Consider the following 144,179-nt stretch of genomic DNA (forward strand, 5'->3'; position numbering starts at 1 on the left):
ACAGGATATGGTACTCACATTTGTACTGATGTGTAGGGACTAAGGCAGAGTAGATTGCTCGTCAAGGGAGAAGTGGACCTACAAGTTGGAAATGGAGCACATGTGGCGGCATTAGCTGTAGGGACTTATTGTTTGTTTTTGCCTTCAGGCTTATTATGAGAACTCAAAGACTATTATTTTGTACCTGCGATTTCTAGAAACATTATTTCAGTATCTGCTTTGGATAATATAGGATATCGTTTAGAGATTTCTAATGGATTGTTGTCCTTTAGTTTGAATGGTATTATATTTGGAATTGTAAGGTTGTATAACGGGTTATATGTTCTTGATTTAAACAATAAAGATATTCTTAATATTGAAACCAAGAAAGCTAAATACAGCGAACAAAACCATACATACCTCTAGCATTGTAGATTGGGTCATGTTAATTAGACTCGCATTGCAAAACTTCAAAGGGATGGAGTTTTGGAGCCTTTTGACTTCCAATCATTTGAGGTATGCGAGTCATGCCTTTTAGGCAATATGACCAAGTCACCTTTCACAAGACAAAGTGAAAGGGCTACTGAACTATTAGGCATCATCCATAGTTATGTATGTGGTCCACTAACAGTTGAAGCCAGAGGTGGATATTCCTACTTCATCACACTTACTGATGATTTCAGTAGATATGGTTATGTCTACCTCATGAGACATAAATCTAAAGTCTTTGATAAGTTCAAAGAATTCAGGAATGAAGTACAAAATATGTTGGGCAAAAGTATTAAAACTCTTTGGTCAGATCGAGGAGGTGAATACTTAAGCTTAGGGTTTTCTGAATACTTGAAGGAATGTGGGATAGTATCACAACTCACCGCTCCATATACACCCCAACACAATGGAGTGTCTGAAAGAAGGAATAGAACCTTACTTGATATGGTTAGGTCTATGATGAGTTTTAGTGATTTACCTGCATCATTCTAGGGTTATGCCCTGGAGACTACAACACATTTTGAACCATGTGCCGTCAAAATCTGTAGACAAGACTCCATTTGAACTATGGAATGGGCGAAGCCCAATTTGTCTTATCTAAGGATTTGGGGTTACGAAGTTTATATCAAGAAATTGACTTCGAACAAGTTGGGCCTAAAATCCTACCAATGTATATTTGTGGGGTATCGTAAAGAGACTAAAAGATATTATTTCTACCATCCAGAAGAATGCAAAATTTTTGTTGCTCGTACTAGTGTCTTCCTAGAAAATGGATTTTTTCTAAGAAGTACTAGTGGGAGAAAAGTAGAACTCGATGAAGTTTTAAAGCTACAAGATATACTAGATGAAGGACGGGAACATGTGCCACAAGCAGTGGTTGAACATCAGAAAGAGGTTACTCCACAACTTGTGGATCAAAGTGAACTACTTCAAGTAGCACATGAGCTATGTAGATCTGGGAGAGTATGCCATGAGCATGAGAGATACGGTTATCTCGTGACTCAACATGGTGACATACTTGTCTACCAAGACGATGAACCCAGAACCTACGAAGATGCTATATCGAATCCAGATTTCATTAAATGGCTTGAAGCCATGAAATCTTAGATGGACTCCATGTGCCAGAACCAAGTATGGTCTCTGGCGGAACCACCTGAAGGGGTAAAACCCATAGGGTATAAATGGGCCTTCAAGAAGAAGACTGACATAGATGGTAAGGTGCATACTTATAAAGCACGACTGGTTGCCAAATGTTTCAAACAAATTCATGGTTGACTATGAGGAAACCTTTTCGCCAGTTGCCATGATTAAATCTATCCGGATTATGCTTGCGATTGCTGCATATCATGATTATGAGATTTCGTAAATGGATTTCAAAATGGTTTTCCTGAATTGAAACCTTGAAGAGGATGTGTATATGACATAACCCGACGGTTTCATTCTTGATGGGCAAGCTAAGAAGGTATGCAAGTTGCAGAGATCCATTTATGGACTCAAGCAAGCTTCAAGGAGCTGGAACATTCATTTTGATGAAGCCGTAAAAGAATTCGATTTTATCAAGAATGAAGATGAGCCCTGTGTTTACAAGAAAGTGAGTGGGAGCGTAGTGGCATTCCTAGTGTTGTATGTCAATGACATACTTCTGATCGGAAATGATATACCAAACTTGCAGTCGATAAAGACTTGGTTATCCAAGTGCTTCTCCATGAAAGACTTAAGAGAAGCAGCCTACATCCTCGGAATAAGGATCTACCAAGATAGATCACATAGGTTGCTTGGCCTAAGTCAAAGTACATACATTGATAAGATACTAAAGAGATTCAGTATGGAAGAATCCAAGAAGGGATTTCTTCCAATGTCACATGATGTCTATCTCTCTAAGGATATGTGTCCTAAAACACATGATAATAGAGATAGAATGAAGAAGATCCCATATGCGTCAGCAATTGGATCCATCATGTATGCCATGTTAAGCACTTGTAGTAGATATCAATCAGATCCAGGTGAGCGTCACTGGATAGCTGTCAAGAACATCCTTAAGTACCTAAAGAGGATTAAGGACATGTTATTGGTTTATGGAGGGGAAGATGAGCTCACTATAAGAGGATACATCAATGCTAGTTTCTAAACAGATAAAGATGATTATCGATCGTAATCAGAGTTTGTATTTTGTCTCAATGGGGGTGTAGTGAGCTGAAGAGCTCCAAGCAAAGCACTGTAGCGGACTCTACAATGGAGGCTGAGTATATTGCATTATCCGATGTGGCCAAGGAGGCGGTCTGGATTAAGAAGTTCGTCACCAAACTTAGTGTAGTTTCCATGATTGTTGATTCGATAGATGTCTATTGTGACAACAATGGAGCAATTGCTCAAGCAAAAGGAACCACGGTCTCACCAGAAGTCCAAACACATACTCAGACGTTTTCATCTCATCAGAGAAATGGTTGAAGGAAAGATGTATAGATCAATAAAGTGCATACTGATGACAATCTCGTCGATCCATTGACAAAACCTCTGTTGTAGCAGAAGCATGAAAGAGCTAATCAATTATTGTAAAATTGACTCTACAATAAATGTTTATTTATCAATAAAAGACATATTCTACTATATCACGTAAATCATATTATATGTATTGATATATGTCCTTAGGATGGTAGAACCGTGATGAGGGTATCAAGTGTTTCAAATCTTAATAGTGAGAACTCTATCATCACATATGGTGGCCATTTTAGAAACGTTTGTAGCCCCAGTATTATTCTGACCAAAGATATAGATAATACAGTAAGGTTAACATAGTGTTAAACGACCCTGTCGAAAGGCAGTGACTGATCTCACTTGTCAAGGTTGTTTGCCGATAGCTTGGTACAACACATCGGTGCTTGCTAGAGGCAAGTTCACTGGACAGACCCATCAGAGGATTCTATATGGATGGCAACCCAGTGTCTATGGAATAAATCATCTAACGGATGGTGGTGTATGTGATCCTTGGACTTGATATCATCAGAGCACATTTTGCACAAATTGGTGTAGTTTGACACTAGCCCAACGTAGTTCTATTCAGAGCTATCAATATGGTAGTGATTAGCTACATTGAGAAGTGTATCAAGACTATGTTGGATCGACAAAGGATTCATCACTCCTGAGTACGGGAGAAGTTGTCTCATTGGGTAATTCAGTAAATGGCAATGACACTAAATCTATGGCCACAGTGGGATTGAATTGATACTCAATCCAATTTAATATTCTTGTCATTGGTCCAATAACTGAATACAAATATGTCAAGGATATATGAGGTTGACACTATTTCTGTACCTCAGTCTCGATGAGATAACAGTTGATGAAAAAATTTGATTGCATTGTAACCAAACTGTTGACAAGTTGCGGTTTCGTTGAATTCGAATCTATCGGGTGGCCATGATGTCTTACTAGGGGCCAATCTTGGTATGTGCATAGTGAGACGATTAATTGGTGTTAATCACGATACTGCTAACTGCCAATATGATAAAGAGCATACGGGTCACACACTTAGAAGATAATTTAAGAATTAATTTGTGAGAAGGGTATTTTCATCTTTCAGGACGAAAGGGTATTTTAGTAATCTCACAATGCAATTAAATTTGCTGAGGTTGTTGCCTTTATTTAATTTTAATATTAAAATTAAATTAGTGAGGTTATATTTAAATATATCTATGTATATATTTAAATAAATTATTATTATTAATTGAATGTTAATAGATTATTATATATTAATTGATTTTAATTATAATAATAATTAATTAATTAAAATACCATAAAGGGTATGTTTGGTTGCAAAGGTGAACTAGGGTTGGAGCCCATGACTATTCCTAAGTAGAATAAGATTTTAATTGTTGCACTATATAAGTGCAACTTAAAATTAAAACTTAGGGAATTATTCATTCAATTAAAACCCTAGCCGCCTTATCTCTCTCTCTCAAGAAGAAAATTTTTCTTGTTCTTCTTTCTTGATTCGTGAAGCCCTTGATTATTCTAGCAAAAATAATCAAGGGTTCTACGGATTATCTTTGTGTGGACTTCCATGAGTGCGATCCTACTTTAGATCAATTGACGAAAAATTGTGTGAATAGTAGATGGTGAATAGTAACTATGAACCGTAGATGGTGAACAGTACTGTGAACAATATTCCTGTCCGAAATCAGAGATATTTGAAGGAGCCTCCAAACGTACGTAAGTATTCTAATCCTTGAATGAATTTACTTTATATAGATTTTTGTTTATAAACGTGTAAACAGTATAATCTATACTTGGATCTAGGCAAAGAAAGGTAATTGATTTACGGATTGAATTTTTGTTTTCTGCTACGTATGGTAGATCAATTACTTATAGTTTTTGCTAGAAACACCAAGTTTTAGCCTTAAGTCTTCAAACTTGACTTTGGACAAGGCTTTTGTCATAATGTCAACAATCTGATTTTCTCCTTGCAATGCACCAAACTGACTTCCCTGCATTGTTCAGCTTCCTTCACGGCATGGTACTTGATCTTAATGTGCTTGGTTCTGCCATGGAGTACAGGATTTTTGGCCATGGCTACAGCAGACTGATTGTCACACAAAATAAGTGTTGGACTTCCCTGAGTTTGCTTCAAATCATCCAGGATTTTCCTTAGCCATACAGCTTGGTTCACGGCAACAGCAGCAGAGATGTACTCTGCTTCTGCTGTGGACTGAGCCACAATCTCTTGCTTCTTTGCCAACCAACAAACTGCACATGAGTTTATGTAAAACACATAACTAGAGGTGCTCTTTAGGTCATCAAGGGATCCACCCCAATTATTGTTAGTGTACCCCAATAGCTCCAAGTTTTCTGATTTCTTGAACCAAATATCAAGCATGGTGCTCCCTTTCACATGCCTCAAAACTCTCTTGGCTGCTCTAAAATGCAGGTCACATGGATTACTCATAAACCTAGAAAGGTAGCTTGCATTAAACATGAGCTCAGGTCTAGTGGTTGTAAGGTACAACAGGCAACCAACCAGGCTTTTATACTAACCTTCATCCACTCTTTCTGCACCATCCTCTTTGCTCAGCTTTAGGTTGGGAACTAATGGAGTATCCACAGGTTTACAACCTTCCACGCCAAACTTCTTGAGTATCTCACTTCCATACCTCTGTTGGCAAACAAAAATACCATCTCTAGACTGAATTATTTCCATACCAAGAAAGTAAGTCATCAATCCTAAGTCAGTCATTTCAAATTCATTTTGCATGGCTGTTTTGAACTGGTTCAATTCTTTAGAGTTGCTTCATGTAATCAACACGTCATCAACATACAATAAGACCACAATCAAGCCACCTTCAGTCTTCCTAACATAGAGTGTATGTTCATTAGGACTCCTAGTGTATCCTAAGTTGCATGGGTGGTCATTTATCCGGCTATACCAGGCCCTAAGAGTCTGCTTTACGCCATACAAGGTCTTCTTCAGTAGATACACCTGGTCCTTTTTACCTCTAACCTTATAGCCTTCCGGCTGTTCCACATAGATCTCCTCAGTAATCCAACCATTCAAGAATGTTGATTTAACATCCAATTGGAAAATTTTCTAGTCAAACTGAGCTGCACATGCAAGTAAAAACTTGATGGTGTCATGACTGGCTACAGGCGCAAAAGTGTCAGAAAAATCTACCCCTGTGCAAATCCTTTAACCACAAGTCTTGCCTTGTGTTTGTGGACTGATCCTTCAGGGTGGTCTTTTATCTTTAAAATCCACTTCACCTGTATCACTTTTCTATTTCCTGGTCTATCAACAAGTTTCTAGGTGTTATTCTTTTCTATCATTGAAAGCTCCTCCTGCATTGCAGCCTTCCACACTTCTGACCTTGCAGCTTCATTGTAATTTCAGGGTTCAAACACAGCCAAATTGCACCTTTCATACACTTCAGCTAAGGATCTAGTTCCTCTCACTGAAGGTTTTTCCTCTTCATCAGAATCTGCCTCATTAATTAGTTCCCTTGTTGGCTCTTCCTACCGTGGCCTAATTCCTTCATCTATTCTCTTATCTTCCCAATTCCATACTGATGTTTCATCCACCTTTACATCCCTTGTAATCACAATTTTCTTGGACTCAGAAATGTAAACTTTGTTACCTTTTGACTGGTTGTTGTATCCTATAAAGATACCTACCTCAGCTTTGTCATCCAACTTGGTTCTCTTGCTTGCTGGAACCATGACATAGCAAATACTCCCAAATATTCTCAGGTTGTCCACTGCTAGTTTTATTCCACTATAGGCTTCAACTGGAGTTTGGTTCTTGACTACTTTAGTTGGCAATCTGTTTAGGAGATAAACTCCTGTATTGACAGCTTTAGTCCAAAACATCTTAGGAAGCTTCTTTTTGCCATCATACATCTTGCCATCTCCATGATGGTTCTGTTTCTCCTTTCACTGACCCCATTCTGCTGTGGGGTATAAGGAGTAGTAAACTGATGCAAATTTCTAGCCTCTTAGCAAATTAAGCTAAACCCACTTGATGTATATTCTATCCCATTGTCACCCCTTATGGCTTTGATCATTGTCTTAGCTTGATTCTCCACCAGGAGCTTGAATTTTCTAAATATAGTAGTTACTTCACTTTTTTGCTTCAAGAAATACACCCAGGCCATCAGGGAGAAATCATCAATAAATAGCATAAAGTATCTACTTCCATTCAAAGATTCAGTCTTCATGGGACCACACACATCAGTGTGGATCAGCTCCGGTTTATCACTGGCTCTCCAGGCTTAAACTAGTGGAAAAGATGGCCTGCTGAGTTTGCCAAGCTGGCAGGCTGTGCAAAGGTTTTTCTTCTCTTCAATTTCAGATAAGTCTAGAACCATGTCTCTACTTCTGAGTTCTTTGAGACCTATGTAGTGGAAATGGCCAAGTCTTTTCTATCGAAGCTCAGATTCTTCAAACCTACTGGTTAGTGCACAATTTTCTGATTTTTTCCACTCAACCGGGGAAGCTCTTTCCCAGCATCCTCATACTCATCAGCTCATTTCCCTCACTATGTAATATAACACATGATTGGTTTTGAAAGTGCAGGGAATAATCTTTTTCTACCTACACTTAATAAGTTTTGAGAGATTTCGGGTACATACAAAACATTTGAAATAACTTTGGTACCTGATTGTGTTAGGATAGCAACATCACCAATTCCCTTGGCCTCGACATAGTCTCCATTCCCAATTTTGACTCTGGAGTAGTAAGACTTGTCCAGCTTGATGAAATTCTGCAAATCTACTGCCATGTGGTTGGTGCAGCCACTATCTATCAACCACACTTCATTGCTGGCCTGAGCTATGTAACAGGAAGCTACAAACAATTGTTCAGACTCATGGCCTTGTTGTTGATCTTCTACAGCTTGAGCTTGTTGTGGTGGTTGAGTTCCTTTGTTCTTGCACAACTTCTCAATGTGACCAAATTGTTTGCAGGCCCTACATTGGATTCCAGGCCTAAATCAACACTTGTTCTCTAAGTGACTCTTTTTCTTACAGTGGGGACATGGTGGATAGCCCCTTGTTCCACTTGATTTTCCCCACTGACCACTGGTCTTTTCTTTCCCTTTCTTATCTCCGGCATACCTTCTATTATTCCCCTGCATAATCTTTCCTCTTTGAGTTGCCATCATAGCACCTTCATTAGCATCCTCCTACCTCATTAATCTTCTTTGTTCTTGAGCTTGCAATGCATGGACCAACTCAATAAGAGTGATTTGTGATAGGTCCTTGGGATCCTCTAGAGAGGAAATCTTTGATTCAAACCTCTCAGGCAAGCTCACTAGCACCTTCTCAACAATCATTTTGTCACTCATTTCTACTCCAAGTAACTTGACCTTATTAACCACACTCATCAGTCTATCCACATATTCTTTTACTTTCTCAACTTCCTACATTCTCAACATCTCAAATTCCCTCCTCAAGTTCATCACTTGCATATTTCTCATTGTATCACTTCCCATAAACTCCTCTCTCAACTTATCACATGCTTCTTTTGCTGTTTCACATGCCATTATCCTTGTAAACACAAGGTCTGTAACAGCCAAATGAATGTGAGATAAAGCCCTTAGAGCCTTTAACATTTCTTCTTCATACAACCTTATTTGATTCAGAGTGGGATTTGGACTGAGCTGAATAGGTTGTTTCTCTTCTTCAATGTATTGCCAGAGCCCCTGCCCTCTTAGATAGGCCTTCATCCTTACAACCCAAATATGATATTGCTCACCATTGAAGACAGGAGGTGAAAGGGAGGCTGATTGAGATGCCTAGATGCAGGTTATGTGACTTGGGACAGAGTTGTTCTTTAAGAAAGCTGAGGGTGATGAAGGTTCAAGATCAGTTTTGTGATTTTATATAGAGGTCTGGTGAGATGGTTCTGATACCATTTTGTTGGTTTGAATGTCAAATTATACAAAGAAAGAAAAATCCGGAGAGAACAAGCTACATTCATTAAACCATTAAGCACAACTTATACACAATATAATACTTGCAGTCCACTGTTACAACCACTATATCAAGGACCTTTTTGCATGATTAAAACTAAGCCACACAATGTGAACAAATGCATTACAATTAAGGGATATAAAGCCAAATTTCCGGCTGCATCTACCTAATTACATCACAACAAAAGATATCAACCAACTGTCCCTAAACCACTTCTTCCAGCACAACACACTGCTCTTCCTTGGCGCCAAAAAAAAACATCTTCAAACTACCAGCCCTTGAACATTGCATTTCCAGCAAAATATCATGACTTGATCAGTTAAAGAAGAGATTGAGTACATCAGTGGACTAGAAATCCACAAAAACATCAATAAAAAAAAATAATAATAAAAAAATAAAAACTGATGAGGGTAAAAAATTTGTACAATACATCGACTAATGTTCCCTTCCCTGTGTGAAAACAAGCAAATTATACAAAGTTCTGTCATTAGATGATAGTTGAAATGCTGATTATGGTAACCCACATCTCATTACCTTTATCCCTTTTGAAGTAGACTAACCCACATCTCATTACCTTTATCCCTTTTGAAGTAGGCTAACACTTACAGATGCTACCGGAGGGCTACTAATTTTCATCAATTTCTCATTTGTCCTGTATAATTTTGTTAACCAGGTTAACTATGGTAACTTTATGTATGGTTTGATGAAGTAGAACATTCAACTAAACAGCAAAGTTCTGTCAGAACTGTCGATGCACGAACCTTCTAATTTCAGGGCCCTTGTAGACATCTCTCGGGATGCCTTCCCTGGAACAAAAACATTGTGCTTCCTCCCAGAAAGGCGAACATTCTGGTTAATATGTAAAATTAGTTATTCAGATTACTCAGGCTTTAGCATTGCCTTTTACCGCTTGTCTGAGACAGAACAATCAGGGAGTTATATTAACACCGTTGCCTATGAAAGCAAATTTTCTAGACCTGAATTTTATCTTAGATTTCTATGCATTCTTTGACTTTTTGCCTCATTCGGCCAAATCAATTGGTTAATCTTTATACCATGCACATTGCAGTTGGACGTTTACTTAATATGAGCTAACATCTGGTACATGTTAAGGATGAATTTTGTAACATGATCATCTTTTGAAGATGAAGATTAAAGACTTTTATTAGGTTGTTGCAGGGATGTTGGGAGTTAATGGAATCTCCTCTCCAAAGTTTCGATAGGTGGTACTTAGTTCCAGTCCTTTTTTTTTTTTTTTTTTTCCAATTTTTGTGCTTTTCTTGTTTAGATATGAAAGTTGCACCAAATAAATAGGTCCAACTGGTTGAATCAAACATGTACGACACCTGCATTTCTATTGGAGGTTTACTTATGCAAGTAAACTTATGTCAAGTCAAGGTCTAATATCCAACATTGATAATTTCTCACCAACTGTTGAAATTGAAGGCTAATTTAAAGAATTCAATCAGGTTGTGGATCCCAAGAGTTGAGTCTCTTTTGCCAAAGGTTCGATTGTTTATGTTGGTGCTTAGTTGCGAGTCCTTTTATTTCTTTATTTATCGAATGATTCTTGCTCTCTGGTTAAAATATGAAGTAAAAAGATGTTAATCACGTGTATAATAAGATTCCCTTAGAAAAAGATGTTGAACCACGTGCAGGCCTATATATATTGACACAGGGATGCAAACATGAAACAAGGAATGGACATACAAACATCCTGCCGGATTGATCATAGGTTTCTGTGTGATTGTGCCATACATTTGGTGGGCTTTAGAGAAAAGTAATTGAGATTACTAACTGCAGCAAGCAATAACTGGTATGTTTCACATGGCATTACAAGTATGTACACTTACAAGGTGAGAAGAGTAATATGTTTCACATTGTCAAGCTTAATTAAGAAAGACCTGAGAGTGAAGTATCATGGGAAACACAGCTAGGGTCTCTCTCGTTGCCTTCTTTGCTTCTGATAATAATAGACAATTTGAATTAGCAAATTGATGAAAGTTTGTCAATGTGGGATAACCTAATTACCATTACTTTAACATGTTAAACATTCCTCTTTTTTTTTTATTTTTTTATTTTTTTATTTATTTTTTATTTATTTATTTTTTTTTTTTTTAATGATTGGGGTTCTCCAGACCAACTTAGGCGTAGGTCAACTAATCCTCTAAGACTCTGAAACTATTAGTCAGATAAAAACTTTAGTGATTATTCTCGTTAGTATTCGAGAAGTGATTCGAACTCAAGACCTCTTGAATAAAACACCTAAAAATCTCCATCGAACCACTCGACCTCTTTGCAACATAGACTCTTAAGCTTTCGTGTAGATTTCATTGCATTGTACATTCTTTCTTTTCTTTTCTTACTTAATAAATGTCTTACATATATATATCAAGGGCCAAGGCTAAGTTAAAATATCTTTTCAAAAACTCAAGAAATTTCCAGCCCTGCATTTCGCCGTATAGCAAAGGAAATTTGACCTATTCATGTAATAATATAAACATACTTAAAAGTTTATATAAAATGTAAATTAAAATAAACCAAACCAGAACCTTGTAAACCCCATTTCATGAGAAGTTGTTTCACCTAAATTTTTAGTGAATTTAGAAAAATTTATCCTTAATAGAATGATTACTTAAAGACTGATAACCCTTAATAGTAATTCAGGATAAAAATATTAATATGGGCAAAGTGTAAGAGGTCAAAATTGTCATTTCCGATAAATTACTATTAATTTCTACATTTTGCCTATATAATCCGTGCCCTTCCCCTCTGCTTCTCATAAATTCATCTTCGTTAAAGAAGGGGCGAAAAGAAGAGAGAGAAAGAAGCAAAAGATGGTTGCAGGAGGAGATTTCACGGTGACCGTAAGCAAGAAGGAGGTGGTGGCAGCAGTGTACCATTGCAAGATCATTGGCTCATTCTCCAACCTCGACTTGCTGCTGCCACCGGTTGACGTTAGTGTGTGTCTTTTGCTACCATAACCCGTCGCTTCAAAGCATGACTTTTGCCTCCATGGTTGCTATTCTAAAGAGGGCCCTGGCTCAAACGCTAGTGTCATACTACGCCCTCGCCGGTGAGGTCGTACCCAACCCTGTTGGTGAGCCTGAGCTCCTTTGCAAACCCGTGGAGTGGACTTTGTGAAGCATTTGCGAACGTCGAGTTGAGTGAACTCAACTTGTATAACCCTGACGAATGTTGAAGGCAAGCTCGTGCCTAACAAGAAGAAGGGAGTGCTCTCTATTAGGTCACTTATCGTTCATCCCTCAAAGTTTTTTTGCTCTTAATTTGATTAATGCACAAACAACTACATGAACATGGTTTTGTATCAATATCATACCATATGAGATTTAGTAATTTTTTTTTTTTTTTTTAAATATAGGTACATGATATATATGTGACCTAATTTACAAAAATATAACAAAACCAACCATGCAGGAGAACATGACATGCGTACATTAATTTAATGTTTTTTTTTTTTAATTTCCATCACCTCCTGCGAGATATCGATTGGAAACAAGATATCGAATGAGTGTATTCCAAGAACCTTTTGATATTATATTTTAATCTAAAATAATTTTGACACGTAATTTAGGGAGCTAAGGGAATCTGGGGGGCATCAGTAAGTGTTATTGTCTTAGGTAAATCAAAAGTGAGGCAGTTGATGGCTGTTAAATTTTTCTAATAGGCTTCAAAGATAAGAATTCCCTTAATGATCAGTACATGTATGTAATCAAATATAATATAATATTATATGAATTTGATTTACAGGCAACTGAACTCAATTGCGGCGGTCTTGTGGTGGCGTGCACCTTCGACCACCGAATAGCAGACGCATACCATAATATGTTTCTTGTTTCATGGGCTGAATTAGCTCAGTCCAGACCAATATCTTTGCTACCATCTTTTCGTCGATCTCTGCTAAATCCTAGAGGCCTGGATGCGTTGACCTGCTTTAGATGACAGTACGTGCCATTCTCACCACCTCCACCTCCTAAAGAAGCTGTTGAAGCTACTCATGATATCTCATAAGTCGCATATTATGTTACAAAAGACCAACTCAATGAGCTTCAATCACTTGCAGCCCCAATGGATGCAGGAGGACAAAACTCGAGGTTCAGTGCATTTTTATGGAAAATGGTTGCGCAGTGTGGCGCTACAGACAATGATAAGACATCAAAAATGGGGATTGTTGTTGATGGAAGAATAGGTTAAGCCAAGTAGATAGTTACAAATCAAGACTAATGGGTGCATACTTTGGAATGTATATCAATCCCTTTTGGCGTACAAAAAACCATTAACTCATGGAAACCTTTATCTTGCGTGGCAAATCAAGTTCATGCTTTTCTGGAAAACGCAGTGAACAAGATCATTTTCGGGAACTTGATTGGGTTGAGGACATAGACCCCAGCCAGCTGTAGCTAAGTATACATAAACGGAAGTGACGATGGACCGGCTTTTGTGGTGTCATCAGGGCAGAGATTTCCAGTTCAAAAGTGGATTTCGGGTGGGGCAAACCAGCATTCGGGTCATATCATTTCCATGGGGTGGTGATGCGGGGTATGTGATGCCAATGCCGAGTCCATTAGGGAACGGCGATGGGTGGGTGTATTTACACCTAATGAAGAAGCAAATAGAGATGATTGAGAAGGAAGCATCTGATGTGTTTAGGCCTCTGACTTCTGATTATCTTAACCTGATGAAATGAGTTTAATGTCGAGTCTGGCTCTTAGTATCGGACAATTATGGTTGTCATTTTGTGTTATTGTCACCTACTGTGTCATATTCCAATCCTATATTTTGTATGGGAGGCTGGAAGCTGGCTGCAGTGTGTCGGCAGCAACATCTTGTCATGGTTGTATTCTATATATTATATATATGCTTTATTGTAAAATATAAATATATATACGAGTACATATACATATATACCAATAATCACCAAACTAATGTGAGTTAAAAACTAACTTTAGATGGCTGAGTGATTCAATAAAGATTTTTAAATGTATTACTCAAGAAGTATAAACACTCCTGATCACATAAAAAACAAAAAAACACAAAAAATAAAATGTGAATTACTTTCTACTTCATGAAGCTTCTAGGCTAACATTATTGAATCCAAATATCAATCACATTCACAAACAGTAGTTTACGTTAATTAAGCAATTTGTATATTACGCCATTCTAACACATCTGCCTTGATCAATTTATTTAAAACTTTTATAAAAGATTATTATAAATGTTTTGATTAAGTACAAATCTTCTTGGACAATGTAGCTAGAAATTTATTGAGTTATAAGAAAGAGGAGGTGGGCAGAACTGGTGATGGAGCTAGCTCAGCTAGCTAACTAGAAATATACAAATGGAGAGACTTAGTTGGATGATGTAGAATAATACTAATAATTGTGTTTGTTTTATTATTTTGGATAAGATTTTTTTAAAAACAAGAGTTGAGTGGTTATTAGAAGTAGGATTTAAAAATTAACAAAACAATCATCTAGATTTGTTAATTTACTAAACATCCCTGTAATAAATTAAACATTAAAAATTAACAAAAACACTCTTACTCACCCATTAAATACCGACAGTTAGCCACCACCGTCAGAGGGTGGTTGGAGCCGCCGTATCGACGCAATCGGTATGGCATTTTTCGATCAGATCCACTATGGATCTGGTCGCATTTGGTCATCAATAACGGCCAAAGATCCAGATCTGGCCGTGTTTGATTGTCAACGATGGTTAAAGATATGATCGTCGTTGATGGTCAATGATGGCCATATCTTGGCCATCGTTGATGACTAGCTACGACCGTAGATCTGGCTGTCAACAACCATAGATTTGATCGTCAACGGCTAGATATTTGGTTGTAGATCTGGACTTTTCCGACCAAATCCACAATGGATCTAGTTAAAAAATGCTATATCGACGCACTATCAACCAGATCCAGTCAGTAGTGCGCCATTATACCAGATTCCGGCTACCTTCTAACTGTGGTGGTCGAAATCTGGTAAATGTGGGTGGGTGGGGGTGATTTTGTCAAATTTTAAATTTTTTTTTTGGGCGGGGGGGTTTAGTTTAATTAACTAACTTAGGGGGTTTAGAAACTAATAGAATAGAGAAACAAATGTGTATTTTGGATAGAATAGAGATAGGATAATGCAAAAATAATGAAATAAACGCACCCAATTATATCTCCATCAAACAGCAGTTAAATTAATTAGGACTAAATTCAAAAGTCAACACTACTTAACCTAATGGTTAACCTCATCATCAAGCCGAAATTATTAATTGTTCAATCACATTCATATTACACTGATTCTAGTATCAACTTTTACATTTTCATTAATTTAGAAACGGTCTTACTACACGTACGTACGTGAACATGCATGTTACTGATAAACCATTTAACAAATTAATGTAAAGACTAAAGAGTACCCTATGATCAGATTCACAAGTTCATCAACAATATACTTTCCTAGCAGAAGACTTCCCTCACCAAACATAACTTAGTGTGTGAATTAGTTGGCTATAGATTCACCAAACCACCAAGTTCTTGTGTAAATCCGTCAAAACAGGAGAGAAGTATCGGGTTTGTTTAATTACCATAGAAACATCAAGAATGGATGAGTTAGCATATAGAAGTATAGCAGTAAGGTTAATATAATCTGGTTTTATGTAGTTGAGCTACGAGCTAACCACTCTATTACAACTGCATGATGACAGTTCTTATTGGAAGATGGATTGGAAATCAGAATTAAAACAAAATTAAAAAATATATATGGGTTTGTGTACCGAACCCAATGAGTTGTATTAGCTTTGGAAAGAAGAGCTGTTAGCATAAGTTTGTTTGAAGGGTACGTGTGAGGTTTCAATTCATGGGGTCTGGTTTTCTGATGATGTGGTTGAGAAGAAGACTGGAGTCTAGACGTTTAATTTTACAAGTCAGTCAATGTGATTGAATCACCCCCAGAAATGTCGCTAACAACTACTTTGTACTAATATAATTAAGACACCTGGTGGAGTGGTGAAGCCTTTAATAAGTTAGAAAATGACTTGTAACTTTGTTTATAATGTTGGAATTTACTAATTTTGCAAACTGACAATTACAGATAATCATAATTAATTAATATTAGGTTAGATGTCCCCACAGGGTTGCCCATCCAACATTAGACCATTAACTTAGACATGGAGCAGTAGGAGTACGTAGAAAGTAGAACCAACGCCCCACGTCTTAATTAATTACCATGCCACTCCAATTAATTTTGATTATTTAATTAACAAATCGGATAACTACACTTCGTATGACTCATGGTCGTATTACTTAAAAGATTCTGAGTTCAAGTCTCTTCTCGGTTGCTAATAAAAGTAACCACTAGAACTCTTACCTGACCAATAATTCTAAGGTTATGGGGCATCAGTTGACTCTTGGTCGTATTACTTAAAAGATCTTGAGTTCAAGTCTTTTCTTGATTGCTAATAAAAGTATCCATTGAAACTCTTATCCGACTGATAGTTTCAAGATCTAGAGGATTAGTTGAGGTCTGCGTAAACGTAAACTGATTTAAACTGTAGATACTCTAATAATTAAAAAAAAAAAAAAAATAGTCAAGGTAGGTCTCATCATTTTGATTTAATGAATATAGTAGGCCACCCTCGCTAATCCAATTATTGAGATATTAGGTATTGCTTACTTTTAGTGGTCCATATTTGTTATGTATGCACAATGTCAATGTTGTCTTAATCAAGATTTCTAGCAAGTGGGGCTATAATAAAATATATATTAAAGTAATAAGTATAAAAAAAAAAATATAATCTAAAATTTTAATTTTAAATGTTATGCATACCAAATTATCAATTCTATAATTATGTTTGATTATTTTACATATTCTAAAAACATTATAGTTTTATTTTATTGATAATGTCATTAAATATCTCTTTCGATATATGTAATTATCCAATAAAAAAGTATGAGAGAAAATGAAAGGAAATAAGAAAGAGAGAAAAACATGAAAAAAATAGGGGTATTTTCAAATTCTAAGATCAATAAATATAAAAATATCTTAGTGGGTTCAATCAATATAGATAATTTGAGTGGAGTCATAAAAATTTTAGTGGGTCAATATTGTTAATTATTATAAAATATACACCTATTTTTAATAAATTCATAATTTAAGTAAGATTAAGTGATCCACTGAGTATATTTTAATTACGCTCTTGAGCGTCGTGTAAGTGGCCCTAGGGAGAATCAGAATACTTGAGTTATGCTCTTGAGGGTCGTGCATGTAGGAGGCACGCTTTTTAGGCTAATCACAATATAAGCCCTCATTTACATCAACTTTCTCGCCACAAACAACTCCTTCATTTCATGGAAGAGATGATCATTATGTATGTTGTTTTAAATAATTAATTCCTTCGCTTGTTTATGTAATATTTACATTTTTACTTATATATCATAAAATAAATCAACTCATGAGTACTATTACTATTATATATATAGTTATATCATGCTCATAAAACAACGTAATACTAGTGAGGATCCAAAACTTTTGAATTTGGAAACAAATATTATATATTTGGTTTATACATGTTTTTCGATTCTTTAATTTAATTATGTATATGCAGAAGACGTCAAATATATAAGGCAGGGCTTATCATGAACGTTTAATAGATACAGTACTTAGGGTAGGCTATACAGATCCAATAATTGAAATCTGAGTATTGCTTGTGGTTCATATATATATTTTTATATTTATACTTTCAAGAAGAAAGAAGTGCTGGTGTCGCCTACCGATCCATTATTGGAAAAATGTGAGTCAACATAAATTAATTAAAGTCTTCCACAGCTTCATCTTTAAGCTTTCAATCAAGAAGCCCACAGCTTTCCACCTAACAAATATGAAAATCTTGCTTACAGTTACAGAGAAGGTCATTTGTCAAGCCAAATTCTAAATTAAACCCTGGTTTTACTTGGTAGCTACGTGGAAAAGATGAAGAGTAAGCCAAAGGGGTTGGTGGTCATGGTGGTTTGTTCTTTCTTTGAGTTATTGGGTTCAAATTTTGGGACACTTTCTACAATAACATTGTGATTTACCTGGTCTTTTGGATTTGTAGCTTGTAGAGTGTTCAATGGACCCTGAAGATTAATTGAGGTGTATGCAAACTGACCCAAACACTTCGGTTATCAGAAAAAACAAATAAGAAAGATGATGAGTGAATGATGAAATTGTTTTAATTGATTAATTCTCAACCAACATGTACCTAGCTCAATCAAACATAAACTATTGCGGATAGCTTTATTATATCTTGTTAATTTAATTTACATTTTGGTGATATGTCTCTATCTGTTCTTCAAGATTCAGCAACTGTTGATAATTGGTTCATGAATACTTCTTAAAAAAAGCTGGATTATGTTAGTGTTACATAAGATTATGATCGATTACTGGTGTGATTGTGATGTGATAAAAATATTATTGTTATCACTTTCAACAGCTATCAACCTTAGGTCAAGATTAGTTAATTTCCTTTCAATTCTTCGCAGTTTGAACGAGACTGCTTGCAAACTGATTGGATTATCTGTTACTATACATTGACCCCTCAAGGAAAAAGCACCAAACAAATACAATTGCGTATCCACGTCTAGGAATTTTTATACACTCTATGTAATTGGTGTTTCAAAGTTAGTTTTATAACAAGTTTGACGTTAAATATTACAATTATATATAGAACATAACATGACAAACGTATGCTTTTATCGTGTAAATATTTTGAAAAAATGAAGAACATGAGAGCGGTAATGATAGCTACAATACAATACAACTTCCGGCTCTGAAGCTTTTCTGGGTTAGATAAGCAATCCTTGTTACTTTGGGGTTTTTACTATAATACCAGTTATGCAGCTTATGACTTTATTGCCATTCTGCAGATTTAAGGAAGCAAAATCGTGAGCTGAACAGCTACTTCTTGTCAGTGTAGTCAATTTTCTTTTCCATTCCAAACTTGAAGGGTTAAGTAAACGCAGTTTTCAAGATGAAGTGATGAACATTCCATCAAAAGTAAAACAATAACTTTATTCAACATTATTTGCTGAAAAATGCAAATACACAATAGTTTGCACAAAGGTGTTATTTACTTCTGCTAGCTACCAATAAACAAAATGTACAACATCCAACAAGGATGCAATGCAACCAGTTTGAGTCTGTAAGGGAAAAGAACAAAACTGCCACCACCTTTGTCATTTTCAAGGTGGCCAAGTTTCACATTGGAGTCAATAACAACCTAATTCTGAAGCATCTTGCAGGGCCAGCAAGGTGATTTAAGGATGTTAAGTTAGTATGAAGAAGCATCATCAAAGTTAAATTCTTCGCGGAAGAAATAAGTAACGGAAGCGTGAATCAAAGGGAAGAATGCCACAATTGCGAGACCCTAGAAGGCTTTGCCGCCTCTGTGATATGCATTGCTCAACAAAGGCAGCCTGATTTGGTGGAAGGTAATGAGATATCCATACAGCCAAATTCGCATCATCCACCAAACCTTTGGCAAAACAGTGCAGCATTTTTGGAACCAACAACTTCCCTTTGCTGCTAACCCCAACCGAAGCACGAATGAAATCATGCTGAGCCTCTTGAAGCTCCTCCGTTACATTCTTCGCAGTGTAGATCCTCACCTACATTTTCCATTAATTGTCATGTTAAATTATGACTTTCACATACACAATATAGGGATTTAGAAAACCAAGCAATAGCAGCATTAAAATGACTGAAAATACCGCAGGTGATGAGTACATTCCGCAGCTTAGAGCAAAAGCTACAAGTGGTTCATACACATCCATTGCACACTTCTTTTGCTCGTCTGATACCTTCAACTTGTGAATGGCAAGGAGCAAAGCCTAATAGTAATTTCCATAAAAAATGTCAATTAGGAAACAAGATATAACTAGAGAATTGAATTGACCAAAATATATACAGTTTTAAGCAGGTACGTACAATTTGAGGCCTATGTAGGGGTGGTTTCATCTTCAGAATTACATATTCAATAGCTGCTGCACTATAAGAATGTCCACCAACAGTGTATGCTGCCTAGAAATTATTTTAAAAAAAAATCATCATATGCATAAAACTGGTCTCTAAAAGAGTCCCAAAAGCTAAGTATTAAAATATATTAGACTAAGACCATTATGATCAACAAACAAACCTTTTGCATCAAAGAGAAGAGCTTCAAGTCACTTCTAGGGACTCCATACGCCAAGTAAGCCTGCCAAGAGTATACAAAAACAGAATTATAATGCAAGTTTAGCCTGTGATTTCCATAAAATTCCACATCCTTGATAATAAGCATAAAATTTGCTTCACAGTATGAGCATAAACTTCAAATTTAAAAGAAGAAAGAACCCTACATGCATGATCAATGCATTATATAGATTGATCCAGAATGCAAGCTTCTCATTGGAATTTAAGTGGATAGGGTTCACTTTGGCCAATTGCTCAACAAGTGTTCTGCACTCCAAACAACAATAACAACAGATTTGATCAGCTCTAGTATCAAATAAAAATTTCAACCATACAAAAAATCACAAAGTTTAATAGGCATTGCACAACTATTCCATTTCCCTGAAATGGAACAATAAATGAGTTAAAACCAAATTGTCTGAGCCAAACGTTAGGAATTACCCCCAAATAGTCATTTGGTTAGCATATATAAAAACTTAAGATACATACAATGTAGAACTAAAGAAAAAAGAAAGATTATCAAGGGTTGCTCTGTAACCAAAATCATAGAACAAATAGTCAAAAGTAGATTTCCAACAGAAAGAACACAAATAACTTGCAATTCAGTTATTAAAACCTATGCAACTGTAAACCTCTTCCAAAGTTTATGGTTTTGTAGTAACTTGCTAATATTTCTGACTCTTTTATCCATCACTTACCAATCAACAAATAAGGAAAAAATATAACCGAAAGCTAAATGGCATCCTACCTGAACCTCTTTAGAGCCCCTGAAGCATATTCTAATTGCTTCTTACCAACTGACATCCATGATACTTCAGTTGCTAATCCATAGTTTCCAATGTCTACCCAGCTTAACTTGCCACGCACTTTGTAGGGATCAAAAGTACTCTCTGAGGTCAAAATTCCAGCATTACTCTGTATATCAATTTGTGGACTCTGCACCCATGATGAAATCATTGAGCGTTCAGACGATGACCACCATGATGAACTGGAAAGATGTCCACGTGGTGACACAGGGGAGCAGTGGCTCTCTGATGCAGAAGATTTGGATGGTATGGCTGAATCAGCCAGAGACATAAATACATTTTTCATACATCGCACCATTTCTTCTGATAGTTTATTAGGGTTATCCCACAGGCCTTTAGGAGGTATTCCAGTAGGAAGCCTCCTGAACTCCACAAACTGACTTGGTTTGGAATCTGTCTTTGTAGATGTTTTCTTCTCATGGAAATGCACATCTGAATCATCTGCATCCTGAAGAACAATATAATAAACTAAATGCTCACCAACAGAAGATAGGAAACCTTCTTATCACAACTTAGTTTGTGAACAAGCATAGTCTTTCATATCGAATTAATTAGTGTGTCGTTCAATTTCAAATTTGTAACCTTAACAATTAGGTCATTCAATAAAGAGACAGTAAGTAATTAGATACTCCCTATATTCACAAAATATATTATATTTGATAGTGTCCTAAACTTAAGCAAGAAAATATTAGCACCACCAATTCTCATGAGCAATAGATGTTGGGAGAGAATTGAGACATCAAGAAATCTAAATAAAGGAGGCACTAAACATAAGCTTTAAGATGGATTATGCCTCTTATATAACTAGAAAGCATTATAGCCCCTAATACAATCATAAAGTTAAAGATTTCTATGGGAATGACAAAATATAGAGTGATACCTCCATTATCGACTCTGTACAACGCAATTCACAATTAGGTTCTGATGGTTGGTCTCCCTGCTCTCGGTATGAGTTACCTTCTAGGCGATGATTCAGTTCAGGGTTTAAATGCTTCAAACACGATGAAGATGACGATGTAAGAATAAGTAACAGGTACTCGTCACACATACTATAAAGTATATTCAGCTAAGATATGGGATAGTTGCTATTGTGTACACCTCTCAAGTTTCAGTATTACAAATACAAAGATTGTTTACATCTTTAATAAACAACACTCTATCCATATGTGTGTAGTTTTCCTTCATGATAATGAGAAATTGGGATATGGTTCTAACTTAAAACAGGACTGGTGAATATTTAGACACCAAGATTAATAACCTAGATAGCAGTGCAATGATTATTCATGAATAATGAGTAGATCCAACAAGTACATGTCATATTATACCCGGCCATTGAAGGGAGAAAAATAAACATTAATTTAATGTCTAGTGTTCATAATATTAACATGTAGCAAACGAGCACAATCAACATAAACAAAAAAGTTAGAATAATAACAAGAGCAGCACCTAACTTCTGTGCTATGTCTTTAATTTAATAAGGAGATTTTTGCACAGTTTTCAAAAAATTGAGTTGCTTCTTAAGATTTTTAATATCTAAAATGTGTTTGATATAACACTCGAAAATTGTTTCAATTTATAAACCATGTAAAACTGAAAAAACAGTTTTTTCTTTTAAGCTTTTAAACTAATTTTTAGAACTGTACTGGAATTTTAAATTAAATAGACCCTTCATTTTTACTCATTTGTTTGAAGGCGCTCAACCAAATAAAAAGTTTCAACAAAATTAATCACAATAGTACGCAAAAATTATTATAGTTGTCAGGAAGAATTTATGCATGAACAGAAATAGATTAATTACCAGTGATTCTGTACTGTCAGGGGAGCAGTTAGTCAATGCTAAAGCAGATGAATGCCTTAAACGGTATTCAGAAAGCCTTCGTTCATTTCTTTCTTGACTAAGCTGGAAATGTAAAGAGACCATCTCTTGTTCAAGTTTTGAAACTGAAATCTCCAGCACTGCGATATTAGACAGAAGCTCCCGAGCCTGTGCAAATATGAGAAAAGAAAGATTTTACAACAATATTAAAACACCTAATAGAAACCTTGTGCATGATTGAATACAGAATTTACAAAGCCACAAATCAGATCATGGAAATTACTAAACCCTTGATGTCATCTCATCAGTCATCAATGATCTAATGTTTGGGCACAGAAGGTTTGGTTAAGCATTTAAAAACTAGACAGAATGATTTAGATAATAAATAAACTATCAAAATAGAGTTTATGGACTAAGCTCTCATCAAGTCCATAAGCTCTACTTTAATAGTGTTTTAACATCTTGAAATTTTACACCGTCCTGTTATTGTGCCTACATGGATTTGAAACATTGGAAATTTAACTAATACAATATTGAATTTATGAGTTACTGCACGGACAATTAGTTAATATAACAATATTACCAGTTCTGTGAAATATATTACACAAAAACACCCTCTTCAATTTGCAGTGGAAAAAAAAGCAAAAGTTAACAATGATAAGATTATAGAGCTGGAGCAATCTGTATCTTCATTATGAAAGTCTGAGTCCAAGAACTCAAATCAGGATAATGCTGAACAGAATGCATGCAACCTGCATAAGTACAATTTACCTGTTGCATGATGAAATGCCACTAATTCCCCAAATTAACTCGAAGAATATAACAGAGATGTCCATAAAGGTAAAGGTAAATTGTTGTACACATCTTTAGGTAGTTTGAACACAAAAATCTCAAAGACAAGGTGGTTAGGTCTAATACACAGATAAGGTTAATTGTTAGGAGCACAGCATGAAAAGGCTCGTCTAATTACTTCAAAATATTGAAATTGGTAGTGGCCATAGAAGATAGTAAAAGAATAAATAAATGGCCTACATGGTGTGGGAGGCATGATGAACTGGATAGCTTCACAGCATTTTTCTTAATAGCATTATCCAGAAAAATATGGAGTTCCATCTCTTCATGCAGCTTCTGTTGTAACCTTTGTACCTGTTATATTGATATTCCCGTGAGGCTACAGCAAGTTACAATGTACCTTGTTAACTAAGCCTGTAAATTTACTTTTATGGAACCATGTAAGAGATTAAGTTAAACAGGTAAAATACTTCCTAACAGCAAGGTTAATAAGCATATGACAGAATGAAACTAAAAGCTAAATCAAGAAGACAGAGTCTCTTCTATGAAGAAAATAAACAAACACAACATTGCAATTGTGAGGAAGTGAAAAAGGTTGTTAATGAATTTACCAAATTAGCCATGACATAATACCCTGCTCAAGCTTGATAAGACACATACCAATTACCACATAAGCACTACCTAGTACACTAATGTATCAGAAACCCCTGGAAAGAAACAAGCACTGAGAGGATGAAAGTAGTGAATAAGATTCTCTTGATAATTTAGTTTTTTACGATCCATTAACATACTGAAGTACTGAACCATAGTCTCTATAGCATTCTCCATCTAAAAACTTATTGAGGTTACATGTTTCTAAAGTTTTGACTAAAAAATAAAATAAATAAATAAAGCAAACTAATCAGTAAAACACAACAAAGACAACAGTGTTTCAAAGGTTCAAGCTTACATCCTTCTCAAGCTGAAGTCTGTATGGGTAAGAATCTCTGTTTTTAGCACATGATCCAAGACTTTGAGCATCTTCAATACAGTCCCACACCTAAATCAATCACCAATTTTTTCTGTCAACACAAGATCTTTTGAAGACAAGAAAAAGAAAAGGAAGAGGATAATAATAATAACTAATAAGATGTTATGCAAGTGTTTCAAACCAGATACAAGAAAACTCAACAGAAAGCTAACAAATTCTACAAGTCTATTTCAAGCATTTGTACTAGGGAGAATGAAACTTTAAAAAGACTTCCAACTGAAGTCAACAAAGAAATGAAGGTTTAATATGAAGCCATTTCCATCCAAATCGGCATAGCAACTCAAAATCATGTTATTGGCCGTAATTAAGTACTCCCATTAACAAGTACCGTTGCAACATTGAATTATTCAAAATCAAGAAAAACCTTGAAAATGGAAACCCAAATGGAAACATCCGAACAAACCACTTGACCAAAATAATGCAGTACATATCCAAAAGGAAATAAGAGAAACAACAAAGCACCCAATAGCTTGGTCCTTTATGTTTTTTCACAACCTTTTCCACACTGATCTCAACCCCACTTTATAACCCACTAAAAAGAAATGCCTACCCCAGAACTAACCTCTAAGGATGAATTATCTGCGAGATTCATCAACGACATCTAATTGAGAGTCTGACTTGTAGTAACTCGCTTCAGAACCGGAAAATTGGAGATTGAACTATTTCTGTATGAAAATGTCAGCAATAACAGGAAAAAAAAAGGCGCATAAGAAAAAATAGAACTGAAAGCTCCACCATAACCAGAAAACAAAAAAAAAAAAAAAAAAAAAAAAAAAAAAAAAAAAAAAAAAACGCTTACAAGCTAAAGGCAGATCGCATAACTGGTGAGTCACACATCTTGTGATCATGAGATTTGGCATTTATCACTTAAAATATAGCCTGGAAATCCCCAAAAGCTTGACTTCTTTGTCGTATAAAAAGAAGCATCAAATACCGCAGATCACAGCAAACATCAACTGTGTGTTTGTAAAGCATATCAAACTGTGAAATTGGCAAAGTTTTATCCCCAGTATCATAGGATAATTATAAATTAAATTCAAAAATTAGAAAAGAAAGCACTGTCCAACCTGTGAGGATGTAATAATGACAAATTTATTGATGAATGCACAGTTACCAGTCACTTTCAACACAACCATACAAATACGACATAAGTGGAGCGCTTAAATCCCATGCGGCCATGCCTGTTTCAAGACAACCACCAACCAACACAACTTAGAAAGGAAGGTCAAAACAATATAAAAGCAAAACTAAAAATAATAATAATTACATTTTTAACCATCGGAATAATAAATATGTTGCAATAAATCAATTACAATTCAACTTTCATGAAAGTTAGAGCTGAGTAAAGAAAGCAGTAAAAATTTGTCATTAAGAGGATATGATTATCTCCAAAAAGGAAATGGAAAAATGACCAAATTAGAACTTAGAAAGATGGGATTATGGCAGAGAATCAAAATAAGTGGGGTTCTTCATGGGATTGAAGATAAAAGAAACGACTTTTTCCATTGTGTGTAAAAAAGACAGCATTTTACTAACATACTCACAAAAAGTTTTCAAATTTTAGCCACAGAAAAGAGGAATTGGTTACTTTTGGTCCATTCAAAATGATAAATATAATAAAAGTATCTCAGTGATAGACCAAGTGAGCTTTCAGTTTCACACACACCTCCTCACAATCTGAGAAAAAAGGCTTCGATGTGAGAAAACAGTAAGTCAAAAGGAGGAGTTGGTGGGTATATACTTTGAAAAAAACGCTTCCAATATATGAGACAATGATGAAATGAATAACTCAAAAAGAAATAACCAGTAAAAGAACAATCCAAATGAGATATCTCAGTGACTCAGTGGTCCTTTTTTTCCTATAAAAAAAATAAAAAAAACACTGATCAGAATCTGACCCATCATCCATCCATCAACAAACAATAATGGAGCCTTCTTTATGCATTCTTGCCTCTCTATTTACTATTTAGCCCCAGAAACAAATGAAAACAAACCCAGAACTTAAAATTTCAAAATGCAGAGGAAAACTTCAAAGTTGAAAAAATGCTTGATCCAAAAGAGTACAAATCAAACCTTGACAGAAGGAGTCTCTGAGGTCTGACCTTTCCAGAGTTAGTACAGAAAGCGGTTGAAAAGACTAAAAAATTCAAAACTTTAGAAATGCTTTCTCTTACTCTTATTCTTTCTTGTAGAAAAGCCTAGATTTTTGCAATGGGTATATCCTCAGTGCCTCACAGTATGAAAAACACAACCCGTCAATCTCTCTCCCACTTAAAATTCAAAATCTAGGATAAGAGTAAAGGACAAAGATAGAGTTGAGTTGAGTTGGTAAGAAAGATTTCAAAAATGGATAGAGAATATATAAATATAAAACATTATGTATCATTGACTATGAAACAAACCCATAACTTCAAAAATTAAAAAACAATTAATGATCTTTCTCGAAATTTGGTCAACTAGACAAACGCAAAATACCTTTTTTTTTTTTTTTTTTTAAATATAGAAATTTATATTCAATATCCAACTCCTGTAGACAATCTCATGTTTCATAAATTATTCTATATATAATACACGAATAATACAGTAGTAAATTCCTCGGTTAATGATTTTGTCATGATTTTAAGTGTTACGCCGAATTACTTGGACCCCCAAACTATCGTAAAAAGATTTTCTCCCTCAGTTTCGGAAAAAACGTAATATTATCCCCAACGTTGGTCTCTCACTCTGTCTAAACAAATTTAAATTTGAACACCTTGACAATCAAATACCATTTTTACCCTTTATTATCTCTCGTCAGGAAAAAAAAATCAAATTAATTCAAAATTAACAAATCTCATATTAATCAAATTAGTAATTAAATCAATTAACCCAATAGATCTCACTGTGATTGACCACTAACACCTGCGTTGCCCAGCCAAACCCCACCGCTTCGCATCCTTACCCCGACCTCCACCCCTTACCGATTTACCATTATCTCACTCATTAGGTACGATTGCTTGTGTCCTGAAGTTAACAGATTTTTTTTTTCTTTTTAATCTGTTGATGTGTTGCGAGGGTTTCTGTGTTGAGTTGCGACTGTTTGGTGACGATCAACTAAGGTTGATTTTGGTTAGTTTAAAGGAGAGATTTATTTGTTAAATGATATAAACTTATGTCAATTGACTAGAATACCCTTCTCTGGATAGTTTGAGGGTCAAAACCATTATTTTAAAACCTAGATAGGAGGGTAACCCGTTTTATTGCCTAGGTCACGGGTCAATCAGTCCAACCTATTGGACTGATGATGTTAGCGAGAATTTTATTTTTAAAAAATTACATATTAATTTCTTAAATTTTAATATATTATAAAAATTTTCCTAAAAAGTTTAAATTAGTCCCTAAAATTTTTATTTATTTCAAAAATATGCCAAAAAATTTCTGATTAATCCCTAAACTTTTAACATATCTTCAAAACACTCCTATAAAATTACAAATTAACCCTTATAATTTTGAAATATTACAAAAACCTCCCTAAGACTTGAACCGGACCGGAGAAGCTGTCGAGTCTCGGTCGAACCGGTTTGACTGACAGGTCCGGTTCAGTTTTTAAAACAGAGGTCAAAACGTCATTCCACCTTGATTTTATTATATTGTCTATGAAATGAATTTATTTTATATATTCTAAAAATTTTTTATGGTTGGCAATGCAATATTCTTTTATTTTTTAACTAGAAGTGTTGTGCTTGTCCATAGATTCCTCAATTATATGGTAAGCACTTAATTACCAATTTTGGACATGTGAACTTAAAAAGAAGCCTAATTGCTTAACAAAAAAATCTAAAATTACATAAGATATGAGATTATAATATCACAAATCAATTTATTTAAGCAAGTATTAACTGTTTTCTTTCAATTATTTATATGATTAATATATTTAATACTTCTTTGAAGGGATTTGAAGGATTAATTTTATCCATTTTGAGAGATATTTAAGTCAACAACACGATACACCGGTTATTGAAAGCTATCAAATACCTTAGTTTTTAGGGTTTTTTAATGTTTATAAAGGTTTTGACATTTTGTAGGGTTTTCTAGGCAATTGTAATTTGTATGGAATATCAAATAGTTTTTATAAAGTCGTAGTACTTTTGCCTATGATTTACCTGAAAAGTCGCAACGGTGGATTAATGTGGGATAGCTCCTCCTGAGGAATACTCGAGATGTGCATCAATTTGTCCGAACACCTCGGTTACCACAAAAAAAAAAAAAGAATAGCTTTTATAATAGTTGGACAATTTTGGATTTAAGTATCTTTCAACATACAAATGAAATTAGCCCTTCATGAATAAATATTTATTAATTCATGTCATTGTTTATGTAATTTCTCATGGTATATATGGTTGGTATACTCTCCTTTACCAGTAAATACAAATAGATTTTGCCAATGGTTATTACTTTTCATTTGCATTTTCAATATCCTTAATATGCATTAGTTATATATATAGCGTACTAGTTATTAGTTCAACCTTTAGAATCAGAAAGTTTATGGTTGTTGATCTGGTACCAGAAGTATATGCATATTTATTATATGGTTATTAAATTTAAAAATATTAATCATATCAGATTTATAAATAAATGAGATAAAAAAAATAAAAATTAAAGAGTTTATGAATTCATTAATTTAAATACGATATAGTATATGTGATATTCTAGATTTTTTGAAAGGAAAATAATTTTCCTAATTAAAGATTGAACAGTTGCCCAGCTCTACCTACATGAACTCCATCCACAAATGCAGTCTTAATTTCATAAAAATGGAATGACAAAAGTTGTACATAATTTGATGAGACAAACAAGTTCCAGCTGAATTAATGAACACAAGGTCCTACTCCTACCATCCTTCATCATCAACTGCTGCTGCAAATTAATTCAAAAGAAATAATCCAAGCTCATGGGATAACTACTGGATATATCTATCTATCTTAAATAATCTATGATCTCTTCTTCAGCTACATTATTATCAGTAGTAGTATATCCACCCATCAATTTTGAGTTTTGAAGTTCCAGATTGTAGTTAACAAAAGTTATGTCCTTCAATCGTTGTTGCTCATTCGAATCCCTTCTTCTTGTCAGCAGTTTCTCACCCAAGCTCCTCGTCAGACCGTATCTTAAAGCTCCATCACAAGTTTGGCTCAGTACCCGAATGGCGAATTTCTGTAACTCTGGACATTCTTCTCCATATTGAACCCACCATTCAGCTGCATGTACATATACTTAAATAATGAATAACTCAAATTCAAAAACCATAAAAATCCAAGTAATCATCTCTTAATTACGTACCTGGAGAGATATCTTTTATTGCTTCAATGCCACTTCCATCTTTAAAACCACCTCCGGCTTGCTCGTATTCCTGCAGCTGTTTAGATATTAAAGCTTGATCGTTAGGATCTTCCACCATGCTTGTGATACAACGTTCAAGACCATGTTCAACCTCGCAATCACTGTAGAAATTTTTGGTGTAAAAGATACCCGGGTTTAAATAATATCCTGCACTGTGTAAAGGTCTGTGGAGATATATATCCCATATCTCATCAATTATAGTCCAGAATGGCATGTAACGCGAAGCCTTATTTCCAAGTTGAACTTTTATTTCTTCCTTCATTCGCCTAAAACTTTCGTATAAGTAGCCAGCCATTAGAAGTGATTTACCATTGATGGGACAAACCGCACGTAGAATAGGGGTAGTTGCTGCTAAAAGTACTTTGGCTCCTTTCCAGAAAGAGAGGTTGTCTAGCAAGTTCACAATGCTCTTGCCTTGAGTTGTAGAAGCCCAGGTGGAGTTTCTCCACTTTAAGGAGGCGACCATTTCATGCAAATTCTGCTTTTGGGATACAATATTTCCCAAATTCAGGAAAGCCATTACTGACCTAATCCTGTGAGGCTTGATCAAGTCATGTCCATGAGAGTGAAATCTAAATAGTTTGAGAAGATTTTCATCGCCATAAATGAACTTGGTTAGTGTCTTGGCCATGCTTAGTATTTCTCTAAAGGGATTCATCATTCCTATCTTCTCTAAAATAACACCAATGTAGTGAGAGGACTCCAACGCCCAATACACGTTTGTATGACGTCCCACAATATGCCTAATTGCAGGCCACATCCGGGTTGTTGTAGAGGATGTGATGATTTGTACCACATTTTGGACACCAATCTCCTCAATAACCTCCTCTAACAACACCCGCAAGGCATCAATTTCACCAATAAATGCTGAAAGGTCAGATGAGCGAATATAAATGATGCCTTCCGGGCAATCTACTAAAAAATTAACCAAGTCTCTTCCCTTCTCATCAACCCATTCATCCAGCAAGAGACTACATCCAGTTTTTTCCCAACAATCTCTAACCCTCTTCACATACTTCCCCATCCGTCTCACTTCCTCTCTAAGTTTAGCATTTGAAGTATTGACATTGCAGTACCTTTGGGGTTCCTTTGGCTTCCGTAATGGAGCCACAACTTGAGCGTTCTTTTTGTTAACTTGGGCTGTTTTGCTTTTAGGTTTTGATTCTCTCCTAGGATGTGAATTTTGCTCTTCCTGATCAACTAACTCTTCAGGATCATCTGTCTTGGGGCAAGTCCAATTCCTCTTTAAAGGAAGTTGTGGGTGTAAAATTTGATCAACTTGTTTGACAAGATTTTTCCTTTTGGTTTCAAGTAATTTGGCTCTCAAAGGTTCCTTGACGCTTGGGGGGACTTCCTCACAAGGCAAAACATCACCACGTAAACTACCCAAGTGACACTTGAGACGATAGAACCCACTCACCACTTTGCCGCAATAGTTGCATTTCACCTTTCTTTTTTTCTCATCAAGAGCAATTCCATGCTCTTGAATATTGATCTCCGTGCCACAGTCACCACCACTACCAGTCATTAATATCAACTTCATGCATGCAAATCCATCAAAACAAGTAAACTATTAATAACACCCAACAATTTTCCATGTGATTCATTTTTGTCTAATTATATAATAATATTTTCACAATATGCCTTTCAATATACCATTTGACAGAGAAAATAAGCGATAGAGAAGTAACTAATCAAAGAAAATTAAATAGAAAATATGTATTTATACATACCTCAAGGAATGAAACAAGATCAAAGAAAGGAAATGTAGGAATTAATTCTAGCAAAAATCTATGCTCTCTGTGTGCTGATGTTCTCCATTGATCATTAGTATGAAGAAGAGAGGAAATTAAAAGAATGAAGACAGTTCAATCTCAATTCTCAACAACTAATACTGAGGTGTCTATGGTGGATGATTGGCAGCTTCTAATGGGTAATGAAGTCAAGTTCCTTCTTCTCCTTTGACAATTGTCTTTCATGTAAACTTAAGTGAGAAAGTATTATGTGCATCCGATGTACGTAAAACCAACTAATATGAATAGTACATTACACGCGCGCTATCATTATTGCATGTACTATCAATTAATTATGAGGATTGTATTACACGCGTGTTAAGATTATGTATCGTTGGATAATTATATATATAATGAATGTATGTATAAATGTCATTTTTTTTTTCTTTTTTTCCAAAGTGAGAAGGAGGTGTATTTAGCAAGGTAATAAAACTCTTAGTTGTTATTCTTAATTACTCATTTAAAATCATCATCGTCGCAACCTCTAATATTGTCATCAAAAGTTATCTATTATGTTCGTCACTTACATACGGCTTAATAATTTCAATTGGATATTATATTTCTTGTAATTTAGAGAACAAAAACTCAATTTTCTGTTTTTAATTATAGAAGAGGTGTAAGGATACCAGCCTCGAGGAGAGACTTGTTTAATTTGATTTTGTGCTTAGAAGAGGACTTAAAAAAGGTGTATTTCAAAGGGGAGAAGATTACTATGGGCTCAGCCTAAAAGTTGTTTGGGCAAGCTACTTGAGGTTATCTCTATTTAAGCCCATGGGGTTTATCATTCAACACTCAACCATCATGTATGCAAGTAGAGAGTAGAGACCATGACTAATTTAATGGGCCCGAAAAATTAATTTAAACAATACATTAATGTGATTATATTATGATACAGATTCCTTAAACTTTCTCAACCAAAATGATTTGGTTATAATTAAATAGTAGTATTTTATTTATGTGCAACAATATTTCTCTCATTATGTTTCTTTTAGGAAGTTATTTATATTGATAGTTAATTGTTTATGATAACTAATAAGGAGTTGTAGTAGGATAAACACATGGTCTTAGATTCAATTCCCTATAAGAGTATCCTCGATTTAAGTGGGGGATTATAACGATGCGTTGCTACAAAGAAGATTAACCCAGGTATGTGTAAACTATCATGAACATCTTGATTAAAAAAAAAGGTTGTAATGGGGAGAAGAAATGGTAACAAATTGCTTATTTATCATCATCATCAATAATAATGATAAGACCCCACCACTAATCAGTGATCAATTAGGGTTACATATTAGTATATTATGATTATTTATGAAAGCATCCACTTGCCACCACAAAAAAGATCTGGAAGATTTGCCCATTCACATCCTCCATCAGCCCAAAAGATTTTTGGACTGATTGTTTTGTTATTTTAGATATAATTTTAGAAATAATATTGGGTAATTGAATAAAAGAATATTACGAGATAAAATTTAAAAATTAATAAAAACAACCTCCTAGTTTTGCAAATTTAACCAAACACTACAATATATAAAAATTTTATAAAATGACAAAAACACCCCCACCCACCCACAGTAAATGGCTTTACGATGCAGACCGGTCGAATTTGTTGGGTAGGGCGTTGATATAGCCTTTTTCGACCAGATCCACTACGAATCTGGCCGGAAAAGGCCAGATCTAGTCGTCGACGGCTACAAAAGTCTAGATCTGGACGGCGGCCAAAGATATAGTCATCGTTGTCAGTCAACGACGACCAGATTTGATCGAAAAATGCCAGATCGATGAATTACCGGCTAGTTCTAGTCGTTTATAGGCTGTTGTGATAGATTCCGGCTACAACCGATGGTGGTTGCCAGAATCTGGCAAGAATGGGTGGGTAAGGGTGTTTTTGTTGATTTTTAAACTTTTTTAGGGGTATTATGAAATTAATAAACTTAATGGGTCTAAAAATAATTAAAAAAATACTAATATTTCTTAAATAATTAAACAAACAAATATTTTGGGAATAGGATTGAGAATATGGATAGGAATATTAAACCAAATGCACCCTTTCCTCTTCCCCAAACTTCATTCTCTTTCCCAAACTTCATTCTCTTTATCTTTTATGCACTAATTCTTGTATTTAACTCTATGGTTAAGACGTACGATCTTAAGTTCGAATCCTCCTGACTTTCATTACTTAAGTTGGTGATTATGACGGTAAAATATTGTGTTAGTCACATATTAGTCAATATATACATAAATTAGCCTGGATACTCGTGTTGGAAAAAAAAAAAAAAAACAGAAATAGTTTAATGATTTCTAACTTTGAATAAGCCAACTTATCCTGCATCAAATAAGTACAAGTAAACAGTTCATCTAATAAACTAATTAACAGACGTTAGATCGAGAATTAGATTATCCGTATCTTAACTATGAGAGTAGGGTGAATGAAATTGAAAATGAGTGGTAGTGGGTGGTGCGCAAGAGTAACCCACAATTAAAAAAAAAAAAAAAAAGTGAAGATTCTTCTAATAATGTACAATTTACTTTACAAATATGAATATATATAATGCTTGGTCAAGGTTGATTGGCCATGGGGTCGGCTCAGGCTCCCTCTCTTCCAAACCCATCCATTTTTATGGCCTTTCTTTGATAGAGACTACACAAAACACAAGTTGCCACAATACTAACTCATTTTCTTTCAAACCCAGTTGCTTATTTAAAATGGCTTCTTGTCTAGTTGTCTTCTTTCCATTTTGCAATTATTATGTTTCTTTATGCATTTTTCTAGTCCCTAACATTAAGAAAATTTAGACAAAATTAGGTTTGGTTTTTTTTTTTAAATAATGAGGTATTTGGGCATAATTACCGGCAAACAGGACCACAGAACACATTATAAGCTAAAGCCGATAAATCAAAATTAGATAATTGCTCACAACTCGAAACATAAGACTCTTGAATATAACTCACCTCAATAAAAGAGCTGTTATATGGTCACAAGGAAGAGGTAAGATTTGGGTTTTGCATGATTACATAATTTAATAGATATGCATATTTTAAGCTTTCTAAGAATCATGGGATTGATCTCTTACAAAGATTCCCAGCCTTGTTTTTAAAAAAACATATACAGTACCTAGTGACAAATTAGTGGGGGTGGTACCTGGAGATCACACCAAGAGACATAGACTGTTGATAATGGAAAATATATATTATTATTTATTAAAAAAAAAGGTGGGGTCTAAATAATAATAAGTACGTTCAGGGTGATCAAAACGGTTGAAGTTAAATCACAAGTTGCCTAAAAAAAATATTGAATTTTTAGAATTTCATTGCCAAGAGACCCCATCCCCATCCGCGTCCCCCCACTCCTCTCTTATCTTTTAAATCATAAATATTCTTTTAATAAAATTAATTTACACCTTTTTTCATTACATTAAAATTAACATAAGCTTCCGCCGGCTTATTATTGGTGTGTAAAACAACACACCCCCTCTTGTTTACTATATATATGAAAAAAAAATACCTCAAAATCAATAAATTAATGCTCAATTGACTTGTAAAAAAATAATGCAAATAAACTATTCTTGTTGTCCCTATAGTTTTAGATTATTACGTTTAGGACATTTATTTGAGATACAAGCATTTTGGTCCTTTGACTCAAAATATGTAGACGTAGTTGTTTGCTCTTGTCCATCGTTTTTTATAATTCTGGTAAGTCAATAGAACAAATGATACAACAAAACAATAAGGATGAAAATGAAAATTTGATCGATGGGATGTAGATATTACAAGGGAGTTTGTGAGGCAGTAAAACACGTCTGTAGAAGGAAATAAAAACAAATTTGAAATCTAAAAATCTAAAATTAGAATATGATTGGCTGGATCGACATTTAATGGGTACGTGAACTACACCTCAGTTGGAAGCCGCGTGTGATAAAAAACATGTAACAACATCAATCAATCTAACGTCATCTTTCTTTCATTCTTTGTTTTCTCTAATACACAAAAGCAGCAGCCAAAATATCCAAAGCTAGCTGTGCTTTTATTGCTGAAATGGCCATAGCCAAAACCTTGTAATTTGGCTTTCGGATTCTGAAACCTTTACGGTTTTTTCAAAGCAATAGCAATTTCATTGTTCGTAATATCTCATCTTATCTTTCTCATACACATGCGCCATTTACTCTCAATATCCTGTCAGGTTCTTCCTCTCTCTTCTCTTCTTCTTCTTCCTCTGAGTTTTGTTTCCATGTGCTTCTTAATTTTACTGCTTTGTTAGGCTTATTTATTTATTTATTTTTAAAAAGAACTCCGGTTATGTGTGATTGAGATAGATTTTAATGGTTCAGGAATCCGCAAACTTTGTGTTAAGTTGGATATGCTGACTCAAACTTGTTACTTTATATATTTTCAAGTAATGTGATTTGTTGCATATTGTGTGATGTGCTAAGACTTGGGAGCTTGTGTGGGATCCATTGTTGTGTGTATTGTTATGTCCATGGTGAGAGTCTATGAGATGCTGGAATTCTATAAATGGAGAGAATTGTTTTATGTGTTCCGGGGGAGATGAGATATGATTCTGCATTTGTGTTTACTCAACTGCCGTTTATATTGTATTTGGCGTTTTTGATTTGAGAATGAATTTGAAACTGAAAAAAAAAAAAGATTGATTTTGTGTTTTGATGCTGTGAGTGATGATGCTGAAGATTCTGACCCCGTGACGTAGAAGCGCAACTAATTTTTGTTGTCATGTCTCATTTCCTTATGAGTATGCCAAGTATTTTTTTTTTTTTTGGTTGAAATCAGCTAATGTGGAGCCATTTATTCTTTCATGAACAGCTCCTTTGTTTATATTTTAGTTGTAGTTTAAGGTGTGTAATAGTTCTAAAGTAGCCAACTGAGGCTTTTAGATGTTTTGGGGTGCTTATATCTGGCTGCTGAGAAGGGCGCTGTTAGGTTTAGGCCAATGAGGGAACTAACAGCAGTTTTGGTAGCTTAGGCAATTTATAATCAAATGCTTTGTCATTTGCTTGCAGTCTATTTTTGTTCCATATCAAATAGATCACCTTTAAGATAACTAGTAGAGCTGCTAAACGGGTTTGCTTCTCCAAAACTTGATTTCTCTCTGTACTGTCATTAAGGGTTAAGGATATTATGTTATTTGATTTGTTTTTCCTGATGCTACAAAGCTGACACGTACTAGATGGTATTATACAGTATGTACCTGAGAAGATGATTTTCTGTATACCATGATGTAGTTTCTTTTGCCCTTCTACTCTGTGGGTTTTCTCCTGTATTGAGTTTAACAGATGACTGATCGAGTGTCTCTGTTCTGAAATGGGTGAATTCGTGGAAAGACTCACGTATTGAAGAAAGGAGTGTTGAAACAGAGCTTTGGTATTGAGATGTGAAAGCTTGTTGCTGATCCCTGAAACAAAGAAAGAAAGGTTTCTGCATGAAGATTGAGATAGTGTTTCACACATCGTTGTTTTGAACTCTTAAGAATGTCTCTTGGTTTTGAACTTGAATATAAACTTCTGTTCACTCAACTCACTGAAGCCTAAACTCTGATCCCATATCTCAATTTCACCCTTTTTTCTCATTTTGAAGTTCTGCAAGATTCTGAATTTTTGCATTCGTCAAGTTTAGCTGTCATCAAACACCATGAACCATCATAGTTTCATTTCTGCAACTCAAACTGAGTCTAACAAAGGAGTCAAACAGCCCTGTTGCACTGCCGTACCCCAAGTTCATAATTTTTGTGGTTGAATCAGAAGGGCAAAGGCTATCTACTGGTGAATGTCTCTCCACATCCATCACCTTTTATACGAAAAGAATCTCTAGTTTTTCTAATCATATTCAAGCACCTACATCCCAATCCCCAAGTATTGTTTTTCACCTGGACCGAGTAGCCTGGGACTCCTGGGTCTCATCTTCAACATTCAAAGGGCTCATTTTCACGGTCTTCCCATTTTTGTACCAATTTATACCTATCATCTCATCAAGCTCTGAAACCCATCGTCAACTTGGGAATTTACCATTTCTTACATCTCCCATGCAACCAGTCTGGTTCTGCAGTGACTCAACAAAATCTCCATTGCTTTTCAGTGAGGATATAGGGAACCCAAATGAAGAGAGGAATCAGAATCTCTTATGAAAGACTTCAATTTTCTGGAGACATTTCAGGTGGTCGCTTTCATGGAGTCACTTGTAGAGATGACAGTTTGGCACTTAATGATCATTTGGAGCTGCAGTTTTTGTCTGATGAACTTGACATAGCTATAACTGAACATGGAGAAAATCCCAGCTTGATGTATGTACATTGCGACCCTCTCATGGGCACTGCTGGTTTGCCTTTGTGTTACATTGTACATGGGCATTGCTGCATGACTCTACTGACTAGTGTGTTTCTTTCGTGCTGATGTTCATCCAGGAAATATATGAAACACCTCAATCTTCAACAAAACCTTCCATTGGAGTGGATGTAATCCGAGCTATGTCTCTTCAGCACCACCTGTTGATGCTCTTACAAATCACCCCTCTCCTGGGCCAGCCACTGCAACAAGCCAAGAATGAGATGGACACCCGAGCTTCATGAGGCTTTGTGGCGGCTGTCAACAAATTTGATGGAGCTGAAAGTATGTTGTCCATTCTATTAAAAAAATTGGGCTAATAACTTTATTGTTGACAGGAAGAGCCCATTGCAGTACAAAATTATGCTTGACAATGTTTAATAATTGAAAGAGGCTCATTGATTTACTTAAAATGCAGAGGCTACTCCCAAGGTGTATTGAAGCTCATGAATGTAGAAGGTTTGACACATCTATCAGTGAAAAGCCATTACAGGTAATCAATGAAGTATTAGTGAATTTAAGTGGTACTTGTTAAATTAGCTGTTACTCTATCTAAGCTTACGTCTTCATTTATACATCTTTTGCAGAAATACCGACTTGCTAAGTATGTGCCAGAGAAAAAGGAAGGTAATGGATGCATCATGAAATAGGCTTATAAGCATATTCCATTATCATAAGCTTATTTTGAACCATTACGCTAGTGAATGTTTCAACCAAGTTGTTCTATTTGAGAACTTATCTGGTTAAGTTAGAGTTTGTAGTTGGTTTCCAGATCATCTTGCCAATGGGCTTCCCTTTTAAATTTTTTTACTTATTTATGTAGTTGACGCTAATGTTTTATCAACATGTCCATATTCTTATTGATAATTGCTGAATCATCAATTCTTTATTCTTGATGGTTCATTCCTTCATGTTCACATCCTCTAACAGTCACATGCATTTTATGGGATGTCATTGGCTAGCCAAACTTTCTTCCCAGCTCTTAGCTGGTTTTTTAAAGTTGTACAAGTTTCAGATGCATGCAAAATAGATCATAATGTCAAATGATGTTTGCAAGAGATTGTGGATCAATCCTAGGAGAATGAGTTGAGAGGTTTGGCAGATTTTGTAGGGATATGAGTTCTCCTAGCAGTGAGATAGTAAATAAACAACTGGCTGATTGCAAATTGAGGGGACAAAACCTTCGTTTGAGAAAAAAAATTAAGGTGAAAATAAACAAGTCGATGCATAGAGATTCTGCATCAAGTGGTCAAAGATGCTTATTAAGGGGCTAAATATTGATAGATATGTTTTATGATGGTGACATGACTTAGTTTTTGGTTGCTAAGATTTGCTCTATCTGTCTCTTGGCACTGTCCGTGCGTCTTTGGTATGTATTTGTAGTATGGGGATTTTTTGGAAAATATGTCAACTCTTGAGACTATTCACCAATATTAACAAAATATGTGCATCCACTGTCTTCGACGGCTGTTTATGTAGAATAATTTCATAAAACTGATTTTTATAGTTGGATGGGTTGATTACTACTTATAATTGCTTGGATCTATTTTGCTTTGATCTTGCTTATAACCATTAATGAGGGTTAGCTTATAAGAATGTCAGAAATGTCCTTTGAACACAAATCTTCAGCTTGTCCTGTTGTTGCGTGTTAGTTTAATTTTCTGCCTCGTGCTGTGATGCCACTGTTGTAAAGGGAAGTATGTTTCAGTGTTGCATGATTATGATATTTCATTTCTTGGCTTAACTTTTATGATGTTAGTCTTAGTTCCAATTAGACTGATGATGACACTCTTGAAGTTTATGTAATTGCCATTTGCAAGAGCTTACATTTGGCTTGTCCTTTTGATCTGCAGAAAGAGACTTGAATTCTGAAGAAAATAGAGCAACTGCAAGCAGCAATGAATGTGATGGACGGAAAGAAGGGTCAATATCATTTTAAATTCACAATCTGTACCAGAAAATGTTTCCTGTTTTGTTACATGACACAATGTATTTAATTATACTTTTACTTCTTGTCATAGGAGCGTACAAATCATGAGGCCTTGCGCATGCAAATGGAAGTTCAGAAACAGCTGCATGAACAGCTTGAGGTATGTTTAATGCTTAATTTAAATATATTTTCTCCTGAATTCTTGAAAGTTATTGGCTGGAACTTACAGTTCATATTGGTGTAATTGTTCGCATTTGCAAAACCTTTGCGCAGGTACAGAGGGCCCTTCAGTTGCGCATAGAGGAGCATGCAAGGTACTTGCAGAAGATCTTGGAGGAACAGCAGAAAGCTGGCATTGCCCTGATTCCTTCTCAAAGCTTGTCATCAATGACCGATCCGAGCAAAGATTCTGAGGTGCAGCTTTCTTCTCCATCAGTTAGTGGCTTGCCTAACCAACCAGACGAGTCCAAAACGGACTGTATCAGCTCTACCATCAAAAATAAAGCTACTGACAATAGTGAATCGAAGCCAGATGCGAAAAAGATTCGTCTGACGACGACAAGCCAGAATCAGCTTCAGATGAAGAATGGTTGAAAACCTGTGCAATGACAGCTTCAGGGCCCTTAAGATTTTTCATAGTTTATTATTTGTATCATCTTCAACATACATAGTACTTGTAGATATAGTGAGTTTCGTGTAGATTAGTGATTGAATTTAGATTATGTTGATTTTTTACTATCTCTTGACTTTTAGAATCTGAATGAATGAGAATTTGCTTCTGGTTCAGTGCTGAAGCAAAGGATGAAAACAAGAAAGCTCTTCTGGATAACACAGACATATAAAGTAAAAAGAAAATTCACTAAGTGGAGTCTGTAGAATGAAATTATTCTGAAAGTAAAAGATAAAAAGGAAACTCTCTATTTTTTTTTTTTTTTTCCTGGGGAGTTTGTTTGTAACAAGTTTATGTAACGCATATTTGTATGGGTAAAGGAAGTAAAAATATATTAAGGATTAAAATAATAATATTTTATTATTAAGAGAAGACAAAAAGGAGCGTGCCATAAAGTAAGCTGGTTCGGTAAGAGAGTTGCACGTATATACAGGATGACTGGCTCTGGTCTGTCGGTCTGTAACCACTCACTCACTCACGAGTTAGACGATAGGGATGGAAGGGTTTTGATATAAAGACAGCCAAAGTTCTTCACTTTTTGATGTTCTGTTTCGGAGTCTCCAACACCAAAAAGGTATTCCATTTCATCTCCCCAAATCTGCTTGTTTTGTTAATTTCATTTTCTTTTTTTGATGAGACCATTAGCCTAGACGTACCCATTTAAGTATTCATCTTTGTTCTTGCAAAAGTCCTGGTTGGCTTTCTGTATGACATTTAATTGTCCTTAAAAAAGAAAAAAAAATTTCCTTTTGATGTTTGACTTGGGTTCTCCCGCATGCAAATCCTTTGCTTCTCTGTCTCTTTGTTTAATTAATACATTTTATGATGATTGCTAGGCTACTTGATAATGGACTTAGCTCGAGTTGCTGCATTATTTACACACTGTTGCTTGTTTTTTGTCTTATGTATTTAAGTTCATGTGGAGACGAAATGATAAATCACTTTCTTTTCTGTAATCCGTAGCTTGAAGATGTATTAGTATGGTTTAAAAACTGATTTTGTAATTTTTTTTTTTTTCCTGTTTCTGATACTTTGTGCAGAGGATTTGCATTTGCTGCCAAAGCTTGGTGAAAGAACTTGACTTACTCATTGGGCATGTTTAGGTTCTTGACTTTTCATGGATCTCTTCATTTCAAGTCCAGAAAAATGGCTACTGATGATGTCTTCTACTTCAATATTTATGACCATGGAACATTAGTGGATAGGAAAAGCGTCGAGTACAATGCAATTATTGTGGTAAGGAAGTGAGTGGCTCATGTGTCCTCAGTACCATTTGGGAGGTTTCGTGGAGACGTGATACCTTGTGAAAAGGCTCCTGAAAATGTCAAGGAAACATTTAGAAAAGAATTGCTAGACATAAAAAAGCAAGTCTGAATGAGCAAATCGGAGAAACTAAAACTGGACTCTCACGGAAACAGGATAGATCCTCCAGATGCAATGGTGTCAAGCGTTTCAAACGTGAAGCCACTGGCTCTGAGAGTCGAAGCTATACAGAGACGGAATCTGAATTAGAAGAAAGTGAGACACAAAGTGTTTCAATTCTCAGCAAAAGGATAGCTTTACAAACAGGCATCAATGCTGAGAAGAAAAAGGATTCAATATCATGGGAAACTCACAAAAGTATTGGTAGATTTTTTCTATGAGAGGGAATTGATTTCAGTGTTGTCAATTCTTCAAGCTTTCGGGACATGATAAATGCTCCTTTTTGTCATGGTCAGCCAAAATGTGAGATCCCCAGTGTCAGGATCTGAGGGGTGGGATTCTTCATGAAGAAGTGAAGGAAATGAAGAGTATGTGAAGAGGATAAGACAATCATGGGCAAGCACTGGAGTAGCATTTGGTGATGGATGGATTGATGAAAATGGTCGAAACTTGGTCAGTTCATTGTGGACTGTCCTCAGGGACCAATTTATCTCAGATCAGCTGATGTTTCGGCCATTATTGGTGATGTGAGCTCTGCAGTTGCTTCTAGATGGAGTTATTGAAGAGTGGGAGTTAATAATGATTTCAAATAATTGCATGTTCTACATCAGGCTGGATGGGGGACATAGGCAAGCAGTTTATGGAAAGGCGAAGGTCAGTGTTTTGGACTGTGAGTGCATCCCATTGCATTGAGCTGAGCTTGAGAAGATTGGTATGATGGATTCTGTTCAGAGGATATTAGATAAGACAAAAACCATTACAAGTTCATTCATGGCCATGATCAGTATTAAAAATCTTCAGAGATTTACTGGTGACTGCAACCTTATTAAGCCCTCCTTGTGGATCAGCAAGCCTATATGACTCTAGAGAATATTGTCTTGAAAAAGAAAAATGTGATGGCCATGTTTGTCTCATCTGAGGGAACACCTCAAACTGGGCTACTACTACAGAGGGAACAAGGGTTGCAATTTAGTGAAGGATCATTCTTTCTGGAGTGGAGCCAGGATGGTTCTTAGGCAACTATACCACTTGTGCGTGTTCTGTGTTTGATCATTGGGCTGATAAACCCCAAGTAGGGTATATGTATGAAACCATGGATCAAGCAAAGGAGACGATCAAAGAGGAATTTAATAACAAGAAATCTGAATATATGCTTGTTTGAAAATTATTGATGAGATTTGGGACAAACATCTCCATAGCCCTCTACATGCGGCTGGTTATTACTTAAACCCAAGTTTCTTTATTTCAAGTGATTTCTTTATTGATCCGAGGTTTCGTCGGTCTGCTATGCTGTATTGTTAGGATGGTGCAAGATCAGCGGACTCAAGATTTGATATCTCTTCAGCTGGATGAGTATAGACATGCTAAGGGTGCTTTTAGTCTGGGGAGTGCATTGACCAAATAAACAAAAATTCTCCAGGTAAAAATTTTTATTTGGATATTCTTGATGATTGTATTCATCTTTCAATATTTTGAACTGGTTAAATTCCTGTACCTTACTTATGTTCCCTGCATGTCCCATTGCAGCCGAGTGGTGGTCTCATTTGGAGAGCAATATCCTGAGTTGCGGAAATTGCCACTAGAATTTTGAGTCAGACATGTGATGGTGCTTCAAATATGTTTGAAGAGAAATTTGTCTGAGAAGCTGATGAAAAAAGGAAGGAATTGTATTGAACAACAACGATTGAGTGATCTGACATTTGTTCACTATAACTTGCAATTGAAGAACTCCAAGTTAGTCCGGAAAGGTGACATAGTGGCTGATGAGATTGATCCGATGGATGAAGGATTGTAGATGAATCATCAGAAACCGTATCGGAAAATGGTGACTGTGGATGGATGGAGTTGAACACACTAAATCTGAAGGGGTGACTAATGTGGAAGGAGCTCACTGTGCCAAGCAAAGGAAGAGCCCAGCTTAGACATAGCAAATAGCAATAGTACTTGTACTAGTTGATCGGATAGTGGCATCTAATATGAGGTGTATAATCCTTCAATGTAAATGCTTTTTGGAAGGTGGTGTTATAAGGTCTGAAGTCTGTATTATTTTTCTGTTATCTTGATGACAAACCATGTTTAGGAATGTAATGTTCTTTTCAGCTGTGTGTAAATTCACTTGCATTGCCAGATGCTGAGGCAGTTGAAGCTATATATAAACGATTCTTGTACCAGACCAAGAAGAAGAGTTTTTTCACTCAAATATACATTCCAAGTTCCAACCAATTGAAATAACATATATTACTATCTAAAAACTCCTAAAGTTATTGCCAGAATGTAGAAGCCTAAGCTTAATATTTCTTACATGACATCATTTTGATACAAATATGCTATGTATAAATGGGTTAGGATAGATATCTGGGTGCGTTGTTTAGTCATTTGGAGTAGTTTTTTAAATACTATTGTTAGGTAGGTTTGATGGTTATTACACAAGTAGGATTTGAAATTAAAAATAATTGAAGAATTTTTGATAAGATTTTGAGAATAGGGAAACAATATACATTTTGATTGGAATCGAATAGGATAGGAAATCGAAAGTGTTTGTTTAAATTATTTTATAAAATTCAAGAGTAAAGACCTTTTCCCACCCAAGGTTTGCTTAACGACACTTTTTCACTTAAAAAGTTTCAAAATACCACTTTCCACCCAATTTATGTTCTATTAATATTAAAATAAACTTCACTTTCTCAGCCGATGTTTGACAATTACCAAGAGTCGGGTAAGAGAGATTTGTAGAATGGAGGCTGGTGGATCGAATATGGTGATCAATTGAATATTCGTTGTCAGAATAGTCAGAAATTAGCTAACAACCAGAAACCCTAACTTTGCGATGACCGATAATCAATAGAAATCAGGTATCGGAGTAGAGAGGTTTTGTAAAGAAGAGACCGTAGGTTCAATGGTGATGAGAGGAGATAATTTTTGTCACCAGAATCAGCTTTGGATAGTAACGGAATATTAACTTGGATGAAAAAATAGTAGTTTGAAACTTTTTGGGTGAAAAAGTGCCATTAAATGAAACTTTGGGTGAGAAAAAATCGTTTACTCAATTTCAATACAAACATAAACATATATATATATAATCTAGTAAAAGATGATTGGATAAAAGTTTATTTTAATTTAAAATCAACCAATCATATTTTTTCACAACAAATTAATATATATATATATATATATATATTATATAAAAACTAATACATCGAACAATATTCTAACAAGGCCAACTAACAGTTTAGAACCAATCAACGTCAACCATTTAGGTTGACTTTTGTTCGTGTCTAAACATGTTAAGGTTGAGAACGAGGACGGCGAAGCAGAAGAAGAACGGAATTACTTTCTCTTTTTCTTTTAACTTTTATACCAAAGGTTCGTCCTTATTTTCATATACAGCACTTTCTCTTTCTTGTTTCTTTTACGTTAATGCTTGTATTCGTTTGTGCCCCTCTGTGTTTGGTGAGATCAATCTTGATTCTTTACCGCATTTTCATGTTCAATCCTGGTTCTTGATTAAACCCACATATTATTTACTTATCTTTGAATATTACACTCCCAACATACACATTTGATTGCAGTCGCAATATTCATATATTTGCTAATTTCAGGAAATTTGTATTTCGAACACGTATTTATATGTACTGGTATATGTATATGTTACTGTGCTTACATCGTATCTGGTTACATGATTTGTAATGAGAAAGCATGTGCGAGTGAAGAAGTAAATCAATCCAATAGCATTGAATTTCATGTTAGTGAGAAGAATTTCGCACTAGGAATGGAACTTTACATATTTAACAACATCAGGATAATATCATTGAACGTTTCACCATTCTTTACTTGAAATTAAACATTTTGTTCAATCTCCTAAAGTTCTTTGAGGCTCAAAAGAGATTTATCAAATCATTAGGATAGTTTATTGCCAACTCTAGCTTAAATGAAGTTTAGATTGTTTGAACTATGTATCGGGACTCAAGTGTTAGACCGGTGTCTTGTATCTTATTGTAAATGTAGATGCAAAGCAACTGATAATATGTGGTGAAGTATTAATCAGAAGTTCTTCGGGAAAATCATGTAGAAACTCTCCAAAATCACCACAATGTTACTGCAATACTTCAAAACAATTTACAAGCAATATGGATTATAAAATTTAAGTTATTCTGTCTCTTTGATTTTTAGATGGGAATGAAAATCAAGAAGAAAACTCTACTATACTGTGGATGAAGCTCTTGTGAAAATGGGATTTGGGAAATTTCAAGCTTGTGTGCTTGCTTATGCTGGCATGGGATTGATTTCGGAAGCGATGGAAATGATGCTCCTATCTTTTGTAGGACCAGCAGTTCAATTTATGGGGTCTTTCCTCTAAGCAAGAGGTCCATAACAACTGCTGTTTTTGTGGGAATGCTAGTTGGGACCTACTCATGGGGCATTATGTCAGACAATTATGGAGAAGGTGTGCCCTTCATCATTTTCTCATTAATTGTTTGCAGTCTTCGCTTTTTTGAATCATCATTTGTGTCTGCTTTTCTAAATCTGCCTTCAGTGTTTTGTGGAATTTTTCAATATTGATTCTCTGTCACTTATTTTCAAGGGAATAAATTATTTGTCTAGGTGAAATGAAACTAATGACAAGCTGCTTTGTTTTACCATGCGTGAAGATGATCATAGTGGTTAAAATGACTAGTTTATTTCATCTTTCTTTTTGCTCCTGAATAAGAAATGGTTTTCTGTTCTTACCTCTTGGCCTGGAAAATATGACCTTGAGATGTAAACTACCATAGGGAAAGTGAGAAACAAAAAGACTTTAAAGTTACACCTTTAGGAATAGTCAACACAATGTTATTGAAATAGAATTAAAGGGTTCTTAGATGGGACTAATCCCTGCTTCCTGGTTCGCTCAATGAATTAGTTTTGTAATGTAGATCTTGCAGATGTGATTGAGGCAACATCCTTGGTGAAAAGTTCTCTGCCAATGCTAATATATAAAATAAATGGTCCTTAGAACTTCTTCAGGTTTCACCTTTTTCTAATACATAGTTGAATCGGGAGTTTTAGTATTGAAAGAATGGACATAGTCACCTTACTTAGTAACTATGGATGCTTTTACTACTTTTTTATGTGATTTTAAATTTGATATGGCTTATCTTGCAGCATTATAGTGCGGTTCATATGTACCTTATTTGAATTGATCACTGCTTCTTCTTTTCTTTTTTTCCTTAATTCTTTTCCTTCAGAAAGGATTCCTCGTTACAGCGTAGTAACTTCGCAGCTGGTTTTCTGAGTGCTTTTGCCCCAATTATTATTTTTTTGACATCTTTCGTTGTTGGTGGTCTTGGTTTGGGAGGCGGTCCTGTGCTCTCATCTTGGTTTCTAGAGTTTATTCCTGCTCCAAACAGAGGCGTTTGGATGGTTATTTTTTCAGCTTTGGAGTGGTGGGACAGTCTTGGAGGCGCACTTGCGTGGGTATGCCTGTGATTTCCTAGACATCTTTCATTTTTTTTTTTTTTTTTTTTTTTTGTGGCAATTCATTGATTCCTTGTAGTTAATTTTATTTTTTTTCATCCTACCTTTGTCTTTGGTCATTTGATTTGATAACTGTCTCCAAGTTCTGCAATTGGGGCATGTAGTGAGACTATACCCTGTCAAATACATTTCCTCATTGCGGGATATTGTGTTTTAAAACACGTTGCCGTTAGCACTGTGTTTAAAAGTCACTAATATGTGGTCACCTATGATTGTCCAAATCTTGCCATCCACCGTGGCTTCATTGTGTTTGGTACTTGGCTACTTGCACCCTAAAGTAGAAAAGACATTGCTATTGCATTTTTTCTAGTTTTTTGCATTTACTTGCCAAAGAAAAAAGAAAGGAGAATTTCAAATGACGTGATATTTGTCCCGTTAGTATGCTAATTCACTATAAAAAGGATTATGGAGGGAACACTCATCCTTATGATGTCTGCTTGCAGTGTTAGCCAAGACAGGGTTGGAGGTGGCTACTTGTGCTTTCCTCTCTCCCTTCTTTGTTTCTCCTTTTATACAGGGTGACTCCTGAATCACCGAGGTATTTATGCTTGAAAGGTAGAACAGCGAAGCACGTCTTATTTTGGAGAAAATAGCAAAAATTAATGGCACACCACTTCCTTCTGGTGATCTTGTTTCTGATGGGGAAGCGTAGCTAGAGACTAGGTGTTTGATATAGCAAGTCTTGATGAAGACAATACAACTCCCAAGGGAATGGAAGAAGAGGAAGATTCAACTCCTAAGGCTAATGAAACAGAAAATGAATACGCAACTCCTGAGTGGACAGAGTCTAACATGGGTGGCATCTCTGCACTGTTAGTGCTTCTTCTCCAGAATTAATCAGATCAACCTTGCTCTTATGGGTAGTGTTCTTTGGCAATGCATTTCTATTTGGGCTTGTATTGCTGACCACTGAGTTGAACAATGGACACAATAACTGTGCAGATAAACTGCAATCTGAAAAACCCCAGGATATTGATACAAAGATGTTTTCATCACCAGTTTTGCAGGTTTGGTTTTTTTAATTTTTTCAAAATCTTTTCTATACTAATATGAAATTTAATCTTGCACTCCTAGAAAGCTGCTTGTTAACGTTTAACTTTGATTTGATTTGCTTCAAGAGTTTCCGGGCTCCATTATCAGCTGCCATAGTAGATAAACTTGGTCGTAAGCTTTCAATGTCAGCTATGTTCTTCTGCTGTTGCGCATTTCTGCTTCCTTTGCTGTTCCAGCAGTCTGAGGGTTTAACAACAGGTCTTCTCTTTGAGCGAATATGATTCAGGGAGCTTCACAATGTGTATATATATGCACCAGAGGTAAGTGAAGAGTTTATGTCTTGTTTCCATAGGAAATTTTTTTTTATCTTCCGTGCACAGCGCTATCTCATTACAGAAATCACAAAAGAAAAATGCTTTCAATCTAAACGTTTGTGAGATAGAAGTTCAATACACAATTTAGTTTCAATATTTCCATCTTAACACCAAAAGGTTCTGTTGAATGTACAGAAAATAACTTAAAACTGGTTGCAACAAGGACAGAACTTCCCTTCTTTGGAAAATTTACGGATGGCCAGCCCCAATGTAATTGCTTCTAGTATTGATGATTGCTTTGGATGATTTTGATTTCTGAGATACAAATTATTGTATTAGGTATATTCACCATTATCTCATCTCTTCTAAGGTTGTGTTGTCATACTATGTACAGTGTTTACAAGGCTTTTCTCCCTATCATAGGAGTAAATCAGCCCAAGAGTCTTTGGTTGCGTTTGGGAGGCAGGATTGGATTGGATTGAATTAGTACTGTCTTATGTTTGGTGAAGTATGAGACCGGATAAGAATATTTATTTTAAAAAGTTAATTAAAAACATTAAATATATTGATTAATAATTTTTAAATTATTAAAACTATTACATTTTAAATAATTATTAATAAGTACATAATTTGTATATAATTTAGTTATCACTATATAAATTAAATAAATAATATTTATAAATTTAATAAGATAATTTTTTATCCCAATCATTTGGGATAAATAAAGGTGACTGGGATTGGATATCCAATTCCTAAGAAGCATCCAAACATGGGATTGGACTATTTTAAAAAAAATAGTCCAATCCCACCCCATGATCCTACTCCACAGACATAACCTAGAGTATTTCATAACTGTTATGTCATTTCTAAACTGTCAGGTATGTACAGAAATTAATTTTTGTTTGTTGAGTTGTATATATTTTTCATAAGCATAATCTTGAAAATATTTTCATTACAGCCAAAAACTGTTATTTTCGTTTGTGTTTAAACTGCAGATATACCCTACCTCAGTGAGAACAACTGGTGTTGGTGTTGCAAGCGCGATCGGAAGAATTGGTGGGATGGCATGTCCTCTTGTGGCAGTAGCTCTAGTTCACGGATGCCATCAAACTGCAGCCATAGTTTTGTTTGAGATTGTTATTTTTCTGTCTGCAATCGCTACATTGCTTTTCCCTCTTGAAACCACAGGCCGTGAATTGATTGATAGTGTAGCTAGTTCAAAACTGGTCATGCATTAGATTGAATAGACCATAGAAATCGGGCATTACTCCATTTCTTTGAACAGATTTTTTTCCACAGAAGAGCATAGAAAATAAGTAACATACAGCTCCACTCTTCATTGGTGATGCTTGACGAATCCTTGCCAAACTGAAGAGTAGATTAAACAAAGTCGAAGAATGGATGAAGGTGAGGAAAACCACCTTTTTAGTGAGGTGCACACACCAAAACATAGTAATCGAAGCCTGAAGAAAGACATGGTATACGTATCAATTGTTGTTATGCCCAGTGCACAAACTTCTTAGTCTCTGTGAACCTCTAAGGTCACATGTTCAGTGTATTGTACCATTTATAGGGATGGGGAATGAAGATAAAGTAACTGTAGTGCTATGCTTAAATTATTATTATTATTATTTTTTTGGTATTCAATATTTCCCTTGCTAGTTACACATATCAGGAGTTATACCATAATCACATTTGTTGATTTTATTTTTTGTTTATAATGAATAAATACAATCTGTTTGTGCATCTGGGTATAACACGCATTTTACCATATAATCGTGGTTGTGTTGTACGGCTCTAAAGGAGGCAAACAGATACCATCAGATCAGATCACTGTGCCTATCCATGAGCTCCTAGAGTATGGATATCTCTGAAAATTTTGGAACAAAATGACAAAGATAGCAAGCGAAACCAATTTTTTTGAGTGATGTAATCATGGGATGTGAAGTATTGCTGTACAAGGATTGATAGAAAATGAATGGTATGCTTGGGCAGTTGCGGATTGTCGAAAGTAACAATCAATCTCAAGGACTAGGTTCAAGAAATATTCATACCGAATTCTGTTGCCCATTTTGGTGAGCATAAACATTTTACAATCTTTGGCACAACCAGAGTCACAGACCGAAGGTACAAACACAGCAGAGATTGGCTACTATCCCTTTTTGTTACTTAAATAAGCAAACTGAGATGACAGGAGAAGCAATGGAGAGATCATAGTCACTCCTGCAGAGTTCTCTCTGTACAGAGATTCATCCACCATGTTTCAAGCATCTTGATTGTCTGAAACTACATACATATAAATACGATACAAACCAGTCTATGAAAATCGTTCACTTGTGTGTTTTTCCCTGGAAACATTGTCAAGCAACATTGCCTTGTCCCCTTGCAGCATAATCTGTGGTGAGAACCTGACCGTATTCACCTCTATTGTTCTCTTCTTCATCAAAGTAGTCGTCTCTCGCATTGTCAGCTAGCATGAGGCATATCAACCAGAAGAGGGAAGCATCTAGAGCCAAGAAGGCGCCGCCCCCAAAGAGACCAGTCTTTGCTGTGGGGCAAGTCGTTTTCAGGTTGTGATGTACATTGCTAGTCAAGTGCTTGAGTTCAGTGATTGTTGTCCACAACAACATCCCTTCAGCAAACAAGGACAAGCACCTGATCTCATTACAACAGACAAGCTAAGGGTATTTGAACCACTTGAGAGACGACTAAACAATGAATTAATCAAGTTAAAAGTTACAGCTAGTGATACTCACACAGTTATGTTGAAAAACACAGAAAATTTAGTGTTTCTGAAGAAAACATTGAGAGGAACAGATATGCCTCTGTAAGGATGAAATATGGCATATAAACCAATCGCCACTGCTGCTCCGAGTGATGAGATGCATAAGAATCCTAAATAGACTGTTGGATCTGATGGATAATTGCAAATAACAACTCCTCCAGAAATCGTTGGAACACCAGATGCAGGCTGTAGATATACCATTAAAAATGAAATCAGTAGTGTTTAGAACAATATCAGCTATCAAGCAACAACGCTCTACTACTCAACTAAAGTAAATTAACTAAGATTTATGTTAATGAAATTGGTTCCACTACTTGAGTAAAAGAAAGAGACTTGATGAAAGCAGTTTAGAACAGATTGAAACCTTTTTGTTTTCTGCAATAATTCCAAGTATGAAAGCTGTGACACCAAGCACTGCCACTATAGTACCCATTTCTTTGATTCCAAAAGCCATTGTTCCACCCAAATATGAAACTCTCTTNGAATGTAGAAGCCTAAGCTTAATATTTCTTACATGACATCATTTTGATACATAATATGCTATGTATAAATGGGTTAGGATAGATATCTTTGGGTGCGTTTGTTTAGTCATTTGGAGTAGTATTTTTTTAAATACTATTGTTAGGTAGAGTTTGATGGTTATTACAAAGTAGGATTTGAAAATTAAAAATAATTGAAGAATTTATGATAAGATTTTGAGAATAGGGAAACAAATATACATTTTGATTTGGAATACGAATAGGATAGGAAATCGAAAGTGTTTGTTTAAATTATTTTATATAAATTTCAAGAGTAAATGACCTTTTCCCACCCAAGGTTTGCCTTAACGACACTTTTTCACTTAAAAAGTTTCAAAATACCACTTTTCCACCCAATTTATGTTCTATTAATACTTAAAATAAACTTCACTTTCTCAGCCGATGTTTGACAATTACCAAGAGTCCGGGTAAGAGAGATTTTGTAGAATGGAGGCTGGTGGATCGAATAGTGGTGATCAATTGAATATTCGTTGTCAGAATTAGTCAGAAATTAGCTAACAACCAGAAACCCTAACTTTGCGATGACCGATAATCAATTAGAAATCAGGTATCGGAGTGAGAGAGGTTTTGTAAAGAAGAGACCGTAGGTTCAAATGGTGATGACGGAGATAATTTTTGTCACCAGAATCAGCTTTGGATAGTAACGGAATATTAACTTTGGATGAAAAAATAGTAGTTTGAAACTTTTTGGGTGAAAAAGTGCCATTAAATGAAACTTTGGGTGAGAAAAAATCGTTTACTCAAATTTCAATACAAACATAAACATATATATATATATAATCTAGTAAAAGATGATTGGATAAAAGTTTATTTTTAATTTAAAATCAACCAATCATATTTTTTCACAACAAATTATATATATATATATATATAAAACTAATACATCGAACAATATTCTAACAAGGCCAACTAACAGTTTAGAACCAATCAACGTCAACCATTTAGGTTGACTTTTTGTCGTGTCTAAATACAATGTTAAGAGTTGAGAACGAGGACGGACGAAGTACAGAANAGGGATTGCCGAATGTTACAAAAAGCCAAACCAAAACACAAATACAAGAAACAAAAAGAAATTGTATTATAGAAGTGAATCCATGCAAAATCTTACAAGAAATACAATGACAACTTTAGTCTTTTCCCTGAATGTCGCTAACTTCATTTCGTGGAATGACGGATTTCATTTGATATAATAACCACGTTGACGGTTACCAACAACACTGGAGTTTTTCAGAAAGTAAGGATAGACAAGAGCATGCTAAACTAGTTGGTATCAAAGACTCCTTTAGATATGTACAGCATTGAGTTACAGTGAGCTGGATTGTTTGATAGTTTGCCGTTTCTTCTTTCTTCTCTGCATCTTAAATTTCAACAATAATAAGGCTAGCAACTGTTTTCCATAAAAGGAATACGGGTTCGCATCTGCTAGTATTATGCACAGACGTAATTTCATCCAGAAGGCTACAATCAAGAAATAGATAATGAATTTGAGAATGAAGTGAAGAAAGAAATAGCTAAAGAATGTTCAATGAAAGAGCAGTAATATGGAAAACATAATCCGATCAATGGAGATACAGCAAAGGTGATTGTTGGATCAGATGGATACTTGCAAATAGCAATTTAACAGCTGACAATTATGGTCTTTGGACTAGACAATATATATTATTTCTTTCAGAAACACTATGCATACTACTAGTTTTTACTAACCCGTCTACAACATGACGTGACATCTGATGTGGAGATACCAATTCATCCGTCACGTCAGTCACTTACCACGTCAGATAGTTAAAAAAAAAAAAAATGGTGAAAAAATTTTGCGCAGCTAGGTTTACAGAGCAAATTTTTGCCTCTAAAAACTTTGCCTCCCTAATCTTTCCCTCCGTAATCTCATTATTAATAACTTAAAATCTTCTCTCCCAAATCCCAATCTTAATAACCTAAATCTTCTCTCTCAAATCTCAATCTTAATAACCTAAATCTTCTTCCAAACTAAATCATACTCAAAACCCAAATTACCCATCCCGAATTTGAGCATTTGAACTGCTGGCTGCAGCATCCATTGTCGCTGTCGCATTTTCTCTGTCACTAACTACTGAGGGTTCCTTTTGAGTGGTAAGAGCTTACTCACTTAATGGTTAGTAAAAACAAGTAGTATGCCTAGTGTTTATGTATTTCTTTACTCAATTAAGTGAACTGTACTAAAAGGCTAAACAGATAAATAAGCCGAGGCATAACGACAACAATACAAGCATCCAGAATTAGTGTGCTGAGGAATCCAGGACTGGGCTGACTCTCACTTAAACAACCAAAAATTATATCTTTATATTGTTTATTATGTTGACATTGGATCCATTTTTTGTTTGCTTTTGTGTTTTTTTCATCACTCAAATTGATTAGATGTTTTCAATAAAATAATCAACAAGACCAGACTTTTTTGAGTATGTTAGGCAGCAACTTTACAAAAAAGAGTAATATTATGTTCACAAACGCTTCTCACAAACTTTCTTTCACAAATGTGACGTGAGAGTTTATAATTGATTAGTTTGTAATAGATTCTGCCTATTTAATAATGGATCTTGCTTTACTAATTGTGAATTATCATGTCAACGTTTGTGACAGAATAAGACTTTTTCAAAATAGAGGTAAATTGGGCTGATGAGGCTGATTTGTTATGTAGTTGGGTTGTGGACTTGAAGTAACTCTTCGGCCTCCGGCCCTTGATGGATATTTTGTTGAAACCAACCAAACAGATAAAAACTCCAATAAAAGTAAAAAGGCCACAAAACACAAGTATGGATATTAATGCAAGAGAACATTACACACACGTGACTAGTTCAATTGTGGTTGAACCCAGTGGCGGATTTACTTAATGACGAGTGGAGACTATTGCCCCCGCTCAAACTTTAAAAAACTTTAGATTGTATAAATATTTATATTTAGTTGCATTTTACCCTTTATAAGACTTTTATTTTTGCCCCCACAAATTTTTTTTGTTTATTTTTTGCCCCCAAGTGAAATTCCTGGATCCGTCACTGGTTGAACCTGCCCTCTGCTTTCAATGTGGGAGGAATTTTTTGTCTCATTAGGAAATTAAACACGTTGAAGCAGTAGCTCCCAATTAACAAACCTGCAAAAATAACAAAAATCCCATATCACTAAGTTTACAACTCATGATGCTATTTATTACCAAAACAACATAAGAGTATAAGTCAGGGTCAGCGGTCGGTTGCAACCACTGTTGTTTTTGGGATTTACCATTTTTACCATTCAAGTAATAAGAAAGAGGAAAGTATAAGAGTCATCATGAATTAAATTATTAATAAAAGTAGTGTGAGATAGGATATATTAGATATGGAAAGGTACCGTGTGTGTGTGTGTCTTTAGTTTAGATTCTGGTGCCAGAATTTTAAGACAGTCTTTTTTTTTTTTTCATTAGATTCATATGGCGGCAACCCAATCACAAGCTTCGGATCGTACCCCTGGTACTTTCAACTACCTAACCCATCATCTCTTTACATGTGCTTATGTGTATTTCCATCTTGATCTTCAATTTTTGATTTTTATTCTCTTTTGTTGGTGGGTTTCTTCTTTTTTTTCCAAATGGGTCATCAAAATTGATTCCGTTAATGTCTTTGGTTGTGTATTGGGTTCTTTNTCCAGAAGGCTACAATCAAGAAATAGATAATGAATTTGAGAATGAAGTGAAGAAAGAAATAGCTAAAGAATGTTCAATGAAAGAGCAGTAATATGGAAAACATAATCCGATCAATGGAGATACAGGCATACAGCAAATGTGATTGTTGGATCAGATGGATACTTGCAAATAGCAATTTAACTGCTGACAATTATGGTCTCTAGACTAGACAACATGTATTATTTCTTTACTCAACTAAGTGAACTGTACTAAAAGGCTAAACAGATAAATAAGCCGAGGCATAACGACAACAATACAAGCATCCAGAAGTAATGTGCTGAGGAATCCAGGACTGGGCTGACTCTCACTTAAACAACCAAAACTTATATCTTTATATTGTTTATTATGTTGACATTGGATCAATTTTTTGTTTGCTCTTGTGTTTTTTTCATCACTCAAATTGATTAGATGTTTTCAATAAAATAATCAACAGGACCAAACGTTTTGGAGTATGTTAAGGCCGTAATTTTACAAAAAAGAGTAATATTATGCTCACAAACGTTTCTCACAAACTTTCTTTCACAAACGTGACGTGATAGTTTATAATTGATCAGTTTGTAATGGATTCTGTCTATCCAATAATGGATCTTGTTTTACCAATTGTGAACTGTCATGTCACGTTTGTGAGAGAAAATTAATAAGAATAAGAGCTTTTCAAAAGAGAGATAAATAGGGCTGATGAGGCTGAATTGTTATGTAGTTGGGTTGGACTTGAAGTAACTCTTCGGCCTTCGGCCCTTGATGGATATTTTGTTGAAACCAACCAAGCATAGATAAAAACTCCAATAAAAGTAAAAAGGCCACAAAACACAAGTATGGATATTAATGCAAGAGAATATTACACGCACATGACTAGTTCAATTGTGGCTGAACCTGCCCCCTGCTTTCAATGTGGGTTGAATTTTTTGTCTCATTAGGAAATTAAACATGTTGAAGCAGTAGCTTCCAATCAACAAACCTACAAAAATAACAAAAATCCCATATCAGTAAACTCCAAGTTTACAACTCATGATGCTATTTATTACCAAAACAACATAAAGTATAAGTCAGGGTCAGCGGTCGGTTGTAACCACTGTTGTTTTTTGGATTCACCATTTTTACCATTCAAGTAATAAGAAAGAGGAAAGTATAGGAGTAATCATGAATTAAATTATTAATAAAAGTAGTGTGAGTGTGAGATAGGATATATTAGATATGGAAAGGGTACCGTGTCTGTGTCTTTAGTTTAGATTCTGGTGCCAGAATTTTAAGACAGTCTTTTTTTTTTTTTCATTAGATTCATATGGCGGCAACCCAATCACAAGCTTCGGATCGTACCACTGGTACTTTCAACTACCTAACCCATCATCTCTTTACATATGCTTATGTGTGTTTCCATCTTGATCTTCAATTTTTGATTTTTATTCTCTTTTGTTGGTGGGTTTCTTCTTCTTTTTTTTTCCAAATGGGTCATCAAAATTGATTCCGTTAATGTCTGTGGTTGTGTATTGGGTTCTTTTCTTACTTTCGTGAAAAGCTTGATATATACATCAGGTATTGCTGGTATGATAAGATCTCTTGTTTTTGATTTCCTATGAGGTTGTTTTGTTGACATAATTAGGGAAGAGGCAGCGGGGCTTTGATCGTCTGTTGAGATCGGGGATCTGGATATTGCAAATTTTGGATTTTCGTGTGTTTAATTTTATTGTTTTTCATAGGGAAATTAAAACCCGAATATGGTTTCCTTTATGAATGTGTTTCTTGAATTTCGTCAATACAAGATATTGTATGCCTGCATTAGATGAAATAGTTTGTCTTGAATTGGGGTCGTGGATGTGGAAGAAGGAAAACAGGTATCACCTGTTATGTGCATGATAAAAAAAATTAATTCAGATATTATTTAGTAAAATGAATGCCAATTGTTGCGCCAAGGACCATTGAATATTGAGAAGAACATATGTTAATTTAAAAAGAATAAAAACTTGTAGTTGAGGATTTATGATTTTTCTTTTCTTTTTTTTTTTTCTTTTTTTTTTTTTGGCTGAATAAATTGTAGAAAATCTTGCTTCTGCTTCTTTTGGCATCTCACACAACCACTAGAAGCTCAATGAACCTTTTATATTATGTTTACACATAGAATTTGGTTGCTGATGAGTGTTTTGTCTATGTTTTCTTAGCCGTGTCCCTTATCTTTCTGATCTTGGCATTCTAAATTGTAAGTAAATACTAGGTCGGTTAGTCAATAAGTCACAACCTCTTACACTAAAATCTATACATGTCCTTCTATTTATCATGGGTGCATAGGTGTGCACGTGTGGATTTGTGTGCACATATTCATTGCTTCAAGTTTTCCTATCCCAGAATTTAGTGTGTGTTCAATTATTTATGCTGTCTGTGTTTGAAACACTCTACTCACTGAGCATACTAATCATGGATGCAGAAGAGCAACCTGCAGATCCAGATAACATGAAGGAGCAGGTAGTTGTGAGTCCAGTACAAGCCCTTCCTTTCTATATTGGTTTCTCTGTAAATCATTTTGAAGAAAACATTTGTAGTAACTGCCTTCTTTTGTTTATTTATTCTCAGCCTGTCTTAGCAAAAAATGAGAACTCAGTTTCTCCTAATTCCTCCCAGGGTGCTGCCACTATAGGACACACAAGGGAGGCTGCTGCTCAATCAGGTTCCTTTTCAGGTGGAGACCGTTCTGTTTATTCGCCTACTATCTATGCACCACAGGCACAGGGCTTCTACTATAGAGGTTAGTCTTTCATTTTCCTGGGTCTGTTAAGCCAAAGAAATTCAGCCTGATCAGACCTTGTTGTTTCTTCCAATAAATATCTAGTTCTCTTCTTACTTTTGAAGGAGATTAGTTTATTCATGGTCATGAAACAACTAGGTTTTCTTGATGGTTGACCAACAATTTGATCTGTTTTCTTGGTCATGAAGTGTGTAAGAGGTGGTCTAGACATGATGGTTATATCTCAGTTGCATTGGATTGCCAAATTCTTATATTTAATTTGTTTGTACATTGTAAAAATAACTGAAGGGATCAATGGCTAATTTGTGTTGTGACTCTAGGTTATGATAATGTCACTGGTGAATGGGATGAATATGCCCCATATGTCAATGCTGAAGGATTGGAACTTGGATCTCCTGTCAGTATATTTTCCCTCTACATGTTTTTGCATTTCTTCCACAGATTAAACATTTTGTACATTTTTGTCTAATCGTTGATATAATTAGGGGGTTTACAATGATAATCCTTCGCTTGTCTTCCATACTGGATATGGCTACACTCCACAAATGCCATATGGACCATATTCCCCTGTCACTACTCCTTCTGTCGGTGGAGATGCAAACATGTATTCACCCCAGCAGTTTCCATTCTCTGGGCCACCTTATTATCAGCAGTTGGTTCCACCTAGTATGCCATATATTACTTCACCAACTCCAGTGTCACAACCAGAGCTTACCACTTTACTGGGTGCTGATCAACAAAATGACAACATGCTTTTTGGACCACGGCCTGGTTATCCTCCTCCAGTGGGATCTTTTGGTAGAGGCAGCATACCTGGAAATTCTGGTGCACTTGGCTTTCATGATTTACAGCAAGGGTTTGATGGTCTGAGATCTGGAGGACTTTGGTCAGATTGGTCAAAAACCTCTGACAGACAACGACCCCTGACTCCAATATCACCTGCTTTATCTCCACAACCAATTGGCACATTTGGGTCCTATGGGCAGAATGTTCCAATGGTTGGTTCTACCTCCAATATCTCATCACATTTAATTGTGTAATTTAATCAACTACTAACTACATTCATTTGAACTTCAAGCAGCATGCTATTACTATTAGTTTGATGCTGACAATTAACTCTGATTTTCTTCAGGCATCCCAACAACAAAGATCATTCTATGGGTTTGGATCTGGTTTGAACTCCTACAATAGAGGCTATATGCACAGTGGTTTTAACCAGAGCTCCAGTTTTGGTAGTGCATCTATTTCTACGTTGGGAATGAACAATCAAGGCTGGGTTTCTCTTGACAACAGCAAACGACGTGGGAGGGGTAATGGCTCTCTATGTGGTTGCAATGGTAATCTTGATATACTTAGTGAGCAAAACCGGGGACCAAGGGCCTCAAAGCCTAGGAGTCAATTGACTGATGAACAAGGATCTTCTGTTGATGATAGCAAACTTAGCAAGGCTGCTGTCAAGATTCTCAATGAGTCATACAACCGGCCAGATTTTGTCACTGACTACACAGATGCTAAGTTTTTCATCATCAAGTCATATAGTGAAGATAATGTTCACAAGAGCATCAAGTACGGTGTCTGGGCCAGCACACCAAATGGGAACAAAAAGTTAGATTCTGCTTATCGTGAAGCTAAAGAGAAGCAAGAGACATGCCCGGTGTTTCTCTTATTTTCGGTAAATACTTTATTCTCTAGACCAGGAATAGAATACCACTTGGAATAAAATAAAATAATTTGAAATGGTGTTGGTATTGAAAATTTGGCAATTCTCTTAGAATGGGATGATTCAGTGGGGACCTTGCATCAGTTTTGCGTTCGTTGGTTGCTTTTGAAGAGACCAAGTCTCATTGATAAGTCATATTGTTATGATGTTGAGTTGTTTCATAGAATATGATGTCCAACAATTTTATTTTAATTTTAGTTTCTGAATGATATTTTTTCGTGAAAATATGTGTACAATAAATGCTTTACCTTAGTTTGGGTGTTGATTTACACATTTATCATCAGTGGTATTTTGGACGACGACTTATACTGTTTCATACAATACTATTTTCAAAATTCTTACTTTTGAAGGATAATTTCTTTTAAAAAAATGTGGCAGCACTATTTGCTTTGCCTTTTTCGAGGTGGTTGTTTTTCTCATTGTCATCGTTGGTAATTTGCTGATGCCTTGATAATGACACTGTTGCATTTCCCAAGGAATTGGTTTCTGTTAGTGAATAGTGAGTTTTTCCAATTTTAGCAATCTTGGCTTCAAGCAAGACAATAAGGCATTAAACGGTCTCTTGGCGTGTTTAACTGGACCCCTGTTCTATTTATCTGCTTCCCTTGAGCAGAAATCACTTGTTTAACCTTCTCTGTAGAACACTTAACTGTTAAAGGATAGTTATAATATAATCTTACTTTCACCTTGATTTTTTTGTATTCATTGTTTAAAAAGGAACATTTTACTGATTGTTAGCATACATTTTTGTAGCAGTGCATTTTTTCTTTTGTTGTTGTGCTTCAGTGCTTCCACTTATTTTTTTTTTTTGGCATTCTCTCTTCCTTTTAGTTTCTTTGCAGTTTTTTGATGCAATCAAATGCAGGTGAATGCTAGTGCTCAGTTCTGTGGGGTGGCTGAAATGGTTGGGCCTGTTGATTTTGAAAAGAGTGTGGATTACTGGCAACAAGATAAATGGAGTGGACAGTTCCCTGTCAAGTGGCATATTATTAAAGATGTCCCAAACAGTCAATTTCGTCACATTGTCCTTGAAAATAATGACAATAAGCCTGTGACCAACAGTCGAGATACTCAGGAGGTATGAGTTCATTTGAGCTTCTGGGAGCAATCAAACACTTCCTTGTTTTTAACAATTTAGGGGCTATGTAGTCTCAAATTGGAGCATTGTTTTCTGTAGATAAGCCTAGGTGTTTAGCTTCCCTCTCTTGTAATTGCTGCTCCAACTTTTGTTATCCAATAAGCTTGGAAGTTTCTATGAACTAGTTAGTTATTCTTTTCTGGTAAAAACTTTGGTCCTTATACTCACCGCTGAGGAAACTCCTAAGTTAATGAGTAATCCTATATTTTGATCCGAGTGAGCCTGTGTATTGAGATGATGCTCATGCAACTAGGACATCTCTTTTGCTTCCTAACAGATCCCTCATTCACATATGCATTGCCTGGCTGAAACCTGGTTGTAAATAATCATATTAGAAGTATCTGCTCAAAGGAATCCTAGTTTCTGATTTCAAGTCATTTCCTCAAACCTGAGTCTTGTTTATATGTACCGTATTTGTCGTATGATTCATTCCATCCCTACGTCCAAATTAGAAGTCATGGCTGAGGTTATGTATCATTCTCACATGTGAGCACAACAGTTTGTTTTAATATGTTTAATTGCTCTTACTTATGGCCATTATTTTGCTTCCTTTTGACTAACATAAAATGGTTGCAGGTGAAATTGGACCAGGGAATTGAGATGTTGAACATCTTCAAGAATTATGAAACTGATATGTCAATCCTAGATGATTTTGATTTCTATGAAGATCGGCAGAAAGCCATGCAGGAAAGGAAGTCAAGACAGCAAGCTAGCCTGATGACTGTAGGAGTAGTTGGAGAAAATGATCATAGAAATGCTGTTACATATCCCGGTGATTTCATCAAGCAGATGTCTAAGAGCTTTGCTCAAGTTGTTTGCTTGGATGAGGGTAACAAAGAAGGCACTGGTTCTGATAGACCTACCTCTGCCTCTGAGGGCTCCATGGGTGCCAGAGTTACACTAGAAGATGCCCTCCCAGCTGCTGTCTCTTCTGCTCAAACTGGTTAGGAAAACATCTATTGGTGGGATTGCTGTTCTGTATGTGACGAACTTCAATTCTACTCTGTTTAGTTTTTCTTTTTTTTTTTAATTATTATTTTGTGAGAGGGTAGATCTCTGATGTCTTTGAGTTCATTGGAGTGCATTAGTAACTGAATGAAAGGTCTTACAAGTTTTATAGGCTGATGAGCTTCTTGTATATCAAGTTCTGCTTTTTGATTGTAGTCATTAGGTGTTTTTTTTTTTTTTTTTTTACTTTCATCTGTCCCTTTCTTTGCTTTCTGAATGAGTGTAGTTGCATGTAGATATTGGTTGACGTCTTGCATTTGTAAAGTTCCAGATCTCTTTGGGCAGTTTAATAATGGAATACAGCAGAAGGCGTTATTGCAAAACTCTTTCATTCCATTTCTTTTAATGGTCCATAATTCAGTTCCATTATAATGGCTACTGTTGTTGAGGAAAATGTTTTCCAGTTCCTTGGGAAACATAGCTATACCTATCTTGATGGAAGACGGGATAGTAAGGGCGGGCTGATGATAAGTGCATTAACTGTGTTGAGCTATTTTTATGGTGACATAGGTATGTGTTATTGTTGAAGAACATGTACAAGTATGGAATTAATGATACTAATATGGCTCATTCATTTGTTATTCTGTTTTATATGAAAGTATATGTTTCATCTTCCTATTTTAATTTTTAAGAAAATTATGGGCAAAAAGGTATTACTGTTTTGTGCATAGGTAAAAGTCTTGGATTGAGAAGTACAGCATGCAGGTGCAAGTCATGAGTGACTGCATTTAGACAACCTCTCCTAGGGCCCTTCTTTGGTAGGATCATAACTGGGTAATGGATTTTCTTTTTACTATTTTCAAGTAAATTAATGTAAAATTTGTGGAGGAACTATTAATTTTTGTCTTGTGGATTTGACACTGTGAAGTTTGTGGAACAACTACCTGACTGTATGCTAGTCCATTTGACTAAGGCAATCTACATGAGTAACACTGTAGTTACTATTTTCCTTTTTTTGTCATATTCACTATTTCTTCAGTATAATGTATTTGTTCTATTTTTAGAGTTCTCATATTTCTCTCTTAATATTTTGTTTCTTCGGCTTCTTTTCTGTGTAGATGCAATGTGTGATATCTCATACTCTCTCTAAAATGTAATGTGATGATAAATTTTCTCAGCTATTCATTAGATAAGTGTGATGTTTACTTGTTTCAAAATCTTTAGAATTCAGAACCCCATACCAGACAGCATGTTATGGGGCTATGTACTACCTACTTTAATGCACACTGCAGGCTGTTATCAATAATCCATTTGTGGCTTAAAACTGCTGAAGTTATATGAACACAACTTTCAGTATGGTTGTGTTCTCTTGTGGTTGAGAGTAAGAATTAGGAATATTTTAAACAATTCTAATAGTAATAATATTTCTTGTTCGGTTGTGATGGTTGGGGAAATCTGAAACTTACTTCAGTAGAAAGAAATATGAAGATTTGATTTTGAAATCACAATAATATGCAAGTTAATGTTATACCATCTTCACTTAAAGATTGTATATGAAAATACTAGAGATGAGAGATGAGCAAATAAGATGAACAATGACGACAAGAATGTTAGGTTCTTTCATACGTGCAGATAACTGGGTGGGTGGATGCAATATTTGGAGTTACTCAAATTTGTAATCTAATTTACCAGAGTCAAACAAGTGGGGGGCTATACAAACACAAACCCACACAGAGTGACACAGCCAATAACAGTGTTGTGCATATCCTCTTATCCATGAAAATGACACAAACAATCATATGCATCTTTTGTTTTGACGTTTATGAGAAGATGGGATGGATATTCATGATAATTTATCTGCATTTCTCTTGAATATTCTCCACCGTAAACAAACACAAATTAATTCCTATTGTTTATAATTAATATACGACACTGTCCCACCTTAAGGCTTAAACAAAGTTGCATCGAATACGGGGGGCTCCATATTTTCTTGAAATTCACGCCCTGCTTTACTGAAGAGTTTTAGTTCGAATACGTAACAAATTGACCCCATTTCAGAAAAACGTTTAAAGACGTAGAAATAGGTGAAAGCTGTTTAGCGTTAACCAAACGGCACAACTATGCAGCCAACATCGAAACTGTCTCCCAGAGAAGAGGTATCATACGATCATGATGATGTAAAATACACAATCACAAATACAAGCAAAGAGTTGATGTAAGAGAAGAGAGAGATGGATCAAATCTGGGTTTCATCGTCTTACGACTTCTGGCATCAGAACCTTTATGGAGGATATGCAACTCTCATCGCTTCACTCATCATCCTCTTTTACCATCTTTTTAAATACTCTTTTCTCTATTCCCCTTCTCGCTTTAGAGTTAAATCACGCAATATTTCTTCTTCTCCTAATTCTCCTTCTTCTTCTCCTTTTTCTTCTATTAATGTGGCTTCTCAGTCAAGGTAATTCTTTTACTATTCTGCTTTCTGCTTTTGTGATGTGTATTGATGCTTATTATTTTTATTGGGGTTTTGTCTCTACTGGGTTGGTTTTGTTTTACTCTTAAAAATTGCGCTCAAATTTCTCCACTTTCTCCCTTGTTCTTCGACTTTGGTGTTTATCTCAATTCGGTTGCCCTTATGTGTCGCCAATTTACTGCTGAAGGCATAATTTCTTCGTCAAAGTGTCTTTTTTCTTCAAATTTGAGGTGAATATATATGTGATTATCTGCCTCAGATAACCTTTTCTCCTTGATTCGAAAGCTCCACACTGTGTTTTCAGTTTTTTTTTTTCTTTGCGGTGGATTGGGAGTTCAACTCAATTGAACTATTATGTCTCAATGCGTTCAGGTCGTATAATCAAGTTTTACATCCCTATGTCCTAAATTTTTACTTTTGCAGTATATCGGAGATCGTATCAGATGCAGATTTAAAGTTCTTAATGGAAAATTTGGAGGAGAAGTTCAATCAAAATGAGAAATGGGAAAATGTAATCGACAAAAGAAACAATCTTGTGTCCTACAATGCCAGATGCTGCAGACCAAAGGTTACTTATCCTCTGCTTGACCCCTTTTGAATGTCTTATGAGTTACACCTTCACTCCAAATTATGAGAATATATATATATATATATTTTTTTTCATTTTTTCAATCCAGTATTATGGAAAAAACTGTTTTCCTCTCCTATGAACAACCTTCATTTGTTAACTGAAAAAAGGTTTAGGTATGCTGTAACCACAGAATGAAGTTAGTCTTCTGCAGTTGAATCTATTTCTACTTTTGTGTCGTTTACAAGTTCATTTCGGTCTTTTGGAAGCATTTAGTTTGGATTCTCTGTTAAACATGGGATTATTATAACCATTTCCATTTTGCTGATTTTGTGAATTAAAGTACCTGGATTGAATTGATGTTTCTTTGTTGTTGCTTGTAGGATGCTCCTCTGAAATACTTGAGCGTCACAGTATTTGAAAATTGCTCCCCTGAGGTTCTAAGGGACTTTTACATGGACAATGATTACAGAATGCAGTGGGACAGGACTGTAGTTGACCATAAGCAACTGCAGGTGGATAGAACCAATGGAACTGAAATTGGTCGCACAATAAAGAAATTTCCACTCATGACACCAAGGGAATACATATTGGCTTGGAGAATATGGAAAGGAAGTGATGAAACTTTCTACTGTTTTGTCAAGGTAACTGCTAATATAATTCAATCTTGTGACAACTAATTACATGTAGTGAGTTATATTAATTTGGAATCCCTCATGATATCTTTATCTTCATCATTATGTGCCTTTATAAATATTTTTTGTATTCCTTTCTGCTAGTATGCTTAATGTGAATTGGTTTATCTGGTTAATATAGGGAGTGTACATTTAAGCATTTTTGTTGAAGAAATTTTAGTTCCATAAGAACAGAAGATGTTGTTTCCATGTATTCATCTGCAATAAGATCTATTTCATCATTTTTAGAGTTCTTTAAGGGATGATATTGCATGCATTTTGGCCAAAACAGTTTGAACCAATGTCCCAACCTTTCACCTAGACACACATATGTATGTGTAGCAATCCTCAATCAATAAGAGTTCTTTCATGCTACTAGTGAAGGTCTTGCAAACTTTTGGTCGGGTGCGGGGACTTTGACATGGCAAGACCAATTAGTTGAAAGGTATTATTTTTTATTGGTAGGGCAAGAATAATTAGTTATTATTATTATTATTATTATTATTATTATTATTATTATTATTTGTTGAATTTCTTGTAGTTGTCTCTTATGAAGTTCCCCTATTTGAACTTCTTTACAGCCTATTTAAACATCAGTTCAGTATAAGATTGTTATTAGGAATGTATTGCAATGTTAAAAATCTTTAAAACATTCATTTTTCTTCATTTTGTCATAGCATTTCCTTTGTGTTTGATATTTTGATTTTTGAATCATCATTAGTTTTACTTCAGTTACTTGTATATATATAAGTTCGATTCTTGAAGTGTTACTGTGGGTTAGTTTGTGTTTAGTTGTAGATCCATGGTTTGGGGGTTCTATAAGATATCATGTTATATTATTTTATTTTTTAAAATTTTTCTTGTTTTCAAAATTTTATTCAGTTTTGAGTGAATAAAGAGGAGAAAAAAAGAAAAAAGAAAGAGTAACCTTTCAATCTTTTTATATAGCTACTCATTTTGTATTAGTATATTTAGTGGCAAATGTGTGCCTCTGCATTTTTTTTTTTTTCCTTATTTTGAATTTTTTAATGTTCTACTGTTGTTTGTTCGGTATATGTTTTCTAAGTTCTGACATCTACGAAAGAGAAGCTGTATAGGCTTCGTGTGGTAGGTCAATTATGTTGCCTGTTTGGAAGTGTGGCATTATAATTTGTACACAATTGAGTGAGAATCAAGAAGCTGACGTTGGTCAAGAAAAAAAAGTCCTGCAGTAACCTTTTTTACGAAAAAAAATGCACTTGGTAAATTCTCTGATTGACCAGTTGTTACTTGTGGACTACCAGAATTTTTTTTTTGTAACATCTGCAAGAATCACTTGTGGATCTAATAGTTAGAAATTTTTTGTGCTGCAATTTTAGGAGTGCGGAGTTTTGAGTCGTTTATCAATAAAGTCTTACTTCAAATAATATAACTTTTCTGTCTAATTTTTCTTTATGGCCATGATTAGGAATGTGAACATCCTTTGGCACCGCCACAGAGGAAGTATGTCCGTGTGACATATTTTAGATCTGGATGGCGTATACAAAAAGGCAAGTGCTTGAATTACTATTTTCCAAACTCAAATCTAGCTTTTTTATTGGTTTCTATAGGGGTTTTTATCCCCCCCATATCTCTTTCTCTTAGACACACATACAATCATAAACATTGTGTATCCTATTACTGTTGTGGGAAGAATTGTCTATGCTGCTTACACTTGAATTGTAAAAAATATAGTTCTTAAAAATGTAAATCGCAGTCACCTTTCATGAGGTTTGGCCTAATTATAGGTGAATCCACTTGGTTTTAGAAAATATATAGAGAACTTCTCTCTTAATCAAAGGTAGAGATGTCCCCTCTTCAACAAGTCTCTAATAAATTTTACCTTCCTAAAAACAAAATTATGTTGGTTTGTGCTGTGGAACTAGTTGCATAGTATATGTAATCATGACATGTTGGTTGTTAAAAGGAAAGGGAGTTTGATTAATTTGTGAGGAACAATTTTATTATTACAGTGCCTGGTAGAAATGCTTGTGAGATCAAAATGTTTCACCAAGAAGATGCTGGTTTAAATGTGGAGATGGCAAAGCTGGCTTTTGCAAAGGGAATATGGAGTTTTGTGTGTAAAATGGATAATGCCTTACGCAAATACACCATGAACAGTCATCCTCAGACAACTCCTGTTTCAGCTGTCAGTCTGATTCAAAAGGTCAGGATTGAACGATATATCTTTAATAATTTGTTGAAATATGAGAATTTGGTTGATATGTTATATCTCATAGTTAATATAGTGACCAATGAGAGTTCAACTCTGATGTTAGTTCATGTTGCCTGAATACCACCTCTTTTTTTATTATGTTTCCCTTTAATGTTGTGGCTTAGTGTACTCTTGTCTTTTTATCTACAACTCAGTTTAGTGCACTGCTCAAGACAGTATAATGATCATTCAGAGTATTTAATATCTGAAGAGCTGATTCTTTTAACTAATTGTGGTCAATTTTGCTTCATTAATGGTAAGAAAGATAACAATGAATACAGGTAATGAGTTCCCTGAATAAAACGAAAAGTGTGGGTGGAAAGTGAGAGAGCAGATTAACCTTGCATTTCAAACCCCAGGCTGAGCTTAATTTTGTTCATGTCTTCATTTCAACAGTTGCACCAACTTAAGGTCTTTGTATACATTTTTGTAAGGTCTTGTTTCTTGTAGTTGATTCTGGCTGACTTGTCTTCTTAGCTGGGGCATTTAGTTTTCCTTGGTTTTCAGAATTGCAAATATAGGACTGAACGTTTGTCTTGTGAGTTGATAGAACTGCTAGTTTCACTTAGTTTATGAGATTATAACTGATGTTTTATCATTTGTCTCATGGTATTTCTGTTTATGCTGATGTTTTTTTTTCCTCTTTCCACCTACACCTGTAGGTTCCGGTTGGATTAGAGGCAACGAGTTCTCCACAATGTCAAGAGGCAGTTCCCGTCCCTGGTTACACTGGTGAAGCCAAAGAGAAGAAACTATCTAGAAGGCCGTCGAAGAAACTGGTAGCTAAAGGTTTGCTGCTTCTTGGGGGTGCTATTTGCCTGTCTCGTGGTCATGCTACCTTGGGTGCTAAAGTTGCCATGGCTTATATCTTGACAAAGCTGCATAAGCGTGGCGCATCATCAAGCCAAAGTGGTCAAGGTTGAACTTGAGCTAAACAACTTAGTTATATCACCACAACCAAATTTATTGGTTTTTGTTACGACTTGCTTCCTACCTAACGTTTATTAGCTGCAACACATGGCGTCTGACTTGGGAAGACTTAAAACTACATATTTGTATCCGTTTATCTTGTTCTTCCTTTTGGTGTAAATATATTGAAAATAATTATAATTTTTCCATAATTATTGAGAATGGCAAATGAGGCAATTGCTCTGGCATTGAAATGCTATTTACATTTTACGCGAGAAAGTTCTGAGATTTGTGTGTCGTTTCATACCTTCTTGTGCCACCAGCGATAAAACGATTTCTAGCAACCTTTGTCAAGCCACTGTTCTGCTATTTAAAAAGGAGCGAATGCCTGCATATGTTTGAAGCCCTTAATAAATGATCAAGAAAATGATTAACAAAATGGAAAGCGAATATGGCTAAAAGGGGCAGGCAGAAGGAAAATAACAGAGAGATGGTTAGAAAAAAGATTAAAAACGGAAATAAAAAATGGTAAAAAGGGTAGGTAGAAGGAATATAACAGGATGTGTGTTTGAGTTGAATGGTGAAGATGGTGAAGTTCAGTATACATAATTAGCTAAAGAAGACAAGTAAGATTCAGTTTGAGGGTGCTTCATATAAATGGATGGTGTCAACAAAACAGTTAAAACACGCGGGCAATGAATTCTTAAGTCCGAAAAATATTCACAACTCTCATTTCTCTCTCACTTCTCCTTACCTTTCGCTACCTCCATCCCTCTCCATGCAACTATTTTATTCCTACTCTCTTTCTCTTCTTCTCCATTTTTAGCCTTTGCTTCTCTTTTTTTCTTTTTTTTTTTCTTCTCCAAATTTAGCTATCATGTTTCAAACCAAAAACTCCCCCCAACTTGCTAGTGAAAAACTGAAAATTAAAAAACAAGAATAAACAAAGATATAGGAATAAAGCTAGGAAAGCCAATTTTTTTTTGGAGGTTGTTGTTGTTCATAGATGAACAACTCTTCCTCCTCTTTAGATTTCTCCATTCAGTTGCAGACTTCAACAAGAGATTAATCATATCGCCTTTCTTTTAATTTGTTGCTTGGAGAGATAAGAAACATGTTTTACAATCTTCTTGTGATGATCAGATTCCTCATTTTCTCTCTTGGGATCCTGACTAATCACGTTCTTTCAAAGACAGACCCCAACGATGGTATATTTATGCACATTATTCCATTTTATCTTTTTTTTTTTTTTTTTTTTTTTTTAACTTTTCTTATACCATCTTTTTATGTATGACCTTTCTTGTTTTGATCTCTGATATGATCATGAATGTACTTTAAATTAGAAATTATTGTTTGCTTTTGTTAATAAAATCAGGAGCTATCAATGAATGTTCTTTTTGATTGATTATTGATTAATTAATAGTATCATTCATTATCTACCCTGTTTGTTTCCAGGTGAAAGTCTCAAGGAAAAAGCAGAAAGGAAAATTTCTGTTTCAAATCTATTCTTTAGTTTTCTTCTTTTTACCAATTTTTATTACATTCATTTTCTTATAAAGCCATGTATAGTTCCATAATTAGCTTTTTGTTTGGTTTTAGCTTAGTTTCCTAATCCATGCAAAATTAATTTTGAAATTCATATAATATAATGGCCTTTATATACATTGTTGGTGAGCTTCTTTATTGCCACAATTTACATCTCTTTTGGTCGTACAAATTTAATTATCAATACTTGGATACAATTTCTTCAAGAATCTGATATTTGCTAATAATATTGTAATTTGCAGCTTCTGCACTTAATGTAATGTTTACAAGCTTAAATTCTCCTTCAAAACTGAGTGGTTGGAAAGCAAGTGGTGGTGACCCTTGTGGTCAATCATGGAAAGGGATTACCTGCTCAGGCTCCTCTGTTACTGAAATGTATTATTTTGTATTATGTTAATAATTGCAAGTGTTTGATTCTGGGTTTATAGTTAACATATTTGATAGGATGTGTCTGAAATTTCTAAGTAAAATTATAATTTTGCAGAAAACTATCTGGGCTTGGACTTAGTGGACAAATGGGTTACCAGCTATCAAACTTGAAATCTGTCACGACCCTGTGAGACCTTTCTTCCCAAGTAGTAGCACATTTAAATTTTATAGCTTTGTTTACTAAAAGGACATCACCTCATGGAAATGCATTTTGTCTTAGTACAGTGATATGAGCTCAAACAACCTCAAGGACAGTATACCATATCAACTTCCTCCAAGTCTCAAACGCCTGTAAGTCATCTGCAAACGTTTTTGCATTTTCGCATATTAATTATTTTACCAGAACTTGAAACAAATTGAATGAAATGGTCAAGCTACTTTTATCTCAATACTGAGTTGAATTTTGACATATCTTCACTTGAATGGCTTCATGCTAATCTTATGAGCTTGATGTTCAGGGACCTTTCTAAAAATGACTTCAGTGGTAGTTTGCCTTATTCAATCTCTCAGTTATCAGAGCTCAAGTACCTGTAAGAAAAAATAACTAGTTCTCTTGGTGCCATAACTTTCTTAACACTGGCTTTTGTTTCTAAATATTACGTTGGCGACTGCAGAAATTTAGGACATAATCAGCTCAATGGACAAGTGACTGATATGTTTCAGAAACTTAATAAACTTGAATCCATGTAAGTATTCTTAATTAACAAGGAAGAAAATCGATATTTTTCTTCATGATGCTTCCATTTGTTTCAAGCCACTTTATTATGGTCCAAGAAAAGCAAGGTATTGGTCTTTGCATTAAGTCACCAAATGTCTCTGCCTTAATTGTTAAAATCGCAATTGGCGGAGAGCTCATAGTTCAGAATCGTTCTTGATTCGTTGAGGTTTGAGATATATATGGAAAACAACGGATTGCACAAAACTTAGTCCTATTTGTTGCATTGTTGAGTTGACAATACTTCACTTTGGTCAATTACAATTTTAGTTTCATAAATCATTGGTCAATTTAGTTCTCTTAAGTGATTACTACCATATGGGTCTTTTCACTGCAAAGAAAGTAAGATTTGTGAGTCATATGCTGATTCCCTACCCTTGATCACCTTTGTTCTTCAAGATGGCATGAACGATTCTGCTTGATCGAGGTTGACACTTCTGGTGTTCTAAAGGGTAGAAAAATAAAGAGTAAAAGAGAGTGTAAGATGAGTAAGACCTCAGTGTTTGCAGTCTAAATAATAATCTCACGTTTCAACAGGATTATAATTACATTATATCATCTTCATCTTCCTTAGTAAATTCATAGAGAAGAAATTTGTGGTCTGTCATTGGCAATTATCTACCTATTTCGCTTTTTTATTCAGTTTTCTAATTCATTAGCTGACGTACAGGGATCTATCCATGAACAAACTGACAGGTGATCTACCACACAGTTTTTCATCACTATCAAGCCTGAAAAAGCTGTAAGCAAGACATACGTTTCACATTTAGAATTTTTTCCTAATTTTTTTCTTATAGGTAAGTTATACTTACATCTTTTGGATCATTTTGATACTAATTTTGTTCTTTGTACAGATTCTTGCAAAACAATCAATTGACTGGTTCCATAAATGTCCTTGTCAGACTTCCTCTTGAGGAATTGTAAGTGGAGCAGTTTAAATTGTTGCAAATGTAATACAATCTGTTTTTTTGTTTGAGTTATTCCATTTTTTCCGGGTTGGTTTATACCTTTGCACATTTTACAAAGTTTGATCATTTTTTGGTTACTATGTATTCCTAAAATTCTTTTTTGATTATCAAGGAAGCAAAGCTTCAATGTTCTATAGAGATATGGATTGCTTGAGTAATTATATTTTTCACATTCTTCTGATGCATTTGTGATAACTTCTATAAAAACGGTTTCCAATTGAACCTGCTGAAGCTAAATGGAACTCTTACATGCTAAATGCTTATTCTACTCACAACTCAGGAATGTTCAAAACAACAAATTTACTGGTTGGGTCCCTGACGCATTGAAGGATATTGCTAAGTGAGTATACTTCTGAAGTATGCATTGGATAGAGATTGAAATCTAAACTTGTTTTTTCTGACATTGTGATAATATTCTTTTTGTTGCCTCAAGAACTGGTGGAAATTCTTGGTCATCTGGGCCAGCACCTCCTCCTCCTCCTGGTGCAAAGCCTGTTGCTAAGAAACGTCCAGCAGACTCTTCCAGTGATAGTTCGTCTCTGTCATCTACCGAGAGGGGAATAGTTATAGGAGCAGCAGTTTTGGGTGGATTGGCCATAGTTGCCGTTCTGGTTGCTCTGGTTACAAGGAAAAAGTCTTCTCCATCTTCTCATTTTCTTGATGAAGAGAGGGCTAGCCAACGAAGAGCCTTTACCCCCCTTGCATCACAGGAATTATCCCATGACCTACGGAGTGATAGCAGTGACTACAAAGCTGATTTTTCTGGTGATTATTCATTTATGTTTTTAAGGGTTGGTAATTGGTTATAAGATTTTCCAAATTAGACATTGTTCATTGAGTTCTAGTCTACTTTCTGATAATATCGGTCTTCTTTTTTCCATTTGACACCTCATACTGTTTTATGGTTTTTCTGACTAATTAAATGATTGGTGACAGAGAAGAAGATATTTAATCCTCCACCTCCTCCAATTGATATTTTAAAGCCTTTTGAGAGAACAAAGTCAGTTGGTCACAAGGATCCCCTCGCTGATAGGGATTTTATTCCTCAAAAGGATCCCCTCACCGCAAGGGCAAAATCTCTCCATGACAATGAATTTGCAAATCGTCTTAAAGCCAAAAGAAGCACCTCTGCTCGTGCTGCAGCTTATTCTTTGTCAGATTTGCAGACCGCTACGGCTAATTTCGCAAACGGGCGCCTACTTGGTGAGGGGACTATTGGGCGTGTTTATAGAGCTAAGTATCCTGATGGGAAGGTATGCTTTTAGGTGACAATGTCTTGGGAATTTCTTTTTCCTTTCTTTGTTATCTACACACTTTTCACTGGATCTTTGCACTTATTTAATATCTGTAGCTGCTGATAATTTTATCAATTTGAGTTTGATTTACTGAATTCTGGGACAATATGCTTTGAAAAGGTGCGTTTAGTAACTGCATCTAGTCTGTTTATCAGGTGTTAGCTGTGAAAAAGATTGATTCCTCTCTTTTTCAAGGAGATAACACTGAGAATTTTTCAGAACTTGTTGCAAACATCGCTAGGATTCGTCACACAAACATCGCTGAACTTGTTGGTCATTGTTCAGAACAGGGGCATAACATATTGATTTATGAGTATTATAGGAACGGCTCACTTCATGAGTTTCTACACATGTCAGACGACTTTAGCAAACCACTAACTTGGAACACAAGAATCAGAATTGCTTTGGGCACAGCCCGGGCTGTTGAGTAAGTCCATACATATACATGCAGTAATACACAACTTGCTTTTTAAGGTTGCAGCATAATTGAGTTTGTTTTAGGAGTCTAGAGACTCAATTCAAGCATGTCTAGTAACGAACACGAAATGTGTTATAGATAGTGATGAATCTGGTTGAAGAAGTTGCAATGTGATATAAATGGTTGCACAACTGGATCATGATATTTGGATATTATCTACATTTTTCCTATATTATTTTCTGCACGCCTGAGATTATTTTTGTGTTCAGGTATCTCCATGAGGCTTGTTCTCCATCATTACTGCACAAAAATATCAAGTCGTCTAATATATTGCTTGACCTTGAGCTCAATCCTCATCTGTCCGACAATGGCTTGGCAAACTTTCATGAGGTTATTATTTCTTGAAATAAAACATATTTCAGTATTTTAAGCATAGTTTGAACTGGAGTTGCTATTAGCTATACAAATGCCTGCCAGTGGAGTTGGTCATATTGTTAAGATTTAGTTATCTGTTGAGACTTGAATCTGTTTAATATTATCATTTGATTGTTTCTTTAATAAGTTTTATTTCTTTTCAGCGTACAAGCCAAAACCTTGGAGCCGGATATAATGCTCCCGAGTGCACAAGGCCATCAGCATATACGCTGAAGAGTGATGTTTACAGTTTTGGGGTGGTAATGTTGGAGTTATTGACAGGACGGAAGCCTTATGACAGGTGATAACTCAATCCACATATTCACTAGGATAGCATATGAAATCTTGTTAGCTAAACTGTTTCTATTCATTGCTATGTTATTCCAGTAAAAAACCAAAATCCGAGCAAAGCCTAGTCCGGTGGGCTGCTCCACAGCTACATGAAATTGATGCATTGGCAAGAATGGTGGATCCTGCTTTGCGCGGACTCTACCCTCCCAAATCCCTCTCTAGATTTGCTGATGTTATTGCCCTGTGTGTTCAAGTGAGAATTAACCTCTTTTTTTATTTTATTTTAGCAAAACTTATAACTCCATCTTTCTCTCTTTTTTTTTGCAACATATTATGACAATTTTGTTGTGTATTTGTACTAGTCGGAGCCTGAATTCCGACCGCCTATGTCAGAGGTAGTCGAGGCATTAGTACGATTGGTGCAACGTTCGAGTATGAACATGAAAGACGATCTTGCAGCCTCTCGTCGGACGGAGGATTCTGACTATTGATGATGATTTCTTCTATGAATTTAAAACAATTTTTTTTTTTTTTATTTAAAATTTTTATGTTTTGTACATTTGAATGAAACAGGTTCGGTTGAAGGAGAGTCATTCTGATTTTGTTCTTTATTGCCTGCTTCTAAATATATGGCATTGATAGAATTGTTTTCTTAGAAAATTTTAGAGACCAATTTATAATTTCCAAAGGGTTGTTTCTCACTTTGTTGTTGAGAGAAAGATAAAAGGAGAAATTTTTATTTTACTATTATGTGTTTGTAATTGTATATACATCATAATTTGTACAAGTTTTGGAAACTAATTAATTATTTTAAGCCCTGGCTGCCCTCAACATATATATTTTACTTTTTTTTTTTTTTTTTTTTTTTTTTGTTTTGCAATAGGGTGTCAGTTAGCTTGCACACACCTCAACTAATCCATATGATTCATTAAACATTCTACAAACCCAAAAGATCAGGTAAAACACAATGTTATTGTGATAGATGACTCTCAGGTTTGAGCTTAGAAACTCAAGGAAGAGAACAAACCTCTAGGTCAATCCCTTGGGGTTAGTATAATTAGTTTGTGTTATTAACATCCATTTACATGTTAATTATTTAAATTCGAATTTAGTGGACAAGCCTCTCAACAAAGGTAGATGACTTGACTTTGAAATGAGGGCTCTGTCTGAGCAAGAGTGGGCAAAACCAAATCAAACCCCCTAAAAGAAAACTTAATTATGTGTGAATGGTAGATCAATTAGTTATAAACAACATTAATAATGTAGAAAAAGTGGCTTAAATAGTGCAAAGTTGTGTTCCCATGTTTTTGGTCTATGGCTCAGAAATGACATTGAGCACTTTTTTTTTTTTTCCAACACAGGTTCAAAGACTTCAAATTGGACTTTTCTATGGAGACATTTAACGCCACCAAATTGGAAGAAAAATTTTAGCTTCGTGTCTTTAAATAAAGTTAAACATTCCCAAACTAATATGACGGTATAAGATTTCCGCAAATCCCTTATTTTGTCGCGTAAATTTTGACATGAAATGACTGCCTTTTTACTGTAAATATGGGTGCATTTTGAGGGCAAAATCATGACACACATTTTCAAGCAATACAAACACCAGAGATGCAAAGCTTGAGTGTGAGAGATATTAGGGTGTATTTGGGATTTGAGTTTCTATGATAATTTTCATCAAAATTTGTATACTTAATTTTATTAGTGATATTCTTCTTTTATCCTCACCCGTGAACATAAGCTAAAAAGTCAAACCACTTAAATTATAGTGTGTATTGTGTATATTATTATTTTTCTTGTCGATAATTATTATCCTTAGGTTTAGCTTTGACATCATAGTTGTTAGTATCCTATAATACATGATACATATTTTACGATACGATTCAATACGGGTCACCAACGATACGTATCAGAGAGTATATCCTAAATATTTCGATACGTTGATATGTATCTTACAATACGATACGTATTCGTTTGTATCTTTAAAAATATCATACAAATCGATACAACTTTATTAATTTGGACCAAAGGTCTAAAAAAAATTTTAGGTCGAATCCAGGTCACCCAACCTGGTTTACTAAAACCTACGCAAATTTACCCATTTTGCATGGAGAAAGTGAAAAGAAAGATATGTTGCCCATTTTGCATGGAGAAAGTGAAAAGAAAGATATGTTGCCCATTTTGCATGATAATAATAACACTAGTGGAGTTATAGATATTGACATTGATCTTGGAAATGATATGAATGATTGAGAGGAAATGATATAAATTCTTAATTTTGTGATTAATTTTGATTGTGTAATATCATAATTTAAAGTCAATAATACCACAAAATTTGTTAATTAATCATGGGGATGATATTAATTTTTAGAAAAATTATATTATTTTATTAATTTTTTTGAAAAAGACGATACGTGATACACGATTAAAAAAATTAGGTTTTCGATACATGATACGATGGACGATTTGACAACCACACAACAAATTAGAAGAGTAAGTTTCTCTTTTTGACTTTTAATTTTCTAGAAGCTTAATTAGTTGTAAGTCTTCCACGTAATCTTGCAAACTCGATCAATTTAACGGTGGCATGTATACTTGTACGAATCAACATATATTAACATTATATTAATTTTCATTGTTATATATTTCGTGTCACACGAATTAAATTATAAGATTCGGATGTCGAATTTGCTCAACTTATAGTAATTTTTAATCATTCTATATGTAACATTTTTCAAATTAGAAACGAAAAATTGTCATATTTCTTAGCTTGTGCTTGTGGGTCAGTTTTTATTTTATTTTTTCTAATTAAAGACTTGGCTTTTGGTAGGTGAGAATCCATTCATGATTCATGTGCGATAACGAGCTTGAAAGAAGACTGATCACCAACAACAATTATATTACGATTAATTTGTTTTAGTTAATCTCTATAAACTCTAATTTTTAGATTAATTCAGTCAATATCATTGCTTTCTTAGTGTCTCCTTTTATTTGAATATATGGCAATGGCACTACGTCAATGTGTGACTATTTCTTTAACATTTAATATAATTAAGTTAGAGTAAACGACGTTTTTCCCACGCAAGGGTTCGCTTAATGACTTTTTCATCCAAAAAGTTTTAAAATATCATTTTTTTACCCAAATTTTATATTTTGTTACTATCAAAAGCTAATTTCGGTGGTGCAAATTCTCCCTATTACTACCATTTGAACATCCGGTCTCTTCTCTGTAAAAACTCTCATCACCGCAAAGCTAGATTTCCTGTTTTTAGCTGAATTTCAATTGATTCTGACGATGAATATTCAATCAGTCACCACGATTCGATCCACTGGCCTCCACTTTGCAACACCCTTCTTACTTTTGTTCCTAGTAACTTGCTAAATACTAACTGAGAAAGTGAAGTATATTTTGGGCATTATCATAATATAAACTTTGGGTGGGAAAGTGATATTTTGAACTTTTTGGGTGGGAAAGTGTTATTAAGACGAACCTTGGGCGGAAAAAAGTCATTTACTCAATTAGGTGATAAGACAATATTAATTACATATTTATGCTTGACTTAAAAGGAACCAATCAGCAGATTCAATAAAATTAGTCATCGTCAACTCAACGTGGCATACAAAAATCAAAGTTAAACTCTAGTGTGAAATACGCATGCGCAGTACTAAAAGCTTTTCAGTGCAACCACTTATTCTACAAAGGAACTTATTAATTTGTGCATAATGACTAAACCAATATCATCATTTTCCATCAAATTGCCGTTACAGTATAACCTCAATAAATTAATAACACTGGGATCATATAAATTTTATTAATTAAAATGTTATTAATTTGTAGAGTATATGATTTTACGAACATACGGTTTAATCAACCAAAAATTCATTGTATTTTACAAATTTAATCAATTGAATATGAATTAATTTCCTAAATATATATTAAAGCATTAATTTAAATTCATTGTACTTATGTACTTAATTAAATCGTTGTTTACAAAGAAACCGTTCCTAACATCATTGAAAATCTTGCTGCTGACAAACGAGGATGATACAATAGCTTTGAAGCTTATTACGTGTAAGGAAGCACTCAAAGCATCAACGATACTTTATAAATTTTTTATTACAATTCGAATATTCAAGCCAGAACTTTTAGATGCAATGAGAAAAATTAGAGATAAGACTTAACAAGATTTAAATTTCAAGGAAAAAAAAAGTAATAATATAGTCATATTTTAATAAAATATTAGAATTAATTAACAAATTATTTATTTATGATATGAATTGGACCTTAGAGTTACATAAAGTTTTTTAGAGAAATCTTATTTTATTAATTTATCGAAATTATTAATTTAACCTATTAGCCCAAGTCGGGACGGTAAAAAATTATTATATAATAGAGGTTATTAATTTATCGAGTATATAGGTTATACTGTTAGTTAATTAATTTCCAATGTTTAGATTATAATTTTTTAACCCCTCTGATTAAGTGGCTTGACTATATTTTCCCTGAAACAATTGACGAGTAGCACTCCAAATTGTCAAATGAAGGGTTGGAAGTTGGTATAATGGACATTAATGTGAATTAAATAGATAATAATCCACAACCACTAGTAGATTGAAATAGTATTAATTGTTTGATCATGGTATGTTAATTAGAATTGATTATTGGATCATATTATATAGTTTCATTTAACCAAATTTGGAAAAGTATTTATAGCAAGAAACAAGTATGCAGGTTAGGTCGAACTTCTACCCAAGCAATTAATTACATTAGCGTTGACAGTTATCTGACAAGGGAGAGTTGTATTTTCTATATTAAATGGAAGAGTAATCTATGCTTACTCATGATCTTACTATCTTTTGTAAATATAATGTATAGTACGGGTATCATACGCATAGTACTGATACTATATGTAATTTTAACAAAGGTAATAAGACGGTTAGTAAACTCGTGAGTAAGAATAACATCATTGTAAATGGAAATGGGATACCTATTAAATTGTGACAACTGCAATGCTACCGACTGATGCTAGTCTGAGTAATACTTTTTCCCACGTGAGTTTTCCTTAATAATGACAATTTTTCATATAAGATGATTTAAAATATCATTTTCTCACCATTTTATGCTCTGTTAATATTTAAAATACATTTTACTTTTTTAGTCGGTGTTCAACGAGTTATGAAGAGTCATGATAAGAGGAGTTTTACAGAATAGAGACCGATAGATCAAATAATAGTGGTCGATTGAATATTTATCATCGAAATTAACTGAAAATTAGCTAAGAACAACAAACCATATCTTTGTAGTGATTGGCAATCGACGAAAAATTAACTGCCAAAATAAAAGATGTTTTATCGAGATGAGATCGGAGGTTCAAATAGTGGTGACAGAGATCATTTTTGTCATCGAAATTGACTTTGGATAGGAATAGAATATAAAATTTGAGTAAAAAAGTGGCATTTTGAAATATTTTGGATAAGAAAGTGTTGGTAAGGCAAACCTTAGGTGGAAAAAAGTCGTTTACTCTCCCCTTTATTAATTAAAATGACATCGATTTCCCTGAGATGTTAGATATGAATAATTAAGAGATGTGGGATCATGTGCATTTTTTTCGATGGGCTGAACAGGAAAATGACATACATATATGAACCAACTACGATAATTATTTCATCAAAATATGAAGTACATCTATAAGAAAATATTCAAGCTAACGAGTAATGTATCTACAAGTTAAAAGATATGATAACAATATTAAAGTATAAATTATTTTTTTAAACAACTTTAGATAAATATTTTATTTTATCTTAAACCTTTAATGTATCAAATAATATATATTTTTTTATAATATACACATAATTATTACTATTTAGATACAACTTTCCTTAAGACGGGAATTAGAAAAATTATAACTTATTATAAAGTGGAGTTTATTCTTATTTATAACTATCCCAAGTTGGGAATAAAATTTTTTATGATTATATAGAGTTTATTCTTATATAGAGTATCATTATAAAAATGTTTTACTGTATTACTATTACCCAGAAAGGAAACTATAAATTAACAAGCCAAAGAAATAAGTAAGCGTCTATAATTACTATGTAACAATTAATTAAGCACATAAATTTTCCCATTTCCATGCATGCATGCACACAGTGCAATGTCTATCAATGTAGATACAAAAAGTAGGGTTGTTCCCAGCAAGATGGGAATTAAATAATTGTAAAATGCGACAGAAACAATATTTTTTGCTGATTCCATATCTGGATTGAGGAATAAATTGCACTTGTTGTTGCCCAGCCAGAAATTAATATAATATTAATCGGACAGATTGCAGTAAAAGACAGCTATAAAGGGTTCATATTAGAGAATATTTAATATACGAGAGTTTCGGTGGAGTTAATTTAGGAGTTGTCCATTATTTTGGCTAAATTACCTAGACCTTTATAATATTAAATTAATAGTAGCTAATTGATACTCTCTGGTATTTCATGAAAACATTCTAACTATGCTACAAGTGTTTATTATTATTATTATTATTATTATATTATATGGAAGGAAAGTTAACTCTTTTGATACTTTGTCAATGACTTGTATATTAATCAACAATAACCCTTAACTTTGAACATCTTTGATAACCCCTCAAGATATCATGACAAACATCAGGATAAATCTTTTGCCAATTCATGTACATTCAAATTAGTATTCCACAAGAATAATATATCTTTATAAAAAAATTCTCAGATATACAACATATTGAGGATATTAGTAAACAATTTTTTTTTTTTTTTGATAATCGGGATGTCCAGGCCATTTGCGTATTTCAACTAATCTTCGAGATTCATTGAACACCTTATAAGCTCAAAGGACCAGGTAAACCACAATGTTATTGTGATAGGTGATTCCAAAGTTTGAACTCAGGAACTTAAAGAAGGAAACAAATCTCCTTCCTTGACCGTCTGGCCAACCCCTTGGGGTTAAGAGTCGAAAATAAATATGTAAATTTACAAGCATCTAAATGCGGTGCCTGTACGAAAGTAGAAAGAAAACGGCAACCGCAAGCATATTTACTCAGTAATGAATTAAAAAAATTTTGATTACAAAGAAATGTAATTTTTGATATATTGATATTAGAAAAAATTGTGTTTTGTACTTTTTGGGCAAACATGATTCACTTTTGTTTTTCCCTATTGTGTTTAGTATTGTTTGGCAAAGATGATATGGAGAGAACATGCTTATTGTGAAGTCCTGAACAAACTTCATAAATTTAGCTACTTTCTTGGTGAATGGTGAGAAGAATTAATTCGATAGAAAACAGTGAAGACACATGCATCTGTAATGTATTAAAAATACATATATGTAAAATATTATTAAATACAAATACAAATACATATTCATAAGCAAGATTTATCATTCAATTAATGTATGAAATTATTTATTTATATATAATATTATCTACTCATTTTATATCACATCAATTTTTTTTTATATAAACTTATATATTTAACCTTATTTATATTCTAAAACGTGTAACTAGACCAAGAGTTATTGACTTGAGCAAAAGAGGAAAAGCTGAGTAAAGGGATCAATGGTAATGGCATGGTGGTTGTGTGATTGACTATATATAAATGCTGTGTTGCCTCTTCTCCTAACTCATTAAATTCTCTGTTAATCTCTTCTTTTTCTTCCACTTGCCACCATTTTCATTGCTCAAACTTATTTTTATCATCAGATCTCTCTATCTATCTCACAGGTATATACATATACATGTACATCATCACATATATTTGCTATTCTCTTCTAATTAACCTCTCTTCACTCTCTCTATTTCGTTGTAGAAATACTCTGAAAGGGTACTCTAATAGCTGCATGTAAATTAATATAATCGCCAATTTAACATTGAACTTGATTGTTATTGCATGCAAAAGAGGAGAAGCATATCATCATCATGTGGAAGCTGAAGATTGCAGAAGGTGGCAATGATCCATACATTTACAGCACAAACAACTTTGTGGGAAGGCAAACATGGGAGTTTGATCCTGAAGCAGGGACTCCTGAGCAGCGAGCTGAGGTTGAAGCTGCTCGTCAAAATTTCTACAACAATCGGTTTCAGGTCAAGCCCAGTGGTGATCTTCTCTGGCGAATGCAGGTACTGGTACCAACCATTTCTATTTATATAAGTACATGTGTCTCTTTTAATGTCTCTTTTCCAATACACAGTTCATCTCCATTTTCAGATAAGTCCAACTTGAATTTCGTGCAGCACTAAATTTAATGCAAAATTAATGAAAGTTCAGATATTCTCAATTCATTGATAACTGTGAGGACGGTTGATGGATCTCTTCTATTAACCATAATTAGCTTATACTTATAGAATGTTTCTTCATTATAGTTTAGTTAGGTAGTTAAATATATTTTTGTCACCTGATCACTTAATTAAATTAATTTCCATAATTAACCTGGTGAAAACACCAAATAGATTATATTAGTATCACTTTTTTCTTAGGATAATCTCCAGTCGTAGATTTTAAGGTTTGTGTTGTGCGTTGCACCCACTTGTCTAGCTGGTGAAACTGAAATTATCCTAATTGGATTCTTTTGTTTTAATCACCAATGTGGACTTAACATAAATGACCATTATTATTGATTTATCATGGCAAAAGAACAAACAAAAGAACTAATTAGTGAAAGATAAATTATCTAACTTAATTAATTCCGCCACTAATTCATACAAATTAACTTGACGTTGCTATGTGATTCACATATCATTTTTTTTTTTTATAGATAATTTTTACATATAGAATTATTCTAATTATTTTGATTATCTTTTTTGTTGTATATTTAAAAAAAATTATCATTTTTTTGGGTATATTAATCCTGTATTAATGTATATATATTACTAATATTATGTAATTATCTTCCATGTTAAAGCTTAAATAAGATAAGGTTTTAAATATTATCATCTACAAAGTAGAAGATATACTAATATTACCCTATCATGTATTAGTATATAATTTTTGTCTGCCATTTCCCACAGATGAGACTTTACTGCTGAAATCTCCATGAAATGATCATCAAGAACACCATCTATTTATTTTTTATCAGCAATATGAAAAAGATACCGAGTTTGGTGGCAGAAATTTCATGGAAGTGGGTTGTCGAATATTTTGTCATTTTCAGAAAAGCTAAAAGATCAATACTTGTTAAGTTAAAGACGGAAGAATTAAGCTTGACCTACTTGACGAAGCTTAAAGATTAATAAATTTGGATAGATGATTATTTCCACTTTCTTCTTACTTTACTTTTTAGCTATTGAATTCATGTGTTTCTCATTCATACAGTTACATATACAATACAAATACAAAACAAATACAAGTCAACCTCTATCTCATTCACCACTAATTTTATTTCCCCATATTGTTGCTCCATTCTTCCTACATGACTTCACAAACACCTCCATTTTCAAATGTCAATCAACCAATCATGTTAATACAGTAAATAAAATTAATTTATTAATGAAGAAGAATACTGTAGATTAATTGAATGATAATTAATTTTCTTCACTCACTAATGTTGTTTGTCAAAAAAAAAAAAAAATTAGTTTCTTGGAGAGAAAATTTCAAGCAAACAATCCCAGCGGTAAAGGTGAGGATGAGAAAATAACGTATGAAACACTCCAGCCTCGTTGAGGAGGGCGGTCCATTTCTTCTCAGCCTTGCAAGCCTCCGACGCCATTGGCCAGCTGAAAATGCTGGTCCTTTGTTTTTCCTTCCTCCATTGGTAATTATTTGTGTATATATTAGGATTTTCGTATAGTAACCATGCAAAGATTATAATTCTTTAGCTAAATAAAATAAATTGCATATATACAGGTGATGTGCACCACATTACAGGGCATTTGGACACTGTATTTCCAGCAGAGTATAAGAGAAATCCTTCGATACATATACTATCATCAAATGAAGATGGGTGGTGGGGATTACACATTGAAGGTCACAGCACTAGTTTTGTACACTCTCAGCTACATTTGCATGCGTATCCTTGGAAGGACCTGATGTGGTCTAGATAATGCTTGTGCTAGAGCTCGAAATGGATTCTTAACCGTGGTGGTGTCATTCACATTCCTTCTTGGGGAAAACTTGGCTTTCGGTACCTATGACTATATATTAACTTAGTTAATGTGTCTCAATGCATACATAATCTCTTGTTTGAAGCATTATTTTTCTTTTATTTGTTGTAGATACTTGGTGTGTTCGAGTGGTCTGGAAGCAACCCAATCCCTCCAGAATTTTGGATTCTTCCTTCATTCCTTCCAATGCATCCAGGTTAGTTTGCACAATTTTGATTCACATTTTAAAATTAATTAACAATTTATTTATAATATATCTTGATTCTTCAAAAATGCAGCCAAAATGTGGTGTTACTGCCGCATGGTGTACTGCCAATGTCATATTTATATGGCAAGAAATTTGTTGGCCCGATTACACCTCTCATTCTACAATTAAGGGAAGAGCTCTACATTCAACCCTACAATCAAGTTAATTGGAGGAAAGTACGCCATTTGTGTGCCAAGGTGAGACTATAATTATAAACAATACACATACATATATGCCGCTTAATTATAAATATTTATAAAAGAATATTATATACAATTGAAAATTGTTGTAATTGCAGGAGGACTTTACTATCCTCATCCTTTGATGCAAGATTGATTTGGGACAGTCTATATATATTCACTGAGCCTTTTCTTACACGTGGCCTTTCAACAAGTTGATAAGAGAGAAAGCACTTCAAGTAACAATGAAGCACATTCATATGAGATAGATAGTCGATACATCACCATTGGATGTGTAGAAAAGGTGGCGATTTATTAATATGCATGCATCAAATTTTTATTCTGTACATCCACATTTCTAATTCTCTTCATTGAATTATATATATACACAGGTGTTATGCATGTTAGCTTGTTGGGTGGAAGATCCAAATGGGATTATTTCAAGAAGCATCTTGCTAGGATACCAGATTACTTGTGGGTTGCTGAAGATGGAATGAAGATGCGGTAATTAATTTATTACTATCATCACATTCATAGATTCTAGTTGATTTGCATTCATAAATGCCCTGCACGCCATTGTTGCACATGCAGAGTTTTGGAAGCCAGGAGTGGGATGCTGGTTTTGCTATTCAAGCTTTGCTTGCTAGCAATCTCACTGACGAATAGGACCCGTACTCAAGAGAGGACACGAATTTATCGGCATCTCAGGTACTCTTTAACATTTAATAACCAACATTAATTCCATTGAAAGTTCCTTGGAGCTAATAATTGTATATGTTACTTGTAAATTAAGGTGAAGGAAAATCCTTCTGGTGACTTCAAGGGATGCATCGACATATTTCGAAGGTCCTGGACTTTCTCGATCAGGATCATGGATGGCAAGTTTCTGATTGTACTGCTGAAGGTTTAAAGGTATTTATAAATTTCTTTATCAAACAAGTTAAAATTATTTCTTTATCGTCTTGTATCTCACCATAAATACTGTCCCTTTCTTTATTTTTAGTGTTGCCTGCTTTTCTCCATGATGCCACCAGAAATCGTAGGTGAGAAAATGGAACCTGAGAGGTTATATGATTCGTTTTATCCTGAATCATTACAGGTACGCATATATCAAAAGTTTTCAAAAATATTTCCTAATACATATTTACAAGATTATGTTTCCTGTATTTATATTATACCAATAAAAGGTCAATTGTTTGGCTCTCTGCAGAGCAAAAATGGAGTCTAGCCGCCTGGAGCCAGCTGGAGCCCAAGAATGGTTGGAAGTAAGTTGTTGAACCTACATAATGATTTAAGTGTTCAACTCGATCATTTGAATTTCCTCTCAATTATGTATCACATTATACTAATGACTGGCACTGGCTATTATGTATTTATGTTCAGCTACTGAATCCCACCGAATTTTTTGCGGACATAGTGATTGAGCATGAATATGTTGAGTGCACGTCATCGGCTATCCATGCTTTAGTTTTGTTTAAGAAGTCATATCCAGGACATAGAAAAAAGAGATTGAAAATTCATCACAAATGCAGTTGCTACTTGGAAACGTCCAACTGCCTGATGGTTCATGGTATTATTAATATTGTTATTATGTATCAATCCCAAGTAGTATGTATACATAGATTACATATGCATGATATTCATATTTTCCAATAATATTTTTTAACTATAGGTATGGAAATTGGGGAGTTTGCTTCACATATGGTACATGGTTGCACTTGGAGACTAGCAGCAGCTGGCAAGACTTACAACAATTCTGCAGCTATGCGTAGAGGGGTTGATTTTCTTCTTAAATCACAGAGAGACGATGGTGGCTGGGGAGAGAGTTATCGCTCTTGCCCAAAAAGGTATTTGTATTTATTTTTCTAAACGCATTATAATTCCAACTCCCAATGAACTAACATATGTATCCATTCTTCTCGGTGATTTAGAAATACTACCTCTTGAAGGAAACAGATCAAATTTAGTTCATACTGCATGGGCTATGATGGGTTTAATTCACAGTGGACAGGTCAGTTTTCGACAAACCACAAATTATATAATCTGTATTTATAAATGACGCGATACATTTTATAACTTATTTTCATGTGCTTGTTCTTTGGATTTTTATTTAGGCGGAAAGAGATCCAACCCTATTCACCGTGCAGCTATGTTGATAATCATTCTCAACTAGAAGATGGTGATTTTCCCCAACAGGTACACTTTTAAAACACTCGTATGTTAAAAACAGTACTTAAAGGAAATGAAAAAAAATATTGATCACTTTAATAATTTAATTATACAATTGCAGGAAATTACAGGAGTATTCATGAGAACTGCATGTTACATTACGCAGTCTATAAAAACATTTACCCACTGTGGGCTCTTGCCGAATACAGAAGGAGGGTTCCGTTGCCTTCCAAGAATACTGTTTGAGAAATCCAATACAGAATATAATCTTTATACCATTTTCTTTTCTTAATTCTTTCGTAATGTAATGGGTATGATTTTTCTGTAATGTTGCTCCAGTCCCCAACCCTAAATTATATAGAAGGGGCAGAGAACATATATAATCTAATATAATGTTGTATCTCTGAATGAATAATACTACACATATATCATTTTCATACAACATTTCTCATACAATATTATGTGGCAAGATATGATTGGGTGAAAATTTAATTTTAACTTTAAATTAGTCAATTATATGTTGCCACATAATATTGTATAAGAAATGTTGTATGAAAATGATGTATGTATAGTATTACTCATCTTTGAATTAATTATAACAATGAGTGAGAAGTTTTTATCCTACAACCACCAACCTAGATATTTGTTATTCTCTTTTGGTAATAAATAATAGACCTGGCTATACCCTACCCGCACACCCGGGTAAACGGGTACCCCCACCCAACAGGGGGGTACGGGTATCCCATTATTAGACCCGTTTAAAATCGACCCATACCCGACCCGCCCGTGACATTTGCGGGTGGGCTAGGTAATACCCGAGCAATTGAATTTTAAAAAAATAAAAATAAAAATATCCTAAATTCAAATATAATAACTAAACAAAATAAAGAAACAAACTCTAAGTGAAAAGTCTAAAAACGCAACTCTCACTCTCTCAGACTCACAAACACACTACACACTCATCGCTCAACTCACTCAACTCTCTTTTCTCATGCGACAGTTCAGCACAGCAGCGGCAGCACACTCAGGAGTCGCCGACAAACTGAACTCTCTTCTCTCTCAGACTCACAGTACACACTCATCGCTCAACTCTCTTCTCTCACGTAGGCGACGCAACAGCATGCTCAATCGCTCACGATTGCCTCAGAGCTGATTGTTGTTGACGAACTCAGCTCTCTTCTCTCACGCAGTAGTAGGTCAACAGCACACTCACGGCTCCCTCATAGCTCACTCACGTAGGACGCAGCCGCGGTCAGATCAGAGCTCACTGTTGCCAATGAATGGCAGCTCCCAAACCCAGGCCGTCGCCGACGAAACAACGGTAGCTGTAGCTTTCCTCTCACTATCATTATGCTTCGACGACTCTCAGATCAGTCTCAACTCTGTCACACCGATGAACGGCAGCTTTTGCATTGTGAGTTTGTGACTCACTTACCATATCAAGGATTATCCAAGGTAACGATTTTTGTGTTTCATTGGTAATGCTTTGTATGGATTTAGGAGAGGTACAACAAGGATTATGAAGTGCAAATACCCTGAATTGCTCTTGAATATATTTATCCGTAAAAAAACCAATTGTTTCTTTTGAGTGAAATTTATAGTTTTCAAAGTATTCAAATGTGGTCGATAGGCATTAATTAATGTTTTTTAGATAAATTATATTTGAAGAGATTTATAAGTCCTTAAAAGTGTATATGCCAATAGTTTAAATTGTATTTCAATTTGTGCAAGTATAATTTGATAGTGTTTTGATATGGAAAACTATATGGAACCTTATCATTGAGGTGGTGGTTTCTCTATCTCGGAACTTAGTCTCAACATTCCCCTACATAATGACAGAAGGAAGAACAATAACTATCATATACAAAATAGTGGAAAATGAAAGTTATGGCTATTTTAATGAAATGAAACCCTTACGACCATTATCATTGCCAAATGCACATTCAGTTATACATAACACTGTGCATTTGGAAAAATCCAGTCATTTGGTAGGGCTGGTTTGCTTGTAAAATATATAGGAGTGTTTTTTTTTTTTGGATGAATTGTTATGATTGGTGGTTGGAGTTGAGGAGTGTTGATTGTTGAGTTGGAAAAATCCAGTTATTTGGTAGGGCTGGTTTGCTTGTAAAATATATGGGCATGTTTATTTATTTTTATTTTTTTGGATGAATTGTTATGATTGGTTAATTAATTTAAATGTAAATACTTTGTTGTGTTCTTTATATTGGCTTGGTATGGAGGAGTCTACAGATTTGTTTAATGAGGCAATAGAAGCAGGCCGTAATGTAGCTGTAGGTCAACCTCCTTCTACTGGTAGTACTGTTTATCCAAAAAGACGTAAAGTTTCAGATGTTTGGTGTCAATTTACAACATATATGGAAGCCAATGGGGATGCGAGGGCAAAGTGTTTGATTTGTAGTAAGTCTTATGCATATGATAGTTCCACTCATGGGACAAAGAATTTGAGGCGCTATATGGAAGGTTGTCCTAAACGTACCATTAATAGTGTAGATCAAATGATGATGGATTGTGATACTAAATTGAGAAGTTTGAAGATTTCTCAAGAAATTTATCGTGAGAAGATGGCAATAGGAATCATAAAACATAATTACCCATATTTAATAGTGGAGCATGAAGGAATTAGGGATGTCCACATGTATTTGAATCATGAAGTTAAGCATTATACTAGGAACACCGTTAAGGTGGATTGCTTAAAGATATATTATAGGGAGAAGGAAAAGATTAAGCTTGCTTTAGAGAGGGTTTCGGGTAGAATATGCTTGACTTTTGATATTTGGAGTTCTTGTACTACTAATGGGTATATTTCTTTAATGGTTCATTATGTTGATGAGAATTGGGAGTTACAAAGTAGAATTTTTAATTTTTGCCATATTCTTCCTCCACACTCAGGGGCTCTTTTGTTAGAAATAGTGTGTGATTTCTTAAAAGATTAGGGGATTAAAAAGAAAGTCTTCTCTCTTACATTAGACAATGCAAGTAATAATGATAAAATGGAAGACATTTTAAGGAGTCAACTTTGTGTGCAAAATGCTTTATTATGTGGTGGTTCTTTTTTTCATGTGTGATGTTGTGCACATATCTTGAATCTCATAGTCCAAGAAGGGTTAAAGGTTAGTAGTGTGGCTTTACATAAAATTCGTGAAAGTGTGAAATATGTTAAAGGAATGAGGCTAAAAGAATCAAGTTTGGAGAACTTGTTAAAAAAATTGGTGTCATAAGCTCAAAAGGATTGCGAATGGATGTTATGGAATTCCACTTATTTAATACTTGAAAGTGCGTTAATATATCGTCGTGTGTTTGTTCATTTGTCACTGATAGATCCCAATTATAAAAGTTGTCCTTCAGATGAATAATGGGACAGGGGGTGAGGATTTACAAGTTCTTGCAACCATTTTATGACATCACTACTCTTTTCTCGGGTTCCTAATATCCCACAGCAAACTTGTACCTTAGAAATGTGTGGAGAGTTCAAGTGCATTTATACAAAGAGATGGAAAATGAGTCAAACGAAAGTAAAGTTTGACAAATATTGGGATTCTTATAGCGTTATGTTAGTAATTGTAGCAATTTTGGACCCAAGTTTCAAGTTGAGTTTGTTGAGTTTTGTTACAAAATAGTTGATGGCCCAATAGTTGCATCAAGAAAGTTGGAGTTGGTCAAGCAGGAGTTATATAAGCTTTTTGCTGCTTATGAGAGTCTAAGTTGCTATGAGGTTCCCGACGATCATTAGGTACATACTAGTAGTCCTAATATCAGTGGAGATGATATTTGTGTAAGTCAATACTCCCTAAATATTTTTATATTCTTGTGATTAATAAGGTTCTGTTTATTTTGTAATTTTGCTTTATTAAATATAAATATTTAAATAGTGCAAGAATTTGACTACTACAAGAGTGACTTTAGTGCTATTAAGAAGTTCGAATTGGATACTTATTTGGGAGAGGCAAGGTTTGATAGTATCAAATTTTGCAATCTGGATATCCTGGACCATTGGAAGAAAAATAGTGATCGATACCCGATACTTTCGATGATGGCCCGTGATGTGATGAGTATATATACCAATAATAAATGTTGCTTCCAAGACCAGTTTCAGTGTTGGTAGCAAAGTGCTTAGTAAATATTGAAGTTCATTTTTACCGGAGAATGCAGAGTCTTTGATATGCACCAGAACATGGATTTCTGGATATGTTAAAGGTAACATTTTAACTTATATGTGACATGTTTTAATATTTTTGTTTGTTAATATATTACGATAGTTAGCTTATATTTTGTTAATTGTAGAAGATGAAATTAATGATGCTTAGCTTGTTGTGCTATTAAGCCAAATGCCAGCGGAGAAGGAGATTACAGAATCAAGGGCGACTTCTAATGCCATCAACGTATAATAGACTTTATTTGTTTAGTGTGTTTGGTTAAACAATTCTATATGTTTAATTGTTTAGTGTTTACTGTGTATGTTAGTATGTATGTTGAATGCTGAACAATTTTATATGCTTAGTGTTTACTAATTAGTAATTACTATGTATGTTTAGTGTTTAGTGTTTACTAATTCTATGTGTATTGTTTACTAATTAGTAATTACTATGTATGTTTAGTGTTTAGTGTTTACTAATTCTATATCTATAGTGTTTACTAATTAGTAATTACTATGTATGTTTAGTGTTTAGTGTTTACTAATTCTATATGGTGAAGTTTGATATAAATATGAAAAATATTAATATTAATGATGTTTGGTGAAATCTAATCAAATTTAATTTAATCATCCATTTATTTAATATAATTAACCAAGTTATTCAAGCTTAATAAATGAATTTTATATCAAGTTTTTAAATCAATACAATTTACATCTTCAAATATGTAATTTGAATAACAAAAAACAGTGAAAAAATAACAAAAATCTAGAAAAAAAATTCATACAGAAAATGCCATTTTCTGCGGGTGACCCGCAGGTTGACCAGTACCCGCACGGGCGGGTACGGGTCATGTATATATCGACCCGTTCAAAAAAATTTCCCACGAACTCGTACCCGTTTCACCTGCGACCCATTGATACCTCGCCCGTACCTGCCCGGCCCGCCCATTTGCTAGGTCTAATAAATAACAATAAGGATGGTATATATAAATAAGAAATTAAGAATTCTTGAGAAGCTATTTATATCTTTTTTTTTTTTTTTTTTTTTTTTTTTTTTTTGAAACAGGATGAGTACATAAATTATATATTTATTTTATTAAAAGGAGAAATTAAAGAAAAAAAATGCTGGAATTAAAAAACAAAGTCAAGGCAATTTGTTGTGCTCGATCTTGGTCTTCTATAAACAGAGAGTTAATTTGCCTTATCATATGTTTAACTTAAAACACTCTCTTATATAATTAACCATAAAGAAAGATATTGGAGCTGGCTAAGACATAGCTAGCAAGCTCTATGTCATATAATTAATCAACGTGTTTGTGTGGAATAAGGCGAACAGGAAGGCCCTTAGCTGGCAAACATCTTAAACTGTATATTTAGCACCTTTGAATATAGCAAATTCTAGTGATTAATGGTTTGCCATCCGACTAGAAGGGAGAGGGTATTACTTTATTTACGTAAGTTCCAAGAGTAAAAAAGAATTATCTCTCATAATAATCCATTGATTTTTTTTGTTTCAAGTGCAAAATTTAAACCCTTGAAAATACAATTGAGTAAGGAGAAAAATTATTTTGATCCTCTTTTCGTGGTCGGATGAAAAACCCTTTAGCCATTAGAATTCGTATACCATGGGGTCTTATCTTCGAGGTACCGGAGAGGTAATTACTAGGGTTACTTAAAAAGAAAAAAAAAAAAGAAATAAATTATTTGAATGTTTTTTTTTTCTAGCATAAATCGCAAAGGAGGGTAGAGACTCATATTAAGTATATATTTAAATAAAACATTTTTAAAGTAATGTAATGTAATGTAGTGGGTCATGGGAACTCACTGTTATTAGCCATTTCCAGAAACATGGGGTGGGAGGGTTCATGATGGACTTAAGGTCTTTGGGCCATCATCAGTCAATTTTTTTAGAAAAATGGGTCTGGCCCAATGTTCCCTTTTATATTGGGCCAAGCCCAACTTTAAAAGGCGATATTCTATGATTACATGAGTTAAATTTACCCAACAAAAACTAAAATTAACAACTTAATCATAAATTTATTAGATAAATGCATATTTAATTTGTAATTAACTGTTGTAACCACTTTTACAATGAGATAAGTGGGAATACTAGAAAAATAAAAGCACTATCTCCTTGATAACTTTATATCCCACTTACATCCATATCAAAATGGTAGTTGGCAAACCAAATTATGAAGAAAATGGAAATTTTAAACTCACACTAAACACAGTATATGACTTTTCATATTGAACTCTTATTATTATTATGTGGAAAGTTAAAATGAATTTTCTTGGAACTATAGCTATACCTACTTTAATTTGGTCAAAACTTCGGAGGCAACCTGAATATTTCTTAAGTTAGTGACATGACCAAATGGTTGATTTGGGTGGATTGATTAAATCATGAGTAAAAGACTTTTTCCACCAAAGGTTTGCCTTAATGACACTTTATTTCCACTCAAAAAGTTTTAAAATACTATTTTTTCATCCAGAGTTTATATCGTTAATATTCAAAATACACTTTATTTTCTCAGTTAGTGTTCAACTAGAATTTAAGAATAAAGATAAGATGAGTTTTGTATAATGAAAGCCGGTGATCGAATGGCGGTGAAAAATTTAATATTCGCTAAATGGTTAGAGTTTGGTGGTGACCCAAGGATCCAAGTCTTGGAATTTGGAATCGTGAATTAGCTTAGATGTCTGTTCTTTCAATTAATCATGTCAAATCTATAATATATTTTCAATTGATTTTTTTAAAAGAAACCTCTCTTTCTCAATTGACTTTTAACTGTTGTTACGATATGAGATTTTCTAAAAACTTGTACTCCATCGTTTAGCCACTTTATATTATACCTTACTTGACAGCTTAGTTATTGACAAATTCCTCTTTGAATGTCTCAAACTCAACTACTAATTGCATCCATGAGAGCGGCAATGAATTCTTTAATTATATGTTTCCACAAATGACAAATGAAGAAACTTAAATTAATTAATATGTTTATTTTATTGAAAGGAGAAATTAAGGGGAAAAAACAATGCTGAAATTCGAAAACAAAGACAAGGCAAATTGCTGTGCTCGATCTTGATGTTCTATAAGCAGCAGCAGCTTAATTTGCCTTATTAGATGTTTAACCTTACAACACTCTCTTATATAATTAAGTTTAACCATAAAGAAGCGATATTGGAGCTGGCTAAGACGTAGCTAGCTAAGCTCCGTGTGTCGTCTAATTAATTAACGTGTTTGTGTGGAATAAGGCGAACGGGAAGGCCTTTAGCTGGCATGGGCATTGGATCCACAATGATTTTCTCATTCGAAATCAGTTTCTCCCAGTAAAACCTTTTCACCACATTATGCATGAACACAAGTATCTCCAAACGTGCGTATTCTTTTCCAGGGCACATTCTAGGTCCTCCTCCAAATGGAATAAATGTGTACGGAGCTGGTCCATTTATTCAAATCTTGTTGGATCAAATTTTTCGGGCTCTGGGAAACATATTCCTGTGTTGAATGCGCGCTCCAATACAACTACAAATAATAATTATAATTCTTTTAGAAAATCTTGTCAATTTTGTATATAACATGGACAGTTGTTAATTTGTATATGAATATTGTAGCTTGAACTGACTTTCCAGCCCTTAGGATTAATGGAGAAACCATTGAAGACAAAGTCATTAAGGGCTTCCCTAAAAGCACCCTGAAGTGGAGGAGCAGGTCTCATAACTTCACATGCAACGTTCCATGAATACTTCATTTTCTGAATGTCTTCCCAGTTCAACAACTCCCCCGGCTTTTTCGATTTTGCAATCCCCATTTGTTCTATACATATGTTTCACAAAAGATAATTGTTAATAACAAGTCAACGAGCTTGGAATCAGAGGAACAAATGAAAATGATGTTGTGTTTGTGTGTGAGAGAGTGAGAAAATCCAGTGGAAACAGTTGGAATCAGCTGTGTTATTGGATCCTTTTCGTGGGAAATTATAATTTAAGGCGGGTTAAACTAAGACGTATGTGTTACTGTCTTTATCTGCATGGCGGCACTCGCTGTGTCGTGGCCACCGATCAATAAACCAAGAATTTTATGGGTCATGTCTAACTCATTTATGTGCTCACCATTCTCATCGGTTGCTTGTAACATATGTGACAGTATATCTTTAGGAGACGTTTCGTTTTCCGCAAGATCAATCTTCCTTTGTTTGATAATAGCTATCAACTCTTTCCTGATCATATTTGAGGCCTTGATAGCATGGTTGAATGGAGTCCCTGGAAAATCTACCGGAAGAGAAATTATTCCTGAAGCCAAAACATTAAAAGGATCAGCAAATTTTGCAACATGCTCAGGATCCTCCAGGCTTAAGAAAACTTTGCATGCAACCCACAAAGTGTATCTCTTTGCAAGTGGGAAAACTTCAACTTGTTCTTTCCCTTCCCAACCAGCCTCAAAATGCCTCTGTGCAATTGAATCCATCATTCCGATATATCTCATTAAGGCCGGCCTTAACATTACGCATTTCTAGCTATGACATTCATTTATTTATGAAGCTAAATGATTTATCTACAAATGCAATGTTTTGTAACTTATCGTAGCAAGAAGTGGCGCAGCTAAAAATTAGCCATATAACTTTTTACTTACGCAACTAACAGTTTATATTTTTTGCTATGGATAAGATTAGTATGTAACTAAAAACTTAATTGTTTTTACCATAATAATAATAAATTTGTAGCAAAAGCTTTGCCTTTATAGCTATGACGAATAGATTGTATAGCTATGTTTACATTTTAGCTACATAAATATAAATTTATAACTAAAAGCTCGAAAATTCCTGCTACAAAATAATACTCGAGGCAAATATATAGACATTTTAGCTACGTAACCACTAAATTCATAGCTAAATAAAAAGAATATTTGTCACATATATAGTAAATTGGTAGCTAAATATTAAATTATTTGCTACGAACATATAAAAATCTTACCTATATATGAAAAGATATTGCTATAGACATAATATGCTAATAGCTACTATTGAAATTACTTGCTATGAATACTTTTAATTTGTAACTAAATATTATAATTATTTGTAATGGAACAAATAATTTATATCAAACATTTATAATTTATTGCTTCGATTAAAATTAATTGTAACAAATATTACTATAATTAACAAATTTAATAATAATTACAAATTTATAACAATATTTTTATATTAAATAGATACTATGACGTCTTAAGAAAAATTTTAATATAAAAAATAAAGTATTAATAAAGTCATTTTCAACCAAATAATTGTCTATTCATAAAATCCTTCATCCTAGTAATTTAAAATGTTATCAACTAATTTTTTTTTACAAAATATGAATGCTTCTCTTCCCATGGTCTATTCATCTCCTCCATTTGTCTTTTTACTTCTAATTTCTCATTTGCTTCCCTCTTTGCCTCTTCCACCCTTTCATTGCTTCCTTCCTAGTTGTTTGTACTTGTTTCATACCAGCAAAAACCAGCAAAGATACATATCATCATGAACATGCCCAATGTTCCTTCATCGCAACAGCAAAACCAGACCTTCCACTTTGGTTTTCAAGATACATATGTTTCCTCCAATTATTGTCAAACACAGAAAGTGGAGAAAACTGTGAAGTTGCTGCTGGTCTAGATGACGCGCATTTCAAACTCCCTTCATCATATCCAAAAGCTATACCTTCTTCTATCTTTTTCAATTTGCACCGTAGCATTTATACGCTTCTGCAATTTTCCCAGACCTCTGCCAAAACAAACAAATAAATAAAATATTGAATATTAACATGATTTTTTTTTTCAGAAGTAGTTGCATAAGAGGTTAAATCAAGAATAGTGAGATTTATCATAGCCTCATTGACACTGCTTGATTCAGCTGCATGTCACAAGAAGTAAATTCATGCTTCTTAGTTCCACAATACCCCACAAAGCGTTGTGTGCATTGGCAAACTTAATCTTTCCACTATTCCAATTAAATTTTCAATACTCATTAAATAGTCATATTGCTCTTTCACAGTTAGGAAAAAGAAACTAATGCCTTGCCTTTACAATTTCCTAAAATCCAAACCTATAGTGAGATACTGCATTACTTTAAGCCTAGTTCAGTTTCTTCATATAAAGCATGGATCCTTTGAAATGTAGTGAAGACATCAAAATATTACTCACATATGCTTTAAGAAACCATTTAGTAGTTCTTCATCTACTTTCATTCTAATCTCATATTGAATGATAAATACTTGCTTATGGATTCAAAAAATGTTGGTTAGATGTAAAAGGTTACAAAACAAATCAATTAACTTTTTTCTGTCTCACCGAGATCCTCTTTGGAGCAGATAAAAAGTGGTAAGTGTTATGAAGATCCCTTAACCTCCTCCTAAATCTGAATTATACTTTTCTGATAAATTACAGATAATAATTGATGTAAATGAAAGATTAAGGAAGGAAAAAATCTTATCAAACATGACACATATATGCCTCAATTCAAAAGCACTCAGATTTACCCAACCTCCACTAGTAGTCTTATACTTCCAGCAGCAACTACTTAAATCAGAAAACAAAAGAAAAGCGCTAGTAAAATGTAAAGAAATTAGGGGAAAAGAATGATAGTTTACTTCGTAAAGTTTGATAAGAACATTGTCAAGAGACTCCTGAGAATCATAAGGGCAAAGATGACGAAAAGATTTGATCGCCTCAATTGCCTCATCCGATCAAACTGTTTCATCACAACTGCCATGTCTTTCATAGCACTATTAACTTGGTCCCCAGCATTTATAGCAAGCTAGAACATTGAAACTGCCCTCCTTGGGTCTTTGTCTACCAACTACATTTAAAGAACTGCAAATAAGAAAGAGAATAAAAGAACAACATATACACAAGAAGTCTTTCGCTGAAGAACTTTAAAGCAATTATCTTACAAAATTATACAGCGGATACTCTTGAACATTTAGTCTATCAGTAATGATTTCACCTAAAATTTCTACCAAAAAACACATAGCTCTTTTTATTTGGAAAATATTTAACTCAGTAAATCATGCAACATATTTCATCCACTATAAAAACCTGTTCTCTATACAAGAAAAATTGCAGAAGACATAAAACTTCACCATTCATTTATTTTTATTTTCCCTTAAACCAAAGAAAGAGCTAATTAATATGGGCAAACCCTCCTATGCAAAACCCACTTCTACATGAAATTCAAAGATTTTTCTATAATCAATAGGATACAGTGTTCTTGAAATCACACAAAATCCCGTATTCTTTTAATATAATTCAAGAACCAAATTGCTCATCACAAAATTACTCAAATCACTGAGAGCAAGAATTATAACCAAAGAATCAGAAACTGCTTGAAAACACAATAATAATAGAAATATAAAATAACTCTCTCTAATTTGTTCTAGCACTAAGAAATTCAATACTCCTTCAGTCAATATATCATTCAACCAGTTCTACAGTACAGCCCCCTACTTTTCTATCCAAAACTATATATTTCCACAGCCAAAAAAAATAAAAGTACATTATTAACTTTGACTTGTTAAAAGTTATCAAAATCCCATAATCTGCTGGTTCAATTATCGAAGGAATTTCATTCTCTTTAGTTCTTTCTAACTCTAAAAAGACAAATAAACACCCAAAAAATGTATTAAAGATTCAAACTAATAACTTCTAAATCATAACCATCAAAACTCTTCTCTCAGAGGCATTTCATCAAACACATAACAAGTTCTCTGCAAACTTCCAAAAATTAACGCAACTCATCACCCAGCTTCCAATTTCCAAATATCTAGCAAAGTCAACATAAACCCACAAAGAATTCGTAAATAAGAAACAACTAAAGAGAGAGGGAAAAAAAGAAATTTTTAGATTTGGAAAGAAATGCACACCTATACAAACGTCGAAATTGGGTTTTTATGAGTTTCTTGTCTTTAAATGGAGATGGATGAGAATTCGAATGTAAATCTAAGGTGCGGAAGCAGCTACTTGTGTAGGGTTTAACCAAAAGATGGCTGTGAGGTTTATGACAACAAAGAGAAATTTAATTCGATTTTAAGTGGTGCATTTGTAATTTGAATTACAAATTTGGGTGCCAAGAAGCTCGATGGAATAAAACCTAATTTATGGTAATTTGGATCAAAGGATTAAAACCTAATTGAAAGGAAATAGAAAAACTGACATTTGAAGACTGAATCTTGCCTGGGAATTCTTCCAAAGGTTTTAGTCCTTGCTCCTTGTTTTATATTAAACACTTTCAAAAAAAAAGAAACCTTACCAAAAAAATAAAAATAAAAGGCGCAATATGAAAATTAAGGAGGGAAAAAATATAATCTTTATCTTATTTGAAGTGTAAATATAATTTTTAATTGAAACAACAACAATAGACTTAACCTAATTAAATAATAATAAGGTTCACCATAACTAAGGTTAAACAAATTATCTTATTAAATTAATCTTATAATTAGTAATGTATATAAATTATTTATCAAATTATTCACATTTAAAAGATAAATTACATAAATTATGATGAAGAAAATTAAATTCTACATATTTAAGATAAATAATTTGAATTATAAATGATGAATAAGATAAATAATCTTTACATAGTAGGATTGTTACACAAGCCAACCATAGTCTCATGTGATTCACTAAGTTCAATTTTTATAAGCAAATTTATATTCTTATTATAAACAATACGAAAAGATATTATGAATTAAATCACGAGTGGTTTAAATCAATTGCAATTGATACTTTGAGAATGATTTATTAAACAATTTATTAAATCATTAGGAGATGAGAGCCACTTAAATCCTACCATTGCTAAGCTTCGTAATGAATTTTTTATTTCTTGTTCATAGAACGAACTTACAAATTGATCTCTAACTTATTGATTACTGATGTGGAATGTGTAGCAAATGAGTACATGGAGCGAGCTGAGCATCAGACACTCAAACGGATAGCAATATTTTGTTTTCATTATTTCATATATCTACTTTTTTTTTTTTAATTAATATGTGGTTATAATAAGTTATTAATTAGTTGAAGAAACACATTTGTATAGGTTCTTAGGAAAATTGAAGCGTTATGTTCGTAATAAAAGTCGACCAGAAAGTTCTACTGCAGAGGCGTACATTATGAAAGAGAGTCTAATATTTTGCTCGACATATTTAAATTGTATTGAAACTAAACTTGATAAGTTGGGAAGAGTTCTTTTAAGTTAGTTATTGGTTGAAGGTTATAATTTATTATTAACCTTAGCTATGTGATTAACACTATGTTTAATTTGACTATAACTATTTAATTCACAAGTAATAAAAATATAATTACTCATGGGATAAATTAGAATATCTATAGCTGTATACTATAAGGATTGTAGCATATTAATTTTCACATTCTTTATTTTGCTACAAATTCAAATAATTTATAGCTAATACACACATATTAGCTATATATTTAAACTAGTAGCTAATAATGATACTATAATATTGTTACTATCATGAAAATAAAATTTGTATAACTAAATACCTTAATTAGCTATAAATTTCAATATTTTATAGCTAATTCACAAATAATAGCTATATAGTTAAACTCGTAGCTAATAATGATATTATATGCCATGTAAATTAAATGTTTATAGCTAAATACATTAATTAGCGACAATATTGAACCATAGCTAATACATTGTAGCTAAATAACTAGTTATTGCCATGATTTTAATAAGTTAAAGCAAGAGATGAATATTAGCTTCGAGGGAAGAAATCTTATCACTAAAATTATTTCAATTAGCTATAAATATTGACTTTTGTAGCTGTAAATATGTATTTGCTATAGTTTTCCTTTCTGCAGCTAATTTTCATAGCTATATGTCTATAATGTTATAGTGGCCTCTGGCTTTAGAAAGTTCGGTAACATCTTCCTTATCTTCTTGGATTCTTCTTTGGAAGATGTTTGTGTAGGTGAAGGGAAGATCTTGTTAACTGAGTCAGGCCACCAGGCTTGGACAAGCTTGTTCTCATTGGAGAACAAGAACTTGTTTGAAGCAGCACCACAAACAACAATGGTTGGTTCAGCTAGGATTGAAGTCTTGAAGATTGGAGAGGAGTATTTGGCTATTCTATCATAAATAAACTCCTCAAGATGACCCTTTCGGCCAGTGTTGAGAAACTTAAGACTTTCCCCTATGAATGGCAAGCTCGAGTTGCCTGGAGGAAGGTTAGAGAAAGATGATTTAAATTCGTTGCAAAAGAGATAAGCAAAAGATCCAGCGAGGAAAAGAGTAAAGAAGATTAAGCCAGAAAGGAAGAAGAGGTCCATTGCTAATTTTGTGAAATGTTGGCTAGCAAAATGAATCTTGTAGCTAGCTTTAATTAATTGTTCATGAGATGAAATGAATATATAAAGATCATATATATATATAGGAAGAAAAGCTATGAGAAATGGTTAGCTAAAAGACATAATAGGATTTACTTAACCTCAAAAGGAGGTAAATGAAGTGTTCGAATATGAAGTCAAGTTAATTAAAAGAGGTGTGAAAGGTGACATGCAGCCAAATGGCTGATTTGATTGTAACTATTTTTGTTAAATTATGAATTCAGTGTGGTAACATTGATCTCTGAGGTCCTGATATTGTTTTGCCTCTGCACAATCATTTTTGTTTAAATTTTCAATGTGACGACTCTTTATCAAAGTGACCACTTTCAATTTATTATGTTTTCTATCCTATCGTGTGGGCACTTCAGAGTTTGAGTGGTCACATGCTTCTGATAGATATTTTGTAGAACACGTATTGCATTTTGATATTCCATTAAACTGTTTTTATTCTCTTTTGAGATATTGTTTGTGGTCCATGACACTTGTCATTTATTCATACAATATGCTAGAAAGTTTGTTTGCTATTGTCGGTGGTCCGAATAAAGTTTGGAATAAACTTTTCTAAAAGGTAAAACCATAAAGCATCTTGTTGGCCACTTGTCCCCTTGCATTGGCCGGAAGTTTTCTTTATATTCTCTTCTCCAATGCAATTTCATTTTAAACCTGATAATTCCTTTGAAAGTACTCTGCATATTCTAAAAGGTTTCATTTGTTTTACATTAGGTTTCATATGCTTAGGTAGACTTACAAATACCTTCCTCAATACTTTGAGTTTTTTCGTCCTTGCCTCTATATTGGTTACATAGCTGTTGCTTGATGGTATTTTGAGCTACTTCAACCGAAGAGCGTCTTCGGTGATTGATCCTTGAGAGGTCCTCGAGGCTGACTAGGTGGTCTCGTTAACTTGGAGCTTGCCGTGGTAGTTTGAAAGGGTGGAGTTTGAAGCATTGTGACAACAAGGAGTGTTCTTGCAATTAATGCTTAACTTTGGCTTTGTAATTGAACTGTAAATGTTTATCATAATGGATTGGCTTCATCTGGACTTGGTCCCATGGAAGTAAGCATTTTGCCGAACCATGTAAAATCCCCTAGTGTGCTTTATTTTGTTTCATGAATGCTGGTTTGTATTGCTGATGAATGAACAAACTCATAAGCACTAAAATCAATTTAGCAACCCATTCCACTTAAGTTTAATCAACTTGGTAAGTGATTAAAACTTTTAGTTGGTATCAGAGCTAGTTTTGAAGAGTTGTTTCAGTTGATCCTTACTTGTTGATTGTGTTTAAATCGCATTTTTGTATCTATTTGCTTCCGGGTATTTTTCATGATTTTGAGCAACTATGTTCACTATAGACCTTGTGACCATTTTGGATCTGTGTCGCCACATCGGTGTTGAGCTTTCTGAATATGACCACATCTGTGCATGTGTTGTGACTTCCATCTTGCAAACTTGTGTGTGACCACTTCAATCCTTGTGTGATGACACTAACTGTTTTGTTTACCATGAGTTTTTTCAGTGAATGAGGGTCTACCAATAGACCACCCTTGTTGGAAGGAACCAAATATTCCTTTTAAAGACCTAGGATGCATGCATTTTTTAAGTCCATTGATGAGAGGGCTTGGAATGCTTGTACGGTTGGTTGGAAATAACCTAAAACTAATGAAGCAACTGGGAGTAAAGGAAAAGCTATTGATCAAATGGACCAAGTCTGAGTTAGAGGAGTCTAATTTTAATTCGAAAGCCCTTCATGCAATTTTTAATGCTGTTAGCATAGGTCAAATGAAAAATATTGCTAAATGACAAAGGATGTTGGGATAGACTCCAAGTAAAAAATGAAGGAACCGGTATTGTGAAAAAGATTAGGCTTAAGAGATTTATAACGGACTATGAAAATCTTGTTATGCATGATAATGAAACCATCATTAATTTTCATGGCCGATTGTGTGATATCACGAATGAGGTTTTGCTTTGGGTAAAATCTTTTTTGACGCTGAACTTGTTAGGAAGGTGTTGTGCTCCTTGCCTCAAAGATTCATGTCTAAGGCAACCTCTATTGAAGAATGTCGCAACCTCGACAAGATGCAACTGGACAAATTGATTGAATCTCTACAAACTTTCGAGCTTAGCCTGAAAAGATGGGAAAAGAAATCATGTAAAGGGCTTGCGTTGAAACATGAGGTAACTTCTAATTCTCTAGTTATTTGTGATACTAGTGACAATGAAGATGATGAGTTTGCTTTAATCACTAAAAACTTTTCAAAATTCTTGGAAAAGAACATGAGAAACCCAAGTGTGGCTAAAAAGGGAAAACAACCCTTGTTGAAAAAGTTTTCTGACCAATCTGGTCAAGGTGGTTTCTCAAAAAGATTTTCAAGAGAAAGTGAAAAGAAAATCAAAGGGATCAAATGCTTTGAGTGTGAAGGCTATGGCCATATTCAGTCTAAGTGTGAGAACACTCTAAAGAAAAACTTTGGAAAATTGTAAAAAATCACATACTATGCGTTTTGGGTTAGGGTCTATTACGTTGTGCTCCTAAAATCCCCATTTAAATTGTGGTGTGCAGAGTTGGGGTGCACTCTTTTAGTGTGGAGCGGCAACCTTGCTTTCGCGCACGGTAGGGGCGTTTGGCACACCGAGGGACGATCTTTTCTGGGGTTGTCGTTTTGATCTGATTTTTTGCATGGCGGTGGAGAAAAATGCAAGGAACGAAATGCAAAAAGAATGAAGCGATTCGGACGAGCAGATTTTTTTTAATAATTTTTTGAAGATTAAAACTTTGGAAATCGTAAAAGATCACATACTATGCGTTTTGGGTTGGGGTTTGTTGCTTTGTGCTCCTAAAATCCCTATTTGAATTCTTACAAGCCATGGTTGCCACCCTAAGTGAGAGTGGGGGTGATGAATGAGGATGAACACTTTTTGGCCTTTACGACTAACCAAGAGGACAATAATAGTGTGCCCTTGGATGACTCAAGTGATGTCTACAAATAGCAACATGAGGCTTATGACAAAATGTATGAGATATGGTTAAAAGACATCAAGAGAATTAAATCTCTTCAATCTAAAAAAATCTTCCTTGATAGAAGATAAGAAGATTTTGAATGATAAATTGAAAGCCTTATGCTCTAATATCAATTGAAAGTTTTAATCACTTACCAAGTTGATTAAACCTAAGCAGAATAGGTTGCTAAGTTGATTTTAGTGCTCATGAGTTTGTTCATTCATTAGCAATACAAACCAACATTCATGAAACAAAATAAAGCACACCAGGGGATTTTACATGGTTTGGAAAAAGGCCTACATCCATGGGACCAAGTCCAAATGAAGCCAATCCACTATGGTAAACATTTACAGTTCAATTACCAAGCCAAAGTTAAGCATTAGTCACTAGAACATTCCTTATTGTCACAATGCTTCAAACTCCACCCTTTGGTCGAACTTCAAACTACCACAGCAAGCTCTACATTAATGAGACCACCTGGTTAGCCTAGAGGACCTCTCAAGGATCAATCATTGAAGATGCTGAGCAACAACTATGTAACCAATGTAGAGGCAAGGACGAAAAAAACTCAAAGTATTAAGGAAGGTATTTGTAAGCCTACCTAAGCATATGAAACCTGATGTAAAACAAATGAAACCTTTTAGAATATGGAGAGTCTTTCAAAGGAATTATCAGGCTTAAAATGAAATTGCATTGAAGAAGAGAACATAAAGAAAACTTCTGGCCAATGTAAAGGGACAGGTGGCCAACAAGATGTTTTATGGTTTTACCTTTTGGAAAGTTTTATTCCAAACTTTCTTGGGACCACTGACAATTGCAAACAAACTTTCCAGCACATTGTATCAATAAATTACAAGTGTCATGGACCACATACAATATCTCAAAAGAGAATAAAACATTTCAATGGAATATAGAAATGCAATACGTGTTATGCAAAATATCTACCAAATGCATGTGACCACTCAGACTCTGAAGTGCTCACATGATATAATGGAAAACAGAATAGATTGAAAGTGGTCACTTTGACACAGAGTCATCACACTGGAAATTTAAACAAAAATAATTGTGCAAATGCAAGACGATGTAACGACCTAAGAGAGATAAGTGTTACCACACCGAATTCATAATTTGACAAAATAATCACATAGTGGATTGATTAAATCATATGCATGAAACATGAGTATGTTTATTTCTGTTAATTAATTAAATAGGTTCATGATTCAAAGATTAAGTAATCAAAGTCTTGGAATTTGGTATCCTAAATTAGCTAGATGTCTGTTCTTTCAATTAATCCTGCCAAACCTATAATATATTATCAATTGATTTTCTTAAAAGAAACATCCCTTTCCCAATTGACTTTTATCTATTGTTTCATATGGGAACCAGTTTATATTATATCTTACTTAACAACTTAATTATTGACATATTCCTCTTTGAATGTCTCAAACTAAACTACTAAATAGATCAATGAAAGAGGCAGTGGATTCTTTAATTATCGTATGGGCTAAAAATCATCTTGGGCCTTATTAGGCCCAAACATGAAACACTTACTATGAGGCCCAAGGACATGGCCCAATTTCAGTTGGGCCTATGCCAAGATCGATGTTATGGGCTAGCCCATTGCATCAACCAGACAATTAACTAGTTGGATTCTCCAAATACTAAGGCCTTCCTCCAATCGGGCTTCATCACTAATCAACTTGGGCCCAGCCCCAACAACCCAAGATCACTCCAAGAACCCAAAGTTCCTCTTAAACCCGATTTCATCCATTTCCTATTTTTAATCCATATCCTAATTCATCTAAGATCCTGAATCTAGCATGAATCAGGACTTTTTGGCCATAGCTCTAATCTCTCATCAAACTCTGGTAAGCCTTCCTCCCCTTATCTCTCACTAAATAGCCTATTTCAATCTCGTTCTCTTGAGCGTTGGAGTGCCTACAACAAAGACCACATCGGTGTTTTACTTAAGCTTCGCGCTTGTTTTGTTGTGTGTGCAGGTTCAGTAGATCGTCAATGGCCTCAACCTTACAGAATCAGTCCATTCCGTAACCGTAGATTTTTATCGTATACAATTATACTTACCATTGAAAATATGTTTCCACAAATGAAAAATGAAGAAACTTAAATTAATTAATAGGCTTCAAACTTGATGATTACTTAAATTATATATATTTATTTTTATTAAAAAGAGAAATTAAGGAAAAAAAATGCTGAAATTAAAAAACAAAGACAAGGCAAATTATTGTGCTTGGTCTTGATCTTCCCTAAGCAGCAGCTTAATTTTCCTTAATATATGTTTAACCTTACAACACTCTCCTATATAAAAAACCATGAAGAAAGATCTCTAAGATCTAGGCCTACATCTCATTTGAGATATAAGTTTAGACTTATTTTTCCATATTAAATCTAATCATAAGATAATTGGAAAATAATGAGATGGAGGCCTAGATCTTAGAGATGTCAATGTGGAGATGACATGCAGCCAAATGGCTGATTTGGGTGGATTGATTAAGTCATATGCATGAAATATGAGGATCTTTATTTATGTTAATTAATTAAATAGGTGCATGATTCAAAGACTAAGTAATCCAAGTCTTGGAATTTGGTATCCTAAATTAGCTAGATATTTGTTCTTTCAATCAATCCTGTCAAATCTATAATATATTCTCAATTGATTTTTTTTAATAGAAACCTCCCTTTCCCAATGGACTTTTATCTGGTGTTACATATGAGATTTTCTCAAAACCTTAATCCATTGTCTAGCTAGTTTAATTATATCTTACTTAACAACTTAATTATTGACATATTCCTCTTTGAATGTCCCAAACTCAACTATTAATTAGATTAATGAAAGCGGCAGTGGATTCTTTAATTATACTTACCATTGTAAATATGTTTCCGCAAATGACAAATGAAGAAACTTAAATTAATTACGAGGTCTCGAACTTGATGAGTACGTAAATTATATATGTTCATTTTATTAAAAGGAGAAATTAAAGAAAAAAAATGCTGAAATTAAAAAACAAAGACAAAGCAAATTGCTATGCTCAATCTTGATCTTCCATAAGCAACAGTTTAATTTGCTTTATTATATGTTTAACCTTACCAACAATCTCCTATATAATTAACCATAAAGAAAGATCTCTAAGATCTTGGCCTCCATCTCATTTGAGATAGAAGTTTAGACTCATTTTACTATATTAAATATAATTAGAAGGTAATTGGAAAATAATGAGATGGAGGCCTAGATCATAGAGATGTCAGTGCCAAGATGACATGCTGCCAAATGGCTGATTTGGTTGGATTGATTAAATTGTATGCATGAAACATGAGTATGTTTATTTATGTTAATTAATTAAATAGGTGCATGAATAAAAGATTAAGTAATCCAAGTCTTGGAATTGTTAGAGTAGGTGCCCTAGAGCTAATCAATTATTGTAATATTAACTCTTTGTAATCATGTTTTATTATCAATAAAGGCATTTATCTATATCATGTGATCTGATTATATTCATATAAGAAAATGATATGTGTCCTTAGGATGATAGACTTGTGATGAGGGCATCGAGTGTTTTAAACTTTGATAGTGAGAACCCTATGTCACATATGGTGGCCATTCTGGAAATGTTTGTAGCCTTAGTATTTTTTTGACCAAGGACATAGATAATACAATAAGGCTATCATTGTGTTGAACAAACCTGTCGTAAGGCAGTGACTGATCTCACTTGTCAAGGTTGTTTGCTGACAACGTGGTGCAACACATGGGTGCTTGTCATAGGCGAGTTCACCGGACGGATCCACTAGAGGATTCCATATAGATGGTAACCATAGTGTCTGTGGAATAAATCTTCTAACGGATCGTGATACATGTGATCCATAGACTTGAGATCACCAAAGCGCCTTGTGCACTAATTGGTGTGGTTTGACACTACCCCAATGTATTTCTACTCAAAACTATTAAAACAGTAGTGATTGGCTACATCGAGAAATGTATCGAGACTATGGTGGACTGACAGAGAATTCATCACTCCTGGGTATGGGAGAAATTATCTCACTGAGTAATTCGGTAGATGGCAACGACATTAAATCTATGGCTACGGTGAGATTAATTGTAGCTCAATCCAATCTATTTTGGTCGTTGGTCCAATAACCGAATATTGAGATATCAAGGATATCTGAGGTTGACACTACTTCTGTGCCTCGACCTTGATGAGATAATAGATGATGAATAGATTGAATTGCACGGTAACCATATCGTTGATATACAACGGTTTCGTTGAATTTGAATCTATCGAGTGGTCATGATGCCTAGCTAAAGGCCAATCTTGGCCTGTGTCGAGTGGGATGATTAATTGATTGTCAATCGCAATACTATTCACTACTAATACGATGAGGAGCCATCGAGTCGCACGCATAGAAGACAGATTAAGAAAATAATTTGTAAGAAAGGTATTTTCGTTATTTATAATTAAATGATATTTTCATTATTTGTGATGAAAAGACATTTTGGTAATCTCACAGTACAAATAAATTTGCTGAGTTTGTTGGTGAGATTGCGTGTGTGTGTATATAAACACACACACACACACACACAGTGAACTTTACAAATTCGAGAGAACTTGTTGAAAGAAAAATAGAAATCTAAAGAGTAAGCTTTTCAACTTTACTGATTGAATGAATGAAATTACAAAGTGTTTGAAACCCTTAAAAGAGAAAGATACAAAGCTGCTACGAAAGATATAGAGCTGCTACGATTTTAGTAAAGTGAGAGATGGTGAGCTGGAGCAAATTCTTACACATTTAAGTGACAATTAAAACGGCGTCACTTTGGTAGAATATTAAGCAGACCCTTGGTTCTTTGTCATTTGACATTTTGATTCACATGCCCACTCAAACTGAACTTGGGTTAATTTTCAAACAGATCCTTGGTTCTTGTCATCTGACATTTTGATTCACATGCCCACTCAAACTAAACCAACTTCATAGTGCTCAATTGAAGCAACATGCATACAACATGTATATGCAGCAAAACACACAGACTTCATCAGTCTTCATTCAATCTTCGTATATGCAGCAAAATACACAGACCTCATCAGTCTTCATTCAATATTGCAGCACAACACATAGACTCCGTCAGTCTTCATTCAATAAATTCCAGCTGCAAAACACATAGATTCCAGCTACAAAACACAAAATCCAGATTGCATTCCCACAGCAAAATACACAAATATTAGCTGCAAATCACTCAAAAATTCCAGCTGCAAAACTCACAACAGCCAGATTGCATTCCCACAGCAAAATACACAAATATCAGCTGCAAATCACTCACAAATTCCAGCTGCAAAACTCACAACAGTCAGATTGAATTCCCACAGCAAAATACACAAGTTTCAACTGTAAATCACTCACAAATTCCAGCTGCAAAACTCATAATAGCCAGATTGCATTCCCACATCAAATACACAGATTTCAACTGCAAATCACACACCAATTCCCAGATTTCCAGAAAACCCAGATTGCATTCCCACAGCAACTACACAAATTTTAGCTGCAAATCATTCACAAATTCCAGCTGCAAAACTCACAACAGCCAGATTGCATTCCCACAGCAAATACACATATTTCAACTGCAAATCACATACAAATTCCAAAAAATCCAGATTGCATTCCCACAGCAAAATATACAAATTTCAGCTGCAAATCACTCACAAATTCCAGCTGCAAAACTCACAACAGCCAGATTGCATTCCCACAGCAAATACACAAATTTCAACTGCAAATCACACACAAATTCCAGAAAACCAGATTGCAGCTGATATTTGTGTATTTTGCTGTGGGAATGCAATCTGGATTTTGTGTTTTGTAGCTGGAATCTGTGAGTTTTGCAGCTGGAATTTGTGAGTGATTTGCAGCTGAAATTTGTGTATTTTGCTGTGGGAATGCAATTTGACTATTGTGAGTTTTGCAGATGAAATTTGTGTGTGACTTGCAGTTGAAATCTATGTTTTTGCTGTGGGAATGCAATTTGGAGTAGAGCTGGGCATTTGGGACCGGGCCCAAAAGCCCAGCTCCAAAAACCGGTCCTAGGACCGGTCTTTGGGTCCTCCCAGGAGGCCTGGTCCCAAAATGGGACCAAGCCTAAGGAGGAGGGCCCGGGCCCCCCTCCAAGGCCCAGGCCTGGGCCCGGTCCCAGGCCTGGGCCCGGTCCCAGGCCTGGGCCTAAACTTTTTTTTATCTTTTATCAATTTAGTCCTTTGTAAAATTATTTAAACCCCCTAAAATAAGTATAAATTGAATGACTAAAATGAAATTTTACAAAATTTATTAAAAAAAAAAAAAATTAACCGTTGGCAGCCAACGATTATAAATTTTTTATTTATAACCGTTGGCTGCCAACGGTAACTGACACCAACGGTTACTTTTATATAATATAAGTTTTTTTTTTTCATTTTCCCCCCCACAACTACACTATAAATAACCCTAAAACCTTTAATTTTTTTCACACCAATCAATCTCTCATTCTTTCATTCTCTCAATCTCTCCTACCCCCATTACTACCTTAATCTACTCGTCTCTAATCTTTATTTTACCTCTCTCTCTACTCCAAAATCTCCAATCATTTCTCATTCATTTAATTTATAATTATTTATATTATTCAATTTTTTTCTATTTTTCAATATCATCAATTTCTATTATTATTTATTTTCTTTCATTTTAATTATTTATTATTTTATCATAAATTTATAATGTCTCCCCAAATAGTTTTATGTTCCATCCACCAAGAAATTGAAGCCTTCAATTCATTTTCACCATTTCCTCCAGAGGACGCAGCTGTAATTCCACAACCACATTCGGCCGGGACAGGTGTAGCCAAACACATGTGAGCTGCGAGTCAACGGCACGGACATAGCCCAACCCCCCCGACTGTCAAGAGGGTCGTGTCCGATGTCTACAATACTTCACCAAATCAAACACCCAAAGACAAATGGGGGAGGGGGAAGAACGTGTGGGGATATGTATTTTTATGTGGAACCATTATTGGCGCTGAGAAGGGGACTTCACGATGCGACACACGTAGAGAAGAAGCATCCCCAAATAAATGCATCTTCAAGCGGATCAGGTAGACAAATTCAAACTCAACTTAATTTTAATCCACAATCTCACTCTCTCAACATGGCAATACAATACACATGTTGCACGAGAGAAATAACAAGATATATAGTTGCTACGGACTCTCCCATTGTTTATCTGAAAATCCTTTTTTTGTTAATATGGTTAAAACTGCATTTTGTCCAGCATATACCCCTTTAGTAGAACTACAATTAGAAGAGATATACAAAATTTAACAAAATAAATAATAAACTTAAAAACGAATTTCAAAATTTTAGGAATATATCTATTGCCTTACATCGACATATGGGCTTGTAGATCAAAAACCGATTTTTTACACTGTTCCAGTACTTTTCTTAGATCATAATTGGGGTTTACAACAAAAATTGATAGGTTTTAACCTTATATGAAAAACATAGTGCTGAAACTATTTATTTTACGATTCTTGAATTTTGTAAGAATATTTATTAACTGATAGAGTTGTAGCGCTAAGGCTTGATAATGCAGCTGCTAACACTGCGACAATACTTTATTTGCAAAAAATTGGATCTGCTTGGTGAAGCAAATTTTATCACCAGAGATGTGCTTGTCACATCATCAATTTGATAGTTAAACAGGTTTAGATCTATACATTCAAAGATTGAGAGGGTGCGGTAAGCTATCGGATTTATCGTTGGCGGTAGCAATAAAGATGGCAGGAGTACGTCAAATATTGTAAGCAGAGGACCCACCGGTTCACTTTGAAGTTATGTACAACATGCCTATCCGTTGGAACTCACCTACTTGATGTGGAAAAAGCTTTGCAACCACGAGACAAATTACAGATTTCGTCAACCGGAAGAACATCCAGAGAAAGTTGTCAACTATGATGATTGGGCGGTTTGTGAACTTTTTTATTCATTTCTTAAAATTTTTTAGATGCTACTATACTTAAGTGGTATTTATTATCCACTACTAATTTAGTGTTAGATATTTTAGTTCAAATTGCTAAAACTTTTGATCAATATAGACACGATAACATTTTTAGTGAAATTGTTTCAAGTATGGAAGAAAATATAAGAGATATTGGTTAGATATTCCATTCTTATATGGATTAGGCCTTTTTCTAGATCCTAGGTTTAAATTATCCGTAGTTAACGTGTAATTACTGAGTTGGCCATATTTAGGACATGTATACGTCTTATTTGACTGACTTTAAACACAAATTGGATAGGCTTTTTTCTTTATATGAACAGATCCAATGGAAGTAGAGTGGAATGGAATGGAACGTCTAGGAGAGGCGATCAGGACCTTGATGTAGCCCCCCTCCAAGGATCGAGCAAGTGGGCGTATGTGGGACGTGGTGGAAGCTCCAGCTCTAGCTCCAGCTCGTACATACATAGACCAAATAAATGACTTGCTACCTCAGGTGGACTTGACCTTTATGACGATAAGGAGCAACTTGACATGGATATTCTTCAATGGTGAACCAACAAGAAAGTCATTCCCCTTATATCCCAATGGCACGACATTTTATCTGTGCTTTCTACAATTGCATCCGAGTCAACATTTTCAACGAGTGGTCGGATTGTTAGACAGAAGATGTTCTTTCCCGATGAGATGATTGAAGTGATAACGTGTTTACGGGATTGGACTCATGGAGAAAGAAGACTACAACAGCACCCTGAAGATCCCGAACTACTCGAACTCTTTAGGAATACAGATTTGAATAATGTAACTATTGTTGACGATGAAATTGAAGATGAATAATTTAATAAAAAATTATTTAATTGTTTATTTGTGAAGCGTGAATGTGTCATGTGATATTATTTATGTAAAATTAAATTAAAGTTAATTTATTATTTTTTAAAATTAATTAAATTTTTAGAAACTTACTAATCAACCCCTAAAAAATACTAAAAACCCCCATAAAATTTCGTTTTGCCCCCAAATATAAAAAAAATTGAGGGGGAAAATAAAATTTTCCAAACCCCATGGGACCAGTCTCGACCAGGCCTAAGGCCTGGTCCGGGTCCTGATTTTTCTCATGGGCCTGGGACCGATCCCAGGCCCATGAGAGACTTTCCCATTTGGGACCAGTCCCAAGGGACCAGTCCCAAACGGGCCTAGCCTGGGCCCGCAAGGGACCGGTCCCTTGCCTAGGTATAATTTGGAGCAATCTGGATTTTCTGGAATTTATGTGTGATTTGTAGTTGAAATCTGTGTATTTGCTGTGGAAGTGCAATCTGGCTGTTGTGAGTTTTGCAGCTGGAATTTGTGAGTGATGTGCAACTGAAATTTGTGTAGTTGCTGTGGAAATGCAATCTGAATTTCTGGAATTCTTGGAATTTGTGTGTGATTTGCAGTTGAAATCTGTGTATTTGCTGTGGGAATGCAATCTGGCTGTTGTGAGTTTTGCAGCTGAATTTTTTAGTGATTTGCAGCTGGAATTTGTGAGTGATTTGCAGCTGGAATTTGTGCATTTTGCTGTGGGAATGCAATCTCTTTGTTGTGACTTTGGCTGGAATTTGTGATTGATTTGCATCTGAAATCTTTGCCATTGACGTTAGTCATTGGCTTTGATACCAATGAACTTTGCAAATTCGAGAGAACTTGTTAAGAAAAATAGAAATTAAAGAGTAAACTTTTCAACTTTACTAATTGAATGAATGAAATTACAAAGTGTTTGAAAACCTTAAAAGAGAAAGATATAGAGCTGCTATGATTTTAGTAAAGTGAGACATGGTGAGCTGGAGCAAATTCTTACACATTTAAGTGACAAATAAAACGACGTCACTTTGGTAGATATCAAGCAGACCCTTGGTTCTTTGTCATTTGACATTTTGATTCACATGCCCACTCAAACTGAACTGGGTTAATTTTCAAACAGATCCTTGTTCTTGTCATCTGACATTTTGATTCACACACACACACATAATCTCACTAATTTAATTCCATATGAAATTATATATATGTATCTGTGTGTGTATTTTAATTTAAATATATGGATGTTACTAATATTAATATTAATAGTATGAAAATTTGGTTTTTAAATTTGAATTGAATTAATATAATATAATGGATATATATGTTTGTGTGTATTGTGTGGTGTGTGTTGTGTGTTGTATTTTAATTTAAATATAATGGATTTTATCTGATATTATATATAATATGAAAATTTGGTTTTTAAATTTGAAATTAGAAATGCCATGTTTGGTTGCAAGGGGAATCTATTCCAAATTGGAAAAAGTTATTTGCTATTCCAATTGGAATAGATGGCTATTCCAAGTCGGAATAGAATTTTAGCGTGCACTATTTAAGTGCACCTAAAAATTAAATCATTAAGTGATTTTTGAGTTGCAAAATTGAAACCCTAGCCACCTCTCTCTCTCTCTCAAAACTGTGAGCCTCTTTGTGAGAGAAAGAATTTTTCTCCCAAGAAAAGATCTGCAAAAAAATTTTGTTCTTAAAGTTGTGAGATTTTGCTAGTCTGTAAAATCTCATAATGGCAATAGTCTTGTCTTCGTCTTGATACCGATCGTGCACTTCTACATTGAAGTGATTTGCGAATCCATCATCAAATCTAAGGAGGCTCCAACGCTGGTATGATGCACTTTACCTTTGATTTGATTTTTTATGCAAAAACAATGTAATCGGCGTAAGGATCATGGGTCAAAGGTTAGCGGATCTTGACTATTTTTTTTTTTAAATTCCACTGCATAATGGATCCATTAACCTACAGTAGTATCAGAGCCTCTTACGCTTGATTACATTATTTTTGTTATCAATTGATGCATGTCGATGATGTGTAATTGTGATTTTAATTTACTGAATAAAATTTGGAATTTTTGCTAACTTGTTTGGCTGAGATTTTGTGTTTGGGTTTGCATCTGTTTTGTTTTCTGTTTCAAGTCAAAAGAAATCAAATAAAACTTGATTTCAATGCTACATGGATCTACCCTTAACGGGTTGTGGGTGGCTGCCCCTTAAAGGGCAGTAGCTGCGCAAAGAAGAAGCAGTAGCATGCAAATGCGCGCTGCTTGGGGCGTGCGCTGTGTTTGGGCGCCTTGTAGCGCACAGCAGCGCGCTGCTTGGTGTAGGGAGGTAGCTGTATGCCTTGGCATGTGGCCTTAGGTGGTACTGTAGCAAGCAGCACAGCAGCAGCCTTGCAAGGTTGCTATTCATGCACAGCAGCGCGCAACAACATGCTGCTGCTGTCCATACTCTTTTTTCCCTGCTTGCAGTGGTCTTGCGGTGGCCAAGTGCTAGTAGTGGCAGTTCGTTTTTCAGCCAAGTGCCCGATCTGATTTGCATGCGAATGCACGTCAAATCTGGAAAAACAGGACAGCCCACGTAAAAGATGCAATGGGCCAAATTTTGGGCTTTTTCGCATTGTTGCACGATAAAGAAAAATTTAAAATTTTTTTGATATATGTTGCTGCATGTTGGGAATGTTCTAAAGGCCCAATTGAGTAAGACCCAAATCTAATGGGTCAAATTGCAATTTTTTAAAGTTATTGGACCTAGAAATATTGCTAAACTTTAAGGGGTAACGTGTAATTTACCAAAACAAATCAGAATTTAATTTTGATTAATTGATGCATGATTCTTGTATGTGAATATGCATTGTGTATGGTGCATAAGCCTTTGGACTTAGTTTAATTTTTGGATTATGTAATTTTAAAATAGGGCATGCATGCCCATGCCTTTCTTTATTACCTCCGATGTATTTCTTTCTCTTATCTCACTCCCTCGAATGTAACTCAAGGTTTCTTTTCAAATATGTAAAATTAGAAATGTAATTTTAATTTGAAAGTTGTGTAATGTTCGAGAAGAAGAAGCGAAGGAAGGAGAAGGCGAATTACTTGAAGAATCCAAAATTATAATTAAACCTAGGTTGACCTACCGATTCCTGTAGGCTTGAGGAATCGGTTTACTTAAGGCTATGCAGCAACACATTTATTTTATGCTTAGTATGCATGCTAAGGGTGTATGTTATGAATATAACATGCTAAACAAGATAAAATTGGTGAGACACACAAAATAAAACCCCTCGATAAAGTATATTAATTCAAATCCATAAAAGCATTCCATCACCATGGGTTTAATCAAACCACTGTTAATCAGAACCTTGTTTGCCAAAGTGAAGGGTACACTTCTACTAGTGGGAGGTTAAATTTCATTAGAGTTTTCCTTAATGGTGATGGGTCAACTTAAATTGTGTGTTTTGCCTGTTCGATGAAGCAAGGTTGATAAACACATCATAGGCATAGTGGAGAAGTACACTTGTGTGTACGTGATGACATGTAGTGTCCACTCTACTGATACTTAGAATCACACTTGAGGACAATGGCTTCGGCCATTGAATTGTGTGATTGGTTTGTTGGCTTATTTCGCATTTGAGGTTGGTAGTTTGAGCTATCAACTGGTGTGAATTAAGTGTGTTGGCCTACCTAATCAACAAATTTTGGCTTGTTCGCCAAATCAAAGGTTTGAAATGGGCTAGATGGGATCTCAGTCCACTAGGAAAGCCAACAGTTCCTGTAGGTTGAGCGCCCTTGTCAAGGAAATATATAATAGCAGGAATGTTGAAATGGGTTTGATTATTTATCGGATCATAAAAACCCACTTTCCGAAGATCTCTTCCTTCTCTTCGGGATCGAACATCAATTGCAACGATTCGATAAATGGCTCATTGGGATAGATATAAATGAACAATACCCCCCTAGAAACGTATAAGACGTTTTCTTCTCATATGGCTTGCGAAAAAACGATTTGAAATTATTATGTATCGAATTAGAATGTCAAATATCAAATAGAAATCAATGTTTGACTCCATGAATTTTAGGGAAGAAAATAAGAGAACAATAGCCTAACAAATGGTTCGGTCTCATTCGGGTTTAGGAACCAAATCGAATCCATCATTGATTAGAGATATTGATAAGGTGAATACCTAGTCTATTTAATGCTAGGCATAATGAGTATAAGGACCTACAAAATGCTCTTTTCGTCCTATGAACCTTAAGGCGTATGAAGTTTCATATTTGAAATATTGAGGGCTATTAGCTTGAGGAAAATAGTGGGAGCAATTATTTAATAAAAGACCTTATTAAATAATAATAAACATAATAATAACTTTTGCTTATTCTGCACTTGTAGATTCATTAAAATGAGCAATATGAACCCATCACCACTTCGACAAATCATTGAATTGGGAAACAAATGGAATGGTGTGAATTTCGTTGACTGGTATAGAAGTATAAACAATATACTTAAGTCAAGCAATAGATTATAGACCATTGGCCAGACTTTGTCATCAGAACCTGCTGATAGGTCTATCCATTAGACTGGGTATGTATATATGAATCATACACATGACAAGGTACATTGTGCTTGCATCAATGACACCATTACTACGATTGCAGTGCCAAAATACAGACTTAGCTTCCATTCTTTATACTCTATTAAAAAAAAAAAAAAAATGAGAAGCATATGGTGTCTCAGTCACTGTTTAGATGCAAGATGGAAGAGGGTAACAAAATTGATAATCATATACTTAAGTTGGCCGAGTATATGAACAAGCTTGAGATTTTGGGATGTAGACTTAATGAGGGTTTAGCAATATACCTAATATTACAGTCTTTGCCAGATTCTTACTCTCAATTTGTCTATGACTTTATTGAGGATGGTAAGAATATACCTTTTCCGAGCTCCTAGATATGTTGAAGGCTATTAAGTCTGGCATCAAAATGTTAGAAACATTGATGTTGGTTGAAGCTAACTCAAGTGTGAATGAAAAGGCTTAGAAGTTGTTGGAAGAAACTATTGTAGAAAGGAAGGGTGTTTGTCCTCATTGTGGAAATCCTAGCCTATAGGAAACATTGTGAGGCCTTCCTAGCAAAAAAAGGTAGAAGAATGCTATTTCTTCATCAGGTACATTCATGATTGAGATTAACTTCTCCCTTTCAACATCTTGGGTCATTAACACAGGATGTAGTACTCACATTTGTATTAATGTGGATGGACTACAGCAGAATAGATTACTCGCGAAGGGAGAGGTGAACCTACTAGTTGGAAATAGAGCACGTGATGTTGTATTAGCTGTAGGATCTAATTGTTTCACTTTTCTTACAGGATTGTTATGGAACTAATGGATTATTATGATTTTCCTTCAGTTTCTAGAAATGATGTTTCCGTATCCACTTTGGACAAATGAGAATATTGCTTTTATTACTAATGGATTGTTGTCTTTTGGTATAAATAATATTCTTTATGAAACTATTTCATAATAATTTTATATGTTCTCGAAATAGACAATATTGATATTCTTAAAGTAAAAACCGTGCCAAGTGTGGCAAGTTGAGTTAAACATACATGAAGGAATGTGGATGATATCAAAACTCACCTCTACGTATACACTCCAACATAATGGTGTGTCTAAAAGGAGGAATAAAGACTTACTTGATATGGTTAAGTCCATGATGAGTTTTAATAATCTACATGCATCATTTGGGGGTTATACCTTAGAGACTGCGACTCACGTACTTAACCTTGTGCCATCAAAGTTTGTTGATAAGACTCCATAGGAACTATGGAGTAGGCAAAAGCCTAATTTGTCTTATTTGAAGATTTGGGGTTGCAAAGTTTATGTCAAGAAATTGACTTCAAACAAGTTGTGCCCGAAATCTAATAAATGTATATTTGTGGGGTATCCTAAGGAGACTAAAGGATATTATTCCTACCACCTAGAAGAGCGCAAAGTTGTTATTGCTCGTACTGGTGTCTTTTTAGAAAAGAAATTTCTTCTAAGAGGTACTAGAGGGAGAAAAGTAGAACTCAATGAAGTTCTAGTACCACAAGATACATTAGACGAATGACGGATTATGTGCCACAAGAAATAGTTGAACATCGTGAGGAGGTTACTCCACAATCTGTGGATCAAAGTGAACCACCTCAAGTAGCATAGGAGCTACGTAGGTCTGGAAGAGTATGCCATCAGCCCGAGAGATATGATTTTCTCATGACTCAGCATGACGACGTACTGGTCTACTAAGACAATGAACCCAGACCTATGATGATGCTATATCGAATCCAGATTCCATTAAATGGCTTGAAGCCATGAAATCTAAGATCGACTCCATGTACCAGAACCTAGTATGGTCTCTGGTGGATCCACCTGAAGGGGTAAAACCCATGGGGTATAAATGGGTCTTTAAGAAGAAGACTGACATGGATGGCAAGGTGCATACCTATAAGGCATGACTGGTTGCCAAAGGTTTCAAACAAACTCATGGCATTAACTATGAAGAAACCTTTTTGCCAGTAGCTATGATTAAGTCCATCCGGATTATGGTTGTGATTACTGCATATTATGACTATGAAATTTAGCAGATGGATGTCAAAACAACTTTCCTAAATAGAAACCTTGAAGAGGATGTGTATATGATACAACCCGATGGTTTTGTTCTTGATGAACAGGCTGATAAGATATGCAAGTTGTAGAGGTCCATTTTTAGACTCAAACAAGCTTCAAGGAGCTGGACCATTCGTTTTAATGAAGTTGTAAAAGAATTCTGTTTATCAAGAACGAATATGAGCCCTATGTTTGCAAGAAAGTAAGTGGAAGCGTAGTGGCATTCTTGGTGTTGTATGTTGATGACGTACTTCTCATCGAGAATGATATACCAAACTTGCAGTCAGTAAAAACTTGATTGTGCAAGTGCTTCTCTATGAAGGACTTAGGATAAGTAGCCTACATCCTCGAAATAAAGATCTATCGTGATAGATCATGTAGGTTACTTGGCCTAGGTCACAGTATGTACATAGACAAGATACTGAAGAGATTCAATATGGAAGAATCCAAGAAGGGATTTCTTTCGATGTCACATGGTGTCTATCTCTCTAAGAATATATGTCCTACAACACACGATGAGAGAGATAGAATAAAGAGGATCTCATATGCGTCAGTAATTGGATCCATTATGTATGCCATGTTGTGTACTTGGATTGATGTCTCATGTGCATTAAACACTTTTAGTAGATATTAATTGAATCTAGGTGAGCATCACTGGATGGCTGTCAAGAACATCCTTAAGTACTTGAAATGGACTAAGGACATGTTCTTGGTTTATAGAGGGGAAGATGAGCTCACTATAAGAGGATATAGTGATGCTAGTTTCCAAATAGACAAGGATGATTATTGATTGCAGTCGGGCTTTGTATTTTGTCTCAATGGAGCTGCAGTGAGCTGAAAAAGCTCAAAACAAAGTACTGTAGCAAATTCTACAACTGATGCTAAGTGTATCGCATTATCTAATGTAGCCGGGGAGGCGGTTTGGATCAAGAAGTTCATTACTGAACATGATGTGGTTCCAAGCATTATTGATCTAATAAAGATCTACTACGATAATAATGGAGCCATTGCTATGGCTAAGGAACCACGATCTCACCAGTGATCCGAATATATACTTAGTTGATTCAATCTTATCTAAGAAATCGATCTAGAAAGGAGATGTGCAGCAGAAGCATGATAGGCACTTAGCGTCATTTGGTATTAAATACATTGAATGGTTGGCTATAGTGCAAGTAGGAGATTGCTAGAGTAGGTGCCCTAAAGCCAATCAATTATTGTAGTGTTGACTCTTTGTAATCATGTTTTATTATCAATAAAAATATTTATCTATATCATGTGATTTGATTATATTTGTATAATAAAATGATATGTGTACTTAGGATGGTAGAATTGGGACGAGGGTATGGAGTGTTTTAAATCTTGATAGTAAAAATCCTATGATCATATATGGTGGCCATTCTAAAAATGTTCATAGCCCCAATATTATTCTGACCAAGGACACAGATAATATGGTAAGGCTATCATAGTGTTGAACGACCCTATCGTAAGGCAGTGACTAATCTCACTTGTCAAGGTTGTTTACCAACAACCTGGTGCAACACATGGGTGCTTGTCATAAGCAAGTTTACTAGACAGATCCACTAGATGATTCCACATAAATAGTAACCCTAGCGCATGTGGAAAAAATCCTCTAACATCGGAGCACCTTATGCACCAAGTGGTGTGGTTTGACACTAGCCCAACGTAGTTCTACTCAAAAGTTTCAGAATGTTAGTTATTGGTTACATCGAGAAGTGTATCGAGACTATGGTGGATCGATAGAGGATTCATTACTCTCGGGTATGGGAGAAATTATCTCACTGAATTATTCGGTAGATGGCAACGACATTAAATCTGTGCCCATAATGGGATTAAGTTATAGCTCAATCCATTCTCTTTCGATCGTTGATCTAATAACCAAATACCACGATATCAAGGATATCCGAGGTTGATACTACTTCTGTGCCTCAGCCTCGATGAGATAATAGATAATGAAATGATTGAATTGCATGGTAATCAATTTTGAACTATGTTGAGTGGGACGATTGATTGATTATCAATCGCGATACTGTTCACTATTAATACGATGAGGAGCCTTCGGGTTGCAGACATAGAATACATATTAAGAACATAATTTGTAAGAGGGGTATTTTTGTCATTTATGATGAAAGGATATTTTCGTCATTTGTGAGAAAGGGCACTTTGTTAATTTCACAGTGCAATTAAACTTGCTGAGGTTGTTGCCTAAATTTAATTTCATATGGAAATTAAATTAGTGAGATTATATATATTTGAATTTAAATATAAAGGATATTATCTAATATTAATATAATATGAAATTCAAATTTGGTTTTTAAATTTGAAATGAATTAAATTTAAATATAATGGATATTATCTAATATTAATATTTATTATTAATATTAATAATATAAAATTCAAATTTTGGTTTTTAAATTTGAATTAGAAATGTCATGTATGGTTGCAAGGGGAATCTATTCCAAATTGGAGTAAGTTGTTTGCTATTCCAATTGGCATATATGGTTATTCCAAGTCGGTATAGAATTTTAGTATGCACTATTTAAGTGCAACTGAAAATTAAATCATTAAGTAATTTTTGAGTTGCAAAATTGAAACCCTAGCCACCTCTCTCTCTCTCTCTCTCAAAACCGTGAGCCTCTTTGTGAGAGAAAGAATTTTTCTCCCAACAAAAGTTCTGCAAAAAACTTCTGTTCTTAAAGTTGTGAGATTTTGCTAGTCTATAAAATCTCAAAACGGCGATAGTCTGTCTTCGTGAGGATACCAATCATGCACTTCTACATTGAAGTGATTTGCAAATCTATTATCAAATTGAAGGAGCCTCCAACACTGGTATGATACACTTTACCTTTGATTTGATTTTTAATGCAAAAATATTGTAATTGGCGTAAGGATCATGGGTTAAAGGTTAGCGGATCTTGAATAAAAATTTTTTAAATTCCACTGCATAGTGGATCCATTAACCTATGGAAATTTGGTATCTTAAATTAGCTAGATATATGTTCTTTCAATTAATCATGTCAAATCTATAATATATTATACATTGATTTTTAACAAAAACCTCCCTTTCCCAATTTCTTTTATCTGTTGTTACATATGGTATTTTCTCAAAACCTTAATCAATTGTTTAGCTAGTTTATATTATATCTTACTGGACAACTTTATTATTGACATATTCCTCTTTGAATGTCTCAAACTCAACTACTAATTAAATCAATGAAAGTGGCAGTGGATTCTTTAATTATACTTACCATTGTAAATTTGTTTCCGCAAATGACAAATGAAGAAACTTAGTTTAATTAATAGGTCTCGAACTTGATGAGTACGTAAATTGTATATGATCATTTTATTAAAAGGAGAAATTGAAGAAAAAAATGTTAAAATTAAAAAACAAAGACAAGGCAAATTGTTGTGCTCGATCTTGATCTTCTCTAAGCAGTAGCTTAATTTTCCTTATTGTATGTTTAACCTTACAACGCTCTCCAATATAAGTAACCATAGAGAAGGATCTCTAAGATCCAGGCCTCCATCTTATTTGAGATACAAGTTTAGACTTACTTTTCTATATTAAATCTAATCATAAGATAACTGGAAAGTAATGAGATGGAGGCCTAGATCTTAGAGATGTTAGTGTCGAGATGACATGCAGCCAAATGGCTGATTTGGGTGGATTGATTAAATCATATGCATGAAATATGAGTATGTTTAATTATGTTAATTAATTAAATAGGTGCATGATTCAAAGACTAAGTAATCCAGGTCTTGGAATTTGGTATCCTAACCTAGCTAGATATCTGTTCTTTCAATTAATCTTGTCAAATCTATAATATACTATCAATTGCCTTTTTTAAAAGAAATCTCCCTTTCCCAATTGACTTTTATCAGTTGTTACATATGGGATTTTCTCAAAACTGTACTCCATTGTTTAACCAGTTTATATTATATCTTACTTAAAAACTTAATTGTTGACATATTCCTCCTTGAATGTCTCAAAGTCAACTACTAATTAGATCAATGAAAGCGGCAATGGATTCTTTAATTATACTTAGTGTTAGGATTAGTTTGTTTCCGAAATGGTCATGTCTATTGGAAGTTTGGTTTAAGGGAAGATGTTAGGATTAGTGTGCCAAGTGGTTCATTATGTTTAGGTTACTGACAAGTAACCTTAGCCTAGCCTAAGTTGCAAGTTGCAATTTGTTAACTCACGTGTATTGTGCTCTTGTATATAACAGAGCTTGTAACCTTTTTACTTAGTTAATGAAAAGAAAACAGTAACAACTTTACTCTCTTAAGTTTTTTTTTTTCCCTCTCAATTCTCATTCCCAACTTGGTATCAGAGCCTTTGACCAACATCAACAATGGCCGATTTCTCATCAAATTCCTCTCCACATCACAAATCTAATAAAGATTTAGTTCAATCAAGACAGAAGCATAATTCTTACCTCAGTAATCTTACTTGCTCAACCACAATATCCTCAAATACACTCCCTGTAATCAATCCCAAACTCACTAGAGATAATCATAGGTTCTGGAAGTCGCAAATATTGTTTGCAGTAGGGGCTCATGATCTTGAGGATCACCTCACCAGATTGATTTCTTGCCCAACGCCATTCATTCGAGTCCAATCAGCTGGTCCAACCTTTGAAGTTGTCAAAAAACCTAATCCAGAATTCCACCTCTGGAAGAAGACAGATAAACTCCTTGTCAGCTGGCTGTTGTCATCCATTTCAGAGTCAATCTTTTCGGTAATCTCTAAATGTCAATTATCAACTGAGATTTGGCTCACTTTAGAAAAAGAATTTCTTACTAAGTCACGAGCTAAGACACTACATATTAAGAACTTACTGCAAAATACAAAGAAACATGACCTAAGTATGCATGATTACTTCCTTAAAATGAAAGGATTTGCCGAAAGTTTGTCCTCAAGTGGAATTATGATTTCTGATGAAGAATTGTTGAATTTCATCTTAGATGGACTTGATTCTGATTACGATGCAGTGTAGTAAACATTACTACTAGATTAGAGTCTAGATTAGATCCTATTTTAGTTCAAGAAGCTCAAATAATTATGCAAAAACTGGAGCTTAGGTTAGAAAAGGCTAATAATGCATTGATTAGCTATACAGTCTAAATTTCACGGGATCTTTGCTAATGTTGCAAATCTAAGTATTGACAATAATAGAAACAAATCACAATTGGATGCAAATGAAACTTTTCTGAGAACAGGTTCCCAGTCTCCATCACATACACATCCAATACCTTTACAGTAGACACATAACCTAGTGCCATCCCACTATACTGCAAATCAGACTGCACATCAAAATTATCCTGTGTACCTAACCCCTCATAATCAATTTTATCCATATCAATCTGGAAATGTTACTAGAGGAAGAGGCCGAGGCAGAGTAGGTGGTAGGAACAGATTTGTTTGTCAAGTCTGTGGGAAGACAGGACACCTAGCTCAGCCTTGTTACCACAGATTTGATGTACATTTTATTGGTAATAATGCACAGGTCAAGAGTAATGTGAGTCATGTTTTTGCTCCTAATTTTGGAAGACCTTCTGAACTTATAGGATCTTCTGATTTTACTTCTGGAAGACCATCTTATTATCCACACTCAGGACTGTCACAAGGTTCTAATTTTGGACCTCCTAACCATTGCACTGGAGTTAGCATGAATTCAAGATCACTAGTGCAGTCATCAAAGGATTTCTCCACACAGTCTTCTTCTGGTTTTGCTTCACCAACACATCAGTCCTCTGCATCTAGACCTGCAAACACAAACAGTCAGGTGTTCATGGCTCAATCCCAGACTCAAAATCAGAACCACACCCCTGCAGCAATCAATTATGTTGCCACACCTTCAGCTGTTCAGGATGCAGCATAGTACATGGACTCTGGAGCAACAGACCATGTCACTTCTGATTTTGGACAATTAACAGCAAGCACTAGCTACACTTGCAGTGAGCAGCTCCAAGTGGGAAATGGTGAGTTCCTCTCAATCTCTCATATTGGTTCTTCTTGGTTATCTTGTCCTGGTAGAAAATTGCATCTTAGGAATGTTCTTTATGTCCCTACAATTACAAAAAAACCTATCTAAATTTACTAAAGATAATGAAGTATTTGTTGAATTTTACTCTAGCTACTGTTTGGTTAAGGACAAGTCTTCCAAAGCAATTCTTCTTCAAGGAATGCTTAAGGATGGTCTATACCGACTTCCGCCTTCAATCTCTACTTCTTTAAACTCTACTGAAGACTTGGCAGCTTCAGTCAATCATCAGCTTCATGATAATAATTCAGTGCCTTCTTTCAGCACTTGTATTTTGCCTTTAGTATCTACAAATAACTCTAAGTGTCTATCAAGTTGTGCCTTATCTGCTTGCCAACCATGTCTGCATTGTAATAAGTTTTCTGTTACAGCACCTAATTCTGTCAATACTGTTACAGAATATAACTCTGAAAATGTATCTTCTTTTTGTTTTGCTTATGATATAAATAAAATGCATGGTATGCAATCATTTCCTGCTCAAAGAACTGATGTTATGTTGTGGCATAGGAGATTAAGACACCCAAATAGTTCTGTTTTAACTAAAATCCTAACTGATCTTAAAGTACCTCACTCATCCAAGACTGATTACACCTTTTGCCAAGCATGCCAGTTTGGAAAATTAAAGCAGTCCATATATCCTAGGTCCTCTTCCCAGTCAGCTAAACCTCTTGATCTGATATATTTAGATCTTTGGGGACCATCCCCTGTCTCTTCACCTGAGAGATTCAAGTACTACATCCAGTTTTTGGATGATCACAGTCGGTTCACCTGGATATTTCCCTTGAAAAATAAGTCTGAAACTTACTCTATCTTCACTCAATTCCATAAGTTAGTAGAAAGACAATTTAGTTCAACCTCGAAATGTGTTCAAACTGATTGGGGAGGAGAATTTAGGGTCTTGCACCTTACTTTGCTCAACATGGTATTCCTTTTAGGCACCCGTGTCCACACACCCACCAACAAAATGGTAGAGTAGAAAGGAAACATAGACAAATTGTTGAGCAAGGCCTAACCTTGTTAGCACAAGCTCACATGCCTCTCAAATTCTGGTGGCATGCCTTTCAAACTGCAGTTTATTTAACCAACAGACTTCCCTCTCCAGTGCTCTCCAATCTCTCTCCATTTCAAAAACTATTTCATCATTCCCCAAACTACTCTCACATAAAGGTCTTTGGTTGTGCTGCTTATCCATTCCTTAGGCCCTATAACCATCACAAATTTGATTTTCATACCACTAAATGCACCTTTATTGGTTTCAGTTTGCAACACAAAAGATACAAATGTCTTGCTCCTAGTGGTCGAATCTTTATATGTCAAAGTGTCAAATTTGATGAAATGGACTTTCCTTTCATCACTCCTAAAATTTCTAGTGTTTCAACTTCTTGTATAGACCTTATACAATCATCAGCTGGTTCTGTTTTTTAGTCTACGTAGCATGTTCCTAGTTCTATGCTCCCTTCCTCCTCACAGCATCTGTCATCTTTTGTGTCTCCTTTATTGCCTGATAATCCCACGAGTCACTCTCAAACACCTCACTCTTCAACATCAATGACTGACCAACCTGTTTCTACTCCACTGGTTGAAGAGTCTCCATCCGCTTCTCCTTGTCCTACTGCATATGTTGAAGAGTCTACATCTTCTTCTCCTTGTCCTACTACATATGATCAGGTCTTCAATAGGCATGATTTATCTTTAGTTCATGACAATCCCATTCAACCTGCTACTTCTCCTATTAACCATTGATTCTAATGCATATTTTGACACCATACCATTGATTGTTGACTTATCCTTTCCTCCATCCAATATCTCAACCCAAAACACTCATCAAATGATCACTCGGTCCAAAGCCAAAGCTCACACTACTGCCCTTATTTCCACCTCTCACCTTGATACCAAGGAACCAAACACTGTTTCGGAAGCACTCTCTTATCCCTCTTGGACAGCTACTATGCAGTCAGAATTTGAAGCTCTTTTAGCTAATCAAACCTGGGAACTAGTTCCACTAACTCCAGACATGCATCCAGTGGGCTGTAAATGGGTGTTTAAAGTTAAACATAATGTTGATGGTTATATCCAAAGGTTCAAAGCAAGATTGGTTGCAAAAAGCTTCTAGCAAACACCTGGAATTGACTACCTAGAAACCTTCAGTCCAGTTGTAAAATCACCCACTGTTAGAGTTATTCTCAGTCTAGCCGTGAGCCATGAATGGGACATCTAGCAGGTTGATATTAACAATGCATTCTTGAATGGTGAATTAGCTGAAAATGTGTATATGGTACAGCCAGAAGGGTTTGTGGATTCTGCCACTCCTCATCATGTATGCAGACTGAAAAAGGCACTCTATGGGTTGGAGCACGCTCCAAGAGCCTGGTTTGACAAACTTAAAGCAACATTTTTGGATTGGAGCTTTGTAAATTCAGTGGCTGATCCAAGCTCATTTATTTTCCAGAATCAAGACCAAGTAATATATGTCTTAGTATATGTGGATGATATACTCTTGATAGGAAATACTTCTCAGCTGATTCAAGACACTGTCCAGAAGCTTAACACTCAATTTGCTTTGAAGATTCTTGGATCTTTAAAATATTTTTTGGGCTATGAGGTTACCTGAGATGCAACTGGTCTTTACATGAATCAAGAAAAGTATGCAAAGGACATTCTCATCAAAACCAAAATGGTTGATTGCAAACCATGTTCTACCCCAATGGTAGTCGGCACTAAACTAACTCCTGATGACAGTGATCTATTTGACAATCTTGCACTTTACCGCAGTACCATTGGGGCCTTGCAATACCTTATTCATCCAGACTAGACATTGCTTATTCAGTCAACAAACTGAGACAGTTTTTAAAGGCATCCAGACAGCTACACTGGCAAACCTGTAAGAGGCTTCTAAGATATATTAAAGGAACTTCTAATTATGGAGTTCACTTCACTAAGAGCCATTAGTTTCAGCTGGAGTGTTTCACTGATGCTGACTGGGCCAGCAGCTTGCATGACAGAAGATCAACAAGCAGCTGCTGTGTGTTTCTTGGATCCAACTTAATTAAGTGGTATTCTAGAAAACAAAGAGTTGTTGCTCTGTCATCTACTGAAATAGAGTATCGAGCCCTTGCACAAGGATCAACTGAGATTGTCTGGTTTTATAGTCTATTCACTGAGCTTGGACTGCAACTTTCTGGTATTTCTATCATTTTGTGTGACAACCAAAGTGCTGGTTCATTAGCCTCTAATCCTGTCTTTCATGGCAAGATAAAACACATTGAGCTTGATGCTCATTATGTGAGAAATCAAGTTACTAACAACAAACTGAAAGTTCAGTATGTTCCTACTGAATTTCAAAAAGCAGATGTTCTTACTAAACCATTGCCAACTTCCAAGTTTGCAACATTTCGAGAAAAGCTCAATATACGAGCTCCTCCATCAGTTTAATCACTCTGCTGCTGCTGTTGCTGTGTTACTGGTGTTTTAATATTAGAGTTTTGCAGGGTTGAAAATTTGTTTGGTGTTTGTTACAGATGTTCTAGAATTTCAGTTTTGAAGAGTTAAAGTTTTTTTGTTGAAGCTGTTCTGGAGTTTCAGTTTTGCAGGGTTGAAAATTTGTTTGCTGTTCTGGAGTTTCAATTTTGCAGGGTTAAAAATTTGTTTGATGTTTGTTGCAGCTGTTCTGGAGTTTCAGTTTTGAAGAGTGAAATTTTTTTTGTTGAAGCTGTTTGAGAGTTTCAGAAGTGATGAGTTTGATGTTTGCTGTTGTTGAAGTTTGTATTGAAGTGTTGAAATTGATATGTTGGAGCTGTTTTGGAGTTTCAGTATTGAGGAGTTGAAAGATTGTTTCAGTGTTTGCTGATAAGTTCTGATGATTCAGTGCTAAGTTTAATACTGTTGAAGCTGTCAGTTTGATGCTGATTAATGTTGTTGCAGCTGTCAATTTTGATGCTGATTTTTCTATTGAAGTATGTTGTTGAAGTTGTCAGTTTCAGTATTGAGGAGTTGAAAGATTCTTTTAGTGTTTGCTGATTAGTTCTGATGATTCAGTGTTAATTTTAATGTTGTTGAAGCTGTTAGTTTGATGTTGATTAATGCTGTTGCAACTGTCAGTTTTGATGCTGATTTTTCTATTGAAGTATGCTGTTAAAGTTGTCAGTTTTGATGCTGATTTTTTTTATTGAAGTGATGAAGAATTGTTTTAGTTTTGCTGCTAGTTCTGATGATTCAGTGCTAAACTTGATGTTGATTCCATATTGAAGTAATGAGAATTAGTATTGTGTTTGCTGGTGTTTGCTGAGTTTGATAATGTGCTCTTGGATGATGAAATCTCAGTTGTCAAAACAACATGGTTATGGAAGTTTAGTTTAAGGGAGGATGTTAGGATTAGTTTGTTTCCGAAATGGTCATGTCTATTGGAAGTGTGGTTTAAGGGAAGATGTTAGGATTAATGTACCAAGTGGTTCATTATGTTTAGGTTACTGACAAGTAACCTTAGCCTAGCCTAAGTTGCAAGTTGCAATTTGTTAACTCACGTGTATTGTGCTCTTGTATATAACAGAGCTTGTAACTTTTTTACTTTGTTAATGAAAAGAAAACAGTAACAACTTTACTCTCTTAAGTTTTTTTTTTCCCTCTCAATTCTCATTCGCAACTCTTACCTTGTAAATATGTTTCCACAAATGACAAATGAAGAAACTTAAATTAATTAATAGGTCTCGAACGTGATGAGTACGTAAGTTTTATATGTTTTTTTTATTAAAGTGATAAATTAAAGAAAAAAAAATGCTTAAATTAAAAAACAAAGACAAGGCAAATTGTTGTGCTTGATTTTGATCATGCATAAGCAGCAACTTAATTTGCCTTCTTATGTATATGTTTAACCTTACAACACTCTCCCATATAATTAACCATAAAGAAGGATCTCTAAGATCTAGGCCTCCATCTCATTAAAGATACAAGCTTAGACTTATTTTTCTATATTAAATCTAATCATAAGATAATTGGAAAATAATGAGATGGAGGCCTAGATCTCAGAGATGTCAGTGTCCAGATGACATGTAGCCAAATGGCTGATTTGACTGGATTGATTAAATCATATGCATGAAATATGGGTATCTTTATTTATGCTAATTAATTAAATAGGTGCCAGATTCAAAGACTAAGCAATCCAAGTGTTGGAATTTGGTGTCCTAAATTAGCTAGACATCTGTTCTTTCAATTAATCCTATCAAATCTATAATATATTATCAATTGATTTTTTTAACAGAAACCTCCCTTTCCCAATTGACTTTTATTTGTTGGTACATATGGGATTTTCTCAAAACCTTAATCCATTGTTTAGCCAGTTTATATTATATCTTACTTAACAACTTAATTATTGACATATTCCTCTTTGAATTTCTCAAACTCAACTACTAATTAGATCAATGAAAGCGACCGTGGATTCTTTAATTATACTTACCATTGCAAATATGTTTCCGCAAATGACAAATGAAGAAACTTAATTTAATTAATAGGTCTCAAACTTGATGAGTACGTAAATTATTTATGATTATTTTCTTAAATGGAGAAATTAAAGAAAAAAAAAAATGTTGAAATTATAAAACAAAGACAAGGCAAATTGTTGTGCTTGATCTTGATCTTCCATAAGCAACAGCTTAATTTGCCTTATTATATGTTTAACCTTACAACACTCTCCTATATAATTAACCATAAAGAAAGATCTCTCAGATCTAGGCCTCCATCTCATTTGAGATACAAGTTTAGACTTATTTTTCTTCATTAAACCTAATTATGATAATTGGAAAATAACGAGATGGAGGCCTAGATCTTAGAGATGTCAGTTTCAAGATGACATGCAGCCAAATGGCTTATTTGGGTGGATTGATTAAATCATATGCATGAAACATGGGTATGTTTATTTATGTTAATTAATTAATTTGGTGCATGATTCAAAGATTAAGTAATCCAAGTCTTGGAATTTTTTATCCTAAATTAGCTAGATATAGGTACTTTCAATTAATCCTGTCAAATCCATAATATATTATCAATTGATTTTTTCAAAAGAAACCTCCCTTTCCCAATTGACTTTTATCTGTTTTTACATACGGGATTTTCTCAAAACTTTACTCCATTGTTTAGCCAGTTTTTATTATATCTTACTTAACAACTTAATTATTGACATATTCCTCTTTGAATGTCTCAAACTCAACTACCAATTTGATCAATGAACGCGGCAATGGATTCATTAATTATACTTGAAAGTTTTAATTACTTACCAAGTTGATTAAACTTAAGCAAAATGGGTTGCTACGTTGATTTTAGTGCTTATGAGTTTGTTCATTCATCATTAATACAAACCAAACATTCATGACTTAAAATAAAGCACATTAGGGGATTTTACATGGTTCGGCAAAATGCCTACATCCATGGGACCAAATCCAGATGAATTTAATCTACTATGGCAAACATTTACAGTTCAATTACAAAACCAATGTTAAGCATCAGTTACAAGGACATTCCCTGTTGTCGGAACGCTTTAAACTCCACCTTTTGGTCAAACTTCGAACTACCACAACAAGCTCCACATTAACGAGACCACCTAGTCAGCCTTGAGGACCTCTCAAGGATCAATCACTGAAGAAGCTCTTTAGTTGAAGTAGCTCGAAAAACCATCGAGCAACATCTACGTAACCAATGTAGTAGCAAAGACGAAAACTCAAAGTTTTGAGGAAGGTATATGTAAGCCTATCTAAGTATATGAAACCTGATGTAAAACAAAAGAAACCTTTTAGAATATGCAGAGTACTTTCAAATGAATTATCAGGCTTAAAATGAAATACATTGGAGAAGAGAATATAAAGAAAACTTCTGGCCAATGCAAGGGGACAGGTGGCCAACAAGATGCTTTTTGGTCTTACATTTTTGGAAAAGTTTATTCCAAACTTTCTTGGGACCACCGACAAGGCAAACAAAATTTCCAGCACATTATATGAATAAATGACAAGTGTCATGGACCACAAATAATATCTCAAAGGAGAATAAAAATTAATTCAATGAAAACAGAATGCAATACATGCATGTTGTGCAAAAATATCTGCCACTAGATGCATGTGATCACTTAGACTTTGAAGTACCCGATACAACGGAAAATAGAATTAATTGAAAGTGGTCACTTCGATAGAGAGTCATCACATTGGAAATGAAATAGAAATGACTGTGTGAGAATCAACATGAAGTGCTTATACCATGACTAGTGTTACCACACTAGAATCATAAGTTGATAAATAGCTTACAATACTTACCATTGTAAACATGTTTCCACAAGTGACAAATGAAAGAAACTTAAATTAATTAATAGGTCTCGAACTTGATGAGGACATAAATTATATATGTTTAATTTATTAAAAGGAGAAATTAAGGGAAAAAAAAAATATTGAAATTAAAAGACAAAGGCAAGGCAAATTATTGTGCTCGATCTTGATCTTCCATAAGTAGGAGCTTGATTTGCCTATTATATGCTTAACCTTACAGAACTCTCATATATAATTAACCATAAAGAAAGATCTCTAAGATCTAGGCCTCCATCTCATTTGAGATACAAGTTTAGACTTATTTTTCTATATTAAATCTAATCATAAGATAATTGAAAAATAATGAGATAGAGGCCTAAACTTAGAGATGTCAGTTTCGAGATGACATGCAGCCAAATGGCTGATTTGGGTGGATTGATTAGATCATATGCATGAAACATGAGCATGTTTATTTATGTTAATTAATTAAATAGGTGCATTATTGAAAGATAATATATTATCCTAAATTAGCTTGATATCTGTTCTTTCAATTAACGCAGTCAAATATATAATATATTATCAATTGATTTTTTTAAAAGAAACCTCCCTTTCCCAATTGACTTATATTTTTTGTTAAATATGAGATTTTCTCAAAGAGTAATGCTACAGTTACTGAAGGATGCACATCAAATTCGTGTACCGAATAACGTGTCGAAATCATGACCGTCGATTAATATTAATTCATAATTAATAGATAGTCAGGATTACGCTACGTCATTCGGTGCACGAATTAGGTGCCCATCCTTCGGTAACTGTATTACTTTCCTTTCTCAAAACAATACTTTTTGCCAGTTTTTATTATATCTTACTTAACTTAATTATTGACATATTCCTCTTTGAATGTCTCAAACTCAACTGCTAATCAGATTCTTTAATTATACTTACCATTGCAAATGTGTTTCCACAAATGACAAATGAAGAAACTTAAATTAATTAATAGGTCTCGAACTTGATGAGTACGTAAATTATATATGATTATTTCATTAAAAGGAGAAATTAAAGAAAAAAATGCTGAAATTAAAAAACAAAAACAAGGCAAATTGTTGTGCTCGATCTTGATCTTCTATAAGCAGTAGCTTAATTTTCCTTATTGTATGTTTAACCTTACAACACTCTCCTATATAATTAACCATAAAGAAGGATCTCTAAGATCTAGGCCTCCATCTCATTTGAGATATAAGTTTAGACTTATTTTTCTATATTAAGTCTAATCATAAGATAATTGGAAAATAATGAGATGAAGGCCTAGATCATAGAGATGTTAGTGCCAAGATGACATGCAGCCAAATGGATGATTTGGTTGGATTGATTAAATCGTATGCATGAAAAATGAGTACGTTTATTTATGTTAATTAATTAAATAGGTGCATGATTCAAAGATTAGGTAATCCAGGCCTTGGAATTTGGTATCCTAAATTAGCTAGATATATGTTCTTTTAATTAATCCTGTCAAATCTATAATATATTATCAATTGCTTTTTTTTAAAAGAAACCTCTCTTTCCCAATTGACTTTCATCTGTTGTTGCCGTATCACGACCAAAGATCTGGCCTTTTCACGGCTACATTTTTTGTTGTGAAACAACCATATATATGTGATCCATGGCCAGAAATGGCTTTACCGACGCATGGCCGGCCATATATGGCCAGTCGTGTGCCATTTCGCCAACTGCCAGTGGCGACCGATGGTGGTGGCTAGCTGTCGGCAGTAGCTTGAGGTGGATAGGGGTGATTTTACTATAAATTAAAGTTTTATATGACTGAGGTATTTTAGAAAATTTAAAATGTAGGGGGTAAAAGAAATGATTCAAAAAATAATATTATATTAATATTAAAAAAGGAGAGCAATTTAGTAATCTATATAATATACACACACATTTATCTTCCCAACCAAACATATTAATATAATAAACTCACCAATTTATTCCAACAAACCAAACAAACCAAACGCATTTCCCTAAATATTCCTAATAATTTTTAAGGTGATTTATCTTTCCATTAATATAACATCCTTTGTAACAAAAATATTATATGAACCAAACACATCCTAAATCATTTTAATATCAATAATACTATACTTACAAAGAAATCTTACAAAAATTTCCATATAAAGTGAGGTGACAAAAAATGAATAGAAGAGTGAAACAAAAAATCAGATTCATTAAAGTCACTATTCTTGTCATTTTTTGCCACATCACTTTGTATGGATATCTTTGTAAAATTTCTTTGTAAGTATAGTATTACTCTTTTAATATTATTTCTGAATAATCTAAATCATTAATTACAGCTTTTTAAGTCTAAGCTCATCTAATTTTTTTAATGTCTAAGTTCATCTATTTTGAAAATTAATATTGACTCTCATATTTCTAACATGGTATAGATTACAAATCACGTTGCACATTTCCCTTGAAGAGTTTTATCACACCATTTACCGTGATTTGCTATATATTCATCAACTATATTCATCAACTATCAACTATCAAAGCTATATATTCATATAGCTAGCTAGTACCGTACTTCTGCTCATATATTCATCAACTATCAACTATCAACTATATTCACCATTTCTCGTACTTCTGCTCATATATTCATCAACTATCAAAGCTAGCTAGTACCGTGATTTGCTAATAACCAACCTTATATTTAACAAAATTAGCATGGATAGATAACTAATATAAATACAAAAAAGGTTCTGCCAATAAAAATGAAAGATACCAAGGCAAAAGACAATCCATCTCCACCTGAAATTTGAAAGGCACCAAACTATTTTTTTAGCTTAGAGCTGTGCAAGTCGTAGATGATAGAAATAGAATTACACCTTTTTGCCCAATGATCACATCACTTAAACAATCAAAATTTCATTTCCAATAACAATGACTCATTGGTAACCCCACTATTTTCTGATTATGAACCCACTTAATTCACCAACCCAACGTTATTTTGGTGTAAAAACACTAAAATGGCGTGAAAGATGGCTTCTAACCTAGCGCCAAGCATTACACCAATTTGGTGTAAATGTACAGTGTCACGCTAAATTTGGTGTAGTACTATTCATGTATACCAATTTGACGTGGCGCTATTTAAATGCTATAATTTAATTTTTGTTATTTGTATTTATGTTAATTTGATTATTATTTATATTAATATTTATAATAATAAATTCATAATAATTATATAATTCAAAAAATGATGAAAAATTAAAAATAAAACTTTATTCAATGCAAATATTAAACTACAATAACTCAAAATAAAAATTAATACTAATTTAAAAACACTAAAATTAAAAGAAAATACAAGATAAACTAAAATAACAATTTAGTATTCTGATAGATTATAAAATATAGAATACTATAAAATATATATATTTTGTGGCATTTTATATTAGATGTAATATTTTTCTATATTAAATGTAATGGTTATTTGATTAAATAAATGCTTAATTTTATTAAATTAGTATAATTTTCAAAGTAATTATTTTTTAATAAAAATATAATTTTTAATATTTAATTAATATATATATAAATAATTAATGAAATAGATTAATTATTGATTATTAATAGGAAAAAAAAGAGAATATTATAAAGAATATTCTTTTTTGATGTAATGTTTAATGTAATAGATCGGAGATATAATAGTATTTTACAACAAAATTCACATTAATTTAATGTAAAACTTACACTAATTTGATATTTGTGGTTGAAGATGGTATTAAACACATCTCTCAACCATCAGTTTATTAATATAATTATAATTTAGTATTAGGATATAAGCTAAGCAATATTAATGTGTTTTAAAGTTCTAAAACTGAAATGAAAAATCCACAACTTCGGATAAAAATAATAAAAGTGCGATGTGAGCTGCAAAAGAAGTGGTTGTTGAATTTGCATATTTAATTAATAATTTGGGTGAGGACACAGCCACAAGTGTCATATCACATTAAAGGAATGGGGTACGAACACAGAAATTTGATGTAACTATTCTTTGGGCATGCATCATCGTCTCGTCACATGATCAAATCAATCTCTCTCTTTTCCTGCCAACTGTCATCTTTGCTAGTTTCCATTAGTATTTTGATTTGATTAGGTTTGATTCTTCCTGATTTGATTTGGTTTGATTCTTTCCTGATTTGCCGTATCATTAATCAAATTAAGTAAATATTAAAAAAAATAAAACTCTCCCAAACTGAGCAGTTCAATTGGCAAACTGAAAATTTAGCCCAAAACAAAACCATGACTAGACTTGAACAAAAACTGGATTTAGTAGCTCAAAGGTGGACTCTCAGTCTCAGAACCAAACTCTGCTGATTTTCGGCTACAAAAGCAAATGATGTCACTTCAAAACCGGATTGATCAGCCTCCTCAGGAGTTAATGCATATTGTCATAGCTCTCATGGCTATTCAGCTCAGTTTCTTCAGAAGGAAGCAGAAATGAAGTCATTAAAAACCCAAATGACATCGCTTCAGCAGGAATATCTTAAGCAAAAACAGAACACCACAGACTTTCCCTGAAATGTCATTGGTACCAAACCCTTTGATTCCACAACAGCATGGCCACAACCCTCTTTTTCTTTCCCAAATAATAGCCAACCGTTAGTCTCACTCATATCCCTTCTGGTGCTGTTCAAGCTTTTGGCAACACTGAACAATTATATGCCAAGCTCCGTAAAGAACGTGATGAAAGATCAAGCTGGAACGAGAACAAAACAAGAGAGAAAAGTATTCTGCTAAACGCGGATCCCATCCGCTGATATTCCTGACTCTTTCTCTTCCAGTCACTCAGACCTCCATCTCCTGAGCCTCAGCGTTCTTTATCTAAGGATAAGGCTCTAATGCACATAATGATGATGGAAGACCGCCACCTTCTGCAAATCCTGACTCTTCCAAAAATCCCGTCTCCTCAATTTTATGAGCTCTTTTTGCGAGACATGGCAGAAAGGAACGTCTTGCCGCTTGGGTCTTTCTGAGGATTCTCTATCAACCTTCCAAACAAAATCAGAATCAGAAGCCACTATACCTTCACTGATGAATCATTTGAAAGTGAATTTGACTCTGACAGTGATACTTTGATAACATCCTCATGTTTATCCCAACTGATGACCATCAACCTGAATCGTCCAGACACACTGTTGTTTCTGAGATCGATGATGAGATGCTTGAAGGTGATGACTCCATTCCAGACTCTCCGCCTATGTATCGACAATCTCGTCATCTCCGGCTGAACGTGATCTTATACAACTTCAGCAAAGCTCCACACTTTTACTGTCGATGATCTTCCTCCACAAATGGAGAGCTCGATGTATGAATTTCAGGCCTGGTTACAAGCTGAAATGCTAAAACCTAATGCCCAAGTCTCTACTGTACTTACGCAGTTTACAACTAGATTTGGAGGCATTCCGTGATGGTGGATAAGTCTTCAGGGTATAGACAAAATTTGTTCATCCAAATGCCAAATATCAACCAAGCCTGTATCTCCTGTATGAGAGTTCTGTGGATTACCTCATCTTTATGAGAACCAAGTCAGAGAAGAATATTTCAAGATGCGATGTTGTTCTCTAAAAAAGAAAGATCTTGACAGGCATTACAAAGAGATGGTCAACGATATCATATCCTTGGGTATGGATGATCCTAATATGAAGCAAGCTTTTTGGCATCAATTCCTGATCCCTAAGTCATGAAGAACTAAGCTTATGCAGTCCAGAACAAACAATTGGCTCTACTTCTCTTGTGGAAATTTACCAGTTTGTTATTCTTGCTCTGGAAAAGCTCTGTTCTCAAACAATTTTTTGATGATTATATGAAGCGTTCTAAACAGTTGACAAAGGTTTGTCAACGACCAGACTTGCAGATCAAGTGCAAATCAGATCGCTCATGTTCTTGTCTACCAGAAGAAGTTTCATTCTAGCGCATCAAGTTTTCTCCCCTAATGCTCCGGGTCGATGCAAGTTTGCGTTTCAAGAACCGCAAGTTTCTTCGCAAAGGAAACGTAAAGGCAAACGGTCTAATCGGTGTATTTATGCAACCGCAGGTCATTTTGCCAAAAATTGTCCAAACAAGCCTAAGCAGTCAGTCAAAATGATGCAACAACTTTCTCAGCTCACAGATATCGATTTTTCTGATGATGAAGTTGAAAGTTGGTTTTCAATGGATGACGAACCCACCTTAGACACCATTTTCCAGTTTGCAGCCACTGATACGAGTACTCTGATTCAGATGATTGTCACTATTTCTACCATATCCAGCCAGCACCAAATCCTTCCATCATTAGCCTTCTCATGTCACATACTACAGCAAAAGTTAGATCTTCCTACTAAATACTCAAATCCTGTTTCAGTCATTGCATTCTTTGATACTGGTGCTACTCGTACTATTATCAACCCTAAGATCCTTCCAGCCTCTCAGTGGAAACCTCATCAGGAAATATTCTACACTGCTAATAGTGAGACCTTCATTACTCATCTGATTAGCAAACCCATTAAAATCCAAATTTTCCCAGGATGTTTCACTTTTCATAAAGTTCTTGGTTCCGATCTACCTGGCAAAGACATGGTTCTAGGTTTTGATGTTTTTCTAAACTCAATAAACTTAGAATCCTCCTGATGGTGTTCGTTACAGAGTTTTTCCAATCCTGGACCACACAGCCTAATTTATTCCAGATTGAAGGCAATCCTATTGAGCAGATCAAGAACCAGCTTATTTCTCGTTCTTGCGCAGTTCTCATGCTGATTTTTCATTAAATGTGCTCATCATCATTAGGAAGAATTCAAATTTCTTTATCCGTCTTCCATTCATCAAGAGGAAGATATCAATCCACTAAAGCTAGTCATTCCGGCATGTCACCAGAACATCTCAGTCTCGCCCAACAAGAATGTACTCAGCTTTTATCTCAAGGATTGCTTAAACCACAGAATCTCAATGGGCATGTGAAGTTTTTATGTCAATAAACGGGCAGAACAGGCCAGAGGAAAACTCAGACGGTTATCAATTATCAGCCCTTGAATTTCTTCCTCGTGATGATAAATTTCCTCTGCCTTCCAGACAAGTTCTTTTTGCAAATCTCTAATGCAAGATGTTTTCAAAATTTGATCTCAAAGCTGGCTTTTGGCAACTTGGAATTCATCTGATGATCGTCATAAGACTGCTTTCTGTATACCCAATCACCACTACGTGGACAGTCATGCCTTTTGGACTAAAAGTCGCTCCTTCCCGTTCCAGAAAGCCATGACGAAGATTTTTGCTCCCCTTCTGCATACATGTCTCATTTATATCGATGATATCCTTCTCTTTTCAAAAGACGAGGAATCTCATATACGTCTTCTTCGTGACTTTGCTGATATCATCCACACCTATGGTATCATGCTATCTGAGAAGAAAATGCAATTGGGGCAAACAAAGATTGATTTTCGGTATGGTGATTGGGCAGCAAGTAGATCTTCAGCCTCATATTGCTATGAATTGCAAAAATTCCAGATGTTCTCACAACACGAAAGAAAACAACAATTCTTGGGAATTGCCAATTACATGCGCTGTTTCATCCCCAACATTTCTCGTTTCACTACTCACTTTCCCAGGCTTAAGAAGAATCCTCCAGAATGGTCTGAAAAGCAGACAAATGCAGTCAGAGTCTCAAGCGCTCATCCTTCCATACACAGCCATTGAAGATTCCTTCTTCGGGGAAACGCATTCTTCAGACGGATGCTAGTGACACTCATTGGGGTGCAGTACTTTTGGAACAAGATGACGACAAGGTACGACATCTGTGGGATACCAGAGTGGACAATTCAAACCACACCAGCAGCATTATCATTCTACTTTCAAGGAAGTATTAGTCAAAAATGCCATTGAAAGGTTTGAATTCCACCTTGTTGGACATCATTTCTTCGTTGAAACGGATATGAAGTCTTTTGATCAAATGCTACGTTTCCACAAGAAAAAAGTTCCACAAACAGTTACTTCGCTGGGCAGAATGGTTCAGTAAATATTCCTTCACTGTCCAGCATATCAAAGGTACACCAACACCATTGCAGATTATTTACCAGACCTAAAATGAAACAAGTTGGTTTCATGAACCCTAGATCCAAACCTTCCATGTTTCATGTTCCAACCATTAACCCAGTCCAGTTCATGTTCATCATCCCTTCACAAATCGTCCTCCCGATGTACCTCCTGAATTGATGACCTTGTTCGAACTCGTACCATGATGAAAATGCTACCACCCTCATGTTTTCTTACCAACTTCAATGCATTGAAAAATGTGGTCAACCATGTATGATATGTTAGGGGTCCATCCAGATTACCCTTTTTCAAAAATCTTTTGCTTACCTCCAGGTCTTGATATCATATTTCCAGAAGAATATTATGGGTTCTTTTGGTATATATTACATCAATACCACATTGCTATTCAATTCCCGATCCATCATATGTTGAAATAATTTCCCAATACCAGTCAACCTCCACCCCTGACTTGCATTCTATGATGACTTTTCTCCGATGGTTCAAAACCTCGACAAATGGAAATCTGTGTTTGCTTACCAACTTGCCCGATACAAAGGTCCTATGTCTTCCAAAATGGCAGGTCTATAATGTTTTTTCACAGACATCACTCTATCCGATCTGATGGCAATATTTTCTCACCATCAAGCCATTTTCATCGGTCTTATCCATACAATCTTGTCCATAATATGTTTGATCATCCTATTGAGACTAGATCAATTCAAAAAATCCTTTTTGAAAAAATCAGATCATTCCAGATGCACTATGGCATCCTTTCACGATGATGCTCCATGGGAATTCTTTCCTAGACTACACTGAGAAATTGCTCCAAGCCAAACAGACGTGCATACGTTCCATCAATGCTCAATCCGATGACAATTCATCTTATCCCGAATGGTGGTACCCAGACTCACAGCCAGATACTGTGCAGGAAGAAGAGCTTCAGCAGGCTCGTGATTACTATCTCCATAAACCAGGCGACAACAATACGTGAATGCACCACGTACATCTGCAGCGCCAACATCTCAGATTCAGACATTTCTTCGGATACTCATCCAGACAAATCTCCGACAAATCCCTGCTGACTGGATAATCAATGGGTTGTCTCGACTTCAGTGAAGAATCGTGCACGTTACCAATTTGTCAGACGACTAAAGATCTACGCGCCTTTAATTAAATTAAATGTTGGTGTCCTTTATGTAAATATGAGTGGACTAATGGCAATTTGCCTTTCATTGTAATTTCTCCCGTAGCCTTTGTAAAAAAGTCAAGGTTTGTAAGCTTTAGCTTTGTCAACAATTGTAGGCTACTTAATGTAAAAAAAAAAAAAAAAAAAAAAAAAAAAAAAAAAAAAAAAAAAAAAAAAAAAAAGGAAAACCAAAGTCAAAAGGTTTGTCTTGTACTTAATGCCTCATTTATGAGAGCTTGTCTCCTTTGTATCTATAAATAAAGGCTTTCCCTTTCCCGGGAGGAGGAGGAACTTTGTTGTAAAACTTTGCAAACACTTTTATTTCTCTCACTCTTCTTTTCCATACTTTCCATACTTTCTCTACACATCTTCCCTTACATTCTTCCATGTTTCTTTCATATTTCTAAGTTTCCCT

The 144,179-nt window shown here is 34.7% G+C and overlaps 8 protein-coding genes and 5 pseudogenes across 18 annotated transcripts; 9 read left to right on the plus strand and 4 right to left on the minus strand.

The window, feature by feature from the left end:
* The first annotated feature begins 11,761 nt into the window (after positions 1-11,761).
* On the plus strand, positions 11,762-13,830 carry LOC116115072 (annotated as a pseudogene).
* Positions 13,831-18,962: 5,132 nt separating this feature from the next.
* On the minus strand, positions 18,963-26,719 carry LOC116115074. 5 transcript variants are annotated; one of them, XM_031401210.1, is made up of 14 exons: positions 26,664-26,719; positions 25,658-25,771; positions 25,390-25,571; positions 25,153-25,255; positions 24,510-24,599; positions 23,801-23,914; positions 22,751-22,936; positions 21,833-21,943; positions 20,895-21,400; positions 20,314-20,413; positions 20,112-20,171; positions 19,904-19,996; positions 19,687-19,806; positions 18,963-19,584 (listed from the first exon to the last, which is right to left on the minus strand). In XM_031401210.1, exons 4-14 carry the CDS (start codon positions 25,189-25,191, stop codon positions 19,273-19,275), a joined length of 1,731 nt encoding a protein of 576 aa, XP_031257070.1. In that variant the 5' UTR covers positions 25,192-25,255; positions 25,390-25,571; positions 25,658-25,771; positions 26,664-26,719; the 3' UTR covers positions 18,963-19,272. The 5 variants fall into 5 exon arrangements, with proteins under 5 accessions (XP_031257070.1, XP_031257071.1, XP_031257072.1 ...); XM_031401211.1 differs by lacking the exon at positions 26,664-26,719 and adding an exon at positions 26,257-26,324; XM_031401212.1 differs by lacking the exon at positions 26,664-26,719 and adding an exon at positions 25,858-25,872.
* Positions 26,720-29,546: 2,827 nt separating this feature from the next.
* LOC116115045 lies at positions 29,547-31,497 on the minus strand. The gene is made up of 2 exons (XM_031401179.1): positions 29,910-31,497; positions 29,547-29,827 (listed from the first exon to the last, which is right to left on the minus strand). The coding sequence occupies exons 1-2, from the start codon at positions 31,495-31,497 to the stop codon at positions 29,547-29,549; spliced, it is 1,869 nt and encodes a 622-aa protein (XP_031257039.1).
* Positions 31,498-36,274: 4,777 nt separating this feature from the next.
* LOC116115046 lies at positions 36,275-40,866 on the plus strand (annotated as a pseudogene).
* A 974-nt stretch (positions 40,867-41,840) lies between these two features.
* Positions 41,841-50,649, plus strand: LOC116115047 (annotated as a pseudogene).
* Positions 50,650-50,995: 346 nt separating this feature from the next.
* Positions 50,996-52,197, minus strand: LOC116115015. The gene is made up of 3 exons (XM_031401158.1): positions 52,087-52,197; positions 51,694-51,908; positions 50,996-51,592 (listed from the first exon to the last, which is right to left on the minus strand). The coding sequence occupies exons 1-3, from the start codon at positions 52,174-52,176 to the stop codon at positions 51,298-51,300; spliced, it is 600 nt and encodes a 199-aa protein (XP_031257018.1). The 5' UTR covers positions 52,177-52,197; the 3' UTR covers positions 50,996-51,297.
* A 3,391-nt stretch (positions 52,198-55,588) lies between these two features.
* Positions 55,589-63,136, plus strand: LOC116115014 (YTH domain-containing protein ECT4). Of its 6 annotated transcripts, none has more exons than XM_031401152.1 (8): positions 55,589-55,740; positions 58,372-58,415; positions 58,518-58,689; positions 59,010-59,086; positions 59,175-59,687; positions 59,822-60,361; positions 61,275-61,487; positions 62,124-63,136. In XM_031401152.1, the coding sequence occupies exons 1-8, from the start codon at positions 55,701-55,703 to the stop codon at positions 62,493-62,495; spliced, it is 1,971 nt and encodes a 656-aa protein (XP_031257012.1). In that variant the 5' UTR covers positions 55,589-55,700; the 3' UTR covers positions 62,496-63,136. The 6 variants fall into 6 exon arrangements, with proteins under 6 accessions (XP_031257012.1, XP_031257015.1, XP_031257013.1 ...); XM_031401155.1 differs by having other exon boundaries at positions 58,566-58,689; XM_031401153.1 differs by lacking the exon at positions 55,589-55,740 and adding an exon at positions 57,169-57,274.
* Positions 63,137-64,455: 1,319 nt separating this feature from the next.
* On the plus strand, positions 64,456-69,574 carry LOC116115023. Of its 2 annotated transcripts, none has more exons than XM_031401162.1 (6): positions 64,456-64,953; positions 65,392-65,536; positions 65,920-66,180; positions 67,658-67,739; positions 68,202-68,395; positions 69,106-69,574. In XM_031401162.1, the coding sequence occupies exons 1-6, from the start codon at positions 64,727-64,729 to the stop codon at positions 69,364-69,366; spliced, it is 1,170 nt and encodes a 389-aa protein (XP_031257022.1). In that variant the 5' UTR covers positions 64,456-64,726; the 3' UTR covers positions 69,367-69,574. The 2 variants fall into 2 exon arrangements, with proteins under 2 accessions (XP_031257022.1, XP_031257023.1); XM_031401163.1 differs by lacking the exon at positions 64,456-64,953 and adding an exon at positions 64,983-65,198.
* A 1,567-nt stretch (positions 69,575-71,141) lies between these two features.
* LOC116115029 (protein STRUBBELIG-RECEPTOR FAMILY 5-like) lies at positions 71,142-75,996 on the plus strand. The gene is made up of 15 exons (XM_031401171.1): positions 71,142-71,272; positions 71,382-71,453; positions 71,552-71,617; positions 71,785-71,856; positions 71,941-72,012; positions 72,712-72,783; positions 72,896-72,961; positions 73,290-73,349; positions 73,443-73,800; positions 74,011-74,262; positions 74,460-74,731; positions 74,992-75,112; positions 75,301-75,437; positions 75,524-75,680; positions 75,790-75,996. The coding sequence occupies exons 1-15, from the start codon at positions 71,157-71,159 to the stop codon at positions 75,916-75,918; spliced, it is 2,022 nt and encodes a 673-aa protein (XP_031257031.1). The 5' UTR covers positions 71,142-71,156; the 3' UTR covers positions 75,919-75,996.
* A 7,047-nt stretch (positions 75,997-83,043) lies between these two features.
* LOC116115018 lies at positions 83,044-88,606 on the plus strand (annotated as a pseudogene).
* A 6,678-nt stretch (positions 88,607-95,284) lies between these two features.
* LOC116115019 lies at positions 95,285-96,063 on the minus strand (annotated as a pseudogene).
* Positions 96,064-123,791: 27,728 nt separating this feature from the next.
* On the plus strand, positions 123,792-130,917 carry LOC116114998. The gene is made up of 2 exons (XM_031401138.1): positions 123,792-124,031; positions 126,774-130,917. Exon 2 carries the CDS (start codon positions 127,185-127,187, stop codon positions 128,223-128,225), a length of 1,041 nt encoding a protein of 346 aa, XP_031256998.1. The 5' UTR covers positions 123,792-124,031; positions 126,774-127,184; the 3' UTR covers positions 128,226-130,917.
* LOC116114999 lies at positions 125,243-130,941 on the plus strand. Its single transcript, XM_031401139.1, has 2 exons — positions 125,243-125,944; positions 130,912-130,941. Exons 1-2 carry the CDS (start codon positions 125,558-125,560, stop codon positions 130,939-130,941), a joined length of 417 nt encoding a protein of 138 aa, XP_031256999.1. The 5' UTR covers positions 125,243-125,557.
* The last annotated feature ends 13,238 nt before the right edge of the window (positions 130,942-144,179 follow it).

This window comes from Pistacia vera, unplaced genomic scaffold (assembly GCF_008641045.1).
Source record: "Pistacia vera cultivar Batoury unplaced genomic scaffold, PisVer_v2 Contig73, whole genome shotgun sequence".
Lineage (NCBI taxonomy): Eukaryota > Viridiplantae > Streptophyta > Magnoliopsida > Sapindales > Anacardiaceae > Pistacia > Pistacia vera.

Coding starts and splice junctions, on each gene's coding strand:
- LOC116115014 (XM_031401152.1), top strand. CDS start 55,701: ATGGCGGCAACCCAATCACAAGCTTCGGATCGTACCCCTG. Junction 60,362..61,274: donor CGGTGTTTCTCTTATTTTCG/GTAAATACTTTA, acceptor AATCAAATGCAG/GTGAATGCTAGTGCTCAGTT. Junction 61,488..62,123: donor ACAGTCGAGATACTCAGGAG/GTATGAGTTCAT, acceptor AAATGGTTGCAG/GTGAAATTGGACCAGGGAAT.
- LOC116115029 (XM_031401171.1), top strand. CDS start 71,157: ATGTTTACAAGCTTAAATTCTCCTTCAAAACTGAGTGGTTGGAAAGCA. Junction 71,857..71,940: donor TTATCAGAGCTCAAGTACCT/GTAAGAAAAAAT, acceptor TGGCGACTGCAG/AAATTTAGGACATAATCAGC. Junction 74,732..74,991: donor GGCACAGCCCGGGCTGTTGA/GTAAGTCCATAC, acceptor TTTTGTGTTCAG/GTATCTCCATGAGGCTTGTT.
- LOC116115045 (XM_031401179.1), bottom strand. CDS start 31,497: ATGACTGGTAGTGGTGGTGACTGTGGCACGGAGATCAATATTCAAGAG. Junction 29,828..29,909: donor AATAAAAGATATCTCTCCAG/GTACGTAATTAA, acceptor ATGTACATGCAG/CTGAATGGTGGGTTCAATAT.
- LOC116115074 (XM_031401210.1), bottom strand. CDS start 25,191: ATGTCGTTGATGAATCTCGCAGATAATTCATCCTTAGAG. Junction 23,915..24,509: donor GACTTCAGCTTGAGAAGGAT/GTAAGCTTGAAC, acceptor TCAATATAACAG/GTACAAAGGTTACAACAGAA. Junction 21,401..21,832: donor GTACAGAGTCGATAATGGAG/GTATCACTCTAT, acceptor ATTGTTCTTCAG/GATGCAGATGATTCAGATGT.
- LOC116114998 (XM_031401138.1), top strand. CDS start 127,185: ATGGTGAGTTCCTCTCAATCTCTCATATTGGTTCTTCTTGGTTATCTT.
- LOC116115015 (XM_031401158.1), bottom strand. CDS start 52,176: ATGGCTTTTGGAATCAAAGAAATGGGTACTATAGTGGCAGTGCTTGGT. Junction 51,909..52,086: donor TTATTGCAGAAAACAAAAAG/GTTTCAATCTGT, acceptor GTATATCTACAG/CCTGCATCTGGTGTTCCAAC. Junction 51,593..51,693: donor GTGTTTTTCAACATAACTGT/GTGAGTATCACT, acceptor TAATGAGATCAG/GTGCTTGTCCTTGTTTGCTG.
- LOC116115023 (XM_031401162.1), top strand. CDS start 64,727: ATGGATCAAATCTGGGTTTCATCGTCTTACGACTTCTGGCATCAGAAC. Junction 66,181..67,657: donor CTTTCTACTGTTTTGTCAAG/GTAACTGCTAAT, acceptor GGCCATGATTAG/GAATGTGAACATCCTTTGGC. Junction 68,396..69,105: donor CTGTCAGTCTGATTCAAAAG/GTCAGGATTGAA, acceptor CTACACCTGTAG/GTTCCGGTTGGATTAGAGGC.
- LOC116114999 (XM_031401139.1), top strand. CDS start 125,558: ATGGCCGATTTCTCATCAAATTCCTCTCCACATCACAAATCTAATAAA. Junction 125,945..130,911: donor TTTCAGAGTCAATCTTTTCG/GTAATCTCTAAA, acceptor TGTTTGTTGCAG/CTGTTCTGGAGTTTCAGTTT.